Below are 141,302 nucleotides of genomic sequence, written 5' to 3'. Positions count from 1 at the left end.
GCTAGTTTTGCACTAGTGATACTTTTCTATTTCGCACTACTTGACCTCTTGTCTCTAAAGGCCCTTAGATGGAATATTCTCATTTCCGCCAATTCTTGGACTGGCCAACTCTTCTAAAAGACTAAACCAAGGCCAAATTTCTCCTTCTACCTCCAAGCAGGCTGAGGTCTCCCTGCACCATTATTCAACCCTATTCATTTCTCTCTTATTTCATTTACCACATGGAGTTTAATTGCTGTAATAGACGTGTCATCTTTCTGAGAACAATTGCTTATTTTAACAGAGAGATGACTAGTTTCTTATTAACTTTGACAACCATCAAGTATCCCAGTGGCTACTTCACAGCAGCTGCTTAATGTTATGTTGAATACCTGAATAAAATCAGGACTACGGAAAAATGCCTGCATCAGAGTGCTCTCTGAATGTCCAATTGTCTCCCAGATTCCTTCCCAGAAATAAAAAAGAAACTAAGCACTCATGACAAACCCTCGATCCTTAGTTTGACGGGTCTTAGTTCTTCCAAGTAAGCCCAAGTAAGGTAGGAAAATTCTTTCTTTTTCTTTTCTGCTTATGTTTCCTCAATCCTTTTTGAATTCCTGAGTAGCTTGGAGAAAATAATTTGAAGTGGGTTACAAAGTCTTCCATCTATTTTAAAATTTTTTATTACATTTCAACCAAATGTATTTTTTGTATCTTTATGGAATTGAATTAATGATGCAATTACAAAGCAGAGAAAGAAGTAAAGAAATATCTATTTTGACCACTTACTGTGCTCCCAACTGTGAGATAGGGACTCTGGGTCTATTATCTCATTCAATTCTCCTGATAGCCCTGAGAGGGTGGTATACTTATTACCATCTTAAGAGTTCAAAGAAAACAGAAACAAAATTCTGAAGCACAGCTACATTCTTAGTGTGAGGGCTAACTAACTTTTTAAAGGACTGTGAACAATTGAAGTCATACGTTTTGCAGTTATGGAATTCTTTTAGACCAGTGCTAGGATTCTTTGCTATTGCCTGGTTGAAATTACCATGAAATGAGATTTTTCACAAGGCCATTTTTGTTTTGAGTTTTAGTGATTTATGGGAATAGAATTTAATAAAATTTAAACAATGCAGAAACTAAGAGATTGAAAGAAAAATAGAAATGTATAGAAATGGAGAAAAAGAAAGAAAATATAATTATTTTAGAGGGAATAACTGGTAGGTCATGTAGCTCAATGCCTGATATTTATGTAGTTTCAGATTTATACTTTTGGAGGGTCAGTGGTATATACACACATATACAAATGAAATATTTTGGGGGAGAATTAGTGGCCTATTTATACATCGATCACTGAAAATTTTCAGCAGTGTGATAAAGAATCTCAGTAAACAGGGTAAATCTTTTACCTCACCTGCCAGTCTCCTTATCTGTAAATACATGGGCTCAGTAGATCCCCTGTGAGGACTTTTTCTACTCAAATATGTTGTGATTTTTTAAGGTTTTTAGTTTTGACTACATTTTGATACAGTTATTAATTAACAGGAACATGACTAGTTTGTAGGAAAAGTCAGGAGAAGAATGTAAAAAACGTAACACCCAACAAACTGGAAAAAATTAGTCCCTTAATAAACAATAAATTATCTGACTTTTTATGAAGTAATTTCCATTCTTTTGATATTTACATATATTTTCAGGGTCCTTTTGTTTTTATATTTCTGAGCTCATTTCAATTATGTTAAACTTTAGAGATTTTCCCACAGAAGTGCTGCAAATTCTTTTAATGAGTTTGATTAGTAAAAAGCTGCATTCAAAACTGGAATTATTAAAATTAATTTTAAACCTCTAAAGATATATTTCTAAGCAGATGGGAGAATATTTAGGCTATTAAACCTAATCCATAAATCACCATATAGGGTAATGAGACTTTAATGTTCTCTTCAATTTTTCCATTAATTTGAAGTGTCCAGAGTGTTCAGATAAGTTATTTTGGTATAATCACTATGGAGCAAATAGGCCTCTGTTGCTATGGAAAACTAATTTCTTAAGTGTGTGTTTTTCCTTCTGTATTGAAATCTCTAGTTCCTTTACCATACTCCCATAATCTTGCATAACAAAATGGATAAGTATTCCAATTTTGCATTTTATTAAAATTATTGATATACAAAAACAAGTATCAGAGATTATGTAAGAACAAAATGAAAAAGAAATAAAAGTTTAACTTTAAGATATCATAATACTGTAGCTACTAAGAATCAGAGCCTATCATTAATTCATATGCTTCTGAATCATTTATATGTCATGATCCAGAGATAACAGCCTGATTATATAACTTGATGGAAAAGTTAGAAATTTCATCTTTAAATATGAATGTCAAGGTTTCCAGAAGTTGTGTGCCTTTGAATATTAGTACCACATGATGCTCCAAGAAGATAAATTTGAGAAATGCTTTCTTAGAGATACAGTATTTACATATGCATTACATATATTACATGTAAATCCTGCAGTGAAGAAATGTTTAATCAAGCTTAACAAAATATTTTACTAACTTGATCTTGGAACAACTATTTTCGTATTTAAGATGTTAGTCTATTTTGGAAACTGTTTTATGAAACTCACTCAGAGAAATATTGCAATATGTCAATAATCCAAGCTTTGATCATGATTTAATTTCCAACCTACTTATATAAGGATCTGTAAATATTATTGTAACCGGGTTTCTGGATGCAGAAGAGGGCGGAGAGGCGTCTGAAGATTCTCCCAATTCCCTGATAGGAAGGGGGATGCACTCAGCTCCCTCCCCATCTGATTCTGTTCCTGGTGAGTCCGAGTTTCTGGGGCTTCCTTGCCCCAAGAATGGGGAAGGGGCCCTGGCGGAGCGGTGAGCGTACAGTTCAAGTAAATATGGGACCCAAAGAGTTTAGCAGAAGACTATTTATTAGGGAGGGAGGGGGAGAGAGAGAGAGAGAGAGAGAGAGAGAGAGAGAGAGAGAGAGAGAGAGAGAGAGAGAGAGAGAGAGAGAGAGAGAGGAGAGCTCCCACGCTGCGGTGGGAGGGGAATCTGAAGGGGATATCCACATAGGTAGAGAGGGAAAGACAGCTCCCACGTTGTTGTGGGAGGGGATCCCAGAGAGGGAAATCTGCACAGGTAAGGTGCAGTGAAGTTTTAACTTGGAAGTTATTCCCACCCCATTCATGCTCTTGTTCAATGAGAGGAGTTCTTTCAAGCTTCCTTGGAGTGATTGATCTTCGACTCTGATGCTGGTTAGGCTGTCCAGCCCTGAACAGAGGCCCTTCTCAGAGTTTTCCGAGGGCTTTTTTTTTTTTTTTTTTTTTAAACAAAGGAGTACACCTGTAATTTAACCTAGCCCACGTGCAGGAAAGTTAGACAAAGAACTCTAGGTTCCCTGATGGAGAGGTGGATGGAGGCATGGTACTGGGAAGTTCTTGCCTTTGAAACCACGCCCCTTGTGGACCAGGGAAGACAGGATGTTTCCTTTAACACAGTCCCTCATTATTATTAACGAATTGAGCACATCTTTAAAAGATGAATAGAGTCATAACTATATTTCTATTTGCCAATCACATGTTATGATTGGTTTTGGAAAATTAAGCCTGAAGATTGAACATAATTTTCGGGGGGAATAACTTGACAATAGATGAATTAGGTAACCTGAAAATATTCCCACACAAAATAAAACACACACACCGAAAGGAAAATAAAATGAACATATTTTCAGAGTGTAACTGAAATTGCAACAAAGTAACGGAAATTTCCATGGGTCACAGATGAAGGGGGCATGTGGAACAGGTTTGTGGTGTGGAGACTAAGCAAGTGGAACTCTAGCAGGAAATCTGTCACCCAATCTTGTTGGAGGCCTGGAAAAAGGGAGCTAAGAGAGAAGTAGATTGAATCCTAACACTTCATTTGGGACTCTTGGAAGTCTACACTTCAGTGAAATGGTTCTGAGAAAAATCTGCCCACTGAAGCAATGAGCTGATGGGGAAAAGCTTGTTGGGATATGCATAGGCACTGCATGGAAAAAGTTATATGCTCAGAGAATTACTTGCATTAGTCAGCCCTCACACAAGTCTGGATCTTGAGTATGAACTACCTGGAGGTCCAGGTAAACCCAAGACAAGAAATTAACATAGGAAGTGGTCCCCATTTCACACCTACTGAGGTGACTGTAATCAATAAAACAGAAAATAACAATTGTTGGTGAGAATGTGGAGAAATTGGAACCCTCATGCATTCTGGTGGGAATGTGAAATGGTGCCGTTCCTGTGGAAAACAGCTTGGCAGGTCCTCAAAATCTTGCATATAATTCAGCAATTCCACTCCTAAGAGTACATCCAAAAGAATAGAAAGCAAGGACACAAAAAGATATTTGTATACTACAATTTGTGTTTATAAAAGCCAAAAGGTGAAAACAACCCATGTCCATCAAAAGACGAATAGATAGACAAACTATAATATGTATCTACAATAAAATAAAGCCATTGTCCTCAGCAAACTAACACAGGAACAGGAAACCAAACATTGCATGTTTTCACTTATAAATGGGAGCTGAACAATGAAAAAACATGGACACATGGAGGGGAACAACATACACTGGAGCCTGTCAGAGATGTGGAGGAGGAAGTTTATCAGGAAAAATAGCTAATGCATGTGGGGCTTAATACCTAGGTGATGGCTTGATAGGTGCAGCAAACCACTATGGCATATTTACCTGTGCAACAAATCTACACGCCCTGCACATGTATCCTGGAACTTAAAATCAAATTTAATTAAAAGAAATTCAGCCACAGACAGAATGAAAGTTTGATAAATGCTACAACATGGATGAGTCTTGAAAATATTGAGTAAAATAAAGTAGGTACAGAAGGCCAAATATTATATAAATCCACTCATGTGAGATATCTAGAATAGGCATATTTATAGGAATGGAAAGCAGAATAGAGGTTAGCAAGTGTTGAGAGGAGAAGGGAATTAGAATTATTGTTTAATGAGTACAGTGCTTATGTTGGAGATGATAACAAATTTTGGGCACAGATAATGCTGATGGTTCTATAACACTGAAAATGTCTCTAATGCCACTGAACTGTATACTTACAAGTGGTTAAAATGATAAATATTTTGTTACGTATATTTTACAATAAAAAAAGAAGTGGTCTCAGATCAGTGGTAACTCCAAAGCACTCACTTGAAGGGAGCTTCCACAAAATGTCTTTGGAGTGACTGTCTCTCTCATTCCAGGCTGTTCAGCTATTAGGTCCCAAAGAAGACAAATAAATCACTGCACATAAGAAAACACTTACTCCGTGAGATAAAGTCAACAGATAATAAAATATCAAGATTATATTACCAAGAATTTCAGCCAACCCAACTAATTTACTACAATAAAGAAATTAGACAACAATGGAATGAATATACCTTCAAAGTAGTGACAGATTGTATTACCTGCCATTCTACGTCTGTTAAATCACCACGCAAGTGCCAAGATAAAATGGAGTCATTGAAATCAATGCATTAGGCCTTTACTAATTAAAAGGAAGGATAAATACACTGAGTCAACAGTGTAAAATTAATCTGTTTTAAAGCTTAAAAATTTTAAAGTTTTAAAGGCTTTAAAATTTTAAGGCTGTGGTTCTCAAATTTTTGATTCTGGACACTTAAAAAATGTTAAAGTTAGTAACGACTTCAAGTAGATTTTATTTATGGGTTTCACATCTATCAAAATTTACTGTATTAAAAACTAAAAGAAAAAAATTTAAATACTTACTAATTTATTTAAAACAACAGTAATAAACTTATCATATGTTGACATAAATGGTAATTTCCGTGAAAATAACTATTTCCCAAAACAAAAATGTATTGAGAAAGGAAAATATATTGGGTTACCAGAATCACTAAGCAGGGAAAATTCAAGCTGGGAATCAAGCTGTGCTCTGACCACCTTGGACACATGACGTCAGTACTTCCTGAGGCTGTGTCACAGATGTTCATCCTCAATCTTGGCAAAATAAACTTTCTAAACTAATCTGAGACCTGTCGCAGATTTTTTGGGTCTATGGTATTAAGTAAGAAAAGTAGCACTGTTTTGTATTTTTACAAATCTCTTTAATGTGTGGCTTTACAGTTTGGCTGGATTTGCATACCTGCTTCTGCATTCAATTTCTTGTCATACATTACCCAGCCTCTGGGAAATTCCACTGTGCACATGAAAGAATGACAGTGACAAAGACAAATAATGTCTTACTATTACTTGGAAAGTGTTTTGACTTCACAATACCCCATCACCATCAAAAATTCTTGGGGATCTTTAGGGGCTCTAGACCACAATTTGAAAATCACACTTTGTGACTTAGATTATAGGACTGGATTTTAAAAAATGCAATTGTATTCTCTTACCACTGTGTTCAACACAGTACTAGTCGTTCTGGCCAGAGCAATCATGCAAGAGAAAGAAATAAAAGGTATCTGAACAGAAAGAGAGGAAGTCAAACTATCCTTGTTTGTAGATGACATAATTCTTCACCTAGAAAACTCCATAGTCTCTAGGCAAAAGCTTCTTGATCCAATAAACAACTTCAGCAAAGTTACAGGTACAAAATCAATGTACAACAATCAGTAGCATCCCCTTACACCAACAACATCCAAGGTGACAGTCAGATCCAGAATGCAATCCCATTCACTATTGCCACAAAAATAATAAAATATCTATGAATACAGTTAACCATGTAGAGGTAAAATACCTCTACAATGAGAATTGCAAAACACTGCTCAATGAAATCAGATGACACAAACAAAAAACATTCCATACTCATGGATAGGAAGCATCAAAACCATTAAAATGGCTATACTGCCTAAAGCAATTTATAGATTCAATGTTATTTCTATCAAACTACAGATGACATGCTTCATAGATCTAGAAAAAACTCTTTTAAAATCATATGGAACCAAAAAAAGAGCCCAAATAGCTAAGACAATCCTAAGCAAAAAGAACAAAACTGGAGGCATCAGGTTACCTGACTATACTATACTATACTACAGGGCTACAGTAACCAAAACAATGTGGTACTTTATATGGTTTGGCTGTATTCCCACTCAAATCTCATCTTGAATTCCAAGGTGTTATGGGAGGGACCCAGTGGGAGGTAAATGATTCAAGGGGGGCAGGTCTTTCCCATGCTGTTCTCATGATAGTGAATAAGTCTCATGAGATTTGATGGCTTTATAAGATCTCCATCTTTCCCTGCATAACTCTCTTTGCCTGCTACCATCCATCTAAGATGTGACTTGCTTCTCCTTGCCTTCCACCATGATTGTGAGTCTTCCCCAGCCATGTGGAACTATGAGTTCTCTATTAAATTTCTTTGTAAATTGTCCAGTCTTGGTATGTCTTATCAGCAGTGTAAAAACAGACTAATACAGTACTGGTACAAGAACAGACATGCAGACCAGTGGAACAAAATAGAGAACCCAGAAATAAGACCTCACACCTACAACTGCCTGATCACTGACAAACTGGACAAAAATAAACAATGAAGAAAGGAGTTCCCAACAAATCATGCTGGGACAACTGGCTAGTTATATGCAGAAATTGGAAACTGGACCACTTCCTTACACCATATATAAAAATCAACTCAAGATATATTAAAGACTTAAATGTAAACCCTCAAACTACAAAAACCCTAAAAGAAAACCTAGGCAATACCATTCTGGACATAGGAACTGGCAAAGGTTTCATGTTAGAGACTCCAAAAGTCTAACTGTCACCTTGCATCTGACAAAGGTCTAATATCCAGCATCAATATGGGACTTAAACAAATAAGAAAAAAAAACCAACCCCATTAAAAAGTGGGCAAAGGACATGAACAGATACTTTTCTAAAGATGTACATGCAGCCAATAAGCCTAGGAAAAATGCTCAGTATCCACTAATCATTGAGAAATGCAAGTCAAAATCACAATGAGATACTATCTCACACCAGAGTGGTAATTATTAAAAAGTCAAAAAATAACAAACACTGGCAAAGTTCTAAGAAAAGAGAATGCTTATGCACTGCTGGTGGGAGTGTAAATTAGTTCAGCCATTGTGGAAAGCTGTGTGGTGATTTCTCAAAGAACTTAAAACAGTTGAACTTAATTACAGTTCAACCTAGCAATCCCATTATTGAGTATATACACATAGGAATATAATTTATTTTTACCATAAAGATACATGTACATGTATGTTTATTACAGCACTGTTCACAATAGCAATGACATAGAATCAACCCAAATACCTGTTAATGTAGACTGATTAAAGAAAATGTGGTACATATACACCATGAAATATTATACAAACATTAAAAAGAATAAGATCGTGTCATTTGCAGTAATATAGACAAAGCTGGAGACCATTATCTTAAGCAAACTAATGCAGGAATAGAAAACCAAATATCACATATTATCACTTACTATGTGGGAGCTAAACAAGAATACACGGACAGAAAGAAGGGAAAAACAGATACCAGGGCCAGCTTGATGGCGAAGGGTAGGAAGAGGGAGAGGAGCAAAAATACCTATTAGGTATTGTAGTTATTACCTGGATGACTAACTCATCTGTACACCAAACCCCCATGACACACAGTTTACCAATAGAACAATCCTGCACATGTATCCCTAAACATGGAATAAAAGTTAAAAAGTAATTTTGTGCCATCTATAAGAAACATATTGAAAACATAAGGACAAGTTGGAAGTACAAGAACAATAAAAGATAGACCAAAAAATGTGTGTGAATTTTAGCAGCAGCCTTTAAGGCAAAATGTGTTATTGGGGTCAACGGGATAACAGGGTTTTGATACTATTGTCTCGGAATATCTAACAATCCTACACTTATAGTATTCCTAATAAAATAAACCCAAAATATATAAAGACAAAATTTACAAATTCATAACCATGGAATATGTTAACACATATCTGTAGGTAATTGCTAGTTTCTTATAGAATTGAACGATATTAAACAAGCTTGTTCTAATCGATCTTGGAGTGTGCTGACACTCTTACCAGACAGATATTTCATAAATTGTACAAATTTAACTTCCATAAAATTGAAACTTACAACTGTGGGCTCTGACAAACTTATGTTCCTACTGAGAGGCTTCCTAATAAAGATTGAGTTTATTTGGTGGCAGTTGGAGGGAGGTAATTTAGGCACAGTAGGATTCTTAATTAAATCTTTTAAACTATTAGAACAATCCATTGCACTATTTGGGAAATATTGCCTGTTTGACTGCTATGCTTATTCACAATGCCATGCTTGCTCCTAATAAGGAATAAGGAGGGAACTTCTCTGTGCTCAAGAACATGAAAGTGAAGAAATAAGATTGCCTCTCAAAGCTAAATTATTAAATTAATTTATATTGGACCAGAGACTAGGTATTCAATACATTACCTTAAATAAATCAGATAATTATTCATTGGGCATTGTTTTAAATGATTTTTTAAATATATACCCCTTAGTTCAAGGCTTAGCCATAATCTAACGGAAACTTTTAACACACTGAAGAAAATAATATAACACATGGCCAGGTTCACGCCTTCATTCCAGCACTTTGAGAAGGTGGGGGGAATAGATTGCTTGATCTCAGAAGTTCGAGACCAGCCTGGGCAACATGGTGAAACCCTGTCTCTACCAAAAACTGCAAAAATTAGTCGGGCATGGTGGCACGTGCCTGTAGTCTCAGCTATTCAGGAGGCTGAGGTGGGAGGATCACTTGAGCCCAGGAGGTGTAGGTTGGAGTGAGCCAAGATTGTGCCACTGCACTCCAGCCTGGGTGACAGAGCCAGACCCCGTATCAAAAATCTATCAATAAATAAATAGAGTTAGTTTCTCTTTCCAGGAGAAAAAAAAGTTTGTAAGGAAAATTTCTCAGGGTGTCCCCAGCAGTAACCAGAAAAAGCTTGCCTTGGCCAACAAATATGATTATGTGGTCCTTGGCATAATCCTAATGACATAGCTTAATAACTCTGGCCACTGAGAGGAAGCAATTAACTTCCTTCATTCTGTTTCTTGTAATATTCTGCATATAATTTGGATTCCTGGGTATAATCACTTATTACATGAAAATTTGCTAATAACTAAACACAAGTATCTAGTTCCCTTCATAATTGTGTTGTTCTCTGTAAATAAGAATAGCATCCTTTTTTCTTAAGTTGTTTCACACAAGGACACAGGGAGGGGAACACCACACACCAGGGTATGCGGTGAGAGTATTGGGGAGGGATAATATTAGGAGAAATACCTAATGTAGATGACAGGGCGATGGTTGCAGCAAACCACCACCATGGCACATGTATACCTATGTAACGAACCTGCGCAATCTGCACATGTACCCCAGCACTTAAAGTATAATAAATACATTTTCAAAAAATAAAGTTGTTTTAAAGTTGTTTCTGTGTTTAGTTGCTGGGAGTCATCAATTCCTGTTCTGATTTCCTCTCAGTGTACCTGTATTAAAAATCTCAGACCACCAAAGTTGAACTGAAATGAGACAATGGTGCAATGATCTTCCTGTCTGTGGGGGTCTGTCAGGCAGCCAACAGATCTCTCTTGAGAGACAATTGACTTCACTGTCATATGTTTTATCTTCACTGCAACACTGATCACCCTAAGTATGGAATGCCCTGGCTCATCCTGTGTTTGGTCATTGGGTAAGCGTAAATCATACCTTTCCCCTTACTTTTTCTCATAGATTCAGCAACAAATGCATTGAGACCTCACTACCCTGTTGAGTACAGCAGAACATTTTTAAATGATATAAGAATTCCCCACCTTCAAAATGTTTATAGTGTAAAAGTGATAAAACAAGTATGCAATGGTACAAGACAAAACTATTCTAAAGATTTCATAAGAGATACAGAAAATGGCTATGGTGTTCATAGCAGACGGAAATCACCTCCACTTGAGGGGAAAGGTTTAATGGTATAAAAGAACTCTGAAGAACTGACTGCTAAAGTGACGATTTCAAAACCCAAATGTTTTCAAAAACTGTTTCTTCTTTCTAACACATGCTTAAAACCCTTTGGAGGCTTCCCACTGTTTGAGAACAAAGACTAAAATATAGCATGCTCTCTCTCTAACTTGAGCTTGTCCTGGGCTGCTCTTTGCTCTGTGCTCTCTAACTGCCCTGGCCTTCCTGTAGCTCCTTTGTGGAGCTCCCCACCTGGCGTAAGATACAACTCCCACCGTCTGAAACTTATTCCATCCAGCATCTCATCTGTATTTCCTACTTTGTGTTTACAAATCCTCTTGATTACAGTTCAAAATTTATCTCATCAGACAAAATCTCCTTCTTATATTGAACATGAAATCTGTTTGTTAAATGCTCTCATGTGCCAGTTAACTTTTCTTTCCAATGTTTGTGTTGTGTTGTGCTGTTTCACAGCTCTAATTATACTCAAACCTGTTAGGTTATTTAGTTATAGTCTGAACCTAAATACACCAGAGTATAATTTCAAAGAGGAAGAAGGCCTCTGTATGGCGGCTTTCTTTCTCTTTCCTCTCCTCTCCTCTCCTCTCCTCTCCTCTCCTCTCCTTCCTCCCTCTCTCTTTCTTCTTTCTTTCTTTTCTTCTTTCTTTCTTTTTTCCCCTGCTTAACATCTTACATAGTGCCACTCAGCACCTGACACATAATAGGCAGACAGTAACTATTTGTTGAACTGATGGGAAAGGCATGAAAAGAAAAAGCAATCCCACACTGAGAGCACAGAAAAAAAAGCAAGCACAGAGGTGAAAAAAGCTACCCAAGCTCAAAAACACAGAAAGTGATATTTCAATGGCAGGTAGTCTATTACCAAACTGCAGAATATGTGGACAAGGTTTAATAACTCAGAAAAGGGATTAATGCCCTCACTAAAAACAATCTCATTGTAGTCACTGATCAGAGTCTCCACAGTAAGATCATTTAGTGTTTACCGAGTGAAAGAAAAGTATAACAAAAGCCTAATTATTTAGAGAAAAAACAGTGTTTTTAAAATGTGTGTTCATTGATTGCATGAAATGCATTAAGATCAGCAAAACCAAAAGCCTTGATAGAACTGAACATTATCCTGAGTGTGTGATGACATTATAAAGTTGCTATGAACATTCTTGTCTGAATCTCTGTGGATATATATTTTCCTTAGTATTGGATAAATACATAGAAAAATTAATGTGACATAGGTAGGTATTCATTTAACTTTATAAGACACTACACAACTGTTTTCCAATGTTTGTAACATTTCACCCTTCCACTAGCAATGTGAGTTCTAGTTGTTCCACATTCTCACCAACCCTTGATATTGTCATTGTTTTAATTTTAGCCATTCTAGTAAATGGTGTAGTGGTATTGTATTTTGGGTTCAGTTTTAATTTTCCTGATGACTAACTATGTTAAGCCCACTTTTCATGTCTTATTATGTATTTTCCATTATAAAGCTTCTTTTCAATCTTTTGCAAATTTTTTCAGTCTTTTGCAAATTAAACTCCTTTTATAATGAGTGATTTGTGGGACTTCTTTATTCTAGACATAACTTTTTTTTTGTCTGATACATGTTTTGCAAACATTATCTCCTAGTCTGCGACTTGCTTATTAATTTTTTTAGTAGTACCTCTTGATGAGCTGAAGTTTTTGATTTTAATAAAGTTCAGTTTTGTTTTTTTAAAGATTAGTGCTTTTTGTCTCCTAAGAAGTGTTTGCCAACTCAAGTTAGTAAAGAATGTCTCCCTTTTTTTTCCCTAGATCTATTAAACATTTTATTTTTTCTTTTAGGTTTATAATACAAATTTAATTAATTTTTGTATGAAATAGAGGTTTAAGTTAATTTTTTTCAATAGATAGCGAGTTGTTCCAGCACTGGTTATTCAAAACAAAGGCTTTCTTTCTTCTATTGAATAGTTTCAGTTCCTGTGTTAAAAAGTCAGTATGAGTCTATTTCTGAAATTTCTATGCTTTTCCTTTGACAGATTTGTCTATCATTATGCTAGCACTACTGACTATTGTAGCTTTACAGAGTATCTTTAAATTAAATAGTGTCCACTATTTAATCTTACCCTCCTTTTCAAGACTGGGTTTTCTAGATATTTTCCATTTTCATATGTATTTTAAAATCAGATTGCCATTTTCTAAAAACAAACCTTTAAAAAACCTGCTGGGATTTTGATTGGGGCTATCTTAAGTCTACAGATCAATTTGGGGAAAAAAATAACATTTTAACAATACTGAGTTTTCTGATTCATGGACATAGTATATCTCTCTGTTAGATCAAATGTCCTTTAATTTTTTTCTCAGCAATGATTTGTAGTTTTCAGTGAGAAGTTCTTGTACATATTTTATTAAATTTATCCCTATGAATTTTACTTTGTGATTTTTAATGCTATTTATATATAGTAGTTTTTACATTTTCTTTTTAAATATTTTCTTCCTTATTTAGTTATATGTAATATTGAGGTTTTAAATTATATTTTCTAATTGTGCATTGCTAAAATCTAGGAAATCAATTGATTTTTGTATTTGACCTACTGGTAACCTCCAACCTTGCTAAATCCACTTAATGTTTCTAGCAGCTTTGTTCTTAGGGATTTTCTACATAAGCAATAATATTATATGTAAATAGAGTTTCTATTCCTAGTTTGTTAAGTTTTCAAAAATCATGAATAGGTTTTGAATTTCTTCAAATGCTGTTTCTGCATCTATTGAGATGATTATTATTTTCCCTTTTTATTGTGTTTATATAGTTAAAATCAACAATTAATTGATTTTTAAATGTTGAACCAACTTTGCCTTCCTGTACAAAACTTCACTTGGTTATATTTTCTTTTTTATAGATTGTGACATTTAAATTTCTTGTATTTTGTAAGGGTTTTTCTGTGTCTATGTTCGTAAGAGTTATTGGTATGTGAAAAAAATTTTTGTACTGTTCTTATCAGGTTTAAGTGTTAAGATTATCTTAGTCTCATAAAATGAGTTGGAAGGTGTTCTTTCTTTCTCTTCCTCTATTTCCTGAAAGGAAATAAAGAATATAATTAGTCTTATTTCTTCCTTAAGTGCTTGTGGGATTCCTCAGAGATTGGCCTGGAGATGTTTTTGAGGAAAAGCTATTAATAACAAATTCAAACAAATACGGAGCTATTTAGATTTTTTAACTTTTTGTATCTGTTTTGGCAATTTGTGTTTTTCCCTCCAAAGGAGTTTTTGCATTTCATCTGAATTGTCTAGGTTTTGGCATAATTTTATTTTATTTTTTTTGAGACGGAGTTTTGCTTCTTGTTACCCAGGCTGGAGTGCAATTGCTCGATCTCGGCTCACTGCAACCTCCGCTTCCTGGGTTCGAGCAATTCTCCTGCCTCAGCCTCCCGAGTAGCTGGGACTACAGGCGTGTGCCACCATGTACAGCTAATTTTTGTATTTTTAGTAGAGAGAGGGTTTCACCATGTTGACCACGATGGTCTCCATCTCTTGACCTCATGATCCACCCACCTCGACCTCCCAAAGTGCTGGGATTATAGGTGTGAGCCACTGTGCCCAGCCAGCATAAAGTTTTTAATAGTATTATCTTATTATAATGTCTTCAGTTTCCTTACCCTTATCCTCACTATTCCTAATACTAATATTTGTTTTTTTCTCTTATATTCTTGATCAGTCTAGTTATGAGTTTTTAAATTTTATTAATCTTTTCAAAGAATCAGCATTGGCTTTGCTGATTAGTGTTTGCTTATATTCTATTTCCCCAATTCCACTTAAATGTTTATTATTTTATTCTTTTTTTATGTATTAGCATTTAATTTAGTCTTTATTTTCTAGCTAATGTTGAAGCTTAGAACTTCTTTTCTTCAAAAAAGAGAACTGTAAGTTTTTCCGTAAGCATTATTTTAGCAGTATCACACAAATTTTGACCTGTTATGTTTTCATCATCACATACTTCAAATATATTTTATAATTATCTTTGCATTTTCTTTTTGGATGTATAGATTATTTAGAAATGTATTTCTCAATTTCCAAATATTTTGAAATTTTCCCAATAGCTTTGTGTTAATTTTAAATTTTATTTTATTATGGTCTGAAAGCATACCCTGCATGAATCTAATGAAGTTACATTTATTGAGACTTTTTCTGTTGTCCAGTGTATGATCTCTTAATAAATACTACATGTGCACTTTGAAATATGTAGTATTCCATAAACGTCAATTAGGTTAAATTGTCTTTTATACTCTTCCAGATATTTCAGTTAACTTATTCTATTGATTACCAGTAGAGGAATGTTTAAAATATCAATAATAATTGTGAATTTGTCAATATTTTTCTTTATTTAATATGCTTTTTTCTTCATGTAGTTTAAAACTTTATTATTTGATGCATATGAAAGAGGAGTATTATGAATTCTTGATGACTTGGCTCTTTAGCATCTTGAAATATACATTTTTTATCCCTTCATCTATTTATGCCAACTTTAAATAATGTTATCTACCAATTCCAGAATCTGTGTCATCACTGTGATTGTTACTTCTGTCTGTTATTTTTCATAATCACGTTATATTTCCTTATGTCTTCTCATATACAGTAATGTTTTATTATCTGCAGGGAGTTTGTGGATGCTGTTATCAAGAGTCTGGATTTTCTTATCTTCCCATGAAGATCATTGAGCTTTGCACTAGGGGCAGTTAAATTAATGGCGGATCAGCTTGATCCCATTGAGGCTTGCTTTAAGGCTGTAAGACTTTATTTGGTTGTGACTAGCATAACCTTCAGTGTAATCTCGCTTCTCAAACATATTCTCTCCATACTTTCAACTGAATGTCCAAGATATTTAGAAAGTTCTCTCCATTGTGGATGGTTGGGATTCTAATTTTTCCCCATACCGTATCATCTCTGGAATCAGTATTCTCACACAGTCAGCCAGTAGCTGTTTTGCTCTAGTCCTTGTAAAATCTTGCCCTGTATATACTAAAAAATGGTATTTGGCCAAAACTTCATAGGGACCCTATGAAGATTTTTGGTATTCCATCTCTGAACATCTTCCTATTCTCTAGTATTTTCCTCATGAATTCCAGCTACTCCATAAACCCTGAACACCACTTTCTAATATTATATACAAATTTACTTTGTGTATTTCTCAAATCATTATAATTATCATCATTACTTTTTCTTTTCTTCTTTTATAATTTTAAATTTGTTTATCAGTCTTCCACTTCTCCAATTTTTTTCTCAAGGTTTAGGTCTAGTTGTTTCTGTCCACAATTATTCAGGGACAAATGATCCAGAATACTTGCAAAATATTGAGATGACATGGTATTTTCAGACTGACATCTTAGGTTATAAATGCACAAAACCCCTTGCTTTGGAAAACTACCGGTTTCTTTAATCTCTTACATTTTGAGAATAGAATCTGCCTATTCATGGGCTTTTTTTTCATGTACATCGATTTTTTCATTAGCATTTATTTTGCTCATGTTCTGTGTTAGGCATTGGGTTGGGAAACAATAACTTCTTTTAAATGTGATAGTTAAAGAAGGGGGAAAAAAAGAAGAAAAGAAAAGAGTCCTAGTAGGTTGCAAAAGGTGATTTCCTTTGAGCATATGACTAATTAGTTAGTTAATTATTTTAGTTAAGGTGAGTTTGAGTGGAACAGGAAGGACATGATAGGAGAGGGAACAAATCTCTTCTAGCTGCTGAACTGAAGCCAAATGGGGAAAATGACATACAGAAATTTGTGCCCAGTGCTGTGATCTTGAGTGTACTTTGTCCCTGTTATTTTGATCTTCATTTGCTCTCTGCAATAGTAAATTTGTACATTATGTCAAAAGCAAATGTATATGTATATGGAAAATTAAATTATTCTTTCATTGACTCTAAAAAAAGTTAATCTCAAATGTACCATCATTTTATGTGTCACTATGAAAAAAAAATGTGGTAAATTAAATTATAACACAACATCATTTCTAAAATGGATCCCAGTTTTAGATATACAATCCTTTTTTACTAAAGTAAATCTTAGAGTTGGTGAGGGCTATTAAATAGTATTATAATAGATTTATCCTAGAAAGCTATGGAAGTTTTCAATTATATAAGAGGACTCAGAATGAGTATTAAAGGTAAAAATAAACAACACAAATTTATACCAACAATACAAACTACCCACAGCAAAACCACAAAATCTGAATGGAGAAACTAGGATTTGCAGCTTTCAAAGAACTTTCATAAAGGCAAAAGCTATAAAATGTAAAAGTGGATATAAGAAACAAATTGATTAATCAAATAGAAAATTTAATGTGAAATGTTTGTAGAAAGTAATTGATATCTGATGAATACTTTTGAGTATAAATGGAGGCAGACAAAAGATATTATGCCTGTGGAAAATATATCTAAAACAAATTACATTATTTACAGAATTATATAGCATTCAATATTTTATTATCAGTACATTCTCAATCTTCTCAGTGATAGTCAAAACCACAGATGCTGTTAACTTGAAAAAGTTAACATCAATTTACAAACATTCGGATAGTTATATCAAAGGGTATTGCATTTCTTGCTTTGACAGTTTATTGATCTCTAGTATAAAGAGATAAGATCAATTTTCCATATACATATACATAAGATCAAAAACATTTTATGGAATCTTCACATTTGCAAATATTCACTTGCACACTACATGTGAATTCAAGTCATTCTTACCTGATAGGTCCTTAGCAGAGAACATCTATGTTCTTTGTAACCCTGATGCAGGTGGGACCTGGTCAGTGTCAATATACCAGTTTAGCTTTGATCTAGTTTTTGAAAAGATGTTTCCTATCTCTCCTACCTCTTTCCCACTCCGGTAGAGAGAATATAAAATAATCTAATTCCCTACAAAATTAAAATAATATGGTTACAAAGTACTGACAATTTCAAAATCAGGGTAAAAAGTAAACTTATGTAATCTGTTTAGTGAGAGAAAAATGACATGAGTGGGAAGGTGATGGGGAAAATCTGTAAGTATGTGTGTCACTTAGATTTCATCTCTTTAAGAAGAGAAATCATACTTTACACATTTTAAATTACTGAGACATGAAACTGGAAAGACTCTAAAGAATATAATATACAACTACTTCTTAAATGCATATGTTGAAAATGGAATCCAATTCTCTGCCTTCAGTTCAGCACTTCCCTCACAACGCTAAGCACTAACTAGATTTTTGTTTAAAAAGATATTTGTCACTATATCATCTAGAATATCACACCATCTGAGTGTTTAAATGACTCATACTCCAACATGCCTAAAGAGAAGTAAAACCATGTCAATACATTGAGAAAAGTATACCTAATAAACTTTCTGTATCAATTTCCTCATAAATAAACTAAATTTAAATCTTTAAATAATTAAAGAACTTATTTAAAGTTTTTTTTTTCAAAAATAGCACACCTGTTTTTCTCTCTTTTTAAAAAAATTATTTTTAATTTTTGTGGGTACATAGTAGGTGTATATATTTATGGGTACATGAAATATCTCGATACAGGCATTCAATGAATAATAATCACATCAGGATAAATGGGGTATCCATCACCTCACACATTTATCCTTTCTTTGTGTCACAAACAATCTAATTATAGTCTTTTAGTTATTTTTAAATGCGCAATAAATTATCGTTGACTGTAGTCACCCTGTTGTGCTGACAGGTACTATGTCTTTTTTATTCTTGGTATATTTGTGTAACCATTAACCATCTCCACTTCTCTCCCCGCATCCCGAGTTCTCTTCTCAGCCTCTGGTAACCATCACTCTTACGTGCTATCTTCATGAGTTCTATGAACTTTTAACTTTTAGCTCCCACAAAGTCAGGATGAAAAGATTACCTAAGGTTTTAAGTAATCTTAAGTGAGATCATGCAAAGTTTGTCTTTCTGTGCCTGACTTATTTCACTTAACATAACGACCTCCAGTTTCATCCATGTTGGTGCAAATGACAGGATCTCATTCTTTGTGGTTGAAGAGTACTCCATTATGTATCTGCACCATCTTTTCTTTATTCCTTAAAACTTAGGTTGTTTTGCATACTTTTTTGTTAAAGAGAAAATAAATTTATTGTCACACTGACCTGCAGAAACTATTGACAGAGATATAAGTAAAATGTGTGTAGGAAAATTCCTATCAGAAAAAAAAGGGCACAGAAAAGTATGCAAAGGTCTTCTTTACAAATTAGATTATCAAAATACCAAATACTTTTATGCAATATTAACTTTGATGGGTGTAGAGAAGTAAAAATGGAACATATTTTCTTCAGTTTATTATTTCACATATGAGCTAACCCATTTGTTTATATGTGCTATGAATATTTTTAATTTATATACTTCATTACTGTTTGTATTTTTTATGTATCTGTTTTTTTCCATAACCAATAGGTCATTATTTCTCCAACTGCAAATCATTTTATGTTTATTTTGTTTGTATCACTCTTGTACCACCAAAGACGCTGACTTTGTCTGTTTGCTGTATACTCCAAGTAAGAGGAGAATTACACCCACATTCTAAGAGCTCTATAGATTTAGAAAAAGTGGTGCTTCCAGGCAACTCTTGAGAAATAGCAACTGAGAGGTCCTGAAAATAAATTGAGTGAAGTTAAAGCACCTGTAGGTCATTTGGCACAGGTAGGCAGCTGTCACTCTAGCTTTTCCTTTCTTAGGTAATGGACTTGGTTACATAACGCATTATAATTCCAAGTGGTACTGTTTGGTCTTTGGAGAACTAAACTTCCAAGATTTAAGACAGTAATGAAAGGCAAATGGCAACTTGGCTGACTTCTCAACTTTTTAGTGTGGAGTATGGTGCCTTGTGATGAGAACACAAACAAGAAACTTTAATCAAGATTGGCTTTAACTGTAGTGCAATGTGACGATGAAAGCCCCAGCCTCACACTCAGTGACACTCTTGTTTCTTTGGTATATGTGGCGTTAGCAAGTTCTGGGAAGAGCAAAATATTGTTTATTTTGCTTTCATAACTTATACAAGTCAGGCTACTTGTCTTTGCATGGAGTTTAATGAGCAGCATAAAAAAATCAACAATTGCTAACAAATAAAATAAAATGAAGCACAGAATCTGTTTTCTGAGTCAGGAAATTCTTATTGTTATGAACATTACTACAAAATCTGAAACCTTGTAGAGACTGAATGTCCTTTTACACTGCCCATTGTTACAGATCAGGAGTAGAGATGAATTTTAAAAATTAGTCTCATTGACTTCTAAAGGCTTACTTCCAAAAACAAACATTCACTTCAGGCTGTACCCAGCCTAGCCCATTTCCCAGAGTCCTGAGCAGAATTGTGTCCCACTGGTCTAAAGGAAATAAGCAAACATTCATTTTATCAACACAGAAGCAGAGCATGGCCAGGAACATGTGTTATCCTATAAAAGTTCATGTAAAGACAATTTCAACAAAATCTTTTGAAAACATTTAGATGAGAAGCTGCAACTTTTTATGCCTAATTCACGGCATCATTTAGTCTTGGAGAACAAACATTTACAGGTGTGTCATTCCCATCTTCTGCTAACACAGAATATATTTCTATCAGTTATTTTCTATAGAGTTCTTCATGCACTCAACTCCAATACACCAGAGCATTATGCAAATTAAACTCTACTGACCATCTCTGGTCAAGTCCAACATATTTGATGTTGAAATTGTATGTCCTTGGGACCAAATTAACACAAATTTACTGAATATTTAATTACCAAATTATTTTGTAGGGTTACATGGGATCACACTGGGGCATACCACATGGTGTGTACCCTGGAGGAACTTTAAATCAAGGAGGAGAAACACATATGCTATCATCGTAAGGTGTTAAATGATAATTGGGCAAGGTGGCCAAGAGAGCCAGAAAGGGATAATGGATGAGAGAAAAGGGGTAGAAGACGTAAAAAGTTTAAGGAGACAAAGAGCAGCAGTCAGAGAGTTTGACTAAGGAGGGGAGGAGTAGAGGAGCAAGACGTGATCCAGAGTGGAAGAGATAAGAGAATTGCTAGAAGGGGCTCCAGGCTAAGTGATCACTGATCCTGCGGAGCAGATATTTACTCTCTGCTCCATTTAATGTTGCCTACTGGCTATAGGTGACTTCTTGCCACAGTCAGAAAGTTGGGTTCTGATGTTGGAACCATAGATGCTTTTGGTGATTTTATAGGGCTTAATAATATCAGGAATAGATTTGGACTGTTTGCAGCTAGATGTGTTTTTATGGAGAACAAACAGTAAAATCAACCCCATCCTTGTACGTTCAGTTTTGTAAGACTGAAGAACACGAAAGTGTTTTTCTAAGACTGAATTAGGTACCAGAAAAAGAATGTACCTTTGTAAAATGTACCATTTGCAAAAACTGGAAATACTTTTGCACCAACCTAATAATTAAAAATTTATTGCATAGCTTTTGTGTGAGTGTGTTTTTTTGAACTCACACAAATTAAGCATTCTTATTATGTATTTATGAGAGGAAACTAAAGGTTCTTTCTATAATTTATAGAATGACTTTCTCCATGGGACTTTTCTTGCAGCTATCGTCTAATATGTTTACTATAGTACATTCACTATGTATTATAAAAGATTCACTTATTAATGCAGCATAGAGAGTCTTGTTTCTGTTATAGGGAGTTAATTTACTGAAAGTAAGTAAACCATGTTAATTTATAATAATTCCAAATAACTAAGATTCTCTAATATTGTAACAAAAAGATATTAATTCTATGATGTGCTAAAATCAATTTCTATATTATTTGAACATAACTTTTCATAATCCCTGTTTTCTGACTGAAATCTTCAACCAGTCTCACATTTTCCCAAAAAGGCACAATGTCAAATTGCATGCAACTGGATATAATCTGCAGAAGTGCTTACTTGGATCATTCTCTGCTTGAAAGGAAATTTCTCCCAACATAGCCAAAGTTGCCCATTTATTTAGTTTTAAAATCCTTAAAATATAAAGTACCAGATGACCTGACAAAGCATTTGGACAGATTTCCTACAGGGAGCTCAGAGCTTAAATACAGTTACCAAGATTGCAGATGGTCAGTCTATATGAAAAAGTCTATCAAATTACTGATTTCTTCCACAGGCAGATGGCAAAGGGGCCTGGCAGAAGCTCAATTTTCAAGCTGTGGATGTGTGTGCCTCTGTGTGTGTGTGTTTATGTGTGTGTGTGTGTGTGTGTGTTGAAGAACAAAGGTCTTATACTCTGCAGGACAAAAATAATTGCATATGTTCCCTAGACCATATTTGTCAGTACAACACCGAAGACTAATCCTTGAGCTTTGAAGATATGCAGGAAAAGAACACTTCACCTAACAACAAAAAAATTGTAGGGCTGCTGTTTTACCTAAACTCTGGTTTAATTTTCTTATTAAAACTCAAAATAAGACAATGGTGAGCAACTGAAATAGCTGCAAGTTGATTTGATTGGTAAGAAAATTTGGAATTTAATATTAATTTTTATTCTTGAAAACTGGATATTTGGTTTTTTCATTAGTGAGGGATAGTTTTGAATTTTAAAATAATGTTAATTTACAACTTTCCACTTATAAGAATCAATATTTTTTTTGTAACTGCTTGTTCCTTGCCTTTAAAAAAATACAGTTCTTTATTCAACTTGAGCTCACCTCTTCTGAAAAATAAATGAAAGACTTTTAAGGAATTGTTCATAGCAGAGAAGCACTAGAATTAATTGCACTCCTTAGCTTTATCTGTGCAGGATATAATCGTTTAATTAACTCATTGAGCTAGTAAAGCTTCTTGAAAGTCTCCATGTCAAAAAAAAAAAAAGGGTTTTTCTCTTAAAATTATTCTGTCAGCTGAGAAATCTCAATTTTAAAGATGAGGATTTTCCCCCTGTTTCTAATGATATAGGACATGGCAAGTCAGCAAGCAAATTTCCAGTCTAATTCCTGGTGGAATCTGTCCCAGGGAACAAGCTATTTTGAGAAGAAAACGAGTTAGAGTTTGCTTGGGGCTAGATGTGAGTAAACCATCTAACTCCTCGGAAAATGGAAGACAGCCACTTATTTGACAGCAAAGGCTCAGTTCAACTGACAGGGCAGACAATTGACAGAGCTGGAAAAGTTCATCTGGTGCATTATTAAGTATCAGGATGATGAACAGAGTTCATAATTAAGCTTGTACTTAACAGCTTGTTGTCTTGAGTAATAATAACAATGACTTTTTAAAAAAGCGCCCTCCTTTCTTTCTCTCACTGTTCTCACAAATAAATGTAACGATGTCAGAGTTGTCATCACCAGTAAAATTTGTCAGCCCTCTTTTTAACTAAAACCTTCTTTATAAACTTCACATTAGAATTTTTATCTTTAGCATCTTCAAAAATTTTTAAATGCATTCTTTGGAATAAAACACTATATAAATCCCCAAATAAGAACATAAGTCAGCCTGATTACATGTTCTCAAGCAACTACTTAATTTTTATATGTCTGTAAACAAAGAAAAATAAATTTCTTAGAGGAACCTCATGTAAATACTGTATTTTAATGGATAGAAACACTAAAATAAATTACACAACAGAAATGACATAATATGGTGTTCTGTAAAATCTTTATTACATTATCAGAATATCTTTGCATAAAGATCGAGTTCCTTCTATTGGAGACAGAAGGGAAAGAAGGATATTAGCAAATACAAATAATTAGAAATAATGTTTTCACAAAACTAGTATGTCCTAGTTTTATTTTTAAAAGGTAAGATTTGAATTAAGTTTAAATAAAACAATTAGAATTCATAGTCAAGTGAAATAAAATGTGTTTTATTAAACAAGAAACCCACACATTAAAAACTAGTAGCTGACAGAGAGGGATTCTTTTTTGTTGTGATAAGAATACTTAACAAGAGATCTACCTCTTAACAAATTTTTAGATGTGCAATACATTACTGTTAACTATAGACCCAGTGTTGTACAGCAGATCTCTAGACCTTAATCATCTTGCAGAACTGAACAATTATACCCACTGAATAGCAACTTCCCATTTCCTCCTGCCTGCAGCCCCTGACAACACCCTTCTACTATTTGCTTTCCTTCTGATTTTTGATACTTCATATAAGTGACATTTCAGAGTATTTCTCCTTCTGTGACTTGCTTATTCACTTAGCCTAATTTCCTCAAGGTTCATCCATGTTATATGTACCAGAAATTTCTTCATTTTTAGGGCTGAATAATATTCAATTTTATGTATATACCACATTTGGGCTGAATAGTATTCAATTTTATGTATATACCACATTTACTTTATCCACACATCTGTTAATGGACATTTAGGTTGTATTCACATCTTGGCTATTGTGAATAGTGGTGGAATTAATGTGAAATAAATAAAGTATTTGTTTAAGATCTCGATTTGAATTCTTGATAGAGGGTTATTTTAATATGACAATTAGCCCCAGATCAAATAGACTATTTAAAAATTGTGGGTTCTGTATATTCAGCTGTCTATACATTTTACATGTGTTTTCAGGGAAGAGTTTTTGATTGTTATATGGCATAGGAGACAAGGCATTGGACAATATATATGGATCAGAATTTTGGATCTCAAATTTCAGGTCAGGATTGCGGACCTCAAATTTCTGACATCCAGTAAGTAAGCAAATGCACAGTGCTAATGTTGTTATTTTTGCTATTATAATCATCATTTTTGTTGTTGTTGTAGTTGAAATTTAACTATAACTGCTCCTTCTATAGTCAAGTAATTTATTTGCTCTGGAACAATGGCAATTGAGTAAACTCTATGGTGAGGAAGACAGTAGTATCTCCTCCCCTGATTAGCTCCAATTTCATTCTGAATCAAAACACCATACAGGCTGAAAGAAAAGACGTTGGAAAAGTTTCAGTCTTCAGTACTGGCTCCTATCATTATAAGTTATCTGACTTTGGGCAGGTTGGCTATACTTTTTGGGCTTCAATTACTTTATATGTAAAAAAGAGGGTCATGATAATACCTACCGTGTAGGGAGATAGAAATAAATAAATGAGGCAAGTATGAAAGGAGCTTAGGTAGACTGGCTTCTGGTAAAAAATTAATAAATGATACACATTCTACTTGAACTACATGAAAATAGTTTCCTATTACAAGAAAAGATTATTGTCTTTTACATATCATTCACCCTGCTGATTAACAAGGTATATGAAAAAGATAAAATATAGTAATGAATTATCGTGAAAAAATGATAGGGAAAAAACCTCTTTTGTTGATACTTGGATTTTGTGTCAGAAAAGAACAGTAACGTCAGCAACCCAGTCAAATATCAAGGTATCGGAGACCTTGTCCTAGCTTTGGGGACACAATAAACACTAACTGTGTGAGCCAGTGTGAGAGAACTGGGTTAAAGCATCTTTGTCATTGGGGTTAGACTCTTGATTATTTAGATTTTTTTTTTACAAGTATGATAGCTTGAAATACTGCACAGGGATGTGCTGGCACACCTCATAATAGAGAGTATTTGGTAGCTGTCTCTGTAAGGGCAACACATCCCATGGTGAGTTATTCTATTCCAGCTATCCTCAATCCAACCTAGCTAATTGCTGGCCACAGATGCTTCAAGGCTAGCATAGTCTGCCTGCTCTTTTCTTTCACCCCTGATTTCCTTTTATTCTGCCTATTCTATATTCCTACTTTTTGCCTACAAGGCCAGTCTAGCTCTCATGGCCTGAGCATTTGATCCACCCTGCCAAAGTTTTTGCCCAAACTTGTAAAATTTCTAACATAAAATTCAAGTACCACAAAAGATAGTTCATTTCCTACTCACCTTCCTCACGATGATCCTTTATTACATTTCATCTCTTATACATTCTTGGCAACCTTGTCCCTCTGCCCCTCTGTCCTACTTGCTGGCAGAATGTCAACCTTAGTTGAATCTACCACTTTATGTATCCCACACCTAGAACAAAGTAGCTCTATGCAGCTGGAGAACAATGCACAGTTATGACTTCATTCACAATGCAATTTACATTTGCAATTATGCTTTCACCACCAAATATATCAACCTACCTGCATTTAAACATGCATATTCACTATTCCCTCTGGTCTTCACTGAGTTCAACCTTTTCATTTGTGCAGCTTGCCACTTCACATCTCACCATTTCAAGCATTTTGCTTTTACAATTATTTACTCTTCTGCATCATCAAATTTTCCCATCTGTTCCATCATTCTGATCAGCATATGTTTGCTGTACTATTGCCCACATTTAAATAGAAGGCTTCCTTTATCTATAACCTCTTCTGGCTACCATTGGAATCGTTTGCCTGCCTTACAGTGATTTCTTTTTATAAATAATGATGTTCCTTATAAAAATTTGCTTATTATTTCTGCTTTTTCAACTCCATTCTCTTTTGATCCAGCTGCAATAAGATTTGATCCTCCTCTCCACTGAATCTAATCTTATCAAAGATCTCTATATTGCCAAATTCAATGGTCAATTCTCAGTCTGCATCTAATTTGATTTTCAGAGGTTCTTGACAACATTTCACAACACTACCTTCTTCAGTGACTGTATTTACTTGCAATTCAGGAAACCAAGCTTTTCCCAGTTTAATCCTTTTCCCATAGATATCCAGTTTCAGTCTCTATTGGTGTATCTTCTTTATTTTGGTTATTTCCAATTTTAGGGGATGCTTGAAGATGCTGTCTTCAGTCACTCTCTCTCTAGGTGGCTTAAATTTTTTTTGTCTCCCAAATGTGTGTTTTCAGTTTTGGCCTCTGAGCTTCAAACTCAAATTTTTCAACATCTCCATCTAGAAATCTAATTATTTCAAAATTAATAAGCCCAAAATAAAGCTCTTTTGTCTCCTCGCCATACAAACATTTGTCCCAAGTTTTTACAGACTCATAAATGGCATCTCTATTGTTTCAGTTGCTCAAGAAAGACATCTTGAAGTCACCCTTGAACAAATATATAAATGCTCACACTTTGTGTTGAATTAATTAGCCAATCCTTGTGGCTCTATATTGAAAATATAAATAAATAAATAAACAAATAAATACATACGTACATGTCTTGGATCTGACCTCATCATCTTCTAGGCTACTACTCTGGTTCAATTCATAATCATTTCTCATCTGGACTTCTAAGTTGCCTCCCTAAACTCGGCTTTCTGCAGTCTCTTCTCCACACAGCAGCCAGGGTAATTTTATTAAAGAATAAATTGCACCATGTCACTCCTCTGCTTAAATCATGCTAATAAAATTAGAATACAGTTCTAACTTCTTACTGTGGTAAACAGGGCCCCTCATGATCTGGTCTTTAACTACTTTAATAAACTTACTTGCTATTCCTCCTTCTTGTTACTCTGCCTCAGCTATACCAGATTTCCTGCTATTCTGCCAACATAACCAGCCTGTTCCTGTTTCAGGGATTCACATATGCTATTCCTTCTGCTTAGGGTATACTTTGCCCAGGTCTTCACACAGAATGTCACCTCCTCATTCGTCGAGTTTCTATTCAAATGTTGCCTCCTCAGAGGGTATTTATTGATAGCATTAATGATATAAGTATGTGCACACTAAAAATTACTTTAATAAAGTAATTTTTAAACAAAGACACATGTGACCTATTTGGGGAAGTATGTTTTATCTCCCTCAAATATACATTTTTAAATACATTGCCATTTTCAAAGACATTCTTCATATAAGGATGAGATCCATCACTGCTACATGAAGAATATTTCTACCCTGAAAGCTGACCTTAAGTTGTCATTTTTTAATTTCAAAAATTCACAATTAATATTTCCAGTGTCTCAGAATATATACAAATCATTGATATAACATTGCAGGTAGGAAATATAATAGTTTGAATTTATAAAAGTGTCTTGGTTACAAGACTGTCAAATAATAAATAATAAGATACATAACTTCAGATGCTGACACTAAAATTGTATTTAAGAGACCCAGAGTAGGCAAAAGAGTCCTGAAAAAGAACAAAGTTGAAGGACTTGCACTTCCCTGTTTCAAAGTTTACTACAAAGCTACATAATCAAGACAATGTACAACTTACAGAAAAATAGACACATAGACCAATGGAATAGAACTGAGAGCCCACCACTAAACTGTTACATTTATAATCAATTTATTTTGGGCAAGGGTGTCATGATAATTCAATGGAAAAAGAGTAGTTTTTTCAACAAATGATTTTGGCACAAATAGATACTCACATTCTGTTCCATTGGTCTATGTGTATTTTATGTCAGTATTACACTGTTTTGTTTACTACAGATTTTTAATATAATTTTAAATCAGGGAGTATGATAACTCTGATATTCTTTCTCAGAATTCAAATATTTTTTAATAGTTTCATATGATTTTTTTTTAAATTTTTTATTGGATTATAGGTTTTGGGGTACATGAGCAGAGCATGCAAGACAGTTGCGTAGGTACACACATGGCAGTGTGCTTTGCTTTTCTTCTCCCCTTCACCCATATTTGGCATTTCTCCCCAGGCTATCCCTCCCCACCTCCCCCTCCCACTGGCCCTCCCCTTTTCCCCCCAATAGACTCCAGTGTTTAGTACTCCCCTTTCTGTGTCCATGTGTTCTCATTTCCATCACCCACCTATGAGTGAGAATATGCGGTGTTTCATTTTCTGTTCTTGTGTCAGTTTGCTGAGGATGATGTTCTCCAGATTCATCCATGTCCCTACAAACGACACAAACTCATCATTTCTGATTGCTGCATAATATTCCATGGTGTATATGTGCCACATTTTTCCAATCCAGTCTATTATCAATGGGCATTTGGGTTGATTCCAGGTCTTTGCTATTGTAAACAGTGCTGCAATGAACATTCGTGTACATGTGTCCTTATAGTAGAACGATTTATAGTCTTTTGGATATATACCCAGTAATGGGATTGCTGGGTCAAATGGAATTTCTATTTCTAAGGCCTTGAGGAATCGCCACACTGTCTTCCACAATGGTTGAACTAATTTACACTCCCACCAACAGTGTAAAAGTGTTCCTTTTTCTCCACATCCTCTCCAGCATCTGTTGTCTCCAGATTTTTTAATGATCGCCATTCTAACTGGCGTGAGATGGTATCTCAATGTGGTTTTGATTTGCATCTCTCTGATGACCAGTGACGATGAGCATTTTTTCATATGATTGTTGGCCTCATCTATGTCTTCTTTCGTAAAGTATCTGTTCATATCCTTTGCCCACTTTTGAATGGGCTTGTTTGTTTTTTTCCTGTAAATCTGCTTGAGTTCTTTGTAAATTCTGGATAACAGCCCTTTGTCAGATGGGTAGAATGAGAAAATTTTTTCCCATTCTGTTGGTTGCCAATCTGCTCTAGTGACTGTTTCTTTTGCCGTGCAGAAGCTGTGGAGTTTCATTAGGTCCCATTTGTCTATTTTGGCTTTTGTTGCCAATGCTTTTGGTGTTTTGTTCATGAAGTCCTTGCCTACTCCTATGTCCTGGATAGTTTTGCCTAGATTTCCTTCTAGGGTTTTTATGGTGCCAGGTCTTATGTTTAAGTCTTTAATCCATCTGGAGTTAATTTTAGTGTAAGGTGTCAGGAAGGGGTCCAGTTTCTGCTTTCTGCACATGGCTAGCCAGTTTTCCCAACACCATTTGTTAAACATGGAATCCTTGCCCCATTGCTTGTTTTTGTCAGGTTTATCAAAGATTGTATAGTTGTATGTATGTTGTGTTGCCTCCGGTGCCTCTGTTTTGTTCCATTGGTCTATATCTCTGTTTTGGTACCAGTACCATGCTGTTTTGATTACTGTAGCCTTGTAGTATAGTTTGAAATCCGGTAGTGTGATGCCCCCCGCTGTGTTCTTTTTGCTTAGAATTGACTTGGCTATGCGGGCTCTCTTTTGGTTCCATATGAAGTTCATGGTGGTTTTTTCCAGTTCTGTGAAGAAAGTCAATGGTAGCTTGATGGGGATAGCGTTGATTCTGTAAATTACTTTGGGCAGTATAGCCATTTTCACGATATTAATTCTTCCTAACCATGAACATGGAATGTTTCTCCATCTGTTTGTGTCCTCTCTGATTTTGTTGAGCAGTGGTTTGTAGTTCTCCTTGAAGAGGTCCCTTACGTTCCTTGTGAGTTGTATTCCAAGGTATTTTATTCTTTTTGTAGCAATTGCGAATGGCAGTTCGCTCTTGATTTGGCTTTCTTTAAGTCTGTTATTGGTGTAGACGAATGCTTGTGATTTTTGCACATTGATTTTATATCCTGAGACTTTGCTGAAGTTGTTTATCAGTTTCAGGAGTTTTTGGGCTGAGGCAATGGGGTCTTCTAGGTATACTATCATGTCGTCTGCAAATAGAGACAATTTGGCTTTTACCTTTCCTATTTGAATACCCTTTATTTCTTTTTCTTGCCTGATTGCTCTGGCTAGAACTTCCAGTACTATATTGAATAGGAGTGGTGAGAGAGGGCATCCTTGTCTAGTGCCAGATTTCAAAGGGAATGCTTCCAGTTTTTGCCCATTCAGTATGATATTGGCTGTTGGTTTGTCATAAATAGCTTTTATTACTTTGAGATACGTTCCATCTATACCGAGTTTATTGAGGGTTTTTAGCATAAAGGGCTGTTGAATTTTGTCAAATGCCTTCTCTGCGTCAATTGAAATAATCATGTGGTTTTTGTTTTTGGTTCTGTTTATGTGGTGAATTACGTTGATAGACTTGAGTATGTTGAACCAGCCTTGCATCCCCGGGGTGAATCCTACTTGATCATGATGAATAAGTTTTTTGATTTGCTGTTGCAATCGGCTTGCCAATATTTTATTGAAGATTTTTGCATCTATGTTCATCATGGATATTGGCCTGAAGTTTTCTTTTCTCATTGGGTCTCTGCCGGGTTTTGGTATCAGGATGATGTTGGTCTCATAAAATGATTTGGGAAGGATTCCCTCTTTTTGGATTGTTTGAAATAGTTTTAGAAGGAATGGTACCAGCTCCTCCTTGTGTGTCTGGTAGAATTCGGCTGTGAACCCGTCTGGACCTGGGCTTTTTTTGTGAGGTAGGCTCTTAATTGCTGCCTCAACTTCAGACCTTGTTATTGGTCTATTCATAGTTTCAGCTTCCTCCTGGTTTAGGCTTGGGAGGACACAGGAGTCCAGGAATTTATCCATTTCTTCCAGGTTTACTAGTTTATGCGCATAGAGTTGTTTGTAATATTCTCTGATGATGGTTTGAATTTCTGTGGAATCTGTGGTGATTTCCCCTTTATCATTTTTTATTGCATCTATTTGGTTGTTCTCTCTTTTATTTTTAATCAATCTGGCTAGCGGTCTGTCTATTTTGTTGATCTTTTCAAAAAACCAGCTCTTGGATTTATTGATTTTTTGAAGGGTTTTTCGCGTCTCAATCTCCTTCAGCTCAGCTCTGATCTTAGTTATTTCTTGTCTTCTGCTGGGTTTTGAGTTTTTTTGATCTTGCTCCTCTAGCTCTTTCAATTTTGACGATAGGGTGTCAATTTTGGATCTCTCCATTCTCCTCATATGGGCACTTATTGCTATATACTTTCCTCTAGAGACTGCTTTAAATGTGTCCCAGAGGTTCTGGCACGTTGTGTCTTCGTTCTCATTGGTTTCGAAGAACTTCTTTATTTCTGCCTTCATTTCGTTGTTTACCCAGTCAACATTCAAGAGCCAGTTGTTCAGTTTCCATGAAGCTGTGCGGTTCTGGGTGGGTTTCTGAATTCTGAGTTCTAACTTGATTGCACTATGGTCTGAGAGGCTGTTTGTTATGATTTCAGTTGTTTTGCATTTGTTGAGCAGTGCTTTACTTCCAATTATGTGGTCAATTTTAGAGTAGGTGTGATGTGGTGCTGAGAAGAATGTGTATTCTGTGGATTTGGGGTGGAGAGTTATGTAAATGTCCACCAGGTTTGCTTGCTCCAGGTCTGAGTTCAAGCCCTGGATATCCTTGTTGATATTCTGTCATATGATTTTATGTAAAGAATGTAACTGGAATTTTACATTCTGATTTTTTTTACAGGCTGATTTTACATGCTGATTTTTTTCTCAGAATTCAAATATTTTTTAATAGTTTCATATGAATTTTATGTAAAGTCTGTAACTGAAATTTTAATAGGGATTGAGTTGAATCTGTATATCGCTTTAGGTAGCATGGGCATTTTAACAATGTTAGTTGCTTGGCACCGTGGCTCGTGCCTGTAATCCCAGCACTTTGGGAAGCCAAGGTGGGCAGATCAAAAGGTCAGGAGTTCAAGACCAGTCTTGCCAATATGTTGAAACTCTGTCTCTACTAAAAATACAAAAATTAGGCAGGTGTGATGGCGGGCACCTGTAGTCCCAGCTACTTGGGGGACTAAGGCAGGAGAATCGCTTGAACCTGGGAGGCAGAGGTTGCAGTGAGAGAAGATCACACCAACCTAGGTGTCAGAGCAAGACTCCATCCCAAAAATAAAAAATAATAACAATAATAAAAAGTTAGTTCTTCTGGTCCATGAACATAAAACACCTTCCCATTTATTTATGTCTACTTCAATTTCTTTCATCAATATTTTACAGTTTTCAGTGTATACATCTTTTACCTTCTTGGTTACATTTATTCCTAGATTTTTTTTCATGCTATTGCATTTGTTTTTGATGTTATTGGGATTGTTTTCTTGATTTCATTTTTAGTTAGGTGGTTATTTGTGTGCAAAAATGCTACTAATTTTTGTAATTTGGTTTTGTATCCTGTAACTTTACTAGTTCTAACTTTTCTAGATGTTTATTACTTCTAACAGTTTTTTTGTGGAATGTTATATATATATATATGCCATCTGCAAACAGAGATAATTTTACTTCTTTCTTTTGGATTTAGATGACTTTTATTTATTTTTATTTTCTGATTACTCTTGCTAGTATTTCCACTACTATATTGAATAGAAGGTGTAATAGTTGGCATCCCTGTCTTGTACCAGATCTGAGTGGAAAAGTTTTTAGTGGCTCCTTGTTGATTGTGATATTAGCTGCATTTTTTTTTCATAAATAACCTTTATTATTTTGAGGAGCTCTATTTCTACACCCAAGCTGTTGAGAGTTTTTATAAAGAAATGATGTTAGCTTTTGTTAAATGCTTTTTTTGTGTGTCAGTTGAGATAATCATGTGATTTCTATTTCTCATTCTATATGTGATGTATCACATTGATTTGTATTTGTTAAACCATTCTTGCATGCAAGCCGTAAATCTCACTTGGTCGTGGTGATGATTGATATCTTTTTAATATCTTGTTACATTCAGTTTTCTAATATTTTATTGAGTTTTTTAAAATCAATGTTCATCAGAGAAATTGGCCTGTGGTTTATTTTTTTGTGATGGCTTAGGTATCATGGTGATGTTGGCTTCATACAATGTGTTTGGAAGGATTTCTTCTAGCTCTATTTTTTGGAAGGGTTTAAGAAGTACTGCTATATTGCTATTAAATCTTCTTCAAATATTGAGTAGAATTCAGCCTTGAGCCCATCTGGTCTTGGGTCAGTGTTTTGTAGGGAGTTTTTTGTTTTTGTTTTTGTTTTTCAAATTACTTATTCAATCTCTTGTTACTGTTCAGGCTTTCTATTTTATTCTAACTCAATCTGAGTAGATTGTGGTATTTTTTACAAATTTATTTTTTTCTTCTTCATTATCCAGTTTGTTGTCAGGTAGTTGTTCACAACAGTCCCTTATTATCCTTTTTATTTTTGAGGTGTCTGTTATAATTTTTTCACTTTCACTTGTTGTATTTTTTTTGAGTCATCCTTCTTTTTCTCTTAGACTATCAAAGGGTTAGAAATAAAAACAAAGAACAACTCATAGTTGCATTGATCCTGTGGTTTTTCTGTTCTCTATTTCTGCTCTGATTTGTTATTTTGTTCCTTCTGCCAATTTTGGGTTTAGTTTGTTCCTTGAGAATGAGGTGCTGAGTCAGTTGTGGTACAGGGAGGTGTGATTGCTTCATTGTACGAGAAGCATGAGGTCCATGGGGGAAGTGTTTTCACTTCAGTTCCAGTGCCAGGGGCACACTGCTCTTGTATACAGAAGGCCTGAGGTCTGTGAGGGCTGAAGACCATAAATCATACCCTAGGACTGTCCCAGACAATATGGCATTTATTGACACCCTGAATATATCTGTGCATTTGATCTTTCTGAATATATCTTTCCATATATCCAATAGGCATTTCAAACTTAATACTTCTTATAGTGAAGTCATCTTCCCTTCCATAGTCATCAAGAAATTCACCCCATCCACACACCTTTATATAGAGTGTGATTCTAGCTTGGAAAAGCTTATTATTTACAGCATGTGTAGCTGTGCAAATCCCCCAAAATTGTGGATGTGGGAGGTTATTTTACACAAGAAGATCATTTTAACCCCTATTCACTGAAATCACTGAGGTATGTGGGAATGAACTATCCCCTAGTGATTAAAACAGATCCTATTGAGACCCTGGGAACTGCTGGCCTAAGAACAAAAACCATGCTTTTAGATTATTTGAGTGTGCTGACTCACCTTTCAGACAGCTCTGGTGTCACTACTTCTTGGGCACCTTCCCTGATGCCCCAGCCTATAGCTGCTGCCCATCTTCTATGCTCCCATAGCATTATGTGCATATAAACATGTAGCACTAGTGAATGCTGTGAGTTTGTCTACTTAACAGGTAGATTATGAGATCCTTATAAAAGGGTCTGAGTTCTCTGGGAGCCATTTTTTCTGGCTCTGAATAAATACCCCTTTAATTCATTTATTTCTCTCTTTTTTTTTGCTTTTAAGTTCAGGGTTATATGTGCAGAATGTGCAGCTTGGTTACATAGGTAAACTTGTGTCATGGGGTTTGTTGTACTGATTATTTTATTACCCAAGTATTAATCCTAATATTCATTAGTTATTTTTCCTGATCTTCTCCCTCCTACCACCCTCTGAAAATCTTCAATGTGTCTTGTTTCCCTCTGTTTGTCCATATGTTCTTATCATTCAGCCCCCACTTGTAAGTGAAAACATGCAGTATTTGGTTTTTCTTCCTGTGTTAGTTTGCTAAGGATAATGGCATCCAGTTCCATACATGTCCCTGCAAAGAACATGATCTCATTCTTTTTTATGGCTGCATAGTATTCCATGGTGTATATGTACCACATTTTCTTTATCTAGTCAATCATTTATGGGTATTTGGTTGATTCCATGTCTTTGCTATTGTCAGTAGTGTTGCAATGAACATAGATGTACATGTGTCTTTATAATAGAATGATTTATATTCCTTTGGATATATACTCAGTAATAGGATTGCTGGATTGAATGGTATTTCTGACTTTAGGTCTTTGAAGAATTGCCATACTTTTTCATCCACAATGAAAATTTTTGCAAATTATGCATATGACAGAGGTCTAATATCCTGCATCTATAATAAACAAAGTTGCACAAAACAACTTAAAGTAGACAAAGGATATGAAGAGACTCTTTTCAAAAAAAGACATGAATGTGGCCAAGAAGCATGCAAAGAAAAGCTCAACTGATCATTAGAGAAATGCAAATTGAGGGCCGGGTGCAATGGCTCATGCCTGTATTCCCAGCACCTTGGGAGGCCGAGGCGGGTGGATCACAAGGTGATGAGATTGAGACCATCCTGGTCAACATGGTGAAACCCCGTCTCTACTAAAAACACAAAAAAATTAGCTGGGCATGGTGGCACGTGCCTGTAATCCCAGCTACTCAGGAGGCTGAGGCAGGAGAATTGCCTGAACCCAGGAGGCGGAGTTCGCGGTGAGCTGAGATCACGCCATTGCACTCCAGCCTGGGTAACAAGAGCGAAACTCTGTCTCAAAAAAAAAAAAAAAAAAAGAGAAATGCAAATTGAAACCACAATGAGATACCATCTCACACCATTCAGAATGACTGTTATTAAAAAGTAAAAAAATAACATGTTGGAGAGATTGTGGATAATTCATTTCTTAGTGGAAAGTAAACCCAAAATGACTATTTATGAAAAGTAGAGTTGTTCTTACCATACAGCTATAAAAGGACATAGAAATAGTAGCAAGAGAGAAAAGTGGATTAAAAAACTAAGTGAAATGCATCTACAGGTGAGTCTACAAAATAAAGAATTTGAATATTCTGAACATTGTTTCTTTTGTCTATTTGATTTTAATATAGCGTTCACTGTACTTTTTGAAGACTGTAAATATATCATTGAAGCAAACTGAAAAAATGCCAATAAATATAGAGGAAAATTTTTAAATTGTTTATACTTCCATTATTTGTATACTACCACTTTTAATAACTTGAGGGATTTCTTTCTAGCATATGTTTATTTATTTATAAACACACACACATATGCAAAAATACATACACACAACATATATATGTATATGTATATATACACACACACATTCTTTCTTTCTCTCTTTATTATATACCATATAAGTTCTTATAGGCCATTATAGTAGTTTGTTCTCACATTGTTATAAGGAACTACCTAAGATTGGACAATTTATGAAACAAGAATGTTTTATTTACTCACAGTTCCACATGCTGTACCAGAAGCATGGCTGGGGAGGCCTCGGGAAACTTAAAATCATGCGGAAGACAAAAGAGAAGCAGGCATATCTTCATATGGTGAATCGGGAGAGAGCAAAAGGCAAAGCACTACACATTTTTAAACAACCAGATCTCATGAGAATCTACTCATTGTCATGAGAATAGGCAAGGGGGAAGTCTGCCACCATGATTCAGTCATTTTCCACCAGGTGCCTTCTCCAACACTGGAGATTACAATTTGACATAAGATTTGGTGGGGACACAGAGCTAAACCATATCATTCTGTCATGGCCCCCTCACAAATATCATGTACTTCTCACATTTAAAACACAATCATGCCTTCCCAACAGTCCCCCAAAGTCTTAACTCATTTTAGCATTAACTCAACGTCCATAGTCCAAGTCCCATCTGAGACAAGGCAAGTCCCTTCCACCTATGAGCCTGTAAAATCAAAAACAAGTTAGTTACTTCTAATATGCAATTGGTGTACAGATATTGGGTAAATACATTCCAAGAGGGAAAAATCAGCCAAAATAAAGGAGATACACGTCCCATGCAAGTCCAGAATCCATCATGGCAGCCATTAAATCTCAAAACTCCAAAATAATCTCCTTTGACTATGTCTCATATCCAGACCATATTTATGCAAGAAGTGGGCTCCCAAGGCCTTGGGCAGCTCTGCTTCTGTCACCCTGCAGGACGGCACCACCTCAGCTATTTTCACAGACTAGCATTGAATGCCTAAGGCTTTTCCAGGTGCATGGTGTAAGCTTTCAGTGGATCTACCATCTGGGGATCTGGAAGATGGTGATCTTCTCGCAGCTCCACTAGGGAATGCCACAGTGGGGACTCTGTGTGGGAGCTCCAACCCCACATTTCTTCTCCACATTGCCCTAGTAGAGGTTCTCTATGAGGGCTCTGCCCTGCAGCAGACTTCTGCCTGGATATACAGGTGTCTCCAACATCCTCTGAAACCTATGTAGAGGCTCCCAAACCTCAACTTTTTCCTGATGCACACCTGCAGTCATAACACCACATGCAAGGCTGGGGCTTGCACCCCCTTGAGCAGCAGCCTGAGACATATCTGGGGCCCTTTTAGCCACAGCTGGAGCTAGGACAGCTGGAATACAGGGTATTATGTCCCAAGGTTGTGCAGGGAAGTGGAGTCCTTGGGCCTGGTCCACAAAGCAATTCTTCCTTTCTAGACCTTCAGGCCTGTGATGAGAGGGGATGCCACGAAGATCTCTGAAATGTCTTCAAGGCATTTTCCCCATTGTCTTGGCTATTACAATAACATTTGGTCCCTTTTCATTTGTGCAAATTTCTCCAACCAGCTTGAATTTCTCCTCAGAAAATGGGTTTTTCTTTTCTTTCACATGCCAAGGCTGCAAAGTTTTCAAACTTTTACATTCTGCTTCCCTTTTGAATATAAACTCCAGTTTCAGATTATCTCTTTGCTCACAAATATAAGCATATGCTATTAGAATCAACCAGGCTATATCTTGAACACTTTGCTGCTTAGAAATTTCTTCCACCAGATACCCTAAGTCATCTCTCTCAATTTCAAAGTTTCACAGATCTCTAGGGCAAGGGCACAATGCTGCCAGTCTCTAGCTAAAGCATAGCAGGAGTCACCTTTACTTTGCTTCCCAATAAGTTCCTCATCTCCATCTGAGACCACCTTAGTCTGGACTTCATTGTCCATATCACTACAATGTAACAAGTCTCTAGGAAGTTTCAAATTTTCCTTCATCTTCCTGTCTTCTTCTGAGCCCTCTAAACTGTTTCAACTTCTGCCCATTACCCAGATATAGAGTTGCTTCCACATTTTTGGATATCTTTGTAGCAATTCCCCACTCTCCTGGTACAAATTTTCTGTATTTGTTCCATATTGCTATAAAGAACTACTTGAGACTGGGTAACTTATGGAACAAAGAGGTTTAGTTGACTCACATTTCCATAGGCTGTACATGAAGCATGGCTTGGGAGGCTTCAGGAGACTTACAATCATGGCAGAAGTTGAAGGGGAGGCAAGCAGATCAGGAGAGAGAAAGTGAAGGGGGAAGTGCTACACACTTCTGAACAACAAGATTTCCTGAGAACTCACTATCATGAGAACTTCAAGGAGGAAGTTCACCATCATGATTCAATCACCTCCACCTGCCCTTTCCTCCAACACTGGAGATTACGATTTATCATTAGATATGAGTGGGGACACAGAACCAAACAATATCAGACATTCTAAGCAAATTGGCTTTTACTATTAATTAGATGGGAAGCTACTGAAAGGTTTTGAGAAAATAATTCTATGATCAAAGAAATCACTGTAGCTGTTGTGCTGAGAATAATAATGAGAGTGGAAGCAGAGAGAACAGTTAAAATGATATTGCGGTACACTAGGCAAGAGGTGGTGTGTTACAGACTAAAGGTGTTTTGAGATTATGAGAAGTGGTCAATTCTAAATGTATTTGAAAGGTAGAAACAACAGGATATCTCAGTGGATTAGGTGTGGAATATGAAAAAAGGAGCAGAGAGGAATATAGCCAACCTTTTTTGTCTGATTGGAATTGGCAAGAAATGTTTGCTTCTAGGAGAAATAGGCTCAAGAGATTTTTTAAAAATGAGATAAATAGATACAAGTTTATATGCTAATAGTATCAGCCAGTTTAGAATAAGTTACATTACGAGAATAAGTGACCCTGAAATTTTAGTGGCTTGCTACAAAATGGTTTATTTCTTGTTCACTTTATGTGTTCATTACTGATTTAACTACATCTCTGTCATATTTGCTTTACTCTGGGATCCAGATTGAAAGAGAAGTCTCCATCTGGGCTATTACTTTCATCATGGAAGAGGGAAAAGAGAACGTGGCAAAACCACTCAATGAGACTTAACACTTCTACTTAGAAGTGGTACATAACAACTCTCCTCACATTTAATTGCCCAAACAAGTCACATAGTGATACCTGAAGTCAATGGTGAAAAATTCATAATAGTTAATAAATGAGCTGGAAATAGCTAATAAAAAGCAGTAATCAGAGAGAAGGAGGAATGAACTTGAGAAGGGGAAAAGTATTTCCAACAATATAATCTACCACTAGGATGATTCAGTAGAGAATGGAAAGTTAATAATGTAGAAGAGAGATAATTACTAGAGTGAGGTCCTTGAAAGTGTGTAAGTGGATTGAATATAGTGTCCAAGTGAGGGGATTAGCTTTAGATGGAACAAAACTAGTTCTTTATTAATGGTTCTCAAGTGTAGTACTTCTATTAGTAATATCAGCATCATCAGGGAAGCTTTTAGAAACACACATTCTTAGGCCCTGGCCCCAAATCTACTGAATCAGAGACTCTGGCAATGGTGCCCAATAATCTGTTTTCTATTGAGACCTCCAGTTGATTTAGATGCATACCAAATTTAAAAACCAATGTTCTTTAGCAACAGACGGGAAAACAGAGAAAATGTACAGATTATTATAGATAGATAGATAGATAGATAGATAGATAGATAGATAGATGAAGTGAAGAAATTCTAGTAAAAGTACTTTTCTGTTTGGATAAATTTTTTACACAAAGCAGAAATTAAGGCTAAATATAATAGTCAAGGAGGAGACTTTAGAGTTTAAGAAGAAAGTGTAATAATCATTATGTAGACTGGAAGAGTGAATAGACTGTGATTCTTGGAAGCATCTATGGCCCACTTAAGGTCCACAGTCATGTACTTAGCAGGGAAAATGGTCAGGACAGTGGTATATTTTCCTCAGCTATACTCAGTACTGTGGGTGCATGCACAGAGTAGAAGAGTTATATTTATTCGGGTGTGATTTTGCACGTTAGTATAATGGGACAAGAAAGGGGCAAGAAAGTTGAGGTGGTATACCAGATTAATATAATAATTGATCATGAAATTTAAACTTGATAAAGAGAAAATAGAAGATATGTGGAAATTAAGTACAGTTAGAAGGTTGTGGGATGAATTGATTGGAGGTCCCAGATGTTTGGAAATAGAAGAAATGAGCTGGAAATAGCTAATAAAAAGCAGTGGTCAGAATGAAAGAGAAAAGAACTTGAAACTATTGTGGATGTAGCTGCTTTTAGCAATGACAAGGCACAGACAATGACTATGGGGATGAGTCCCTAGCAAAAGAGGACATAATATCATTAGAAAAGAGAAGGCCGGTGGAGGACTTAAGATGGCGCTGTAAGAACAACCCAGGATAGGAGCTCGCGTCGAATCCGCAAACGCCAGCCGTGGCCGAGGCAACCTGCCCCAACTGAGATACACGCCCACTGCTGACGCAGCCAGCTATTGCCGAGGCAACCCGTCCCTACTGAGAGACACGCCCACTGCTGACGCAGCCTGCCGTTGCTGAGGCAACACGCTACAACGAAGAGACTCCGCTGCAGGGCATGGCGGAGACCACAGCAGAGCCTGCAGGAACAGGGTGAATCACACAACAGCAGGGCGGAGCCTCGGCAGCCAAACAGTGGCTAGTCTGCCTTCTAGCTGGGCAGGACACCTCATTGGACATCCAAAAATAAAGCCCAAACCCCTCAACACAGAGCATTTGAGAAAAAAAAGGGTTTTTTAATGAGCTCTGTTGCAGCAGAATCAAACATAGCAGCCTAACAGCCCTGAATGAACAACAGAGCGCACAGCTCAGCAATTAAGCCCCTATAAAGTACAAACTGTCTCCTCAAGCAGCTCCCTGACCTCTCTATATCCAAAGACTGACATTAGGCAGGCATCATCCTGGGACAAAGATAGCAGAAAAAGAAACTGGTAGCATCCCACGCTGTGCCACAGATGCTAGAGGTGCACCCCAGACAAGCAGGGTCTGGAGCGGATCTCAGCAGTCATACAGTGAAGGGGCTAGACTGGTAGAAGGAAAACAAAGCAAAAGAAATACTTCATCATCAACACTCTGGGTGTCCACTCAGAGACCCAATCGAAAAGTCAGCAACTACGCAGACGACCAGTGGACAAATCCACAAAGATGGGAAGAAACCAGCGCAAAAAGGAGGAAAACACCCAAAACCAGAACACCTCGCCTCCTAGAAAGGACCAAAACTCCTCACCAGCAAGGGAACAAAGCTGGACGGAGAATGACTGTGACGAAATGACGGAATTAGACTTCAGAAGATGGATAATGAGGAACTTTTGTGAGCTAAAAGATCATGTATTAAATCAATGCAAAGAAACTAAGAACCTTGAAAAAAGATTCGAGAAAATGATAACAAGAATGGATAACTTAGAGAGGAATATGAATGAATAAAAGGAGCTGAAAAACACAATACAAGAACTTCGCGAAGCAAACACAAGTTTCAATAGCCGAATTGACCAAGCAGAAGAAAGAATATCTGAAGTCGAAGACCAACTCAATGAAATAAAACGAGAAACCAAGATCAGAAAAAAAAGCGCAAAAAGGAATGAACAAAGTCTCCAAGAAATGTGGGACTATGTGAAAAGACCTAACCTACGTTTGATAGGTGTACCAGAAGGGGACGAAGAGAATGAATCCAAGCTGGAAAATACTCTTCAGGACATCATCCAGGAAAATTTCCCCCACCTAGCAAGACAGGCCAACACTCAATTGCAGGAAATACAGAGAACACCACAAAGATATTCCGCAAGAAGAGCAACCCCAAGGCACATAATCGTCAGATTCAACAGGGTTGAAACAAAGGAGAGAATACTAAGGGCAGCCAGAGAGAAAGGTCAGGTCACCCACAAAGGGAAGCCCATCAGACTCACAGCAGATCTCTCGGCAGAAACGCTACAAGCCAGAAGAGAGTGGGGGCCAATATTCAACATTCTTAAAGAAAAGAACTTTCAACCCAGAATTTCATATCCAGCCAAACTGAGCTTCAGAAGTGAAGGAAAAATAAAATCCTTTGCGAACAAGCAAGTACTCAGAGATTTTGTCACCACCAGGCCTGCTTTACAAGAGCTCCTAAAAGAGGCACTACACATAGAAAGGATCAACCAGTACCAGCCATTCCAAAATCACACTGAATGCTAAAGAGCTTCAACATAATGAAGAATCTACAACAACTAACAGGCAAAACAGCCACTTAGCATCAAAATGGCAGTATCAAATTCACACATAACAATATTAACCCTAAATGTAAATGGACTAAATGCACCAATCAAAAGACACAGACTGGCAAATTGGATAAAAATCCAAAACCCATCAGTGTGCTGTATCCAGGAAACCCATCTCACATGCAAGGATACACAAAGGCTCAAAATAAAGGGATGGAGGAAGATTTACCAAGCTAATGGAAAGCAAAAAAAAGCAGGAGTTGCAATTCTCATCTCTGGTAAAATAGACTTTAAAGCAACAAAGATCAAAAGAGACAAAGAAGGCCATTACATAATGGTAAAAGGATCAATACAACAAGAAGAGCTAACGATCCTAAACATATATGGACCCAATGCAGGAGCATCCAGATACATAAGGCAAGTTCTTAATGACTTACAAAAGGACTTGGGCTCCCACACAATAATAGTGGGAGACTTGAACACTCCACTGTCAATACTAGACAGATCAACCAGACAGAAAATCAACAAGGATATCCAGGGCTTGAACTCAGACCTGGAGCAAGCAAACCTGATAAACATTTACAGAACTCTCCACCCCAAATCCACAGAAAACACATTCTTCTCAGCACCACATCACACCTACTCTAAAATTGACCACATAATTGGAAGTAAAGCACTGCTCAACAAATGCAAAACAACTGAAATCATAACAAACAGCCTCTCAGACCATAGTGCAATCAAGTTAGAACTCAGAATTCAGAAACCCACCCAGAACCGCACAGCTTCATGGAAACTGAACAACTGGCTCTTGAATGTTGACTGGGTAAACAACGAAATGAAGGCAGAAATAAAGAAGTTCTTCGAAACCAATGAGAATGAAGACACAACGTGCCAGAACCTCTGGGACACATTTAAAGCAGTCTCTAGAGGAAAGTATATAGCAATAAGTGCCCATATGAGGAGAATGGCGAGATCCAAAATTGACACCCTATCGTCAAAATTGAAAGAGCTAGAGGAGCAAGATCAAAAAAACTCAAAACCCAGCAGAAGACAAGAAATAACTAAGATCAGAGCTGAGCTGAAGGAGATTGAGACACAAAAAACCCTCCAAAAAATCAATAAATCCAAGAGCTGGTTTTTTGAAAAGATCAACAAAATAGACAGACCACTAGCCAGATTGATTAAAAAGAAAAGAGAGAACAACCAAATAGATGCAATAAAAAATGATAAAGGGGAAATCACCACAGATTCCACAGAAATTCAAACCATCATCAGAGAATATTACAAACAACTCTATGCGCATAAACTAGTAAACCTGGAAGAAATGGATAAATTCCTGGACTCCTGTGTCCTCCCAAGCCTAAACCAGGAGGAAGCTGAAACTATGAATAGACCAATAACAAGGTCTGAAGTTGAGGCAGCAATTAAGAGCCTGCCTCACAAAAAAAGCCCAGGTCCAGACGGGTTCACAGCCGAATTCTACCAGACACGCAAGGAGGAGCTGGTACCATTCCTTCTAAAACTATTTCAAACAATCCAAAAAGAGGGAATCCTTCCCAAATCATTTTATGAGACCAACATCATCCTGATACCAAAACCTGGCAGAGACCCAACGAGAAAAGAAAACTTCAGGCCAATATCCATGATGAACATAGATGCAAAAATCTTCAATAAAATATTGGCAAGCCGATTGCAACAGCAAATCAAAAAACTTATTCATCATGATCAAGTAGGATTCATCCCATAGATGCAAGGCTGGTTCAACATACTCAAGTCTATCAATGTAATTCACCACATAAACAGAACCAAAAACAAAAACCACGTGATTATCTCAATTGACGCAGAGAAGGCATTTGACAAAATTCAACAGCCCTTTATGCTAAAAACCCTCAATAAACTCGGTATTGATGGAATGTATCTCAAAGTAATAAAAGCTATTTATGACAAACCAACAGCCAATATCATACTGAATGGGCAAAAACTGGAAGCATTCCCTTTAAAATCTGGCACTAGACAAGGATGCCCTCTCTCACCACTCCTATTCAATATAGTACTGGATGTTCTAGCCAGAGCAATCAGGCAAGAAAAAGAAATAAAGGGTATTCAAATAGGAAAGGTGGAAGTCAAATTGTCTCTATTTGCAGACGACATGATAGTATACCTAGAAGACCCCATTGCCTCAGCCCAAAAACTCCTGAAACTGATAAACAACTTCAGCAAAGTCTCAGGATATAAAATCAATGTGCAAAAATCACAAGCATTCGTCTACACCAATAACAGACTTAAAGAAAGCCAAATCAAGAGCGAACTGCCATTCACAATTGCTACAAAAAAAATAAAATACCTTGGAATACAACTCACAAGGAACGTAAGAGACCTCTTCAAGGAGAACTACAAACCACTGCTCAATGAAATCAGAGAGGACACAAACAGATGGAGAAACATTCCATGTTCATGGTTAGGAAGAATTAATATCGTGAAAATGGCTATACTGCCCAAAGTAATTTACAGAATCAACGCTATCCCCATCAAGCTACCATTGACTTTCTTCACAGAACTGGAAAAAACCACCATGAACTTCATATGGAACCAAAAGAGAGCCCGCATAGCCAAGTCAATTCTAAGCAAAAAGAACACAGCGGGGGGCATCACACTACCGGATTTCAAACTATACTACAAGGCTACAGTAATCAAAACAGCACGGTACTGGTACCAAAACAGAGATATAGACCAATGGAACAAAACAGAGGCACCGGAGGCAACACAACATACATACAACTATACAATCTTTGATAAACCTGACAAAAACAAGCAATGGGGCAAGGATTCCATGTTTAACAAATGGTGTTGGGAAAACTGGCTAGCCATGTGCAGAAAGCAGAAACTGGACCCCTTCCTGACACCTTACACTAAAATTAACTCCAGATGGATTAAAGACTTAAACATAAGACCTGGCACCATAAAAACCCTAGAAGGAAATCTAGGCAAAACTATCCAGGACATAGGAGTAGGCAAGGACTTCATGAACAAAACACCAAAAGCATTGGCAACAAAAGCCAAAATAGACAAATGGGACCTAATGAAACTCCACAGCTTCTGCACGGCAAAAGAAACAGTCACTAGGGCAGATTGGCAACCAACAGAATGGGAAAAAATTTTTGCAGTCTACCCATCTGACAAAGGGCTGATATCCAGAATTTACAAAGAACTCAAGCAGATTTACAGGAAAAAAACAAACAAGCCCATTCAAAAGTGGGCAAAGGATATGAACAGATACTTTACAAAAGAAGACATATATGAGGCCAACAATCAGAAGAAAAAATGCTCATCGTCACTGGTCGTCAGAGAGATGCAAATCAAAACCACATTGAGGTACCATCTCACGCCAGTTAGAATGGCGATCATTAAAAAATCTGGAGACAACAAATGCTGGAGAGGATGTGGAGAAAAAGGAACACTTTTACACTGTTGGTGGGAGTGTAAATTAGTTCAACCATTGTGGAAGACAGTGTGGCGATTCCTCAAGGCCTTAGAAATAGAAATTCCATTTGACCCAGCAATCCCATTACTGGGTATATATCCAAAAGACTATAAATCGTTCTACTATAAGGACACATGTACACGAATGTTCATTGCAGCACTGTTTACAATAGCAAAGACCTGGAATCAACCCAAATGCCCATTGATAATAGACTGGATTGGAAAAATGTGGCACATATACACCATGGAATATTATGCAGCAATCAGAAATGATGAGTTTGTGTCGTTTGTAGGGACATGGATGAATCTGGAGAACATCATCCTCAGCAAACTGACACAAGAACAGAAAACGAAACACCGCATATTCTCACTCATAGGTGGGTGATGAAAAATGAGAACACATGGACACAGAAAGGGGAATACTAAACAGTGGGGTCTATTGGGGGGAAAAGGGGAGGGCCAGTGGGAGGGGGAGGTGGGGAGGGATAGCCTGGGGAGAAATGCCAAATGTGGGTGAAGGGGAGAAGAAAAGCAAAGCACACTGCCATGTGTGTACCTACGCAACTGTCTTGCATGCTCTGCTCATGTACCCCAAAACCTATAATCCAATAAAAAATAAAAAAGAAAAAGAAAAAGAAAAAAAAGAAAAGAGAAGGCCAACAAACTGAGAAGCCAAATTATTGGAAGGAAAATCTACACGTATATCAAAATTACCAAAACTTAAGAGAAATGTTGGAAATAATAAAAGTTAAAATCAGAGGGAAATGAGGTGGGACCTAATGTTTGGTTTGATGGCAGTAACAGTGAAAGGTAAATGATGTAATCTAATAACATGAGATTTGAATTTTTAGGGAGGAAGGTGATTAAAAGGCTGTTCTTTAAAAACATGCTACCATTAGTGGAACTTTTCATAAGGATGTCAACTAAGATCTATGATTTGCATTATTAAAGTCTAGCTATATAAATTATTCCAGTCTATTTCTTCTTTTAGTATATCCAGCATTCAAAAAAGCAGGTATTTTTAAAACCTAAGTAATCAAAAGAGAAAAACAGAAAAAAAATTATCAAAAAATTTGATATTATTATTTTTAGAAATAAAAAACATGCAATAGCCTAAAATTATCCTTTTTTAAGTATAATTATTTGCCTGCTGAAAGTCCTTTTAATAAGATCCAATACCCAGTTTTCTTCTTACTACTTTACTACCTTATTCTTACTACATTATGGAATCTTAATTCACTGTTTGATTGGTAACAGGGTCTACATCACCTACTTTAGGAGGCATTTTGAGGTAAACAGCTTTGAGGAAAAACAGACTATCTTCTATTCATTCACATGGATTTGGAAAAGTTGTTTAACCCCCATAAGTGTCAGTTCCCCAAATGTACAAAGGGCATTATGATACCTTATAAAAGCTATCTACAGGTAGGGCCAAGATGGCCAAGTAGAAGCAATGGTGATCAGAGACTGCCATCAAAAAGATCCAAAACAATGTGCAAATTCTGCACTGGCAACCGAGGTATCCAGGTTCTGTCGATTAGGACTGATTAGGTAGCTGGCATGACCCAAGGTGAGGAAGCAAGAGCAGTGTGGTACGGTGGCCCACCTGAGAGCCACACAGGCAGGGGAGCCCTCACTCCCAGTCAAGGGAGGCGGTGAGTGAGTGTGCTGCCTAGCCTGGGAAACCATGCTTTTTCCATCACCACTTCTGAGACTGCCTGCAGTCTAAGCCCTCTGAGTTCCTTGGGGGAGGTGGGACAGCCAACACTGTATATGCAGAACTTCCTTGCAGGAACACCAACTCCAGCCAGGGGCTCAGGGACAGGACTTTGATCTCCCTAATCCTGAACCCCTAAGGGGAGGTGTGGCTCAAGTCTCAGCAAACTAGCACGCTTACCCATTTCTCCTACTAGCTCTGAGGAATCTGGGCAGCGCAGATGAGTGGGTTTCCCCCAAGCAAAGCACATCTCCTCCACCCAGAGACACCCAAAGTGCCTCAATAAATGGGTCCTGCTTACTGTGCCACCCGACTTAGTGAGAACCCCCTACAAAGGCTGTCAGACATCCTATCCAGGAGCATTCCTGGGAGGTCAGAGATCCCAGAGGAAGGAGCAGGCACCACCTTTGCTGTTTTCCGGCCTCCTCAAGTGACATCTGGAGGTGTAGGGGTGAACCAGATGAATAGGGCCTGAAGTGAAACCCCAGAAAACTGCAGCAGCCCGGCAGAAGAGGGACCTGACTATTTAAAGACAAAAGAGCAGAAAGTAACAACAACGGCATCAACAACAAAAAAAAAAGTCCCACAAAAACCTCATCCAAGGATCAGCAGCCTCAAATATCAAAACTAGACAAACTCAAAGATGAGAAAGAATCAACAAAAAGAATGCTGAAAACCTAAAAAGCGAGAGTGCCTCTTCTCCAGATGATCACAACACCTCTCCAGCAAGGGTGCAGAACTGTACAAAGGATGAGATAGACTAATTGATAGAAGTAGGCTTCAGAAAGTGGGTAATAACAAACTTTGCTGGGGTAAAAGAGCATATTCTAACCCAAGAGGGTTAGAATTCTAACCCATATTCTATGCAAAGAGGCCAAGAAACTGATCAAAGATTAAAGGAGCTGCTAATTAAAATAACCAGTTTAGAGAGGAACATAAATGACCTGATGGAGCTGAAAAATACAGCAAGAGAACTTCGTGAAGCATACACAAGTATCAATAGCTGAACTGATCAAGTGGAAGAAACAATAGTAGAGATGGAAGACTATCTTGCTGAAATAAGGCAGGCACACAAAATTAGAGAAAAAAGAATGAAAGGGAATGAACAAAACTTCTGAGAAATATGGGAATATGTAAAAAGACTGAAGCTACAACTGATTGAAGTATGTGAAAGAGATGGGGAGAATGAAACCAAGTTGGAAAACACATTTCAGGATGTTATCCAGGAGAACTTCCCCAACCCAGCAAGACTGGCCAACATTCAAATTCAGGAAATACAGAAAACCCCATTAAGATACTGTATGAGATGACCTACCCAAAGACACATAATTATCAGATACTCCAAGGTTGAAATGAAGAAAAAAATGTTAAGAGAGGAGGAAGGTCGGGTTGCCCTACAAAGGGAAGCCCATCAGACTATCAGTGGATCTCTTGGCAGAAACTACAAGCCAGAAGACAGTGGCCAATAGCCAACATTCTTAAGAAAAGAATTTTCAACCCAGAATTTCCTATCTGGCCAAACTAAGCATCACAAGTGAAGGAGAAATAAAATCCTTTCCAGACAAGCAAATGCTGTGGGAAGTCATCACCACCAGGCCTGCCTTGCAAGGGCTCCTGAAGGTTATGAAATATGGAAAGGAAAACCCAGTACCAGCCACTGCAAAACACATGAAAATATAAAGACCAATGACACTATGAAGAAACAGCATCAACTACTGTGCAAAATAACCAGCTACCATCATGATGGCAGGATCGAATTCACAATATTAACCTTAAATATAAATAGACTAAATACCCCAATTAAAAGACACATACTGGCAGATTGGATCAACAGTCAAGACCCATTGATGTGCAGTATTCAAGAGACATATCTCATGTGCAAAGATTTGCATAGGCTCAAAATAAAGGAATGGAGGAAAATTTACCGAGCAGATGGAAAGCAGAAAAAAGCAGAGGTTGCAATCCTAGTCTCTGACAAACTGACTTTAAACCAACGGATATCAAAGAAGACAAAGAAGGACATTGCATAATGGTAAAGGGATCAATTCAATGAGAAGTGCTAACTATCCTAAATATATATGCACCCAACACGGGAGCACCCAGATTCTTAAAACAAGTTTGTGGAGGCCTACAAAGAGAACTGGACTCCTACACAATAACAGTGAGAGAGTTTAATATCCCACTGTCAATAATAGATAGATCAATGAGATGGAAAGTTAACAAGAATATTTAGGACTTAAACTCAGCTCTGGATCAAGTGGACCTAATAGATATCTACAGAACTCTCTACCCCAAAACAATAAAATATACATTCTTCTTAGTGACACATGGCACTTACTCTAAAATCGGCCACATAATTGGAAGTAAAACACTTCTCAGGAAATACAAAAGAAGTGAAATCATAGCAAACAGTCTCTCAGACCATAGTACAATCAAATTAGAACTCAGGACTAAGAAACTCACTCAAAACCACACAACTATATGAAAATGGAACAACCTGCTGCTGAATGACTCCTGGGTAAATAATGAAATTAAAGCAGAAATCAAGAAGTTCTTGGAAACCAATGAGAACAAAGAGACAGCATATCACAATCTCCGGGACACAGGTAAAGCCACATTAAGAGGGAAACTTATAGCACTAAATGACCACATCAGAAAGCTAGAAAGATCTGAAGCAGACACTCTAACATCACAATTAAAAGAACTAGAGAAGCAAGAGCAGACAAATACAAAAGCTAGCAGAAGACAAGAAATAACTGAGATCAGAGCAGAACTGAAGGAGATAGAGACATGAAAAACCCTTCAAAAAATGAATGAATCCAGGAGCTGTTTTTTTTAAAAAAAATTAATAAAATAGACCACTAGCTAGACTAGTAAAGGAAAGACACAAATAGACAAAATTTAAAATGATAAGGGGATATCACACTGACCCCACAGAAATATAAAGTACCATCAGAGAATACTATAAACACCTCTATGCAAATAAACTAGGAAATATAAAAGAAATGGATAAATTGCTGGACACATACACCACCGCCCCAAGATTGAACCACGAAGAAATCAAATCCCTGAATAGATCAATAACAAGTTCTGAAATTGAGGCAGCAATTAATAGCCTACCATCCAAAAAAAAAGCGTAAGACCAGATGGATTCACAGCTGAATTCTACCAGAGAGGAGCTGATACCATTCCTTCTGAAACTATTTCAAAGAATTGAAAAGGAAAGACTCCTCCCTAATTCATTGTATGAGGCCAGCATCAACCTGATATCACAACTTCGCAGAGATACAAGACAAAAAAGAAAGAAAACTTCAGGCCAATATCCCTAAAGAACACTGATGCAAAAATACTCAATAAAATCCAGCAGCACATCAGAAACTTTATCCACCATGATCAAGTAGACTTTATCCCTGGGATGCAAGGCTGTTTCAAAGCACACAAATCAATCAACAGAATCCATCACATAAACAGAACCAATGACAAAAATCACATGATTATCTCAATAGATGCAGAAAAAAATTCAACATCCTTCATGTTAAAAATTCTCAATAAACTAGGTGTTGATGAAACATATTTCAAAATAACAAGATATATTTATGACAAATGCACAACCAAAAGCATTCTGAATGAGCAAAAACTGGAAGCATTTCCTTTGTAAACTGGCACAAGACAAGAATGCCTTCTCTCACCACTCCCATTCAACATAATACTAGAAGTTCTTGCCAGGGCAATTAGTCAAGAGAAAAGATCTAAGGGTATTCAAATAGGAAGAGAGAAGTCAAATTGTCTCTGTGTGCAGATGACAGGATCCTAGAAAACCCTGTCCTCTCAGCCCAAAACCTCCTTAAACTGATAAGCAATTTTAGCAAAGTCTCAGGATACAAAATCAATGTGCAAAAATAACAAGCATTCCTGTACACCAAAAATAGACAACCAGCCAAATCATGAAGGAACTCCCATTCACAATTGCTAAAAAGAGAATAAAATACCTAGAAATACAGCTAACAAGGGATGTGAAGGACCTCTCCAGGGAGAACTACAAACCACTGTTCAGGGAAATAGAAGACCTGACAAATTGAAAAACATTCCATCCTCATAGATAGGAATACCCAATATTGTAAAAATGGCCATACTGCCCAAAGTAATTTATATCTTCAATGCTATTTCCATCAAACTGCCATTGACATTCTTCACAGAATTAGAAAACACTACTTTAAAATTCACAGGGAACCAAAAAGGAACCCACATAGCCAAGACAATTCTAAGCAAAAAGCACAAAACTGGAGGCATCATGCTACTTGACTTTATGCTACAAGGCTATAGTAACCAAAACAGCAGGTACTGGTACCAAAACAGACATAGAGACCAACGGAACAGAATAGACATGAGAAATAAGACCTCACATCTACAGCCATCTGATATTCAACAAATCTGACAAAAACAAGCAATGGGGAAAGGATTTCCTACTTAATAAATGCTGCTGAGGAAAACTGGCTAGCCACATACAGATAACAGAAACTGGACCCCTTCCTTACTTACACCTTTTACAAAAATTAACTCAAGATGGTTAAAGACTTAAACATACAACCTAAAACCATAAAAAAAAACCCTAGAAGAAAACCTAGGCAATACCATTCAGAACATAGGCATGGGCAAAAACTTCATGACTAAAATGTCAAAGCAATTGCAACAAAAGCCAAAATTGATAAATGGGATCTAATTAAACTGAAGAGCTTCTTCACAGCAAAAGAAAGTATCATCAGAATGAACAGGCCACCTACAGAATGGGAGAAAATGTTTGCAATCTACCCATCTGACAAAGGACTAATATCCAGAATCTTTAGGGAACTTAAACAAATTTACAAGGAAAAAAACAAACAACCCCCTCAAAAAGTGGGCCAAGGATATGAACAGACACTTCTCAAAAGAAGACAGTCATATGGCCAACAGACATGTGAAAAAAAGCTTATCATAAATGATCATCAGAGAAATGCAAATTAAAAGCACAATGTGATACCCTCTCACTCCATTCAGAATGACGATTATTAAAAAGTTAAGAAATAACAGATGCTGGCAAGGCTGTGGAGAAATAAGAGTGCTTTTACATTGTTGGTGGGAATATAAATTAGTTCAACCATTGTGGAAGAGAGTGTGGTGATTCCTCAAGGATCTAGACCCAGAAATACCATTTGACCCAGCAATCCTATTACTGGATATATTCTCAAAGGAATATGAATCATTCCATTATAACAATACATGCCTGCATATGTTTACTGCAGCACTATTCATAACACAAAGACACAGAGCCAACCCAAATGCTCATCAATGATAGATTGGATAAATAAAATGTGATACATATACACCATGGAATACTATGCAGCCACAAAAAGGAATGAGATCATGTCCTTTGCAGAGACATGGATGAAGCTAGATGCCATCAGCCTCAGCAAACTAACACAGGAGCAGAAAACCAAACACTGCATGTTCTCACTCATAAGTGGGAGTTGAACAATGAGAACACATGGACACAGGGAGAAGAACGATACACACTGTGGCCTGTCAGGAGGGGAGTGAGAGGAGGGAGAACATCAGGACAAATAGCTAATGCATGAGAAGCTTAAAACCTAGATGACAGGTTAATAGGTGCAGCAAGCAACCATGGCGCATGTGTACCTACATAACAAACCTGCACACCCTGCACATGTATCCTGGAACTTAAAGTAAAAAAAGAAAAAAATACAATATTTTGTTTTGAACTGGATCACAGTTAAATTTCTCATAACTTTCTTAATTTCCTATGTTGGTTTTATGAGTTAAATAAATTATCATTGCTTTTGTAAGATGTTTAAATTTACATCTATGAATGTATATATGTGGGTATACATGTGTAAACAAAACGTTTGTAATCGTACTCATGAAAAACAAAAGCCATCTACTCCTTTTTTTCCTAGAGCAGGATGGTCTTACGCCTCTAATTCTGCTTCCAAGAAAACATGAATTTGAGCTCTTCTACCATAATATTATGTGCCCAGCAATCTCCTAGAAGGCATGAATGTCTGTAGTTTAGCCATGTCATCATGTAGTATTTAGATGACTAGAGACATAGGCCCTGCAAGCATTTCACTCTGCAAGGGTCATACTAGAAACAGGCTCTCTAATGATGAAGAGGGAGCTTCCCTGCTAAGTTGGTCAGGAGTAGGCTATGATGGGTCCTATGCATTCCCATCATCCCCATCCAGCAGTATGTTTTCAGTCCACTAGATGAAATGACTTTCTACTATGCAATTCTCTCAGACTCAGATCCCCTTTACTTCTCCACTAGGCTTTCTTTTCCCTGAATCATGTTATTCTTTCTTCAGACCTCTCAACAACAAAAAAAGATTTCTTCTAATCTTTCACATTAGCTAATGATGATCCATCAGAAAGGGCCTAGGTTTTTGAAATAAGGTTTATCTTTTTTTCCTGGGTGTAGGAGCTAACTTCTAATCTTTCTGATGACTCACACTCACCCCCTTCCCCTAAGGGCGTTGGGGCTTACTTCCATTTATAGCAAGGAAAATGAAAATATAAGATAAAGTCCCAACAATTCAACTTACTTGTTATGTTTTACTGATGTGCTATGGTACTAACCTAAATACATTGTTAGGAAACTTGATTAAATAAGATAATGTATATAAACCATGAGATGCTCAATACATATTCTTTCCACCTTAATCTTACCACTTACCTCATTCTCATTTAACCTTAAAATTTCTTTTTCCTACCTTCAAGTTTTTTCTTTCTTCAGAGCTCAATTCTCAGAGTTCCTAACACCCAACATTTCTTTTTTAGTTATTTTTATACACTTCATAAAAATGCCAATTCTCAAAGAATTGTTAAAGTTTAACATTAATATCCAATATTTCTCTTTTTCTTCAAATTTTATGTGCTCTACTTTGGGAGTCAAGATCTCTGTTGTCATCCACTGCAGCCATGTTAAACTCCTTGCTGATTCTTGAGCCCTCCAGGCGTGCGTTCACCCCAGAGCCTTGCACTAACATTTCCTCTTGCTCAGTTGCTCTTCCTCTACATATCTGCAGGGGACACCGTCTCATCTTTCCAGCCATTGCTTAAGTGTCAGCCTCTCAATGAGGCCTACTGTGACCACCCTACTTAAAATCACAGTCCCTAGCATTTCTGATTCCGTTTCGCAGTTCTAGAAGGTGGTAGAATGTGTCATCATATCACATACTACATAACTTCTCCATTATGTTTATCATTATCATTTGTTTATCAAGAATGTAAGTTCTATGAGGGAAGAGATGTGTATCTATTTTGTTCATTTCTATATCCCTAGGAGACAGAATGATGTTGTTATATAGTAAGCATTTAATAAACTAGTTGAAAAATACCTATAGTTTATGAATGTATATACAAAACATTTTCTACTTGTAATATATGTATATATGTATGAATGTATGTGTATCCCATCATGTTTAGCAAGGATTCAAGACAGCAACACAAACATACATATGTGCACAGACGCAAACACACACACATTCTCTCTCTCTCTCTCTCTCTGTATAGTATTTGTCTTAAGAAGACTTTACCAAATTTAGTACTGTATAAGAACACAACACAATGAAGTCAAACCAATCTTTCTAATTGTAACAGTATTGTCATTGTGTTTTTTTAATGCCATTAAAATTAACTCAATCATATTAAAAAACATATAGTTTTCTAGCACAAAGCAACTAATGTGGAACTACCAGGAAGAAGAAATCCAGGCAAGAAGAAATCTTAGAAAAAGGAAACTTTTAAACTCTAGCCCCCAAAATGGCATATGTGTATTACATCAGCACATGTTTTAGACCTTTTTAAGACATCACATAAATAATAGGGGTTGAATTAAATATTAACACTTTTAGGGAGTAATTGTGAACATACTTTATTAAAAGCTTGTCTCCAGATTTTTTTCAAAATTCATCTATCTTTTGAACTTTTGATAATTTCTGTAGGAGAAACAGGCAAATCACTGTTATGATTCAGTTTATATTGATCATATATAATTCTGTGTATTTGGGTGTGTATAGCCAGCAATAAAGTTTATTTTAGAGATGGAAAAAAATGTAAATAGCCTGGGCTCCTATGCTCAAAATCAGCATTTCAAAAATATAAGAACCCTTTTATCCACTCTCCAAAATATATTTATGGCTTTTGAGATACAGCTTTGTACCCTAAATGCTAAGGAGAGAATGAAAAGACTCAGAGACTCAGACATTTGTTATTTTTTTAAAATTGTGTATCTAGTTTTAATTTTACTATTATTAAAAATAATTTTCTACAGAAATAAAATTTTCTTCAATTAGAATAATTTGTGATAAGTCACCTACAATAAAAGAGGTAAAGAAAAATCCCAATAGTCCCTAAGTTAAGGAGGAACTATGTAAGAAATTATAATATCAGAAGCTCTTATAAAAGTGTTTAAGATAACAGAAATATACATCACTTTTTACTCTGTTTTCAGAGCTTAAACTCTTTTTCAAATTGATATATTTGATTTAGTACATGTAATAGTTTTATATATTTATTGGGGTACATGTGATATTTTGATACATGCATACAATGTGTAATGATCAGATCAGGGCTTTTGGGGATATCCATCACCTCAAATGTTTATATCATGTATTTATTTTGTGAACATTCCAATGTCCCTCCTCTATTTTGAAATATACAATAAATTGTTGTTAACTGTAGTCACAGTACTGTGCTATCAAACACTAGAACTTAATCCTTCTACCTAACCATATGCTATACCCATTAACCAACCACTTTTCAGCCCCCACTCTTCTCTACCCTTACCAGACTGTAATAACCATCATTCTACTCACTACCACTATGAGATCAATTTATTTAGCTTCCACATATTAGTGAGACCATGTGATTTTTGTCATTCTGTGCCTGGCTTATTTCACTTAACATAATGTCCTCCAGTTCCATCCATGTTGCTGTGAAAGGAAGGATTTTATTCATTTTTATGGCTGAATAGTATTTCATTGTATATATGTAACAGATTTTCTTCATTCATTAATGGACGGACATTTTGTTGATTTCATATCTTGGTTATGGTTAATAGTGCTGCAATAAATATGAGAGTGCAGATATCTCTTTGATATACTGACTTACTTTCTTTTCAATATATATCCAGCAGTGGGATTACCGGATCATATGGTAGATCTATTTTTAGTTTTTTGAGATAGTGCCATACTGGTTTCCATAGTGCTGTATTAATTTGCATTTCCACCAATAGTTCATGAGTGTTTGTACCCCTTTCTCTGCATCTTCACCAGCATCTGTTATTTTCTGTCTTTTTGATAATAGCCATTTTACCTGGGTTAAGATGATATTTCATGGTGGTTTTGTTTGCATTTCCCTAATGATTAGTGATGTTGAGCAGTTTTTTTATGGACTTCTTGGCCGTTTGTATATCTTCTTTTGAGAAATGTCTGTTCAGATCTTCTGCACACTTTTAATTAAAATATTTGTTATTTTGCTATTGAGTTGTTTGAATTCTTTACATATTCTGGCAGCTTGATAGTTTACAAATATTTCCCCCCATTCTGTACATTGTCTCTTCACTTTGTTGATTGTTTCTCTGCTGTGCAGAAGGTCTTTAGCTTGATGTTATTCCATTTGTCAAATTTTGCTTTTGTTGCCTGTGCTTTTAAGGTAATACTCAAAGCAGAGCCTAAGTTCCTAAAGATGACCCTGTCATTGCATTTACTATTGAGTTACGAATTGACCTTGGCTTGTATCAAATACCTGAATACCATTGCAGTAGATATCATCTTCCCCCTCACCTACTCTCAACCCATACTCATCCAACATGGGCGAAGGATATGACCTAGGCCAGTGGCAATAATAGGTTACATTTAACTTTTGGTGACAGATTCAGAGACAAGTGCATGACTTGAACAGAGGCATAAAATATAATAACTTTACAGGAATTTTGAAGAAGGGGCAGCTGCTCTTTTTTAATAGAGCATGTGGAGCTTGAAACTGTTTTTACTGTCAGGCCAAAACATGAAGAAAAATGTTAACAGAGATTTATGAAGGACTACAGAAATCATTCATTCATTCAACCTTTCATTAAACAAATATTTAAGTGCCTGACTGAGAGAGAATAAGATATGAAATAGTCTTAAAATGTGGGAAGGAAAATAAACTAGAGGATGTAGTAGCATGATCAGGCAGGGCTAAATACTTATCAAAATTTAATGGTTATAAACCTAGTCAGAAAGAGGGTGTAATTATTTCTTACTATATTCAGCTGATTATATTCAGGCAGGGAGTAGGTATATAGCTGACTTTATCAGAGCTGGGGTTTTGTTAGACTAGTACAATAGAGGGAGAGACACAAAAGCATTGAATGTTTAAGTGTGCATATGTGTGGGGAAAGACTAGTGGCCCTTTACATCCCTTCGAAGTCACTTCAGCCTGAGGGGAAGGGGCTTGCAACAACGAGGCGAGGCACAACAATAATGGCTCCCCACCTTTTTGTCGCCATTTTTGTGATCAGAGCAGCAATTAGGGATTAAACACAGGTAGCTGATGTTTGAAAACAGGGTTCTTTTTGCCCACCCTGGCTCCTTCCAACTGTGTGAAGGCTGCTTCAGGACCATGTGCATAGCTGCCTGCCACATTGCCGGGCACATTGCTTGCCACATTGCTACTGAGGTAAGAGCAGAAATGGACTGAAATTCACTGCAATTTACTGTCTAGGCCTTCTTTGTGGGAACTGCAAGACTTCAATAGATTCCAGAGTTCCAAAATAGTTACGTAAGATAGACTCTGCCTGTGCAATTTTTGTCTAGGTGGAAGACACATTTCTGGTGCTTCCTAGTCTTCCCAGAACCCTCTCAACAATGGTGTTTTGGAAGAAATTAAGCTTTAGCTATTACATGTAAAGGTAACTATTATATGACTAAGGAAAGCTCCCTGGATTTTCCTAAGCAAATGTTTTCTCTCCTTGGCTTCACTACAAGTTGAAGATGGTATCAGAGCATAACGTATTTCTCAATACATGCCTAAAAAGCAGTCATTCATCATTCTGGTTAAATATAAGAATCACCTGTAAAGTTCTTTCTAATAGGGCTTTTACATCTGATAAATCAGAACTTTTAGGGAATGGGAAGGTTTAAAAACTCCCTCAAGTAATTCTAATACATATATGAATTGATTATGAGTCACTAGATTCTAGAAGGAAAGGTCTCTTCCTCTGAAAGGGAGAGGCAGAAAGAGGAAGTCACCTTGTGATAATCTGGTCATTGGGAAAGGTACAAAGATAAGTCAAGCTATACTTCTTATGTTAAATACATTGTCACAGATGTTTGATGTGTGGGTGCCAGAAAGTGTTACCCAATGACTGTCCGTCGTACCAAATACAGTCAAGCTTGTCCCAGGTTAGTATTTTCCCTTTACAAGCCATTAGAAGTATCTGGAAGCCACTATCTATATACCATTTTTATCAGTTTGATTTAAGGATAAAAAAACCTTAAAGGTTGAAAAGGACAAATGAGATTTGCATTTTTGGCCCCTCCCTATGTCTTCAGGATTATTTTACTTTCCTGTTTCTCCAATCCAGCAAACTCTTTTATGTCTCCGAAACTTGATACACTCAAATTAACGTCCTTTCTGCTTTAAATGATGAAACTTCTCTTCTTGATACACACTCTGCTTTCTCTCACACTCTCTCTTCCTCTTTCTCCACCCCTCCTTCTAGTTAATTCCAAATTATTTTTAAAAGCATATTTCAAATGAGCTCTTCAAGGAGGGCTTCCTTTCCTGCCTTTCCACAAAGTCAAGTATCACTCCCTCTTTAGATCTAGCATCTCACTCTAATTTTTCTTTGCAGTATTTATCAGAGTCTTGTGTTACACACTTATTGGTGTGAGTATTTGGTAAACTTCTGTCTCTCCCATTCAAATATAGGTTGTGTAAGAGTTGGGCCTGGCTCCCTTTTGTTTGCTGCTGCCCCAATTTAACCAAGTGCCTTTGCCCTACTACAGATTCAAACACTATTTGGTAACTGAATGGAGTAAACCAAAAAGACTGTTGTCCCCATCCATGGCAGAAAACGGTTTTATGTATTCACTGAAATATGTCCTTAATGTGCCAATGTCGTTGAGAATTAAATGACAAATTAAATATAGATTCTTTCCTTGAAGTCTCTATAGCCTACTGGGAAATAAAATATACATATTCAAGTAATGATTAAAGATACTGTAAAGGAAATAATAATCTTTATCAGTAAGATCAAATTTCAGGCCTACAAGGATGCCAAAGGAAGGAGACTCTTCACATGAAAAGGCTGAAGTGGCCTCACTGCCCTGGGCTTGTGTGGCCTCCTATGTCAGCTCGATTTGAGTCCCTGCGTTACCTCATGGCTGCTTGGATTTGAGGTATCTCTCACCTATTTGTACAGCCACCTCCTCATCTGTGAAAACATCAGTCCTCTACTGAAAAGGAACGCTGTTTTTACATAAAATGTTTTTAGCAGAATACTGTAGGTTCTGAAATACTGAAGAAGATACACAGATGGTGAATCAACACATGAAAAGAAGTTCAGCATCATTAACCATCAGGGAAATTTAGGTTAAGTCCACACAATGAGATATCACTACACACCTGTCAGCACAGATAACATGGACAATGACACCAAATTCTGGTGAGGATGTGGGGAAAGTAGATCACTCATACAGTGCTGGTGAGAATGTGAAATGATACAGACAATTGGGTTTGGAAAATGGTTTGACAATTTCTTTAAAAATGAAATATGAAACCACAACCCAGAAATCTCATTCCTGGGTATTTATTCCAGAGAAATAAAGACTTGCAATGATTCAAAAACCCATACCCAAATGTTTATAGAGGATTTATTTGTTATAGCCCCAACCTGGCAACAACCTAGAAGTCCTTCAAAAGGTGAATGGTTAAACAATCTGAAGTACAACCATACCATAGAATACTACTAAGTGAGGCAAATAGACAAGCTGTAAATGTCTGCAACTATCTGCATGAATCTCCAATTATGCTGAATGAATAAAATCTACAAATGTTATACTCTATATGATTGTTTATGTGACATTCTTGAAGACAAAATTATAGAAATGGAGAACAGATTCGTGGTTGCCAGGATTAAGGTGGTGGAAAAGGAAGTTGGTGTGGCTGTAAAAGGGAAATATAGAAGATCCTTGGGGTAATAGAAATGTTCAGCATCTTGATTGCATCAGTTAATATCCTGGTTATGTTATTGTACTATAGGTTTGGGAGATATTATCACTAAGGGAAACTGGATGAAAGGTTGATGGAATCTTTCTGTATTATTTCTTACAAGCACCTATGAATCTACAATGATCTAAGAATATGAAGGTGAGATTTTAAAAATTAAAAGATGGGAGCAATCTGGGAAAGGAGTATGTCAGTTTGTCAGTTATGGGATGAGCCTTAGAACCTTGACATCATAATGGCGAGTGATCCTGACTACTGAAGAATCCTCAGCCTTGAAGGATTTGCCTGTAGTGCTCTGAGAGGTGCTGCAGACATGACAGGTTTTCAGTAACAGGAATGTAAGAATGAAGCATGCTCACATCAATCAAAAAGGTGGCCATTTGAGGCTTCCCTGCACAAGGTATTCTTTTAATATACACTTTTTGATCATCAAAAAAGCCTGGTGGTCTCAGGAAGTGTTCTGTCTCATTTCCTCTAAAACATATGAACTAATTATTACTTTAGAACTGTAGAGTTAGTCATGTTCATAAGCTTTAGTGCTGCTGAGCTTGACAGAAGGCTTTGTGCTTTTAGGGAATATGCTGTCTTGGCTTCATAGGAGACAATTTTCTGTATGTCTATGAAAATGTCTGTCCTACTTTTGAATATTTATGTTCTATTCAATCTAGCTAGTCTTATCTGTTATGATCACAGAGTCCTATTGGAACTTGGTTATAGCCCAACCAAATAGCATTTAAGCACTTTAAGTTTAGAAATTTTCTGATGTTTCCAGTATTGTTTGGTATTCTTTAGCAATTTTCCCCAAAATTTGAATATTAATTTAGACAAGATAGAAGTCAGTTTTTCAGAATCCTTAATTATCTAAATTTTTGTGCTAATGTGTAACCAAATTGTAATTACTTCTTTGCAAGTCTCCATGTTATTTTGTTTTACGTATGTTGGGCCACAAATTGTCTTTCCCTTTTTTATTTTTTGAGATGGAGTCTCACTCTGTTGCCCAGGCTGGAGTGCAGTGTCACCATCTTGGCTCACTGCAGCCTTTGCCTCCCAGGTTCAAGCAATTCTCCTGCATCAGCCTTACAAGTAGCTGCGGCTACAGGCACACGCCTCCACACCTGGCTTTTTGTATTTTTAGTAGAGATGGAGTTTCCTCATCAATAAAATGGGACCAATAGAGACTACTTGATATGTTAGGTTGGTGCAAAAGTAATTGCTGTTTTTGCAATTTCAGGATTAAATGAAACAATGTGTATAAAACATTTAAAAGAGTGATTGGCACATGGTAGATGCTTAGTAAATATTGTAGGAGAATAGAAACTTTGTTCTGGGGTCTCACTCTGTCACCCAGTCTGGAGTGCAGTGGCACAATCACAGCTCACTACAGCCTCAGCCTCTGGGGCTCAAGGGAGCCTCCCAATTCAGTCTCTGGAGTAGCTGAGACAATAGGCATATACCACCACACCAAGCTAATTAAAAAGAAAATTTTTTTAATGGAAATGAAAATCTTACTATGTTACTTAGACTGCTTTTGAACCCCCAGGCTTAAATAATCTTCCCACTTCTGCCTCCGGAAGTGCTGGGATTATAGGAATGAGCCACTGCACCCAGTCTCTTGTACCGGGCTTTTAGATAGCTCCTTGATTTGGTTTCAAAAAAGTGGACAGTATTAGCACTTTATTGAACTAAGGGAAGAATTACTGAAATAAATTTTTCCAAGTCCACACATGTGGAAGTTTCCACACAGACTCTTTAGATTTGTACACATAGACACTTATATTAGAAAATTTAAAAATCTGTAAAAACAAGCAGGCATTCGTCTGTATTTCCAATGGGCCATAGATTGTTAGCTTGATAATGCTTTTAGAGGTGTAATGAAGAAAAATGATTTTATCTGATAACTGATTGCTTCATAAAATCTTCAGACACACAGACATAGGATAAAAACATTTAAAAATTCAGGAAAAATGTCACCTTATATCATAAGGCACTTTTTCAATCTATATTCTTATGTTCAACGTGCCCTAAGTTTTGCATCTATATTATTCTTCATATATGCTTCCTGCAAAATTATTTTCATTTCATAAGTTCCATTGAAGAGTTTTAGCATTGTCTCATGAATCAGTGAAGTCACAGGGAGATTTCCACATGCAGTGTCTTTGATCTCATTGTAGCTTTAGTGTCTCCCCAGGTAGTTCTGACTAATGGGGAGTGCTGTGCTCACGGTACCTGGGAATCTTTTATCAGACTTATAACTATTTAAAATGCAGGTCCACTTGAGCATTAAATTTGTAAAATAATACAGGATATATGGTGGTTTCTATACTAGAGATCTAAGGTGGATTAGGCAGAAACTGTCAAAAAGCAATTTCACTGCTGACAAAGTCGATCATCATCTTACTCTCTAGAGATAAATTGGAAGTGTGTCCATCACTTACATAGAAGACCTGCTAGCCTCTAGTTGGGGTTTGTTTAAATTCTAAGTTGAATTCAGTTTGTAGGCTATAGTTTTTAGTTATAATCAGAATCTATTTTTAAAAATGTGAATAACATCTTAAGAAAAGAAATTTCAAATAACCTATGCTTTAAAGGCTAAATAAATCTTATAAAAAGAAAGGTTGAAATGTATTTTACATCCGTCTACCTTCAAGGACATACATTTTTTAGTCTCTCTTAAGTAAAACTTCTATCAATATTAATATTTTTATAAATTATGCATTTTTTAGTCTTGCAGTTCCTCAAAATGTTTTTGAAGTAAGACACAGACGATAAATACATTAATTGTTCTCTGTAAAAGCAGTATCTTTAAAAGGTAAAATATGGCTCATACTCAATAGTCAATCCATAGCTATTTGCTGCCCTCCATAAAGCGTGTGCAGCACCTTATTGGGCCAGTCTTCTCTTAGCACACATTGTGTAAATGCTCATGTAACTATCTCCTGTGTCATGCATACAGGTAATAGAGATGAATGAGGCCTGCTTTGCCCTGGAACAGGGAGAACTGGTATCTTTCCCTGAGCATAGCTGTTCCCACAGCATCTAAGAAACAAACTGGCAGACATCTTCCTTGATTATCTTTCTAAGTATAGCAAATGCTTTCAGATTAAAAAACAAAATGCCACTGAACAACCTGTGGACAGCCAATGGTGTGGACAAAGTTGGGAAAGACCACACTTATGCTGGGTGAGCCCTTCTCTTGGGCTGGCCCATGATGAATTTAATAACCACCTTCTGGTGAGACCCCAGCTTGGTACTGTGTTTATGTGGGTTAGCTATGAAAGGGCGTAGTCAGCTTCATTTATTTAGGACAGGTGGGGAAGAGTAATTAAATATTTCCCCAAATTTTCTTAAAATGCAAAACATTTTAATATGATGTCTATTAAGCCAGTAACTCACTTTTTGACCTCCTCTATGACATTTATATGCTTTGTACTTTCCCCAATGAGGTTTTTCTGTGCAAATGGTAGTTAATTGTGGTAACTATTGGAACAATTTATTTTAGTTTTGATCAATAGTTTTTCAGCAGGGCTCTTTGAGTACTTGGGGAGTGGGTGTTCAGGGGCTGTGGAAGGACAGTTGAGGCTGGAAGTCTCCAAAACTCCCTCTCCAGTATCCTTTCCCCATGCTCAGTCTTATCTGTGTTTTCAAACCTCTAGAATAGATAATTCTTTACTGAGTATTTTTCAATAGTCCATTTAAGTTAGAAAAGTTGCTTTTATACTCCCAAATTAACTTCTTTTTTTTTCTTTTCTTTCTTTCTTTCTTTTTTTTTTTTTTTTTTTGATACGGAGTTTCACTCTTGTTACCCAGGCTGGAGTGCAATGGCGCGATCTTGGCTCACGGCAACCTCCGCCTTCTGGGTTAGGCAATTCTCCTGCCTCAGCCTCCTGAGTAGCTGGAATTACAGGCACGCGCCACCATGCCCAGCTAATTTTTTGTGTGTTTTTAGTAGAGACGGGGTTTCACCATGTTGACCAGGATGGTCTCAATCTCTTGACCTTGTGATCCACCCGCCTCGGCCTCCCAAAGTGCTGGGATTACAGGTGTGAACCACTGCACCCGGCCCAAATTAACTGCTTAAATAAATGATATTTAGCAATACAAATAGGCTGGGCAGGGAGGTCTCACACCTGTAATCTTAGTACTTTGGGAGGCCAAGTTGGGAGGATCACTTGAAGCCAGGAGTTTGAGGTCAGCTTGGACAATATAGCAAGATACCATCTATACAAAAAAACATGATACGAATGAAATTAATCAAATCATCAAATATTTGATTGCCTGATTTTTTGCATAGCAGATTATCTGTTGGTATCTATAGAGAGTCTAAAACAAAGGTTTAATTCATGGAATGCAGGTTAGTTTTCTAATACACATTCTTAGGTTGGCATAAGGATGGGTAGTGTGGCTTCCTAACAGGGACATCCAAGGTCAACACTCTTGGGTTCACCGGGATCACGCAACACATATCTCCTGCTCTGAACCATGACACACACCGAGTCTCATACTTGTTTTACACAATGAGGGCTCATTGCATGCACTCAGCACGCTTCTTTCCTCCTCACTCTGCTCTACCAAATCTCATGCATCACCATAAAAGGTAGAGACAAATAAAATGATTCCAAGTTATTAATTTAACAGAATCTTCAATGCAGCTATTTACTTGAGGAAACCATTTCCAAAGCTTATTGGAAAGAAATATATGTTTGTATCATTTCCTGCATATCTTCTTCTTCATAAAATATTTCTGTAAAGTTTTTCAGTTTCTATTGCTTAAGTCTTCTCTATGTTGCAGGTAAAAGAGAGCAGCTCAGATTGGAAACATATGATGTCCCTGATGAGAGAGTTTTCAAAAACCTCTTTTTTTTTTTAATGAGAGGGGGAAAAGTAGAAACCAGGTTTACACTGTTATATTGGTTATCAAGCTATATGAATATGTATAAAGCATTTACAATGACTGGCAGCTACTCCTTATTACTCTTCCTCAAACTGGCATGAGTAATTAGACATGGAACTTATGTAATTATGCATATTTTGGGCTCAGTATGTGGTCCACTCTTCTGATCCTGAGGGAGTGTGGAGACGGGGAGTGGGGAAGCTCTTGCTGGTAGGTAGATAAAATATGGCCACCCTGCAGAAAAGTTTGATGGCTCTATAATAAGTTTTACCCAGAATGACATTTGACTAAGCAACTTCATTCCGATACATAGAACCAAGAAAAATTAAAAACCTACATTCATACAAAGTGTTTATAGTAGCATTGTTCATAATAGCCCAAAAGTGGAAACAAATAATATGTTCATCAACTGATGGCTGGATAAAAATGTGGTATTGGTGCTAGAAACAGGGGAATGGGGAGTGACTGTTTAATGGGTATAGGTTTTGCTTTAGGGGTAATGAAAATGTTCTGAAAAGAGATAGTGTTGATGCATAATATTGTAAATGAACTAATGTTGCTAACAGTCAATTGTATGCTACATGTAACTTTACTACAATTTTTTAAATAGCTAGAGGGTGATAAGTCCCTATAAGAATGCACCTTAAAACATTTTCAATTTGGATATTGAATGCTGCAGTGAAGTAGTGGAGAAAATATTAATCTTCAGTAAGCAATGGGTGAATCAGAGAATTGTAGTAATGAAGAGTAGGTTTTCTAGGAACCAATTTTAGCAAATTGCACATATAAAGAAATAAAACATTGTGGTTTTTTTCTCTAAAAAATGTGTTGCTTCTTGGCCAAGAGTGTTCCATCCAAATGCCAAATTTCAAAAGTATGATTTAACCTGAAAACTAATGTTTTTTTTATATTTGAAGAGCACTTCAAACTACAAGATAACTCAGAGGTTTATTTAACCTGCTTTTCATTGTGGAAATTAGAGCTGAGAACAGCTGAGTGACTTGCCTATGATCACATAGCTTGCATCACATAGTTATAGTTAAGTGTCTTCCACTTAATTGTGGAAGTGGAATTTAATTTGACACTTAAACAAGTGTCAAACCAACCTGTCTTCCACTCTGAGGTCTACTTTCCATCATGGGAATACTGCCTACCAAATAGCAGGGCCCATCAGAGGCTTAATTATGAGGATGGCACAATTTACACGTGCACCCACATCAGTAACAAATCAGGCTGCTGATTTTTATCTAGAATGGCAGTTTTAATAGGTTGTTATAAATATTTTATGTAGTTTAACTTTTTCTCCCATTTTAAAAACTGTAGTTCTTTGGAACCAAAGGAATGCTAGTGCTTTTTTTCAAAGGTATTTTGTCAATATATATTTAAAATCTTAAATTTGCAACAAAAGAATACAAATCTCCACAAAGCAATGTTCCCAAATTATTCCCCTTTCCTTAATAGAAATTGTTAGACTATCCTTGAACACCTTTTTATTTAGATTTAACTTGGCTGCCTCTGTGTAAATATTGTTCTCGCATTTACCGGCACGTTTTGTTTTTGAGGCAATTGTGATTACCACTCTCATCTTTCCCTTCTCTCCATCCTATAGATTGGGTAGCTAGCATTATTCTTAAAACATTTCCAAGCCAGGCTGGTCCAAATGCAGTGGTGTGTACAACTAATTGATCATAATGAGCTACAGATTTTTTTATTCCTTCTCCACTTCTACTGCTTCCCTTGATTTGCCTTTAAAAACAAATAAATAAGTAAATAAAATAAATTTCCAAGCCAGGCATTGTAGCTTGACCTGTAATCCCAGCTACTCGGGAGGCTGAGGCAGGGGGATCACTTGTGGCCAGGGCATCAAGATTGCAGAGGCTGCAGCGGCTTCAATGAGCTATAATTGAACCACTACACTCCAGCCTGGGTGACAGATTTAAACCCTGTCTCCAAGAAAAAAAGGAAAAATGTTCTATACATGCAGCTTATTCTACTTTCTATCCTTGAACCCAAGAATATGCTGGGCCTTCCAATCCAGGCAAGAGTGTTTGAGGACTGGATCTCCTGCCCAAATCTGGTATCGTAGGGCAACCTGTTATTTTGGGGGCCATGCTTTATTTTCCTGAAATATTTTGCATATTTTTCCAACCCATAATTTGATCTTGCTGAAGCTAGCCACATGTTTTTTAATAACATAAAGTATATTAAAAATATTAGCAACAGATTGATTTGAAAATAAGCAATTAGCTAAATTATCTTACTCTATTTCGGTGTATTACTAAATTTGATTAGGTACATCAGTCTAGCCAAAGAGAAGGAACACCTGAAAGCATTCCTCTTCAAACCTTCACCAAGGGCATCAAGAAATGTGACTCTATAACTATTTTTAAGACCAAAAATTAAATTCCAAGTTCCTGCCTTGGGCAGAATGAAAAGGGTTTAGAGACAAGGATGATATAGAGATGGGTGGAAGGAAAGGAGAGATAAAGAGAGGAGAGAAAGACAGCATTTAGAAAATACTGTGTGGAAAATTGTATTTTTATAAATTCAAGTATGTTTTCATATGTTTAAAAATTAAGAACTAAGCAACATGAAGCAAGAGGAATCCATATTAACTACAATGCTTAAGCTTGAAAAGAATACTGCATGTTAAATGTTCACAAACTTGGGTCAGGCATGCAGGTGCAGGCTTGTAATCTCAGCATTTTGGGAGGCCAAAGCAGGTGGATCACTTCAACTCAGGAATTCGAGACCAGCCTGACCAACATGGTGAAACTGTGTTTCTACAAAAAATACAAAAAAATTAGCCTGGCGCTGTGGTGCTGGCCTGTAGTCCCAGTTTCTCAGGAGACTGAGGCAGGAGAATTGCTTGAGCCTGAAAGGCATGATTGCACTGTTGCACTCCAGCCTAGGTGACAGAGTGAGACTCTGCCTCAAAAACAAAACAAAACAAAACAAAAAAAGTCCATAACCTCTAGTGGTTTGTTGTAATAAAGTGATTTTCACAAGCAGACATTTCTTACTGAAATTAAACTTTTTTCCCAATCATCGCTAGTTACATACAGAGTGATTTTGGTTGTTTCTACTTTTTAAAAAGTTTACTAATTTAATTTTAATAGCTTTTAATTATTTGGAAATAATTGTTTAAGCATAGAGAAAAGTACAAAATAACACTAAGAATACCCATATGCCATTTACCCAGATTGACCTATTTGGTAACAGTTTACCACACTGCTTTTTCATTTATTTTTTACTCTGTCTCTCTTTTTATTTCTCAATATATGTGTACATGTACATTTATTTTTGAAGGACCGTTACATATACCATGGCCTTTTATTATTAAATACGCATTTCCTAAGAATAAGGTTATTCTGTTTATAACCACCATTCAGTTGTCAACTTCCGTAAATTTAACATTGGTAGGGTGTTTTAATATCCCATTCATGTTCCAATCTTGTCAGTTGACCCCAATGATGTTTCTTTTCCAGCACAGAGCCACTCCAGGGTCAGGCAATACAGTTAGCTGTTATGTCAAATACACAGAAGTTTTGAGTCTTTCATTCTGAAGAATGTCAGGATTGAATTGAGCTGAGAGGGACACCACTTTTAAGTGATCAGCATGTGCCTACCTCATTTTTTTTAATGCTGCTGGGGAAAATAAAACTTTAGCTTCAATTGTTGTGTAAGTTTTGATTTCTGAAGTTGTAGTGCAGTAGCCAGGTTGTTCAAAAAGATGACAAGATAGATAGATGGATGATAGATAGATAGATAGATAGATAGATAGATAGATAGATAGATAGGTGTTAAATCTTCATAAACATATATATTTGCACCTTGCTCTTTACAGCAAGTCTAGATCATACAAAATAGTATTTGTAGGTTGGAAAAAAGGATAGTTCAAAAAACCTATTTCCTGGCCAATAGCAAAAGCCACGGAAATGTTCTGACCTATTTCGGAATACCAGATGCATTGCTTGAGGGAGCTGAGACTAGAGAGTCTCCCGTGGGGAAGCACACTCTTTATTTTTTTTTTATTGCATTTTAGGTTTGGGGGTACATGTGAAGAACATGCAAGATTGTTGCATAGGTACACACATGGCAGTGTGATTTTCTGCCTTCCTCCCCATCACCTATATCTGGCATTTCTCCCCATGCTCTCTCTCCCCAACTCCCCACCCACTGCTGTCCCTCCCCTATTTTCCCCCTCAACAGACCCCAGTGTGTGATGCTCCCCTCCCTGTGTCCATGTGTTCTCATTGTTCAACACCTGCCTATGAGTGAGAACGTGTCTGCTTTCTTTTCATTTTAGCAAACGGTAACATTAAACATTTTTCATGGAAAATCTCCCTGAAATTTTAAAAAGTAAACTTTAATTAGTAATAATTTACATGAAATAAACATTTTTAAATTCTCATCATTTCTGAAGCTCCAAGGTTCCCTTTAACACTATTTCCTTTCATCCTATGGAAACTTTTCTTACCATTTCTTATAGTATAGGTCTAGTGCCAACAAATTTTCTTAGTTTCTTTTATCTAAAAATGTCTTTCACTCTCACTCTTGAAAGATATTTTCATCAAATATAGAATTTTGCTTGCCAATTTTTTCCTTTCAACACTTTAAAGTTATTTCAGTATTTTTTTGGTCTCTGTGCATTGTGATGAGTCATATATGATCATTCAACACTGATCATTTGTGATTTCTCATTTCATTTTTATTACTTTCAAGATTTTTTTTGATATTTGGCTTTGAGTACTTTGACTATCATGTGTCAAAGCATAGTTTTCTTTGAATCTTACTGTGTTTGACATTTTTGAAGTTTCTGAATTTGTAAATTTTTATCTTTTGCCAACTTTGGAAAACTTTTAGCCATTATTACTTCAAGCATTTTTTTTTCTGGACCGTTTTCTCTCTTCTCTCAATCTGGGATTACAGAGACATGTATATTAAAACTTTTTAAAATTTAATTTTAATTTTTCTTGAGAGTTCTGTTCTTTTGCCCAGGCTGGACGACATGGCATGATCTCGGCTCACTGCAACTTCTGCTTCCCAGGTTCAAACAATTCTTCTGCCTCAGCCTCCTGAGTAGCTGAGATTGCAGGTGTGCACCACCATGCCTGGTCTAATTTTCATTTTTCAATTGACCCATAATTGTACACACTTATAGGGTAAATAGTGATTTTTGACACATAAATGTATAATGATCAAATCAAAGTAATTAGCATATTCATCATCTCAAACATTTATAATTTCTTTGTGTTGAGAACATTCAGTATCCTCTCTCTATTTGAACATATATAATACTGTTAACTATAGTCATTCTACAGTGTTAGAAGTATTGCTCCTAGCTTTCTATAATTTTGTGTCCATTACCCAATATTTCTCTATCCCTTCATTCCACCTACTCTTTCTTCTCGGCCTCTACTATGCTCTGTTCTATTTCTTATGTCTGTGAGATCAACTGTTATTTAGCTTCTACATGTGAGTGAGTACATGCAGTTATTAAGCCTATTGCTATTGTCCAGAGGTCCCTAAGGATCTGTTAATTTTTTTCAATCCTTTACTCCTCCTTTGGACTGGATACTTTCTGTTGGTCTGTATTCAAATTCACTGACTCTTTGATTTGTCATTTCAATTATGCTATCTAGCTCATCCAGGAAATTTTTTTCTTGCAGATATTTTCAGATCTAAAGCTTCCATTTAAAAATATTTATATTTCTATGCTAAGACTTTCATATACTTTTTATCCTTATGAGCTAATTTTCTTGTACATAATTGAGCATAACTGTAATAGCTGTTTTTGGTCTCATAATTGAATGTCTAGATCATTGTAAAGTCGGCCTGAACTCTTGAGAATGTGTCACATTTTCCTGGTTCTTAATATATCAAGAAACATTTTAGCTTGTAAAAAAAAGTCACAATTTATTTTTTTAAAAATGGTTTGATAAAAAGTGTATTTAAAAAAGTTGTTTGCTTACAAAGAGCTCTATCTACAAGGAGAACAGCATCAAGAAGTACACATATCCTTGAAAATATTATTTTGAACTTAATATGTTCCTTACGCTATGAAAACCTGCTATCCTACAAACAGTACAAAGTAAGGGATGCATATTATCATTTCAAAACAGATTTTTACTTTACAAAATATTTCATGGTAGAATTTTGAAATTACATGGAAGGACTTTCAGACATTTAAAAAATAACAGAACCATTCCTTCTAATTAAATCCCACACTAGAGTCCAGTTCTTGTACCCTCCTAGACACTTTAGCATAAGCAGCCCCTGATATCCCTGAGTTTGGGTGCTCTGAACCCTGCTATTGGGTTCTGAGACACTTTTCACAATCCTAGTGCTACAAGCAGCATAGTTTGAAATCAATGAATTTAAGATGCCTTTATTTGTAAAAATCCAATTAGCAACTTTCAGAGCCATCTGCTATGTCAAGCAGTTAGTCCATAAGAAAGAAAAATAAACTGAAAGGGAAAGCAATGAATTTATAAAAAGGGTTTCCTCTAACTTTATTTTTTAAAAAAATATATTTTTGTATTGCATTTTAGGTTTTGGGGTACAGGTGAAGAACATGCAGGATTGTTGCATAGGTACATCCATGGCAATGTGGTTTGCTGCCTTCCTCTTCATCACCTATATCTGGCATTTCTCCCCATATTATCCCTCCCCAACTCCCTATTCCCTGCTGACCCTCCTCTAGATTCCCACAGACCTCAGCGTGTGTTGCTCCCTTCTCTGTGTCCATATGTTCTCACTGTTCAATACCCACCTATGAGCGAGAACATGCGGTGTTTGACTTTCTGTTCTTGTGTAAGTGTGCTGAGAATGATGGTTTCCAGGTTCATCCATGTCCCTACAAAGGGCATGAACTCATCATTTTTTATGGCTGCATAGTATTCCATGGTGTATATGTGCCACATTTTCCCTGTCCAGTCTATCATCAGTCTATCATCGATGGGCATTTGGGTTGGTTCCAAGTCTTTGCTATTGTTAACACTGCTGCAACGAACATTTGTGTGCATGTGTCCTTATAATAAAATGATTTATAATCATTACTGGATATATAACCAGTAATAGGATTGCTGGGTCAAATGGAATTTCCATTTCTAGGTCCTTGAGGAATCGCCACACTGTATTCCACAATGGTTGAACTAATTTACACTCCCACCAACAATGTAAAAGTGTTCCTATTTCTGCACATCCTCTCCAGCATCTGTGGTCTGCAGATATTTCAATGATCACCATTCTAACTGGCGTGAGATGGTATCTCAATGTAGTTTTGATTTACATTTGTCGGATGACCAGTGATGATGAGCATGTTTTTGTATGTTTGTTGGCTTCATTTATGTCTTCTTTTGAAAAGTGTTTGTTCATATCTTTTGCCCTCTTTTGAATGGGTTTGTTTGCTTTTTACTTGTGAATTTGCTTTAGATTTTTGTAGATTCTGGATGTTAGCCCTTTGTCAGAGAGGTAGATTGCAAAAATTTTTTCCCATTCTGTTGGTTGCCGGTTCACTCTAAGGATTGTTTCTTTTGCTGTGCAGAAGCTCTGGAGCTTAATTAGGTCCCATTTGCCTATTTTGGCTATTGTTGACAATGCTTTTGGTGTTTTAGTCATGAGGTCCTTGCCTATGCCTATGTCCTGAATGGTTTTGCCTAGGTTTTCTCCTAGGGCTTTTATGGTGTTAGGTCTTATATTTAAGTCTTTAATCCATCTGGACTTAATTTTAGTGTAAGGTGTCAGGAAGGGGTCCAGTTTCTGCTTTCTGCACATGGCTAGCCAGTTTTCCCAACACCATTTATTAAAGAGGGAATTCTTTCCCCATTGCTTGTTTTCGTCAGGTTTGTCAAAGATCAGATGGTTGTAAATGTGTGGCATTGCCTCTGAGGACTCTTTTCTGTTCCATTGGTCTATATCTCTGTTTTGGTACCAGTACCATGCTGCTTTCATTACTGTAGCCTTGTAGTATAGTTTGAAGTCAGGTAGTGTGATGCTTCCAGCTTTGTTTTTTTTTTTTTTTTCTTAGAATTGACTTGGCTATGCGGGCTCTCTTGTGGTTCCATATGAAGTTTAAGGTGTTTTTTTTCCAGTTCTGTGAAGAAGGTCATTGGTAGCTTTATGGGGATAGCATTGAATCTGTAAATTACTTTGGGCAGTATGGCCATTTTCATGATATTGATTCTTCGTAACCATGAGCATGGAATGTTTCTCCATCTGTTTGTGTCCTCTCTTATTTTGCTGAGCAGTGGTTTGTAGTTCTCCTTGAAGAGGTCCTTAGCATCCTTTGTTAGTTGTATTCCTAAGTATTTTATTCTTTTAGTAGCAATTGTGAATGGCAGTTCATTCTTGATGTGGCTCTCTTTAAGTCTGTTATTGTTGTATAGGAATGCTTGTGATTTTTGCACATCGATTTCATTTTTAACATCATCCTTAAGGCCCATGGGAGCCCATTTATGTTTTTTATTTGTCTTCTTTAAGCACTGTTTATCAGAGAATGGGGCCCTCATTATGAATGTATATGCATAGCAAATGCTCTCAGATACATATTGCCTTATTTTAAAGTAATATCTTTTAAAATTTGGAGGGCAATAGATGTCATCTCAGAATTCTATTAATCCCTTTGGATTAATTTCTGCAAATTGTCTTCCTATTTTTATAAAGTAGTTTTTCAATGTGAAGTGCAATAGAGAGTTATTATAGATACCCTATTCTCTGGCAGAGTTGGAAATGGAACTTAAATTTCTGAAATTTTATTTAATTGTCTCAGTAGATTTCAACAACAAATAACTTAGTAACTGTGATGACTGACAGAAAAAATGCTTGCTTCATAGGGATTTGAAAAATGTCTTTTATAGCTAGTTCTTATTCTGATTTTACTAGAAACGAATGTGTGATGTGCAAAGAAATAAGCCATATGATAAAAGCCCAAGCCAGGAAGAAAGAAAGGGCCCAGCTCCTCCTTTTTAAACTGTTACCTCCATTGTGGAAGTGGCTTTCTGAGCCATTCTGAGCCCTTTCCTGCCTAGGGGCAGCCCTTGTGCCCTCTCTAAATTCTAAGTCTTTCACTTCCTTGCCTGAGCTGTTATATTACAAGTGCCACAAGTCATTTATTTTAAGATAAACATGTTTTACTGAAATTCTTTCTTCTGGTTTTATATTATATAAAGGAATGAAAACAAATTAATATTAAGGATTCATGCTCTACATGTACTTGATTTTGTCATTACCTGGAACAAACTTTGCCTTTATAAACAGATAATAATTTGAAAATTTATGTAATGGTATGCACTAGAATTATTAATTTATAGCCATGTTTTCTTATTTATTTTTATAGCTTATAGCCATAACAGTAACAAATTCAGATACAATGAATGACATAATCAATATGTCAGTACTAAAGCTAGGAATAACTGTAAGTTACCAACAAGCTATATTTCAGTTAAAAATCAACTTTTATTTTTGAATTCATATATATTCAAATATATATATGTTTGATATCTACATCAAAGTCATATTTTGTCCCTCCACATTAAAGAATTGAAAACAACAAAGACATAACATTAGTTTATATATGAGTACTCTTCTGGTATTTCTAGTTTAAATTTTATGTTAAATGAAAGTGATAACATAATAAAATCAGGCTACAATTTTAGATCAATAATAACATGTATTTACTTACACAATTTTTGTAAACTTATTAATAAGAAAGTTCTAATCTTCTCTACCATAGTGTTCTTTCAGTATCTTTTTTCCCGATTCCTCCCACGCTTACTTACCCTGATTATCATCCAAGGACTCAATCTTACTATGAGGACTCCTGAAGGACATGTTTTGTTATAAATATTGACATAAGAAATACGTGGCTAGGAACCACATCCCCTGAATGCTGGTCCTGAGAATTATGTAACGGATGCCTGTCCTGAATTGGTAAAAAAGGAGACAAGTCTTTCATGTCACCAGGGATTTGGGGGCATTTGTATGTACACTGCTTCAATCCTGTTTTGCTTTTAAGTGTCTATTCCTTTAAATTGATAGAACTGGTGTAATCTGTTGAGGTTTTCTGGTGGAGGAGTGGGCATATGTGAGGATGAGGATGAGGGTTGCAGAAGAGGAAAGATGGAAATCTATGTAACTGAGAACTTTTATTAAAGTGACAATCAGATAGTCAAAAACAAGAAAATACTTATGTAGCATTGATTCTTATATAAAATTCCAAAAAAATGTGAAAATTTCTTGCTGTTGTGACATGATGTCCAATATTTTTATTTAAATTTTGTTTGACTGTGTGATGTAATAACACCTCTGAAAAACTCAGGGCAACCAGAATTTGGCATAAGAAATAAATTATTTCTGTACTAGTGGATTTCTGTAATATATTTAAATAAAATTGAATTTATATTCATTGATTAAAGCAGATACATCTGCATTGCTTCTTAATCTATATGATATGTGTGCTCTAAATAAAAATTTAATCTGGAAGAGAGTGAGTGGTTTTAGGGATGGAGCTTAGGAGATTGATTTAAAATAAAATATAGTTCATTCAGATTCATGATTTTTCCTTTTGCTAAAGTGATTCATGTCACTAGACAAGACAGAATTCTTATTGCAATCAAAAAGTTATTTGGCTAGATATTTATGTGTACCTGACTTAAGAGATTCCAACATAATGTTTCCAAGTCTTACATTAAAAGATTTTTAGATCATACTCTCTATTTACATTAATATTTTGAGAAGATGAGCTGTGTGTGTGTGCGTGTGTGTGTGCGTGTGTGTGTGTGTGTGTGAGAGAGAGAGAGAGAGAGAGAGCCCATACCTAGGACACTCGATAAGGACAAGGCCATGATTTTTATTAAGGAATGAAGGGCAATCATAGTGCTTATCAAGAATAATTCCATCTGAAACATGTTTTTGCTTTAGCCTTTTTGGAAGGACTATTTAAAATAATTCAGCAGAGTCTACATAATTTAGATATCTTTGTGGCAAGATTGCCAGTGTTGCTGCGCAAAACTTCTGCTGGGGGTAATTGTTCTTTGCATCTGGCCTGGTCTCCAGGTCAGTCTTTGTCCCTTCTCTCCCCTCAGTAGGGCTTATCTGAATGAAAGGCAGAGGGTTGACTTCAGTCTCTCATCTTCACAAGACCTCTTGGGCACTTAGGTCTCATTGTGCTCAGGGTTGCCCAGCTTATGATGCCTTCCAAGATTTTCTTCATTCAGGCATGGTCATGAGGGTGTGTGGCTCTCTGAGAAACAGGCTTTTCTGGGCAGGAACATGTGAAGGCAAAGTTGAACATTCTCCAAAAAGTCAGGAGATAGCCAAAGGCATGACTCTCCAGTTAGCCTTTTCTTTCTCAGCGAAGGTACATAAATGTGATTTTGTATTTCATGGATCACTCAGAAAGTGAGGGGTTGATTGCACTGTTGTTTCATCAATCTCCGGCCTTTCAGAAGGGACAAGGCAAGAATCTGGACTAGGTTTTTGGAGATTGGGTAGAAGACAGGGATTACTGAAATCAGCATTGTTAACTCAAAACCCGTGGCCAGCCCTATGAATTAAATTGCATTTTGACTAGTCCTGATTCCTTTCCTTTCTGGAAACAGAAACACTAAGGAAATGTGATCCTCTTCAAATATTTATGGTGAAAGATTTGTCGTATTGCTTAGTTCTTTCTGTCTCCAAGCTCTCTGAGAGAGCCAGCTGTGGGTCAGTTCTGGAAAGAAGCCCCATATCCCCTCACTGGTAAGTGTCAAAAATTTTTTTTTAAATGAGATTGATTGGGTTCAGAATTGTAACTCTAAAGTCTCCGAGTATTGATTGTCTGGTCTTGAGGTTCAATATCCTTATAAGTGGCAATCTTATGCAATGTTCATTCATACAGATAACAAATAATGGACAAACACTTACTTTATCCCAAGTACCTGAAAACATCTAGGGGAAGAAAAACAAGTACACCAGAGACCTTCAGTTGGGCTTTTATTTATTTAGAATAAAAAGTAGTTTGATAACCTACCAGAGTTAGGGCTTCCTTAAAAACACTCCCTGAAAAGATGGGGATTCTCCCTTGGGAAAGCCATAAAAGTGATTTCCGATACATTGCTATTGTTTTGATTTTTAGTCCTTTGGAACAAATGTCTGATGTCTGATGTTGTGTTTTTAGAGCTGTGAAAAAAAGTGTGAAAAATTTTAACAGGTATTACTTAAATGATGATGATCTGGCTGAATTTTGTGTGGGCGAGAATCTAGGGTAGCTGTCCACTTCTCTTCTGTTGTCCTGACAGTAAAGGAAATAGTAAGCCATGTCTTGAAAGTGATTTGCTTATTTCATACTGACATCTAAAGACATCAGCCTTCTCTCTGGCAACGCTGGGGATACCCCTCTGCACCATAACTTATTAATGTTTGTTTTAGACAAGGCTAAACCTGAATGACTCTATGTATCTCTAGTTTCATTGCTCATATACCAGCTGCTACAAGAAAAACCATGACTTGTAAGTTTATCTTTAAATTACTCCTAATTGTTAAATTAACTGAAACCCTTCTTGTCTAGGGAGGATTGCTGCTAGTAACGTCAGTTTGCAATGTTCAGCTTTAGATATGTGTCGTACGGGAGTCTGAAAAATGTAATAAACTGTATTCATATTCTGAAAAAAAAAACCTTATGGTCTAGCTGGCAGGAAATCGAGAATCTTTATTGTCTACTTTTTTACTTGACAAACAGCTTTCTTGAAAAAACCCTATTTTGTCATGTAATTAAAATATATTCAATGTTTTTTTCTCATATAAGGCTCTTTTTCATGTGCTGGTCTCGAAGTCTTCTGTTTCATTTCCTAACTACTAAGTAACTTCTATTTTGTAAGGATCTTATTTGTACTTAGATTCAGATTCAGCCATGCCTCTGAATCTAAACACAAATATTTACGTAACACCTATCCAAATGCCATAAACTTTTCTCAGCATCATGAAGAAAATGAGATAATCACATCTGGACTCCTCAAGGTCTTCCTGATTGGCAGCCTGTACTTTGCCATTTCTTCCATTGAATTGAGGTTATTTGGCTCAACTGAGATTATTTGGTCATTCTAGTATTTGTTCTTGAGGTTATAGCTCCCCTAAATTAGTTATGAAATAATTTGGCTGCAAAATATTATTTTTGGTTCTGCAACTTTGCTAACTGTGGTTCATAGTAACAGAAAGATTAAAACAAGGGAAACGATAGGATCTGTGGCCCACCTTGCAATAAAGTGATGGCGATGATTTCTGCTAAAAGTCATAGAGCATTTCCTCTTCCCTGCATTCTTTCTTTTTCTCCTCCTCTTTCTCTTTTCTTTTATCATTTTAACAATCCTATGAGGTCATTACTATGCAATGCAGGATGTTTTCAAGTTATCTGAAAAATCTAAAGTACCAAGTTCTTTTCTATGTAGTACACATTCTCATTTAGAAAACAGCATCACCAAGTACATAGCTGAGAACAAAATATACCTATACATTTCATTTTTTTGACTAATGTTGACATCTGTAAAAGTATCAGCAATTAAGTAAGTTAAAAAAAGTAAAGGAATACTGGAAATATTTGAATAAAATGTATCAATTTAATTAAAACGGTGCCTAGATGACAGATAATACTCAGGCTTAGAGCAGCACCAATCATCATGGCTAGCACTAAGGAGTCCTAAGAGTCATCATGGCCCCTGAACAGCCATGCCGAACGCATATTTTAACATGCTCTCAATTTAATTGTGGGTTAACTGCTGGTTACCATGAGGATTTGGTTTTATTGTATAGCTATTATGAAATTCTCCTTTGCCCTACAAAATACAAATTTTAATTCATGTTCTAAATGGAATGCTAACATACTATTTATGCCAGATAAAAAGGAAAAGCAAGAGCCCACCGAGATGCACTTAGTGATCAATCAGAAATGAAAGAAAGGGAAGTTTATTCTTTAAAAAATGATCTACTTCATAGCAAGAGCTCTATGGAGAGGAAGCTATAATACATGAAAGAGGAAATCACATCCCTTAGCAGACAACTCCTGATGATTGTGGTGTGGTCTTCCATTCTGTCAACACTGCTTTGCAGGTTGTTTCTGGGCTTTCAATACCCTGAAGCCTTCCCTCTGGCTGGTACCTAGGGGAGGACACCCTCATCCCAGGTAGGGCAGCAGTGGGAGGAAAGCCCAAAGGCAAACACCATGCCCTTCTGCTCTTGAGAAGCCCTGGCTACAAAATTGACAAAGGGAAGAGAAATCTCCATTCAACTGACAACATCTATGAAAAATTAGTGATTGGGTTAGTTTGTTGTCATACTACTATAAAGAACTACCTGAGACTGGGTAATTTATGAAGAGAAGAGGTTTTAATTAACTAACAGCTCATAGCCTGCACCAAAAGCATAGCTGGGGGGGGGGTCTGAGGAAACTTACAACCATGGCAGAAGGGTGAAGAGAAGCAAGCATGTCTTACCATGGTGGGGTTGGGATGGAGTGGGGGAGAGAGAGAGAGAGAGTGAGAGAGAGAGAGAGAGATAGATAGAGAGAGAGAGAGAGAGAGAGAGAGAGAGAGAGAGAGAGAAGGGAGAAGTGCTACAGACTTTAAAACAAGCAGATCTTTTGAGTACTCTGTCACAAGACTGCACTAGGGGAATGGTACTAAACCATTAGAAACCACCTTCATGATCCAATCACTTCCTACCAGGTGCCTCCCCAACACTGGGGATTACAATTTCACATGAGATTTGGGTGAGGACACTCAGCCAAACTGTATAATTCTATCCTGGGCCCCTCCCAAATCTCACGTTCTTTCACATTTCATGCCTTCCCAACTTTCCCCCTAAGTCTTAACTGATTCCAGCATTTACTCAAAATTCCAAGTCCAAAGTCTCATATGAGAAAAGGTAAGTCCCTTCTGCCAATGAGCCTGTAAAATAAAAAACAAGTTAGTTACTTCCAAGAAACAACTGGGGTACAGGTATTTGATAAATGGTCTCATTTCAAAGGGGAGAAATTGGCCAAAAAAGGGGGACAACAGGCTGCTTACATGTCCAAGTCCTAGCAGAGCAGTCACTAAATGTTAAAGCTCCAAAATAATCTCCTTTGACTCCAAGTCTCACATCCAGGGCACAGTAACGCAAGGCCAATGTTGTTCTTTTGTGACATCTTTTTGGAGTGTTACATAACATTGAGCAGCATTCCTCAGCTAATCAGATGACACTTATAGTTTATCCATGTGTATACCCCCAAGTATTCTTTGGCTGCTCACAAGTAGAAAATGGGTTCATGAAAAAGGTAATGAGATCTCTCATTTTTACATCCTGGAAATCAGAGCTCCCACTTTGAACCTGAAATTCAGGATATTAACTCTGATGAACCATTTTTTTAAGGTGCAACTTTACTTACCCTTCTCTAGGGTAGCAGAGTCATTTATACTATCTTAGGAGTGGTAGAAGGTATATGAGAAGGTAGGTTGTTAAATAGGAAATTGAGATCAGTGAGTCACTTCTTTCCTATGTAGGATACAAAACACTAGATTGACTATACCACAGAGAGATAAGAAAGTGGTGTGACATGACAGGAAAAAAAAACACCTGTTCTCTGGAGTTTGATGAGCCAAGATTCAACTCTGTCTCACCACTGAAGAATGTGTAACCTGGGGCAAAGTTTTCAAACCATGGTTTCCTCATCTCAGCATTGGCAGTGGTAATAAGGCCCAGCTTCTCTAGTCATTACTGACACTTTATTGGTGGTTTATAATATGAACACTCATGGCTCCACATATATTGCCTTTCTCTGTCAATTGGGGCTCACAACTGGCATTCAGGGAACACTTGGCTACTATTTGTCTCTGCTGCTGGAATGAAAAACCTAGTAAAACATTCTAGAATATTATAATGGAGCTATAATGTACTTAATAATAAGATCCCAGATCTCTCCCAAGATTACCCAGAGAGCAATCCTGAGGCCAGGCAATGCAGGGAGTGGCACTGCAGTTAGACAAGCAAACATTTTCTCTCCAGCTGCCTCCTTCCTTCTCAGAAGACCCTCAGAGAATCTCTGCTTCCCAAGTTTAAGTTACTTAACAAGTGAATTTCACAAATTTTTATCTATTGGATGCTTTAAAGTTGTGCATATTTTTATAAAAAGTGAAGAATATATATCTTCACTCCAAATATCCTACAGGAGTTACTTAAAAATTGACCTATTTTTAAATATATTTAAATTACCACTGATATAAATGTTAGCTATTAAGCTAGGCTATAAATTATAACTTGAGCCCACTCATTATACATATTTTAACATATGTGCTCTAAATGCTCTTCAAAAGGTCATTTTTTTTTAGGGAAAACTGGTTCATGTCTTTATGTATCAACTCTGAATTTTTCTTAGAATTCTTAGTATCATGGGTTTTTTTTTTACTCCAAGATTCATAGGTGACGTGTGATTTATAACTATGCCAAATGAAAAGAGCACCCTATTTTTCCCCTTTGTATTACAGGTTTCTATTGTACAATTTCTCATTAAAAACTTCCTCAGCATTTTTGGAGAAGACATCACTTCTCCCTTGGGGAAGAAAGAACTCAATGACTTGTAGAAATGTTACTAGGGGAGTACTCAGATGGTAGGTTCTTGGCCTCTCTAATCTTGAAGAATGGGAAAGGGGCCCCAGAGATGCCCTGAGTTTACCATCTGAATGAAATCGTGGACCAAAAGAGTTTTGCGGAAGAGCAATTTATTAAGGGGTGGGGAGAGGATAGCTCCCACGTGGTTGTCGGAGGGGAACCCAGAGAGGGAAATCTGTTCAGGTAGGAGGAGCTGAAGTTTTAACCCTTGAGTTATTCCCTCCCCACTCATGTTCTCATCCAATGAGAGGAGTTCTTTCAAACTTCCGCTGGAGTGATTGATCTTTGACTTTGATACCAGTTTGGCTACTTTTTCTATGACCCTGAGTTACAAAGTCCTCTCCTCCCAGAACTTTCTGGGGGAATTAGGGACAAAGGAGCGCCACTTGGCTTTCCTGCTTGCAGGAAAATTAGATAAAGAATTTTACCTGGCCCACATAGAGGAGGTGCTTAAGGAGTCTCAGCATCCTGAGGCAGGGAGCCGGGAAATTCCTCCCCATCTGAGCCGGGGAGCCAGGAAACCCCTCCCTTAGCATGGCCTCAGGAATAGAATTTTCTTTAATACAGTCCCTCAGTAACAGTGATGCTTCAAGTACCTTGGAAAATTTAGCTGGTTTTGATGAGAAACAGTCAGTGGGGTTGCCAGGGGTCCTGGCAGATGCTTAGGCAGTGGCGGTCCTGGAGTCCAAGGCATGCCCCAAACCCATTGATGCAGGACCCAGGACTCCATCTCCTCATTGTTCATAAGGTTGGCTCACAGGTTATCTGTTGAGAAAGTCATCTGCTCCTTCTTCATTGTGCTCACTGAATAAGGACATTCCAAGATCCCCGCTCATCCCATTTGAGCTATCCTTTTCCTAATCTCATCCATCTGTGTTCAAGAAAATCTTCCCTCTCATTTCTTCCATGTTGTATTACTTTTTTATTCATAATAAATGCACATATTTTTGGTGTGTACATGCACATTAGTCTGTTTTGTGTTGCTATAAAACAATACCTGAGGTAGAATAATTTATAATGGAAAGAGATTTATTTGGCTAAGATTATACAGATTTACAAGAAGCATGGCATCAGCATCTGCCTTTGGTGAGGGACTCAGGAAACTCTTACACATAAGGGAAGGCAAAGGGGGAGCAGGCTGGCCACATGGCGAGAGAGCAAGCAAGAGAGATGGGAGGAGATGCTAGCCTCTTAATCTGCCAGTTCTCCTGTGAACTAATAGAGCAAGCCCTCCCTCATTATGTTGTGAAGGACACCAATCCACTCATGAGGAATCCACTAAACCCTCCCACTTGGCCACACCTACAACATCTGTGATCATGTATCAAGAAGAGATTTGGAGTAGATAAATATCCAAACTATATCACCAGGTGATAATTTGATGTATTCATAAATCTAATCAAGGTGATTGGAATATTCATCATATTAAATATGTATATCTTTATATTATGTTGGTGTGAAAGTAATAACAGTTTTTGCCATTATAAGTAATGCCAAAACAGCAATTAATTTTGCACCGACATAATAGGAATATTTGAATGTTTCTCTTCTACTATTTTGAAATGTACAATAGATTAATATTACCTATAGTCACCTTGCTGATCGATCAAACACCAGATTATATTTCTTCTATTCAAGTGTGTATTTTTACCCATTAATTATCTCCTCTTCATCCCCCTGTACCCTTATTCATTTATTGGCCTCTTGTAACCACCGTTCTACCCTCTATCTTCATGAGATCCACTTGGCTCCCACATGTGAATGATACAAGGGATATTTGTCCTTCTCTGCTTAGCTTATTTCACTTAACATAATATCCCCAGCTTCATTCAACTTGCTGAAAATGACAAGATTTCATTTTTTTTGTGGCTGAATAATATTTCATTCTCTATATACGCCATAGTTTCTTCATCAGTTCATCTATTAATGAGCACTTAGGTTGATTCCTTATTTTGGCTGTTTGTGAACACTGCTGAAATAAACGTAGGAGTGCAGATATCTCTTATATGCTGACTTCCTTTTTATTGTATCTATAACCAGTGATGGAATTATTGGGTCATATGGTAATTCTATTTTTAGTTTTTTATAAGAACCACCATGTTGTTTCCATAGTGGTAGTTCTAATTATATTCCCATCAACAGCATATGAGAATCTTCTTTTATTCATATCCTTGCCAGTATTTATAATTTTCTTTTTCATAAAAGACATTTTAACTGGGGTGTTGTATCTCATGCTAGTCTGATATGAATTTCTGTGATGATTAGCGATGAGCATTACTTCATACTTCCATTGGCTATTCATATGTCTTTTTCTGACAGGTATCTATTCAGTTCCTTTGCTCATTTAAAAATCTGATTATTCTTACCATTTTTTTTTATTTGCTGTTGTGCTGCGTGAGCTCCTTATATATTCTTGTTATTAGTCCCTTGTCAGGTGGATCGTTTGCATGTATTGTCTCCCATTCTGGCATTGTCTCTACACTTTATAAGTTTCTTTTGCTGCATAAAGTCTTTTTAGCTTGATGTAATCCCATTTGCCAATTTTTGCATTGGTTGCCTCTGTTTTTGGTTTTTGCACAAAAAAAATCTTTACCTAGACCAATGTGTTGAAGTATTTCCCTAATGTTTTTTGCTGGTACTTTTATAGTATTAGGTCTTAGATTTAAATTTTTACTTTATTTTGATTTGACTTTTGTGTATGGTGAGACATTCAAGTCTAGTTTTGTTCTCTGCACACAGTCATTTAGTTTTCCTACTACCATTTATTAAACAGACTACCCCTGCCCCAGTGTAAGTTCTTGGTGCATTTTTTGAGAATAAGTTGGCTGTAGATGTGTGGCTTTATATTTGGGTTCTCTATTTTCTTCCATTAGTTTATGTGTCTGTTTTCATGCCAGTCCTGTGCTGATCTTGTTACTATAGGTTTGTAGCAAATTTTGAAGTCAGGTAATGTTCAGCTTTGTTCTGTTTACTCAGGTTTACTTTGGCTGTTCAGGGTTTTTCGTAGCTCTATGTAAGCTGTAGGATTGAGTTTTTTTTCTATTTCCGTGAAGGATGTCACCAGTATTTTGATAAAAATTGCATTAACTCTGTGATTCTCTTTGGGTACTATTGTCACTTTTATTAATATGAATTCTTTCCATCCATAAGCAAGATTTTGCCAATGTTTGTGTCTTCTTCAATTTCTTTCATCAATATTTTACAATTTACCTTGTGTAGATCTTTCTCAACCTCAGCTACATTGAAGTCTTGGTATTTTATATTCTTAGTAGGTATTAAAAATGGGATTACATTTTTGATTTCTTTTTTCAGATTGTTGGCTGTTGGCATATGTAAATATTACAGTTTTGTTGTTGATTTTGTATCCTGCAATTTTCCTAAATTCATTTATCAGTTCTAAGAGTCTTTCGGTGGATTCTTTAGGTTTCTCTAAATATACGGTAAGGTCAGCTGTGTACAAGACTACTGTGACTTTTTTATTTCCAAATTGGATGCCCTTTATTTTTTTCTCTTGCCTAAATGTGGCCAAGACTCCATTACTATGTTAAATACAAGTGGTGAAAGCAGGCACCCTAGTCTTGGTCCAGATCCTAAAGGAAAGACTTTCCATTTTCCCCATTCAGGGTGATGATGGCTATGAATTTGTCATATATTGCCTTTATACTTTTGAGGTATGCTCCTTCTATACACAATGTGAAAAGGTTTTCTTTGTTTTTTCATGTGTGTTTTGTTTTATTTTGTTTTGTATAATAAAGCACTGTTGAGTTTTATTAAAAGCTTTTTCGGCGCCTATTGAAATAATCAGATGGTTTGTTCTTGGTTCTGTTAATGTGAAGTACCACATTTATTGATTTGGGTATGTCGAACATGCCTTCCATACGTGGGATGAATCCCATTTGATTATGGTGAATGACTTTTTTATCATGCTGGTGAATGAGTTTTGCTAATGTTTCATTGAGGATTTTGGCAGCTATGTTCATCAGTGATATTGGCCTATAGTTTTATCAGGGTGGCTTCATAGAATGATTCTGAAAATATATCCTCCTCTTCAATTTTTTTTGGACAATTTGAGTAAAATTGGTATTAATTTTCAAATATTTGGTAGAATTCAGCAGTGAAGCTATCAGGTCCTGGACTTTTCTTTGGTGGTAGACTTCATGATGGCTTCTAACTCATTGCTTTTATTGGTTTGTTGAGGTTTCCTATTTCTTCCTGGTTCAATCTTGGTTAAGTTATATGTGTACAGAAACTTATCTATTTCCTCTAGGTTTTCCAGTTTGTTGTTCCATAGTTCATAGACATAGTTCATAACAGTCTGTAAGGATTCTTTGTATTTCTTTGGTCTCAGTTGTCTGATTTTATTTGGGTCTTTCACTTTTTACTTAGTTATTCTAATGAAAGGTTAGTCAATTTTATTTATCTTTTCAAAAAACCACCTTACGTTTTTTAGATCTGTAATTTTTAAAATTTATTTCTGCTCTTATCCTCATTTTATTTTTACTGATATTGATTGAGGTTGCTTGTTTTTCCTTTTCTAATTTCTTGAAATGCATTATTAGGTTGTTCATTTGAAGTCTTCCTACTTTTTCAATGTAGGCATTTATTGTTATAAAATTTCCTCTTACAACAGTTTTTGTTGTATCTCATAGATTTCAGTATTTTATGTTTCTATTTTCACTTCATTTTAGAAAATTGGTGGTTATTTCTTTATGACTCATTGGTTGTTCAGGAGCATGTTGTTTAATTGCCATGTTTGTGTAATTTCTGAGATGCCTCTTGTTATTGATTTCCACTTTTCTTCTACTACGGTCAGGAAAAAATACTTGATATGATTCCTGCCTTTTAAATTTATTTAGACTTCTTTTGTGGCCTTAAATATGGTCTACTTTGGAGACTGGTCCATGTGCTGATGAAAAGAATATATAGTCTGCAGTAGTTGAGTAGAATGATCTTTAAATATCTATTAGTCCTCTTTAGTCTAGTCTATTGTATAACTTTGATTTTTTGTTGTTGTTGAATTTATGTCTGAACTATCTGCTTATTACTGACAGTATAGTGTCAACACCCCCTACCATTTCAACATCTCTGTCTATTTCCCTCCCTGGATTAATTAACTTTTTATTTATATACTTGGATGCTCTGGTGTTGGTTGTATAGCTACTTACAATTTTTATATCCTTTTGCTGAATTAACCCCTTATCATTATAAAATAACCTTGTGTCCTTTTACATTCTTTGAGTTGTAACCCATTTTGTGGCATATAACTATACCTGCTCCTAGTATGGTTTGGTTTCCACTTGTATGAAATATCATTTTTTAATCCCTTCACATTCAATCTCTGTGTGTCTTTAGGTAAAGTGGATTTCTTGGAGTAATTTCTTTCTATATCAAGTTTATTTAAAGGGTTTTTAGGAAGATATTGAATGTTAGCAAAGACTTTTTCTGTGTCTTTTGATGTGATTATTTGATTTTTTTCTTCATTCTATTGATGTGATGTATAACATGTATTGATTCGTGTATGTTGAACCATCTTTTAAAAAATTCACTTGGTTGTGTTGTATTATCTTTTTGATGTGTTGCTGGATTCAGTTTGCTATTATTTTGTTAAGGATTTTTGCATCTGTTAATCAGTGGTATTAGCTTGCAGTTTTATTTTGTGCTGTTTTGTGTCCTTGTCTGATTTTTGTATTAGAGTAATACTGGCCTTGCAGAATCAGTTAGGAAGAATTGCATCTACTCCTATCATTTTGAGTAATTGGAGAAGAATTTGTATTAATTGTTCCTTCAAAGTCCAGTAGAATTCAGCAGTGATGGTATCTCATCCTGAAAGCTTCTTTGTTGGAAAACTTTTAATTACTCATTCAATCTCATTACTTCTTATTGGTCTGTTCAGGTTTTCTATTTCTTCTTGGTTCAATCTTGGTAGATTGTATGTGTCTAGGTAATTATCCATTTCCCACAGGCTTTTCAATTTTTAGTGTATACCCGTGCATAGCAGTTTTTAATAATCCTTTGTATTTCTGTGGCATCTGTTGTGACATCTTCTTTTTCATTGCTTATTTTAATTTGGCTTTCTCTCTTTTGACTTAGTCTAGCTAAATGTTTGTCAATTATATTTGTCTTTTCAAAAAAACTGATACTTCTTTTGTTAATCCTTTGTATTTTTTAGTACTGATTCTTTTTATTTCTGCTCTCATATTTAGTATTTCCTTCAGTAATTTGGGGTTTTGTTTTTTCCTGCTTTTCTAGTTCCTTGAAGTTTATTGTTAGTTGTTTATTTGAAGTTTTTCTAATTGTTTGTGATGCAGGCATTTATGGCTATATAATTGCTTCTCATTATTGCTTTGACTCTGATCAGTAGGGTTGGTATGTGCTATTTCTCTTTTTATTTGTTCAAGAAATTTTAAAATTTTATCCTTAATTATTCTTTACCCATTGGTCATTCAGAAGCACATTCTTTAATTTCTATGTATTTGTATGATTTTAAATTTTATTCTTTGTTACTGTTGTCTGGTTTTATTTCATGTGGTCAGATAACTACTTGATATAATTTTGAGGGTTTTTTTTAGACAGAGTCTTGCTCTGTTAGCCAGGCTGGAGCAATGTCTACTGAACCATTTGTCTATTGGAGCAATTTGTCTACTGGACAATGGCATGATCTCGGCTCACTGCAACCTCCGCCTTCTGGGTTCAAGTCATTCTCCTGCCTCAGCCTCCTGAGTAGCTGGGACTACAGGTGTGTGCCAACACGACCAGCTGATTTTTTGGATTTTTAGTAGAGATGGGATTTCACTGTGTTAGCCAGCATGGTTTCAATCTCCCGACCTCGTGATGTTCCTGCCTCTACCTCCCAAAGGGCTGAGATTACAGGTGAGAAACACTGCACCTGGCCATGATTTAGACTTTTAAAATTTTTTTGAAAATTACCTATGTTCTAACATATGACTGGTTTGGGAGACTGTTCCAAGTGCTGATGAGAAGAATGTGTATTCTGTAGCTAGCTGTTCAATGAAATGTTCCTTAAATGTCAGTTACAGTCATCTGACCTATGGTGCAGTTTAGGTGCTATGTTTCTTTGTTGATTTTCTGTCCAGGTAATCTCGCTAATGCTGAGAGTGAGATACCAAAGTCCCCTACTCTCCCTTTAGATCTCATAATATTTTGTCTATATATTTGTGTGCATACATAATAACAATTGCTGTATTTTCCTACTTAACTGATCCTCTAATCATTATATGATATACTTCCTTGTTATTTTTTACAGCTCTTAATGTCAAGTCTGTTTTGCCTGAGTATATGTATAGATACTCCTGCTCACTTTTGGATTCTATTTGCATTGAATATCTTTTTTCTATTACTTCACTTTCAATTTTTGTGTCTCTGAAGGTTAGAAAAATCTCTCATAGGCAGCACAGAGTTGGGTCTTATTTTTATATCCATTCAGTCAGCCTATATCTTTCAAATGGGAAATTGAATCTGTTTATTTTCAGCATTATTATTGATAGATGAATGCTTACTCTTGTCATTTTACTCATTGCTTTTGGTTGTTTTGTATATAATTCATTCCTTTCTTCCTCTCATCTTTTTATTTTACTGTTTGGGTAGATTTCTGTAGTAATAAAGTTTGAATCCTTTCTCTTTTTGTTTATCAGCTCTGCCAGTGAGTTATAGTTCAACATGTTTTCATAAGGGTGGTTATAATCTTATCACTACCAGATGTAAGAGTCGCATGAACATTTCTTGTGAGGCTACTCTAGTGGTGGTGAATTTCCTGTGTTGCTTCTCTGAAAGGTTTTATTTCTCCTTTATTTGTGTAGGATAGTTTTGCTATGTATCTAAGATGGTGAGAAATCTGGTTGCCCATTTTGATTTCACTTTCTTCATTGTAGAAACAATGATTCAGGGGAAATTTTCCACATGCTTAGTGCTATGCAGGTTATGGGGAAGGTCATATGGACCATATTCATATGGAGGGTCATCATGAATATAAAAATTCAATATTCTAACCATATGCTCAGATGTTTTTCACTTCTTCTTAGCCCCAAGAACTGTTTCTTTCTTATGTTTGTGTTCTGGGAGTAAAGCCAGCCTGAATGTATGCTGCTATTTTGAAACCAACAGTTTCTTGTATTCCTTTTTATTAGATTGTTTTGTATATATTTTTATTGATACAATTAAAATCACTCTTTAACTCAGTGGCCTAGAAAACCATTTTATTTGCTTATGACTCACATGAACACTTTGGTGGTGGCTAAGTGGGGCAGTCCTTCTGGTTTTACCTGGATTATTCATGTACCTTCAGTCAACTGGCAGATTGATTGTGGCTAAATTATGCATCTATTAGTTGGTGCTGGTTCTCCTCATTTTGTCCTTAACAAATCATTCAAGATTTATTTGTATGGTGAAGGAAGAGTTTACAGCAGGAAGAAAAGGGAAATGCTTTTCAAGCCTCTGCTTGCCTCACATTTGCTAATGTCTTGTTAGTCAATGTCCAAAATCACATGGTCAAGCTTAGAGTCAGGGTAGGAGAAGACTGAACAAGGAATGATAAAGACAAAATACAAAGTTATAAGATAAGGGATCACTCCTTATTACCGAGTCTTAACATAGAATGAGTCTGAAAATTTATTCCCATCAGCCCAAGTATAGTATGGAAAGATAGAGAGCCAGTGGATTTGAATGAGATATCTCTCAGCAAGAGTAGTACCAACCAGTTATCCAGGACCAGATAGCAATGGGAACATCTTGGCAGATGCCAGCCTACATGGATAATGCAGAGGAACAGATAAGTGTCACCCCATCCTTCTACAACCCCCATAAGTCCTTGGGGGGTTAGACTGTTAGACTCCAAAATATAGACACATTCATAAGAAAAGAAAAGAAATCTTGAGGGTCTACAATCTGAGAATAGAGAATGAAATTAGAAACTAAAATGAGCTACTTAAAATATACAACAGTACAATGTTTATATACCTCAATTTATAGGCTCAAATTGGTAGCACTACATATTAAATCCTTAATCCATGCAGGTTTTTCTAGAAAGAGTTTCATGGTCACACTTCCTAAATCCTGTGATTTTCTTTAGGAGGATCAAAATATCTATTAACATATTAGCATCTTCGATAAAACTTGCAGTAAAGAAACCCAGTATTTTCCACATGTATTTGACCTTGGAGACACTTTTAGAGTAACCCCATTGATTAACAATCCTGAGAACATATATGAATAAACATTGCTCTAAGTTTATTGTCTTAAATCACAGATTTTACCTTTGTGCTTACCTACTCAAAAACCTTCAATGGATCTCTACTTTTTTTTTTCTAGAAAAATGTCCTTTTGAAGATCCTCCACAATGCAACCTGCTCTTTTAGTCTAATTTTATCTTTGCTGTTTCCCAGTGTAGATCCTTGGCTTTCATAAAGGTCAAACACTTTACTCTTTCCTAAACAAGACTTCCTCAAATTTCTAACTATAATCCTCTACTCCCTTTGGTCTCTATATATCCACACACTGGGTAAGCCATTTAAGCTCTCTTCTTTACAATGTTTCGTCTGAGCATTCAGCTCAAATTCATTGTTCCCATATAACACAGGAGGACCTGACCCCAGTAGACATAGTACCACTGGGAATATGTGGTATATTTATGTATTGTTCAGAAACATACAATTGTTGTGTTAAATCAGTATATCTTGGGTTTTATATAACATTTTTTTTGGTCTAAGAATGTTTAAAATATATTGCTTTTAAAGTGTGGCTTAATGTCTGCTAAAAATGCATGTATTAATAAATATGTGCAGTTTTCTACGAATGTAGGGATTTTACATGAATTACAAATATTGGTACACTTCAAAACTGAAGAGATGGAAGAGCACATGAATTTGCAGTGCATAGTAAAAAGATGTTAATTTGACTAACTTAGTACATTTTTTGAGATAGATTTTTTGCTCTGTCACCCAAGCTGGAGTGCAGTTGCAATTATAGCTCACTGCAACCTCTAGTTCCTGGGCTCAAGGGAGCCTTAGTCACCCAGGTAGGTGGAGCTGCAGGTATGTGCCACTGTGCCCAGCTACTTTTAAAATTTTTTGCAGATACTGAGTCTCGCTATTTTGTCCAGGCTAATACTTGGTACATTTTTAAGATACGACTTCACAGCTTGGACTTATTCATGAGTGTATACTGGAATATACTATTTTTATTCAGCATGCCAAAAGTGGAATATTGATGTGATATATTTGGGGATAACTGCATTAATGTGAAAATTATTTTAAACATTTTATCCAACCTGCAGAATAAAAGGGGCAAAAAATATGTACGTTGAAATGCGTCTATGAGTTTTTGAGCCAGAAAGTAACACATGCAAAATCTCTCAAATTTGAAGAGAAGATTTTTTTTTTAAAAAAAAGGAAGTAAAGCTGAGATTTGACTAATTTGTCAATTGTGACTCATAGAAGAGATTTTTGCCATATGGAAATAAGTTAGTAAATGATAATGTTCCCCTCAGGATATTTAAGCAAAATAGCTCCTTGAGAAAGGCAATTTATTTCTTAATTTTGAAGAAAGATCCTAGGGACTGATAAACTGTGAAAGGACCCAACAGTATAATCTAGAGTTAGTAAAAGGCAATTAGACTTTCTGATACTGGCCTTTACCACAGCTGGGAGTAAGACTGTGTAATCATTAATCAGTCTGAACATACTGGTATACTTAATATTAAAGGTTTCCAAAAACAGAGGAAAGGTACGTAAGATGAGTATCATATTTTGTTCCAGAGAAAAAAACTCATAGGCTCATGTATCAGGAAACTAGTTTTCATTGATGGTGTGGATTAATTACTATGATATACTGAGTTAAATACACACACACACACACACACACACTTTTTATTCCACAAAGGCAACATGTAAGACTTTGAGGGATTAGTGTAAAAAGCCTTTTATTCAGAAAGCACTGGGCATTGCCTTTCACATTTTTCTGTACTTCTTTCCACACTGGCCAAATGAACCAGTGCTCTAAAGATCTGTAGTGAATGCCAATTCTATTTTCCATGTTTGTTCTATGTTGTATTTGTCCATAGAATCTAGGAAAACACTGATTTTTCCTTTTTGCCTTGGTCCTCAATGTCAATCTTAATTTTTCTGGTTTAGTCCTTCCAGAGAAGGTTTAGTCCTTCCAAAGAAATTGTTCCTTGGATATGTAAAAGAAAATGCTAGAAAATAAAATTGTCAAAGAAGAATTACAAGTTTCTAAAATAGAAAAAGAGAAACTACATTGTGTTTACACAGATGTTATAATAAATTTTGTTACAAGGAAATGTATGATTATTAGCATCTTAACAAATATCACCCTATTAGTTCTCCAGTATAGAGCAGAGCTTCATGGGAGGAAATAATTTGGATTATCTACAGGAAAGCTGGGGGACCTAGGAAGAAGGACCAAGGAAGAAAGAACTGAGAAGAGGCCACCACACCCAGCCTCTCCCAAGATTTTTATTTAAAAAATGCTGTTAGGTTGGGTGCAATGGCTCATGGCTCTAATCTCAGCACTTTGGGAGGCCAAACCAGGTGGAACACTTGAGGTTAAGAGTTCAAGACCAGCCCAGGCAACATAGCAAAACCTCATCTCCATCTCTACTAAAAATACAAAAATTAGCTGGGCATGGTGGCACACCCCTGTGTGCCAGCTATTTGGGAGGCCAAGGCAGGAGAATCACTTGACCCTGGGAGGTGGAGGCTGCAGTGAACCATGATCATGCCACTTCACTCCAGCTTGGGTAACAAAGTAAGACTGTCTCAAAAAAATATATATAGCAGTTAAATCTTGACCTCTTATTCCTAGTGTCCACTATCACACAACATCAAAGGACCAACACTGGAACTTTTGATTACTGCCCAGTGTTCAATTAAACAGTATCTAATATAAAGGTACACACGCTTCTCCCAATGTTCAATTATGCAATATCTAATATAAATGTACATACTCTTTTACCTGTTTAATGGGTCATTTCTAGATATTATGGTATTTTCTCTTTGTAAGACTAGTACTTGCTCTTTCAATTAGCAAGTTTTTGTCCAGTTGCCTAACTCTCCCAAAAAGAGTTTGTAAAGGTGAATGCCTAAAAATGATTAACATGCTACATTTTCTGCTTTGTGCTATCAAGATTAGTTCAAGATATAAATATATTTTCTACTGTTTCTGATTTGAAAACTAATTACATATCAAATTAAATAATCTAGATCATTGCCTGATTTAAACATTTTATATTACACTGTGTGCTATGAAGAATAAATTAAAAACTTTCTAAAGAAGGCAAATTTCCAATTTCCTATGCTATTATTCATGATTATGTTTCAGATAAAACTGGGAAATAAAAAGTTTTGTTTCTTCAAAATAAAAAAGAACTAGCAGAAAAAGAATTTTTTTAAGGCAATAAAAACACTGACATAATAATGGTTACTCCTTGGAGGGGAAAGGTAATGCGGTAGAGAAAAGGTGAAAAAGAAACATCAAACATATGTGTACTATTTCCTTAGTTAAAAAAATACTTAAAAATTCTAGCATTATGTCATATGCTTCAGTTATCTATCAAAACATAATTTTATGACATAAATATGTATAGCATATGCATGAATGCATGTGTGCCTATGTACATATATATATACACATATAAACATATAAAACATTGCTCAATTAATAACTAAACAAGTAAACTACAAAAATTCATATGTATATGTATTTTAAACCCGAGATAATTCAGTCTCTGTAGAGACTGTCAAAAATTGCCAATGCTGATTATATTTCAAGTCGTCGTGGCGGGGTATTGGGAAAAGTTTCCAATTAGCAATAATCGCACCTCAGGTAAACCTCATAGGCTATGATGCTGCCACTATGCAAAGCTAAAGTACAGAAATTTTTATCATAACTTTATTTTCTTATATTTTTGTGATTTCTCTATATTGATGGATGTGAATCTGATTTACTCAGTCTAGTTGCTATACAATACTACTCCATTAAATGAATAATGCATTAATCTCTAGATTAGATAGATAGATGATAGATCAATACAGATATATATACTTCCTGGAGCTTTGCCTAGATTGTTAGTTTTCAAAGGAAGTTTTAAAAAATTATCTCTATCAACGTTTTTTCTAGATTACTAAATTGTGCTTCGTTTTTGTTATTATCTTCAACTTTCTTATTGTTCTTTTATATTCTCTAGCTAGCTTCTTAGATTAAATGCTTAATTTATTTTTTGTAATAAATATATTGGAGCTATTAATAATTTCTAGATATTGTTTTAGCTGTACCTCACAAATTTTGATTTTGTTTTTAATATTTTAATATTTTTACTATCATTCACCTATTTTATTTTATAGTTTTCTTTGTGACTTTTCTTTAAAGCCACTAATTTTGGGGGTTTTGTTTTCTTACATCTTACAAACTGTGACCTTTTAATTAATATTTGTAAGTTAACTTCTAATTTAGTGATCCGAGAATACAGTTTAAATGATTATGATTGTGACTAAGAGCAGTTACTTTTTTAACGTACATGTGATAATTTGATACATTCATATAATATGTAAAGATCAAATCGGTGTATCCAGCATATCCATCACCTTAAATATTTTCCTTTTCCTTATGCTAGAAATATTCAAATTATTATTTTCTACCTATTTTGAAATGTACAATAGATTATTGTAAACTATAGCCATCCTACTCATCTAACACTAGCTCTTATTTCTTCTATCAAACAGTGCATTTGTACCTATCAATCAATTCCTTCTCTCACCTCCTACTACGCTTCGCAGCTTCTAGTAATCACCAATCTACTCTCTATAGTCATGAGATGCACTTTTCACCTCCCATGTATGAGAACATGCAATGTTTGTCTTTCTGTGCTTCACTTATTACTTTAAACATAATGATCTCCTGTTCTATTAACATTGGAGCAAATGACAGGATTTCATTTTTTATGGCTAAATAAGAGTTTATTTTGTATGTATACCACATTTTCTTTGTCCATTCATTCCTTGATGGGTATTTAGACTGTTTCTCTACTTTGGCTATTGTGAATAGGACTGCAATAAACATGGGACTATAGATATCTCTTTGATATGTTGATTTCCTCTTTGGGGAGTTATATATTCAGTAGTGGAACTGATGGATCTTATGGTAACTCTATTTTTAGTTTTCTGAGGAAACTCCATACTGCTCTCCATAGTGGTTGTAATAATACTGTACAAGAGTCCCCTTTCTCCACATCTTTGCCAGCATCTTTTATTTTTAGTCCTTCTGATAAAGGCCATTCTAACAAGGATGAGAAGATATCTTTTACTTTTTGAGACGGAGTTTCGCTCTTGTTACCCAGGTTGGAGTGCAATGGTGTGATCTCAGCTCTCCGCAATCTCCGCCTCCTGGGTTCAGGCAATTCTCCTGCTTCAGCCTCCTGAGTAGCTGGGATTACAGGCACGTGCCACCATGCCCAGCTAATTTTTTGTATTTTTAGTAGAGATGGTGTTTAACCATGTTGACCAGGATGGTCTTGATCTCTTGATCTCTTGACCTCGCGATCCACCCACCTTGGCCTTCCAAAGTGGTGGGATTACAGGCGTGAGCCACCGCGCCTGGCCTGAGAAGATATCTTATTAAGTTTTTTATTTGTATTACTCTGATGATTAGTGATGAGCATTATGCCGTATGCCTACTGACCGCCTGTATGTCTTCTTTGGGAAATTGTCTATTCAGATCTTTTGCTAGTTTTTAAAGCAGATTTTTTTTTTTTGCTATTGAGTTGTTTGAGTACCTTATGTATTCTGGTTATTAATTGCTTGTCAGATTGGTAATTTGCAAACATTTTCTCCTATTCTTTGAGTTATCTCTTACTTTTTATTGTTTCCTTTGCTTTACCAAAGCTTTTTAGCTTTATGGAATCCCAATTGTCTATTTTTGCTTTAGTTTTCTATGTTTTTGAGGTGTTTGAAAAAAATATTTGCCTAAATCAATATCTTGGAGTGTTTTTCCTAACTTCTCTTCAAGAAGTTTCATGGTTTCCATCTTAGATTTAAGTCTTTAACCATTTTTATTTTATTTTTAAGTATGGTAAAAGAAAGAGGTCTAGTTTTATTCTTCTGCATATAGTTATTGTTTGCTAAGCACCACTTATATCTTTTCCCTATTGTATGTTCTTGGTGCCTCTGTCAAAGATGAGTAGGCTGTAAATGTGTGGATTTACATCTGTGTTCCCTATTCTCTTCCATTGATCCATGTGTCTGTTTTCATGCCAGAGCCATGCTGATTTTGTTCCTAGAGCTTTGTAGTAAATTCTGCAGTCAGGTAATGTGATACCTTCAGCTTTGTTCTTTTTGTTTAAGGTTGCCTTGACTATTCAGGATCTTTTGTGATTCCATTTATTTTATGATCATTTTTATTGTTGTGAAGAATATAATTGGTATTTTCATAGGGATTGCATTGATTCTGTGAATTGTTTGAGATACTATTGTGATTTTTAACAATATTAATTCTTCCAGTTCATGAGCATAAAATATATTTACATTTTTGTTTATGTCTTCTTCAGTTTCTTCCATCAGTGTTGTATAGTTTTCCTTGTGAGATCTTTCACATCTTTGGTTAAATTGAATCCTAGGTCTTTTACATTCTTTGTCGATATTGTAAATGGAATTGCTTCTTTGCTTTCTTTTTCAGATTACTCACTTTTGATATATATAAATGCTACTAATTTTTGCATTTTGATTTTGTAGCCTGCAACTTTATCAATATATCTCTTTAGGGTAGTAACATATTATGAGCATGTGAGAGTTTTCCTATAAAGTATATAATCTCTGAAATATATTTAGATTAATAATATACTTACCTGAATGCAATTCAATCAGCAAAGGTGAATCTTCTCTGTTTCACAACTTCTTCTCCAGCTTTTACAATACCATACTCCAAATTATAACATATAGAGCCTACAAAAATCTCAAAGTACATTTTTATCAGTGCTCCCTTTATAAAGTTAAAAAAAGAAAACAAAACATGTTATGTAATTAAAACAGAACATGTTATACAGTTCTAAAAGATATCTTGAATTTATTCATTTATTTATTTATATCTTATTCTTTTCAAATTCTACATATGACCTTAAGGAGACCATATCCAAAGCATTAACAGAAGAGATTGTTTAGTTGATTAAGATGGGAGCATAAGTGCTTGAGAACAATGAACGGTGGCAGCTGGATCTACTGATCAAAATGACAGCATACTATTTTTAAACAAACGTAAATGGAAAGTAGGACATCTGTATGAAAACTTAGGTCTTTTAGAAGCAAGAAATTTTTGTTTTTTAAGTAATCAAGGACATAAAGTAGCATAAATATACAATATTAATCTGCTAAGAAAGAGAATCTCAGCTATTTGAGTAGATTACATGAAAAGTAACAAATAATTTTATCATCACTTAAAAGCAGACTGAATACTCCCACATCAATTTGTCATTTTAACAGAGAGGAAGCCATGTTAACATAATATTTTAGCAGTAAGGAATTCATGGGGTTCTTTTCTTTTTATCTTATAATTAAACTCATAAAAGCTGAGTTAACATTGCCAAAATTTTAATGGCTTTCATTGCTTTTCTTCAGACTCACTTGCAATTGCTATAAATTAAGACAAAGTTTCTACAAGCAATGCCCAATCTTGGCTTTCTGGGCCACATTGAAAGAAGAATAATTTTCTTGGGCAACACATAAAATACACTAACACTAACAATAGCTCATGAACTAAAAAACATAATCTCTCTCTCTCTCTCTCTCTCTCTCTCTCACACACACACACACAACTCTCTCTCTTTCACACACACACACACACACACACACACACACACACAAATTTCGTAATTTTTAAGAAAGTTTACAGATTTGTTTTGGGCTGCATTCAAAGCCATCCTGGGCCGCATGTGGCCCACAGTCCGATGGTTGAACGAGCATGCTTTATACAAACCTTTTAAACTTTCTCTGTCCATACACGTTTTTTTCTTTCACTACTCTACTTAACTTTCTCGACAACCAGACTCTTTGTTTTAAGACAAAACTACTCTCTTTTCCCACTGATGAATAAAAACACATTCAAATACTTTGCATACATACTTGGTCTTTTTCTGAAACCATAGATCCCAGGATAGCTTCAATGTTCATCTTTAACCAGAATATCTAATTTATCTTTTACAAAAATTTGGAAGTAATTGAGCACACAAAACAATTCCCTACAGCTGCATGCACAATTTTTACACCTTCTTAAAATGGAAAAAATATAATCAAAAGGTATAAAATTTTATAACATGCAAATAATAAGCAAAAATATGGTCTAATATTTCAGCATTTTATCTTGCATAGAAATTATCCAAACATTCAAATATTATCCTTTAATTTATCATTAGCCTAGGTTCCTAAAGTTAACTAAAAAACTTGGAAATTATGTTTAAGCAGACTTACCACTTAACATACTTTCTGTTTAATAAAAAGTTTTTCAGAATTACATTCTAATTTAGTTAAATAAAAATTGTTTAGAAAATTTTTATAGATTCATGAGGTTCATGTCCTGAGGTCTATGCCAAGGAAAGGAAAAAGGAAAGAAGAAAGGGAAGGGGAGGGGAGGGAAGGAGAGGGGAGGGGAGGGAAGGAGAGGGAAGGGAGGGGAGGGGAGGGGAGGGGAGGGGAGGGGAGGGAAGGGAAGGGGAGGGGAGGGGAGGGGAGGGGAGGGGAGGGGAGGGGAGGGGAGGGGAGAGGAGGGGAGGGAAGGGAAGGGAAGGGGAGGGGAGAGGAGGGGAGGGAAGGGAAGGGAAGGGAAGGGAAGGGAAGGGAAAAAGATCAACAATTGCTGAAACAATTGTACAGCAAACAATCAATAGAGAAGAAACAACCTATGAAATGGGAGAACATATTTGCAAACCATGCATATACCAAATACATATAATAAATTAAATAAATCAATTGTAAGAAACATATAACCAGATTAAAAATGGGCAAAGGGCCAGGCATAGTGGTTCACTCCTGTAATCCTAGCACTTTGGGAGGCCAAGGCAGGTGTATCATTTGAGGTCAGGAGTTGACCAGCCTGGCCAACATGATGAAATCCTGTCTCTACTAAAAATGCAAAAATTAGCTGGGTATGGAGCAAGTGCCTGAAGTTCCAGCTACTGGGGAGGATGAGGTAGCAGTGAGCTGAGATCGTGGTATCGCATTCCAGACTGGTTGACAAAAGCGTAACTCCATCTCAAAAAAAAAAAAAAGAGCAAAGAATATGAATAGATAATTTCCAAAAGAACACATACAAATGGGCACAGGTATATGAAGAAAATTATCAGCATCACTAGTCATCAAGGATATGGAAATCAAAACCACAATGACATATCATCTCACATATGTCAGAGTTACTATTATCAAAGAGACAAAATATAAGTGTTGATGAGGATGTGAAGAATAGGGAACCCTTGTACACTACATAAATTGGTATAGCCATTATAGAAAACAGTATGAATGTTCCTCAGAAAAATAAAAGTGTACATATGATCTAACAATCCCACTACTGGTTATATATCTAAAGGAAATGAAATCAGTATGCTGAAGAGATTTGCATTCCTATGTACATTACAGCATTATTCACAATATGCGAGACATGAATCAACTCAACTGTCCATAATGGGTAATGAATAAAGAAAATGTGGGATATATAGATAATAAAATACTATTCAGCTATAAAAAATGAAATTCTGCCATGCCATTTGCAATAACATAGATGGACCTGGGACCCTCTATGTTAAGTGAAATAAACCAGGGACAGCAAGGCAAATGGAATCTAAATAAGTCTAAACAAAGAGTAAACTGGTGGTTACCAGAGGCTGACAGATGGGGGTATTGGGAAAATGTTAGTTGAAGTATATCAACTTTCAGTTGGATGGGAGGAAAAAGTTCAAGAGATCCATTATACGGCATGAAGGCTGTAGTCAATAACAATAAATTGTATACTTAAAAATTGCTAAGACAGTAGATTTTAAGTGTTCTCACCACAGACAAAAAAAGTATGTCTGAGGTAATATATAACGTAAAATAGCTCTATTTAGCCATTTCACAATATATGCAAATAACAAAACATCATGTTGTACATCATAAATACATAACATTTTTACTTGTCAATTAAAAATAAAAAAAGTTTAATATCTAACAATATTTTAATATATGTGAAAGAGTATTAAATTTGTATAAAACCAAAACATAGCTATGAAGCTTATAAAGAAAACTGGTATAAAATAATAACTGTCAAATCCACAATTATAGATAAAGCAGACAAAGAAATTAAGGTTAGATCAAGCAGTCAAAACTCAGCAAGCCTGGTATAACAGGCATGTGGGGAACCCAACAGACAGGGAGCACGTTCACTTCTGGGATACCTAAGTCAGTGTTGAAGCATTTCTCAACAATTAAAGGTGATATATTGGCAAAATGCAATAAAATTATCTCCCCCAAGCATATATATTGAGGAAACTGAAAACTACACTTCTAAATCAGTCTTAAGTGAAAGAATATATAATAAAGGTCCAAATATATATAGAAAAAATGATGAAAATTTTATATTTCAATACTTGTGCAATGGTGCTGAAGTAGTACTAGGAAAGATTTACAGAATGCTTTGCATATAGTATCCACATATTAGAAACAAGGAAAGAATGAAAATGTGTGACTTAGGTATGCAATATATAAAAATAGAAAAAAGCAGTATGTACATGACAGAAGTAGAATGAATAAAATGATCAAATTAAGAACAAAAATTAATATAGGCGAATTTTACTTATAAACATTAGAAACAAAATGCTGTGTGAAATGTCAAGACAAATCAAGGAATATATACATTTAAAATGTGAGAAACTAAGTGTCAGCATGGATTTGGAACAACTAACTTTCCTACACTGCTGCTTGATGAGAAATGTTAAAAATCACTCTGAAATTTTAATAAATTCATAAATTAGGAAACATATCCAAATGAAAGAAGATCTTGGCATTACATTTAAGACTGTTCTAATAATTTGCAAACGCTTCAATTTCTCCTTTCATTTTTCTGGGAAATTTTTAACCATTTACTGAATGTCAGTAATTAGGAATTCTCCAAAATGCTGGAAAACACAATTATGCACAGGACAGAGTTTGTGCTATAAAGGGATTCAGGGACAACTTCAATGACAGACCTGAAACTACTAATAGATGAGAACATAGAAGTATCATAGGTATTTACAAAGGAATATGATGAAAAGTAAATTGGACATAAAGATTAATTCTGCTAATTCTGCTCAAAGAGAGGTCTGTGGACAGAATGTGCACAGAAAATACTTCCCAAATATGGCGATATTTAAGTATGACCTTGTAGGATGAATGAGTTTTCCTTGCAAATAGCTTCTGGGGAAGGGTGAAGATAGAATTTTAAATAGCATCAACAACATGAAGAAAGTTTCGAAGATAAGAAAGTGCATGGTATGTTTGAGGGGTATGTGTAGTGATGAAAGAAGAAGCTGAGAAGTTAGCTAGACACAGTGGTGTGCTAGCTAACCTCAGCTGTTGTGGAGACTGAGATGGCATTATCACTTGTGCTGGGAGTTTGAGACCAGCCTGGGCAGCAGGGCAAGACCCCTGTCCCATATATACATATGGCTAAACTGAATGGTATGTATGATATTAGAAGGAGTAAAATAGCTACTATGAAATCACCAGCACATCAAATTGTTTTAAATCCACTACTGAAAGAAATAACTCATTTGCAAAAGAATGTCACGTGACTACTTGAAATTCTAGAGTTAACATATATTACTGACTGCTTAAACATTCCAAGAAATTTCTACTATTTTAATTCAAAACATTTAGGTCATTTAAAAAAGATAATTTTGGTGAGGATAAAATAGAAAATTTTGAAATACTACATTTGTGTGTATGTTTCTTTTTAAAATATGTGTTATCTCTTTGGACATTCACTGAATGAGAATGTTTTTCTCTCCTGATACTTTTTAAAGAGGTAGCTAACCTACCTCTTTGAAAAAAGTAGCATGCATTTTATAATGAAAGGAATTGTGCTATCATCTCAGTTCTGTGTTTAATATGCTTAAACACATATAAAACCCTAATTTAATAGAGCTAATATGCTTAATATTTTTAATTTTTAAAAAATTTAAATCATATATTAGGGCTATGTAGGTTACATACAACAGATATCCACTTGGATTTTCTTAAACCAAAAGGAATTTGTAATAAGGATATTCAGGTGGAATTCCAAAAGGGACTTGAGCAATTAAGCTCCAGGAATAGTAAAAATGATGATAGCTCCAGAAACCTCAGAAATAAGAGTCTTGTGTCTTCTCAGTTCCATTCTCAAGAATGTAATTCACTGTTGGATCCATCAGCCAAGGTCAGTCTGGCAGGACCATAGAGAAGAGCAGCAAGTTAGACCAGTAGGGGGCGGGCTACTTCGCACTGAATCAATACACACGTGAAAATATGAATTTCACGCATGTTTCTTCCTCCAAATAGGAGTTCCAAATAATTAAAACATTTTGTCTTATGAATGAGTGGAGTCTAAATGTCTTGTATTCTTTTTGTATCACTGAACTTATACATCCTCTTTATCCTAATACTTGTCTATAAAGAAAAGGTATGTAAAAAGAGCACAGGCCAAGTTCAAACATTTTCTTTATGTTTTGTTTGGGAAAATATCTGACATAATATTTGTCAGAGGCGAAATGTAACAGTTGCCAGGGAACTACAGTCAGTGGCTATAAAAAGATTAAGACAGGTCTTGTATTAAATATTACCCTTAGCAAGAAAGTCCAGCTAAAGAATGGCAAATGAGAGGGCTGACACACACTTACTGTACAAGAGATACGATAAAGAAGCATTCAGTTTGCGGAAATCAAACAGTCCCTGTTTAAGTTTGAATGCAGACTTTCTCTTTGGTTGTACTGTGAAAAGGAGATGGATTTGAGTCATGGAGCATGGGCTTTGCACTTCCCTCGGCTAAGGAAAAAAAAAAACTTGAAGAAGCTCAGGAAAGAGCCCAAATGCACACATGTGGAGCTGGCCTGAAGCACTGGAGTGGGTCTTAACCCTAAAGAGTGCTGTAAGGTTAAAAGGATCATGTTACCTGAGGTCTCTGGAAAAGCCCGGAAAAGAAAACATAACGCAGGCCAATAGTAGGTCACTAACTGAACCCTTATTGCATCCCAGACACTTCACTGACATTCTCTTGCTTTATTTTAAATGATCTTCAAAATAATCTGAGGTAAGCATTATTCTTCCCTACAGTTTACAACTGAAAAAACCTGAGGCTCAGGGAAATCAAGCAGCTTGCTCAAGTAAATGAGAGAGTCAGAATCTGAACCTTGGGCTCGTGCTTTTGGGGCCGCGTTCTCATGACCACACAGACATCCTCTCCTTCTTAAGAAAGCACCAGATGTCCTTGGAAGTTTATGCTTTTAAACCTTGGCTCTGGAAAGTAGTGAGGGACTGACAAGTGGCCCCACATAAAGTCCAAGCCTTTGAACCACATGAATTTACTCTAATACTTCCTATAAACAGATGTCAGCATAAAGAATTTAAGAGGAAAACCAGTCCCTTCGTTGTTAAAAGATTACCCTAAAGTATACCAAGTGATGATAGTTTCTCAGGCAGCACCATACCTTAGTAAAGCACTAACTTTGTGTCATATTTTTTACTGGGGTTATGAATTTGATTCTTTTTAAATGGTTGGCAATTTAGCAGGTCCTATTTGCCAACCCCTTAACACTTTTCTTGCAACTATAACAAAGTGTACTCCATACTTGTGTAAGTGTGACTATTTCTCTATTTGTATATCCATCCAAAACAGGGTTGTAGCTCTTTGTTCTCATTTCTGTGTTTATATATTAGAATTAACAAGGATATTTACTAGTGTTCTGAGCATGCATGACAAATTTTTTTACTATAATTACGTATAGTTAACTTAAAACATTTACATACGTATATAATTTATATGTTGTAATTAATAATTATAGAAATCATATAATCAATTATAATTAATAAATTTAATAACAGAAAGTAACTAATATTTTATAGAATCACAAATTTCCATATCATATGTGTTTTTTTCTTCTTTTACAAATTTTTTTCTTTTCTAACTTGCATATTGATTTTTTATGTATCTCCTCAACTATATTATAGACACTATTTGGTAAGGGCTCTAACTTAATTGTAGTCTTAGTTTTTGTACTACAGTGGTATTTATCTTGGCTATGCTAGAAATTAGTACTCTTTAAATTTTATACCTAAAGAGAGTACAGTTAAAACAGTTTTAAGATACGTAACTGAGTTTATCATAGCAATACCTTCTATTACTTGTTTTCCTTCCAGGGTCTTGTAAATTGCTTCAGAGAAGGATTTTCAAAACTAGACATTGTGCACCTCTTCCAGAATTTTTGCCAAATATGTCACTTGTACTATTATCTAATTGAGTAATATTTTCTTTAAATAAATTTAGAGCCTTTATCTAGAATGCTGTCTATGATGGGGCTATATAACTCCGGCAAATGAATATCTTGCCTTAAAAAAGTCTTGGTAAAAATTAATACACTGAAAACAAAATTATAGCTTTATATTCTTACCTGCCCTTAACTGAACTAAGGGGAGAGAGAGAGAGAGAGTAGAAATTATTAGAGAAACATGAAATACACACTGGTACTAATATGAGACTTTATACTTCACATAATTAGATTAATTAAAAGAAAGTTTTAAAAGGAGTAACTTTTTAAAATGATCTAATGTATGCTACTTAATACATTTTGCTTACTATCTATAATCATTGCTTATAGCCATGGCCCACTTTGGGAAGCATGCCTTATTCGATGACCCCCAAACAGAACATACACCAGACCTGAGTTTATATCACCTTTGCTTAACTGCTTAATCTTTGGCAAGATACTTAATTCCTTTCAATCTTGATTCCTTATCATAAAAGAGGGATAGTAATATTTACATTTCAAGATAACTTTGAGAATTTATGAGGTTATAATCACACCATGTCTAGTCCTGTGCCTGAAATTTATTTAAAAACATGAATACCTTCTATATGCCAGTCACTCTCCTTGGCACTCAAGGTATGGAGGAGCATATGACTGAGAAGAGATCTGCTTTTATGCAGCTTACCTTCTTTTTAGGGAAAATCGACCATGAACGTCTCAATAAACAAGCAAAGTCATTTCAAGCAGTGATAAAAGGCTCTGAAATAAGTAAAATCAGGCGATGTGAAAGAAAGTGCTGGTATTCAAGAAATACTCATTTCCATCCTGACTCCCATCCCTACATGATTAGTATTTAGTACATGGTGGAAGAAAATGAAAGCTGCATTAAGAATATGCTTGCTTATTGGAGTAAGGCAGGTGCAAAGAGTAAGTGTGAGTAATAATGGCAGTTAAAAACATATCTGTATGTCCCTACTTTTAAGCTTCTGGGCTAAGAAAGTTAAGTCTTCCTTCTGAAGTTACTTTTTTGTAGAATGTCTGATCTTCTCTTAGAAAACATTTAATTGTTAAATACAGTACTTTTGTCATGGCTGTGTGTGTGTGTGTGTGTGTGTGTGTGTGTGTTTAATCTCTAGAAGTTATTTTATGTTTGATGGGTTTCATTGATTTAGGAAAGCTGAGAAAATTTGTTTCACGTAATTCAAGCCACTAACATTCTTTTGGAAAAAATAATAATAATTTTTAAATTACCTATATTTTTATTCCTATGCAGATTAATTTCACTAGGTAATTTCTCAGGACAACTATTTTTTTGACAAAATTTCTAAGTACCTGCAATATAAGAAATAGTAAGCCACTCACTTTAAACAAAACAAAACTGAACCTTCTACAGGCTGTATAGAAGTAGGAACCTATTGCTGAATTCAGCTATCAGCAAAGAGTCCCTTAATGGGCAGGGCTCAGAGGTCAGGCTGTACATGATGACAGAATAGTTAACTGAGATGGAATAATTTGCTTTTGTACCTAAGACAAAGGATGGATTTATTTAGATAAAGAGAAATAAGTTCTGAGATGCCAAAGACCTCTTATTTGACCTGTGCAAGATAAATTAATCTATTTGAGGCATTGCACACTAATTTTGGAGGGCCAGAAAAATGGTTTTTCTCTTTCAGTTTCTCCATTACTTAGCCACTCCAGTCATTTGCAATGATTTTGAGTTTTGTTGCTTTGTTAGCATTGTCTAAATGGCATAATTATTGGAATTAAGATTTTGAAGAATCAATTAGAAGAGTCTCTAGTTGGATACTCAATTAACCACTATTGCCAAGGCAGCTACCCAGCTCTCACTGTCTTTCATCTCAGTCATAATTGAATCCTGCTTTTCTCAAATAACAATGAATCTTTTGATCTCTGTAAAGAAGGAAAGATCAAGCTGATCCTCAGAATCCACAAATGAATGTCTTTCCCACCGCCCCCCCTGCCAAAACCTTCTTCAAAGATGCTGTTAAATTTGAGTTGCAGTTATGTTTTCAGTATAATTACCAGGCACAAAAGAAAATTACTTCCTTTATTATCATAACTGAAAAATACATTTCTTTCTTCTTCCAGTTTTTTATGTTACATTTTAAATCAACAGTTTCATGCATATTTTACTTTTTCTCTGGCAACTTACAATAAGAGGCTTTCAAAGTGATTTCACATGTTTTTTCTTTGTGTCAGAACGCTTACCTCTAAAGCAAGTAGTTCAGTGCCACTGGCCAATAATTTACTTTAGAAACATAATGTTTTCTGTTCTCCAGAACAGCAATTATGAATGCTTAACAGACCAGATGATGTAGCTCTTGTTCTGACCCCAATACTTACTATTTGTTCTTTAGCAAGTGAAATTTGAGTTCTGAACTCCCAGTTTCAAATCTGTAAAGCAACAATATTTTGCCCATAATGTTATTTGAAAGGATCAAATGTAAATATATATGTGCTGCTTTTTAAACATTGCAATGAACTTTACAATGCAATTTTATTATAATAAAACTACATGGCTTTAAAAGAACTCAAGCAGCATGCAAGGGTTCATGAAGAGTTGCAATGTTTAACTTCATTTTTTTTAGTGCCCACTTTGTACAGCCACTTGCATTTGTATGGGCAATTGGGATTTTGAGAGCTTGAATTTAGTGCTGAAAACCTCAGTTCTGCTCTAAACAAATCTGTGGAGAGGACCACTGAGATTCCAGAGGTAGAAATTTGAACTGATCCAGATCTACACTTACTTATACTCTATCAGGCTTGATGTATATATCTGATCAATGGACTGCCTCAAGTTACTTATAACAATAGTGACACAAGGGACTCCATCCATAATAACATCAATTTAGTGACAAGTCTCTGTTAACATTATCCTCTTCTGTTGCTCATTACATCATTCACCAAACCTTTGACAAACAAAGCTATTCTAGAATTTATGATTTGGTTCAAATGGCTGTCTCATCCAGAGAGTTCTCCAAAATGCAAATCAGGGATTTCAGTTCAGAAGAAAATTGGAGACCCTTAAACAAATGTCTGAGATCATGTTGCATTTTATTTTGTGGAGTTGAAACTGAGACGAGCCGACTGAGATGATGTCAAAAAAAGAAGCCTAGCAAGTAATGTGACCCTGTGATGGTAAATTTAATGTGTCAGCTTGACTAGGCTACAGAGTCCAGTGGTTTTAGCAAACTCCAGTCTAGATGTTGCCATGAAGATATGAAGATAATTTTTAGGTGAAATCACCATTTAAATTAGTAGATATTAAGTAAAGCATATTAATCTCCATAATATGGATAAGCCTTATCCAGTCAGGTGAAGGCCTGAAGAGCAAAGACATGTTTTCCAAAGAAGAAATATGACCTGAAGACCAGACATAAAAACTTTGCCTGAGTTTCTTACCTGTCTATGAAATTTGGACTCCATACTGCATGATCAACTCTTACTTGAATTTCTAACCTGCTAGCTTGTCCTACAAATTTTATACTTCTCAGCCCCTACAGTTAAGTGAGCCTATTCCTTACAATTTAGTGAGCTTATTTGTTACAATAAACTTCTCTCTCTCTCTCTCTTCATATATATATATTTATCTCCATATATGTGTATATATACATATATTTACACATATACACACACATGCACAAGCACGTTCTCCCACTATATATATGTATAGTGTGTATGCATATGTGTGTGAGTGTGTGTATGTGTGTGTATATATTCTATTGATTCTGTTTCTCTGGAGAACCCTAATGCAGGTATGCCATGGTTGTTAGAAGAAAAGACGTTTTCTTTACTTATTTTCATAATCCAACAAAATGAAGTGGAGTATCAGATAACAGTTTAAATTGTTAATTCACTCACTGAACAGTCCTGTCAAACTTCATCTACTTTCAGTTTTCCAACACTTATTTTTTGCATTTCAACTAAGTGTCTAACTTGAAATCTTATAGCAGCAGAATTCTGTGTTCAAGAAGCCAAGTTTCTAAATAAAAGTTTTTTTTCCTGTGAAATTCTAATGTTATCTCAAGGATAATACCTTGTGATCTTAAATTATAGCCATTTACAAATATCATTAAAATCCATTTGTGTGCTTTGGAAAGAAAGCTAAAACTTGCTATCTATTAAGACATAATAGAGCTGTAATTCACATTCATTCTGGGAGATCCAATACACCATTTTTTAAGAAAATAGAACACAGAAAGGAACTAACATTTAGAGAGTAGCAAAGAGTGGTTTGAAAAATTAAGAGAAATGACCACTGTAGATGTAGTCTGCATGTTTGCACACAAACCAATCAGGAACAAACTGACTCAATTATCTAGTCATAACTATGCCAGGCCCTTTGGGTGCGGAAGCTGTAATCTAATGAGAGAAACAAAGCTAAAGAAGGAAGCATTTACGTCAATATTTTCAGGTTCCTAAACCTTTTGTTTAGATCTGGAAATAACATAATAAAACAAAAATTACCCAAAAAAGTTAAGCTGATTATTCAAGGTTATAGAAATGACCACAGCAGGCCTCCGCTAGTTTATCTCAATTTTCCAATGCTGAAGCCCTGCTCCTGTAGCTCCAGGAAAACCACCCAAAAACCATTGAAAAGTCAAGGTTTCCTATTTCCTCAGTTATTAGAGTGCAAGGATTGTAGGTGTGTCATCTATTTAAAAATATTTGGAGCACAGAGAATCACTAAAAAAAACTCTTTGTGTGTGTGTACATACATATGTGTGTATGTGCATATGAATGTGTGTGCGTGATATATACATACACACACATATGGAGAGAGAGAAGTACTTCAATTTCAGAAATTTTTTAAAAATTCATGCTTTAAAAACCAAATTTCATAGATATTATATGTAAAAGTTTATAAAACCATAGAGATGCAAAAGAGAATGGCAACATTGCATTTGAACAAATCGAGACGGTTTACGAAGGGAAGGTGACAGGAAAAGAGGACGAGATGGAAAATCGATTGGGACCCGCAACAGTATGAGCAGAAGTGCTGGAACAGGAATGACAGAAATTGATTTTGGGAAACTGACCAGTGTAGAATGAAGAGCCTGGGTTGTGAGTAGCTGAGATAAATTTAGATAGATTGAGAAGCATTATTGAGGCCAGGACACCTGAAGGGTTTGATTATCTCTGTACATCCGGCGTTTAGAACTGTCCTTGATACACTGGGTGTTTAAATATAAAGTGAAATTTTGCTCGATATAGGAGGTAGTAGGAGGGCAGTTTCTTTAAAAAAAAAATCTAAAAAGTACTTTGTGTTATTTTCTCCCATAGGCCTCATATTTAAGCCATCAATGCAATTACATATTTAAACAATACAATATTAATTCAAACTATTGCATTCATAATATTATAAAATCACATGTTCCCCAAAACTCAAAACTTTGTGACAATTATGATGTTAAATTGACTAGAAGTAAGCAAGCACAGAGACATGTTGTACAGTGCGACCAATCACTTCATTTTGCTATCATTCAAGTAGTACACTACGGTTTTAGAGATACCTGGGATTTGCCTTATTTAGGTATAGTAAGACACAGACTCAGCAACGACTGTCATGAAGGCAGAAGTTTGTTATATTCATAGATCCCTAGGAACAGGAGGCTGGCAGCCATGAAAGGGGATTGGTCAGCAGACAGAGGGAGGGGGAGAACATGGGAGTGAGAAATCTTTCCTGTGGTTTCCTTGGGAAAGTATGGGCCAGGTAGTGTAAATGGTTTAGAATTGGCTAATTTGAATACTTTTAGCAGCCTCTGGGGTATAGGCACTCTCTCTGCTATCTGATATCTGGCCCTGGGGTTATTAGGACAGGACGATAGTGACTGAAGTACAAAAGCCTGATAAAGAAGATGGCTAAGTTATGGGCTCTGGATTGGTTGGTTTGTATTTGAAAGCTGTGCTCAAGGGAGAGTTGCATATTATCTGTAGGAATTGGCTAATCCTGGGAGGAGCAGTCCCTCCAAACTCAGCAAGACCTGCATGTCAAATCGTCACAAAACAGAACATTAAAAGACATGGTTCAATCACATAGATGCAAAACTGCAATTCAGAAGCTGTGGCTACCCAGCACATAGGTCTGGTCCGCTAAATATAGCCCAGAAAATCCTAAGATGTTATAAACAAACATGAAAGGAGGCCAAAAAGACCAAAATACTACTCAGGAAACTGATTATGAGGCAAGAAGCAGACTAAACCTTGAAGCACTGGTACTGATTCCATGACATCCCAGCATTTGTGCTGAATGAAACTCTAAGCTACTCATATAAAAACCTTTCTTGAGACTAGTAGTTTCAGAGGAGCAGATGGGAACAGCTGAAAAACATTAGATGAGAAGGGTAAGAGCACAGAGAGGGGGAGCTTTAAAAAGTTTCCCACTTGAGAAGAGCCAACAAATGAAAATAACAAAATGGGAAATGTGAAGATAGCTGGCTAAAAAAATAACTACTCAGGAGATGAATTAATTCCAGATAAAATTTTAATACAGAACAACCTTAAAATGAGTTTAAAATAAGTGTTTACAATTCTCAGAGAGGCAAAGGAAGGAATGTTCTCTATTGAAAAAGAAATTATATGAGTTAGAAAATAGTTACTAATCCTAGAAAACATGTAAGTATCTAAAAACACGCAAAACTGAAAGTTTAACTGTAGAATCAACAAAATTAAAGAAAGAAGAAAGTGGAAGAATGAACTGAGATCTGGAGAGTTCTTGAGAACCCCATTTAATAGTTTCATGGGATACTAGCAAACGATAACAGAGGAATGTTGGAAGTGCATATTGAAAAAGATAATGACAAAGAAAGTATAACATATGTAAAAACATTGGTAAGGAAAACATTAACCCGTAGTTTACCAATCTATCAAAAATTAGAGGAGAAAAGAGAAGCCAGGAAAAATCTCTGATGAAACAAAACTATGAGCAAAGATGATTCATAGAACTCCAAATATATTGTACTAACAATAAATGAAAATGGATTAAATGACCTTATTAAAAATCAGAAATCATTGGCTTGGATATAAAAAAATCAGTTATTACCTGCTTATCATAGACAATTTTACACACACACACACACACACACACATGCACACACACGCACACACACACGCACCAGAAAATTTCAGTTATAAAGATAAAGATATACTGGCATATATGAACCAAAAAACTTAACATAGCAGTATCAGTCAAAATAAGAAATGAAGAAAAACCATTACTATGAATAAAGCATGTAAACCAAAATTCTTTAAGAGACTATAAAAATTCTAAATTTGTATATATTTAAACAACATGAACTTCAAAACATCAAAAAACTGTACAACATAGATTACAAAATAAATTGACAAAATCACAATTATAATGAAAGAGTTTAAGACCTCTCTCAGACACTTATATTTGGAGACTATATAGAAGATTTCAGTGAGACATATAACATGCTTGGGCTATATATATAGTATGCATGTACATATATGTAGTGTGTACATGTATATAATGCTGCATATATGTACATATGTGTGGTATTACATATATGTACATTTATAATATATAGTATATATGTACTGTATAGTACATAGGTACTATATGTATTTCATTAATATTATATATAGCACATATACATATAATACATATTAGTATTGCTTTAGTAAATACATAAATATGCTGTAGATATTTATGTAATAAAATTACCTATAACTTTTTATAAGAAACTGAACCATAAGGTATAATGTTAGCATTTTAATATTTTTTTAAGAAAATAATACATATATGCTTGAATTTCTTTTTTCATGTCTTTTCTATCCTATTGCCTTTTCCCCCCAATAGAAGTAGCCATTATACTGAGGTCAATATTGTCATTGATTTTTCTTTTCCAGCTAGTTCTTTCTGTATTATATATATGTATGTGTATATATATATATATATATATATATATATATATACACATACATATAATTGCATTTTAGGTTCTGGGGTACATGTAAAGAACATGCAGTATTGTTGCATAGGTATATACATTGCAATGTGTTCTTTCTGTATTTTGAGGAAACAAAATATTTTATTTAGAATTTTATCTGAAACAAAACAATGAGTAATAGCAGAGAAAACTGAGGATTTACCTTCTTTAGAAAGTGTTTATTTTGTCCTTTGTAGGTCACAGTATAATATAAAATGTTTAAATTGGGCAATGGTCTAGATAATTTAATATGTAATTATTTTTCAAATTAGAAGTACCAAAAAGCACATTTTAATCTTGGCTTAAGCAGAAAATATAGCATGCTAATTGTTTTTAGGCATCCAATTACACAAGCTTTTTGGGAAAGGTAGGGAACTGGACAAAACTTGCTAATGGTTGAATGAGTAAGTACTAAATAGTCTTACAAAGATGTAATAGTATCGAGAAATGACATATAAAATAAAGACTATTATACATTTATATTAGGTATTATTTAATTAAATACTGGGCAATAATCAAAAGTTTCAGTGCTGGTGCTTTCATGTTGTGTGATATTGGACACTAAGATCAAGAAGGCCAACATTTAACCTCATTCTTTTCAATCAAGATCTTCTGGAGATCCTTCCCTTACATTCTTAGGTATCTTTAGTCTTCTGAGAAAAGATTGAAAATAGAGTAACCTTGTAATTTAGACCATACACCTTTATTTTCCATATTTTTCCTCACTTTTTGGTCCTTCTTCCTAGGTCCCCCAATTCTACTTTGGACAATCCAAATTATTTCAGAACTCCCATGGGGTTCTGCTCTTTGCTATAGACACTAATAGGGTGATGTTTGTTAAGATACTGATAATCGGGGCCGGGCGCGGTGGCTCACGCCTATAATCCCAGCACTTTGGGAGGCCGAGGCGGTGGATCACGAGGTCAACAGATCGAGACCATCCTGGTCAACATGGTGAAACCCCGTCTCTACTAAAAATACAAAAAATTAGCTGGGCATGGTGGCGCGTGCCTGTAGTCCCAGCTACTCGGGAGGCTGAGGCACGAGAATTGCCTGAACCCAGGAGGCGGAGGTTGCAGTGAGCCGAAATCGCGCCATTGTACTCCAGCCTGGGTGACATGAGCGAAACTCCATCTCAAAAACAAAAACAAAAACAAAAACAAAAACAAAAGATACGGATAATCATGCATTACCTCCCAACCGGATTTATAACTTAACATTTGTGAAAAGAAAACTCACAATATAGTTTCTCTTTTTCTGTTTTAGGAAATTATACTCTCTTTTGACAATTTTATATCCCAGCATTTTCTCTTACTTGTCTAAGAAGCTGTTTTATTCTTTGGAGGGATTAAAAGCCAAAGAATTAATGCTGGCATTGAGGCATAAGGCCAAAATGAAATCAGTATTTTCATAGTACCAATAATATTATGGGCAAGTAAAGTATGAAACAGAAATGGAAAATAGAATCACCATCCACTACGGATCCTGAGAGTACTGGCACATTTGGTTAACGTGAAAAGAAGTGTAGAAAGGCCCAATGAAAGACAGTGCCCAGTGCTTTCTGAACAAAAGGTGGCTTTTTGCATTATTATATATTCCATCCTCCAAAGTTGCTTTTATGTAAATGTGTGTTGCTTTTATGTAAATGTGTGTATATATATTCCACTAAATAAATATATCTTAGTAATTAATCCCCACCATCGATGAAAATTTGTTTTCTAATATAGGTAGCCTATGAGTGTTTTCTCTCTGAAATAAAATTAGATATGCGTTTTATGTACCTGTCCTTTTTTTTTGGAAACCTCTAATCTTAATTACAACAGTACATACAAACTGATTGATTACACAATCTTACTTCCTGCTGTGGCAAAGGCCAATATCAGCTAGTCAAAACACCCTATCATCAAAATTGAAAGAGCTAGAGGAGCAAGATCAAAACAACTCAAAACCTAGCAGAAGACAAGAAATAACTAAGAACAGAGCAGAACTGAAGGAGACAGAGACACGAAAAACCTTTCAAAAAAAAGTCAAATTGCCTTTTACTCCCTTTAGATTACACTGTTGGGTCCTTTTACAGTTTATCAGTTCCTAGGATCTTTCTTCTAAATTAAGAAATAAATTGCCTTTCTCAAGGAGATATCGTATACCCTGAGGAGAAAACTATGTTTACTAACTACAGTATTTCCATATGGCAAGAACCTCCTCTATGAGTTGCAACTGACAAATCAATGGAATCTCAGCTTTTCTTTACTTCCTTTCTCCTTTTCACATTTGAGAGAATTTTATATATCTTCCTGGCTCAAAATCTCACAGATGCATTGCAAAGCATATTTTTTGCCTGTTTTATTCTGAAATTGTGGATAAGATATTCTAAAATTCTTTTCACACAAATGCAGAAATATTTAAAAGAATTTTCATAAAAATGCAATTATCCCCAAATATACCACATCAATATGTTCATTTTTTGCATGCTGAATGTAAATATTATAATCCAGTATGTCCCTGGGAATAAGTATGTCCCTGGGAATATGTTATTTTCAAAACATATTAGTCAAATTAATGTACTACCACTCATTGAAATATTGCCGGGCGCGGTGGCTCAAGCCTGTAATCCCGGCACTTTGGGAGGCCAAGACGGGTGGATCACCAGGTCAAGAGATCGAGACCATCCTGGTCAACGAGGTGAAACCCTGTCTCTACTAAAAAAAAATACTAAAAATTAGCTGGGCATGGTGGCACGTCCCTGTAATCCCAGCTACTCAGGAGGCTGAGGCAGGAGAATTGCCTAAACCCAGGAGGTGGAGGTTGCAGTGGGAGGAGATAGCGCCATTGCACTCCAGCCTGGGTAATAAGAGCGAAACTCCGTCTTAAAAAAAAAAATAAAAAATTTTATATGTGCAATTCTACCTCTTCAAAGTATACAGACATTACTAATCATGTAAAATCTCTACATTCTTAGAAATGTGCACATATTTACTAATATATTTTTAGCAGACATTGAGCAAATCTTTAAAAGTAATATATCTTAAGTAACATTCTTAGACCAAAAAATAAAAATAACATAAAACTAACACAAGATATAGTCATTTACCACAACAATTTTATTTTGTTGGACAATGTATAAACATACTAATATATTCCTACTGATATTGCCTACTGGGGCAGGGTGCTCATGTGTTCTATGGGAACATTTAATTTGAGCTGGAATGCTCAGGGAAAACAGTAAAGAGCAAAAATGGCTTTCCTAGTGTGTGGAGATACAGAAACCAAGGGGAGTAGAGGATTGTAGTTAGAAAATCAAGTAAATCTTGTTTAGGAAAGAGTAAAGTGTGTGACCTTTACTAAAGCAAAAGATCTACATTGGAAAAAGCAAAGTTAAAATTAGATTAAAAGAGCAGGTCACATTGTGGAGGATCTTAAAAAGGACATTTTACTGAAAAAAAAAAAAGCAGAGATCCATTGAGGTTTTGAGTCGGTAAATGAAATGCCAAATCTGTGATTTAAGACATAAATTTAGAGCAATATTTATTTACATATGTTCTCAGGAATAGTAATTAATAGGGTTACTACAAAAGTGTCTCTAAGGTCAAATACATGTGGAAAATAGAAAACACTGAGAGTTTTCTCTATGACTTTAAGATGTTGATAGACATTTTGACTCTCCTAAACAAAAATATAGGAATTTGCAAATGTGACCAAGGAATCCTTTCTAGGAAAACAAGGCGTGGATCAAGGATCCCATATGTAGTTCTACCAACTGAGATAGGTAAGAAATGTACTGTTCCACATTTAAAGTAGCTCATTTAATTTCTACTTTGAGTCAAAGAAACTTTCTGGCTACTGCGTGGAGGATGGGCTATAAGAAGGCAAATCACACACTGGGGTCTGTTGAGGGGGACTAGGTAGGGGAGGGACAGCAGGGGATGGGGAAGTTGGGGAGGGATAACATGGGGAGGAATACCAGATATAGGTGATGGGGGGGATGGAGGCAGCAAACCACATTGCCATTTATGTGCCTATGCTACAGTCCTGCATGATTTGCACATGTACCCCAAAACCTAAAATACAATTTACAAAAAACTGAGGATTTGAAATTATGCAATCAGAGGAGGAGAAAAAAACCAAATACAAAGGAATGAAAACCACTTACAGGATAAAATTACCTCAAAAAACTAAATCTAAGAAATATTGCTGCCCAAAAAGGGGTGAAGCAAGAGTAAGGTGTAGAAAGCCTTATTCAAAGAAATAACAAAAACATTCCCAAACTTGAGAAAGATATGAATATTCAGATACAGAAAAGTGAAAGAACACCAAACAGATTTGACCCAAACAAGACAACCCCAAGACACACAATAGTCAAACTCAAAAGTTAAGGACAAAGAGAGGATGTTAGAAGCAGCAAGTGAACATAAGCAAAGAACATAGAAAAGAGCTCCAAATAGTCTGGCAGCAGAGTGATAATGGAACCCATACAGGTCAGGAGGGAATGAGAAGATATTCACAAGTGCTGAAAGAAAAAAACAACTGAGCTTGAGAACAAGATGACTAATAGAGATAATGGGAAAAAGTAAGAAATTCAACAGTCAAATTACAAAAAAATCTTTTTGCCAATATGAAAGAGAGAAATATCCTGGAAGAGAGAAATAGAGAGTGTGGCACCCTGAATATCAGTTTCGAGCCCCAATGATGATGAATATTCCAATTACCTTGATTAGATTTTTCTGAATTTATCAAACCATCACATAATAATATAGTTTGAATATTTGTTCACTCCAAGTCTCCTTTTGATACATGATCTGAAATGCTGTTTGTGTGGCCAAGTGGGAGGTATTTGGGCCATGGGGGTGGATTCCTCATGAATGGCTTGGTGCCCTCCCAAAGTTATGAGCAAGGTCTTGCTCAATTAGTTTACAGGAAAAGTGATGGTTTAAAGTGGCTGGTATTTCCATCCATCTCTCTTGCTTGCTCTCTCGCCATGTGATCTGCCTGCTCCCCCTTCTGTTTCTGCCATGTGTAAGAGCTTCCTGAGTCCCTCACCAGAAGCAGATGCTGGTCCCATGCTTCTTGTAAAATCTGCACAACCTTAAGCCAAATAAACTTCTTTTATTTAAAATTACCCCACCTCAGTTATGCTTTATAGCAACACAAAAGCCTATGAAGGCTTCTTGCTTCCTTTTGAAATCTATCCAGGAAATGGACACATGTCTCACAAATCTAATAGTTTTTGACCTTTCCCATGAGGCTTTTACTTCTATTGTGTACCTATGCAGAAATGGGAAGATAGAAAATCTATCATCTGCAAAGATGTTCTCAAACACAGATGCCTGGGATTAGGAAAAGGACAGCTCAAATGAGAAAAGCTGGGATCTTGTAATGTCTTCATTCAGTGAGCACAGTGAAAAAGGAGCAGATGACCTTCTCAGCAGATGACCACAGCTTTATGAACAGTGAGCAGATGGAGTCCTGTGTCCTGCATCATTGCGCTTAGGGCTTGCCCTGGACTCCAGGACAACCACTGCCTACACATCTGTCATGATTCCTGACAGCCCCACTGACTGTTTCTAATCAAAACCAGCTGAATTTTTAAAAATACCTAAAGCCATCATTGTTTTCACAAGCCATTCAGCTCTTCCCCAAGAGGGAAGTGATGTCTTCTCCAAAAATGCTGAGGCAGTTTTCAATGAGAAGTTGTACAACAGAAACCTGTAACACAAAAGGGCCAAAGAGGGTGTTTTTTTCATGTGGCACAGTTATAAATCACATTTCCTCTATGAATGTTGGAGTGAAAAAAACATGAAATTCAGAATTCTGTAAAATATTCAGAGTAGATACAGAAAGATATAAACCAGTTTTCTCTAAGAAATAACTATGACTTTCAAGAGCATTTAGGGCACGCATGTTAAAATAATTATAATCAGTGGGCTAAATTTATAATTTATAGCCAAGTTTAAATTATATTTTATATCACTGGTCATATCTTTAAAAATAGGATAATTTTCAAGCAACTCATATAGGATGTTTGGGGTAAAGATATATATACTCTAATTAAATTTATAAAGCACCAGATAGATAAAAACTTGTGAAGTAGACTTACTTGTTAAGTATCTTAAACTTGGGAAGCAGAGATTCTCTGAGGGTCTTTTGTGAAAGGAGGCAGCAGGAAAGAAAATGTCCCCTCATCTAACCACAGTCCATCTCCATGCATTGTCTGGTCTCAGGATTCCTCTCTGGGTGATCTTAGGATATCCTATAAAGTTTTACTAGCTTTTCATTCCAGTAGCAGAGACAAAATAGTAACCAGGTAGTTCCCTGAATGCCAATTGTGAGGCCCAATTGATAGAGAAAGGCAATATGTGTGGAGCCATGAGTGTTCATATAATTCAAACCACCAATGAAGTATCAGTAATGACCAGAGGAGCTGGGACTTATCACCACTGCCATTGTTGAGATGAGGAAACCGTGGCTTGGAATCTTTGCCTAAGGTTACACATCCCTCAGTGATGAGACTGAGAGTTGAATCTTGGCTTGTCAAACTCCAAAGAACAGCTTTTTTTCCCCCCCATCATGTCACACCACCACTATCTTATCTCTTTGTGGTATAGTCAATCTAGTGTTTTGTCTCCTAGATAGGAAAGAAATGACTCACTATTTTCAATTTCCTATTTAACAACCTACCTTCTCATATATCTTCTACATTCTGCCACTCCTAGAATAGGATTAGTGACACTGCTGCTTAAGAGGTGTGAGTAAAGTGTGCAGCTTAAAAAAGTGGTTCATCAGAATTAATATCCTGAATTTGAGGTTCAAAGTGGGAACACTGCTCCTCAGGGAATAAAAATGAGACATCTCATTATCTTTTTGGTGAACTCATTTACTACTTCTGAGTTGCAGGAAGTAGACAGGTAAAGAATGTTTGGGCTATACACATGGCTAAATTATAAGCTGTCATCTGATTGGATGAGGAATGTTGCTCAATGTTATGTAACACTCCAAAAAGATGTCACAAGAGAGAAACATTGACTTTTGGCAGCTGGTCTAAAAGCCTAAGCATGAAAATACAGACTCTTAAAGCAAGGAATTGCACTCAGGAAATTGTAAATACAGAGAAATAACACAAAGTACTTTTTTCATATAGCATTTACACGACTCAGTGAAAATACAAAAGAAAACAGAAATATGTTCAAATATGTCTTCATAAATGGTAAGACAGAATTTAAAAATATGTCCTAGGAAATATGTAGAAATATTTCCCTGAAACTACTGCAATGTAATTTAACCTGAAAAAACATTACTAAAATCCAGTAGTATATTTAAAACCCCTGTAACATTTCATAATATGCTCAACAAAAATTTACTGATAATATGAAACAACAATTCATTTTAAAGGGCTTTCTTCACTTTTAACGTAGCAATACAGGAATGCTGTCTAGAGCCCCTAAACACGATAAGTACCCAAAGCTTATCTGTTATCTAAGACTCATTCCAGACAGGAATGCATATAAAAATATTTTATTAAATTCAATTCCTGAAGCAGATATTGATTTCTCTGGTTATTTAACTATTTGACAAAGTTAACATCATACCACTGGTAGACTGCTCCCCAGTTATTTTTCTTGGACCAAAGAATTTCATGTCTTATCAATGTCATATATTCAGAATGCGCAATGGTCAAAGATTCTATATTAATAATATTAGAAGAAAAACAATTCAATGACAGTACTAAGGCATTCATTTATTTTTAAACTGGACTCCATGTGTATGACCACATGAAACCTTTTGGCACCGGTCATTTTTTCAGTGAGTAAAACTGAAAACTATAAGCCAAGATTTTTTAAAGAATATGTTGGCTGTTTTTTTGAGGTGTGCCTAGAATATTGTAATTACTGCTTCCTTAGCTCTGGATTGCAGTTATCTCTTCCTCATCCTGTTGATCAATAACATCAAGCTACTTATTGTAGAGTTGGGATGAAAACATATCTCCTGGGATGTTTCAAAAAAGTTCTTGCATAGACTAAAAAATTATTCTTATGGCAAATATATGTCAGATAAATTACTAATAAAACATTTAATTGAAAAACTCAGTCCAGTCCTCACTTCCTTCCTAGGTACCCAACTCCATAGTTCTGATTCTCCACTGACTTGCACACCCAGAAGCAAGTGCTTGGATTTTCTCCAATGAAAACTAGAAACATACAAACAAGAAGAGTGTGGGCAGTGGTGGGAAGGAAGCTAAAGTCTCCTCCTATGGTCTGAAACTTCTTTATGTATGTTTTAGCAAACTTGTACAAACTGACAGGGTCTGGTGATAAAGCACCTTAAATCCTATGATTTTCTTGAGAAGAAATAAACATAAAAAATGTTGTTTGTTTATTTAGACAGTGTTTTTCATCTCTAGTGAGAAAATTTCAGAAACAAACTAAAGTCACACACTCATGTGCTCATGCACACATGTTGAGGACTGGGCCTTCTGTCCTGGGCTATGTGTGTTCCTGGGGAGAAAGTTCCCACAATGGTTTCATTCTCTCTTTATTTTAACTGTATAATATGTCACTTCTTTACTTATGAGTATAAAGTTATTGGATATATACAGAAGTCTCCCATGAGTAACTACATGTTACTCCTTAAACCTCTGGAATGGAACAGAAACACCTTCCATAGAAAGGAAGCTTAATTAAAATTCACATATATCGTAACTTCAGTCCTCTGAGTATCAGTGCTAGAGGCATGCCAATGTAAGCTTCCTAAGTGGTGCATGAAAATTACTCACATTATTGGGCTGATGAACAAGTCTTAATACTATACAATTGAGCCAATTAAAATTTGTGAATCTTTCATTCACGTGTGTGTGTGTGTGTGTGTGTGTGTAGTTGTCTTATTACCTTGCTAGCTTCAAAGTCACACCTTGTTTCCACTGGTCTCACTAAATAGCCCAACACTCCTCTTCATAGTAACTAGTTCAGAATATACCTTTAGGTAACTATCATGATTGAAATCCAGTAATTGCTCCTTTATAGTATTATTTATTGAGTTGTGGTTTGTGCTATACATGTTTTGGAGGACTGAGGACAGAAGAATGAAAAATGCGGATGAAGTCTCAGTCTTTCTACACCATCACTAGGTACTGTGGTTATGTTATACACCCATATCTGGTAGTTATAGCTGTTCACTTCACTCTCCATGGATGGGTTCCAATATGTTAGGAGGAGGGGAACACTCCAACTCTGGCTGACTCTAGGAGGCAGAGTTTAAGAATACCTTTGTCTGATGTGTACCACAGTTACATGCATTCAGAGCATGTTTCTCTTCTTGGATTCCTGGACTCTGTGCTGCAGATAGGGATGAGTGGTGAAGCTAGAACAGAAGACAAGCAGACTATGCCAAGGGTATTTGCTGTTTGACCTCTGACTATAGACAGCACAATGGCCGGCCTGATGTGGTTTGAGCCAACTCTCCAGTTATTTAACATAGTACTTTCAAGACTAAGATTATAAAATCTGCATATAACTCTAAGTCTTTGTGAAAAATTAAATCAGTTTCATATGTGTACCTCAGAGAGGACAACACCCAACTAGTTATTTGCATACTAGTGTATATCACTATGGTTCCAGCATAGTAGTGCATTTGCTTTTGGGTTCTTAGTCATGAAATCCTTGCCTAAGCCAATGTCTAGAAGGGTTTTTTCAACGTTATCTTCTAAAATTTTTATAGTTTCAGGTCTTAGGTTTAAGTCCTTAATCCAACTTAAGTTATTTTTTGTATATGATGAGAGATGAGGATCCAGTTTCATTCTCCTACATGTGGCTAACCAATTATCCGAGCACCATTTTTTAAGAAGGGTGTCCTTTCCCCACTTTATGTTTTTGTTTGATTTGTCAAGATCAGTTGGCTGTAAGTATTTGGGTTTATTTCTGGGTTTTCTATTCTGTTCCATTGGTTTATGTGTCTATTTTTATACCAGTACCATGCTGTTTTGGTGACTATGGCCTTATAGTATAGTTTGAAATCAGGTAGTCCAGTGCCTCCAGATTTGTTCTTTTTACTTAGTCTTGCCTTGGTTATGTAGGCATTTTTTTTGGTTCCATATGAATTTAGAATTTTTTTTTCTAATTCTGTAAAAAATGATGGCTGTATTTTAATGGGGAGTGTGTTGAATTTGTATATTGCTTTTGGCAATATGGCCATTTTCACAAAATTGATTCTACCCATCCATGAGCACAAGATGTGTTTCCATTTGTGTCATCTATGATTTATTTCAGCAGTGTTTTGTAGCTTTTCTTGTAGAGGTCTCTTGAATCCTTGGTTAAGTATATTCCTATGTATTTTATTTTATTTCACAGCTATTGTAAAAAGGGTTGAGTTCTTGATTTGATTCTCCACTTGGTTGCTGTTGGTGTATAGAAGAGCTACTGATTTCTGTACATTAATCTTGTATCCAGAAACTTTGTTGAATTCTTTTATCCGATCTAGGAGCTTTCTGGAAGAGTCCTTATGGTTTTGAAAGTAAACAATCATATCATCAGCAAACAGGGACAGTTTTACTTCTTCTTTATCTATTTGGATGCCCTTCATTTCTTTCTCTTGTCTGATTGCTCTGGCTAGGAGTTCCAGTATTATGTTGAAGAGGAGTTGGGAGAGTGAGCATCCTTGTCTTGTTCCCATTCTCAGAGGAAATGTGTTCACCTTTTCCCCATTCAGTATTATGTTGGCTGTGAGTTTGTCATAGACAGCTATTATTACATTAAGGTATGTCCCTTGTATGCCAATTTTGTGGGATTTAATTATAAAATGATACTGAATTTGGTTAAATGCTTTTTCTGAATCTATGGAGATGATCATGTGATTTTTGTTTTTAATTCTGTTTATGTGGTATATCACATTTACTGACTTCCATATGTTAAGCCATCCCTGCATCCCTGGCATGAAACCCACTTCATCATGGTGGGTTATCTTTTTGATATGTTGTTGAATTCAGTTAGCTAGTATTTTGTTAATGATTTTAGCATCTATATTCATCAAGGATATTGGTCTGTAGTTTTCTTTTTTGGTTGTGTCCTTTCCTGGTTTTGGTATTAGGGTGATGCTGGCTTCACAGAATGAATTAGGAAGGCCTCCTTCTTTCTCTATCTTGTGAAAAAGCATCAAAAGGATTGGTAATAATTCTTCTTTCAATATCTGGTAGATATGATTTTTCTTCTTTGAATGTCTGATAGATATGCTTTTTCGTGTTGATAATTTTTAAATTACCATTTCAATCTCACTGCTTCTTATTGGTCTGTTCAGGATAGTTAATTCTTCCTGAGGAGGGTGGCATTTTTCCAGGAATTTATCCATTTATTCTAGGTTTTCTAGTTTATGTGCATAAAGGTGTTCATAGTAGCCTTGAATGATCTTGTGTATTTCAGTGGTGCCACTTGTAATATCTCCTGTTTCATTTCTTAATGACATTATTTGGATTTTCTCTCTTCTTTTCTTTCTTAATCTTGCTAATGTTCTATCAATTTAAGTTTTCTTTTCAAAGAACCAGCTTTTTGTTTCATTTACCTTTTGTATTGTTTTTTGTTTGTTTCCATTTCATTTAGTTCTGCTCTGATCTTGGTAATTTCCTTTCTTCTTCTGGGTTTTGGGTTTGGTTTGCTCTTGTTTCTCTAGTTCCTTGAGATGTGACCTTAGAATATCAGTTCTTGCTCTTTCGGTTTTTTTGATGTAGGTGCTTAGGGCTATGAACTTTCCTTTTAACATCACCTTAGCTGTATCCCAGAAGTTTTGATAGATTGTATCATTATCATTTTGTTGGAAGAATTTTTAAATTTCCATCTTGATTTTGTTTTTGACACAATGTTCATTCAGGAGCAAGTTGTTTAATTTCCATGTATTTGCATGATTCTGAAGGTTCCTTTTGGAGTTGATTTCTAGTTCTATTCTGCTGTGATCTGAGAGAGAGATTGGTATAATTTCAATTTCCTTAAATTTATTGAGGCTTGCTTTATAGTCTATCATATAGTCTATCTTGGAGAAAGTTCCATGCACTGTTGAATAGAATGTATATTATGTGGTTGTTGGATGAAATGTTCTGTATGTATCTGTCAGTGGAATATAGAAGTCCCCCACTATTATTGTATTGCTGCATATCTCATTTCATAGGTCTATTAGTAATTGTTTTGTAACTTTTGGAGCTCTAGTTTTAGGTGCATATATGTTTAGGATTATGTTATTTTCCTGTTGCACAAGACCTTCTACAATTAAATAATGTCCTTCTTTGTTTCTTTTAACTGCTGTTGCTTTAAATTTTGTTTTGTCTGATGTAAGAATAGCTACTCCTGCTTGCTTTTGGTTTCTATTTGCATGAGATCCCTTTTCCCACCCCTTTAAGTTTATGTGATTCTTTATGTATTAGGTGAGTCTCCTGAAGGCAACAGATAGTTGGTTGGTGAGTTCTTATCCATTCTGTGGTTCTGTATCTTTTAAGTGGAGCATTCAAGCCATTTATATTCAATTTAGTATTTAAATATGAGATACTATTGCATTCATTGTTTTTGTCACCTGTGTACTTGGGTTTTTTTGTTTTTTGTTTTGCTTTTTAATATGTGTTTTTGTTTTATAGGTCCCTTTAATCACTCTCTTTCTATTAATCACACTTAATAATGTTGCTAATCTAAGAACAAAAGCAAGTGTGATTTATGCTTTAAAGAGGTTCTGTTTTGATGTGTTTCCAGGATTTGTTTCAAGATTTAGATCTCCTTTTAACAGTTCTTGTAGTGGTGGCTTGGTAATAGTGAATTCTCTCAGTGTTTGTTTGTCTGAAAATGACTATGTCTTTTCTTCATATATGATGTTTCGTTTCACTGGATACAAAATTCTTGGCTGCTAAGTGTTTTGTTTGAGGAGGCTGGAGATAGAGCCCCAATCCCTTCTAGCTTGTAGAGTTTTTGCTGAGAAATCCACTGTTAATCTGACACATTTTCCTTTATACTTAGGTTACCTGGTACTTCTGTCTCACAGTGCTTAAGGTTTTCTTTTTTGTTTTTTTTTAAAAATGAAGTTCCTTTTCTTTCCTTTCTTGTCTTTCACTGAATATATCCTGGTGAGCTCCTGTTTTTATTTTTAATCTGTCATAGATAGTATGTCAATACTTCCTTTAGAACATGAATTATAATTTGCATTTTGTTCGGCAAAATAAGCTTCTATGATAGCTATACAATAAAACCAAATCCTCAGGATAACCAGCAGTTAATCCACAATCAAGAATTGAGAAACTGTTAGAATATGCATTTAGCATGGCTGCTCAGGGGCCATTATGAGTGATAGACTCTTCGGATTCTTTAGTGCTAGCCATGATGTGTGGTGCTGCTTTAGCCTAAGAGTTAACCTGTCATGTAGACACTGTTTTAACTAAAGCATTTTACTTAAATAAATACATTTCCAGTATACATTTACTTTTTTTAAACTTACCTTATTGCTGATACTTTTACAAAGATGTCAACATTAATTTAAAAATATTAAATGGACGAGTGGATTTTGTTCTCAGCTATGTACTTGGTGACACTGTTTTTTAGATGAGAATGTACATTACATAGAAAACAGCTTCATAGTTTAGATTTTTGAAATCTGAACTTGAAACAACCCTGCATTACACAGTAATGGCCTCACTGGATTCTTGAAAAGATAAAAGAGAGAGAGAGACACACACAATGCAGGTAAGAGGGAATAATGCTCTATGACTTTTAGCAGAAATCATCACCAGTACTCTATTGCAAGGTCTGCCACAGGTCCTAACCCCTACCTTGTTTTAATCACTCTCTTTCTATTAATCACACTTAATAATGTTGCTAATCTAAGAATTACCTTTTATTAAATAAGTTATCCTAATAACTATTTTAGGATAGGCATAATCTACTTATTAATAACCTCAAGGACAAATGCTAGAAAATTCAACCAAAGTAAAGGCAAAGCACAAGGTGGTCAGTCAGGAAAGCGCTTCAGAAACTGAATCATGTCTTCATGATCCTAAGATAAGTTCTGGGCATAAAGCAGGTGTTAAATATTTGTACTCGGATTCAGAGGCATGACTGGATTTTAGAAGTTTCTTACAAAATAGAAGTTACCTAGTAGTTAGGAAATGAAACAGAGGGCTTTAACATTGGGGAAAAAGAAATTCAAATATATGTTAATTTCATGACAAAAAATAGTCTTTTCAAGAAAGCTGTTTGTCAAGTAAAAGAGCAGACAGTAAAAAAAAAAAAAGAAAAGAAAAATCACATTTTTCTTTCCAATTAGACCATGAGTTGCTGAATGAAGAGATGTTATCAAGTACCTGGGATAAATTAAGTGTTCGGCCATTATTTGCTGAATGTATAAATGAATATTGCATAAGATTGTTGTTTTTAAGGACGTTCAACCTTAAGACCAAACAACCGATACTTGGAGACTTTAGAGTTACAATTTCAAACCCAATCAATCTCATTTTAGATTATCCTTGACACTACCAATGAGTGGGTATAAGGACTCTTTTTCTTGCTAGAACTGACCAGTAACTGGTAATCTTTCTCACCGTCCTTGGAGGCAAAATGAACTAAGCATTACAGCAAATCTTTCACATTAAATACTTGAAGAGTATCACGTTTTCTTAGCATTTCTACATTTTCAAAAAGGAAAGGAACTAGGACTAGTCAAAATGCATGGGGCTGGCCACAGTTTTTGAGTTACAGTTTTGATTTCAGTAAGCCCTGTCTTCTCCCCAAGTTCTAATAAACTATTCCAGATTCTTGCCTTATTCCTTGTGAAAGGCCATGGATCTATGAAATTACAGTACAATCAACCTCTCACATTGTGAGTGACCCATGGAATACAAAATCACATATGCTATGCTCCCTCACTAAGAAAGAAAAGGCTAGCTGGATAGTCATGCTTTCTGCTATCTAGACATTTTGGAGAATATTGGGCTTTGCCTTCATATGTCCCCTCCAGACAAGCCTGTTTCTCACACATCCACATGGAAGGCATCATAAGCTGAGCAACCCTGAGCACAAAGAGATAAATGCCCAAGAGGTCTTGAGGAGATGTGAGAGTAAAGTCAGCCCTCTGGCTTTCATTCAGATAAGCCCTACTGTGGGGAGACAAGGAACAAAGACTGACTTGGAGACCAGGCAAGATGCCAATACCAATTACCCCCAGCAGAAGTATTGCCCAGCAATACTGGCAATCCCACTTGACATAAAGCTAAATTATGTAGACTGTGCTGAATTTTGTAAAAAGTTCTTCAAGAGAAGATAAAGTAAAAATATGTTTCAAATGGTGATAAGCATTATTATTGCCCTTCATTACTTAATAAAAATCATGGTCTTGTATTTATGGAGTGTCCTAGATATGGAGGCTCTCTGTCTTTGTCTCTGTTTCTGTCTCTGTCTCTCTCTCTCTCTCTCTCACACACACACACACACACACACACGACACACACACACACACACAGACAAAGAGAGAGAGAACATATTTGCTCAAAATTATATTGCAAAATAGGGAGTAAGAGCTAATAAAAATCTTTTCTTTTTATGTAAAGTTTGGAAACATCCTATTGAAATCCCTTAAGTCAGGTATACATATCTAGATAATAACCTCAATTCTTGATTGCAATAGGATTCCCTGGTTCTCTCATTAGACTAGTCATTTTTTTTAAAAAAAGGCAAATCACAAACCTGAAATAAATTGAGAGTTATTTTATTTTAAATCAATCTCCCCAATCCCACCCCTAAAACCACTCACTCTCTTCAAGATTACATTCTTTTTATTTATTTTTTGAGACAGAGTCTTGCTGTCTCACCCAGGTTGGAGTGCAATGGTACAGTCTCAGCTTACTGCAAACTCTGCCTCCCAGGTTCAGGCAATACTTGGAGACTTTAGTCTTCTGAGTAGCTGGTATTACAGTTGCCTGCTACCACACCTGGCTAATTTTTTTGTATTTTTAGTAGAGACAGGATTTCACCATGTTGGCCAGGCTGGTGTTGAACTCCTGACTTCAGGTAATCCACCCACCCTGGCCTCCCAAACTGCTGGAATTACAGGCGTAAGCCACAATGCTCACCCCAAGATTGCATTCTTATAGGGCACACATATCTTACAGGTTAGGAGGCAAAGCAGAAGTGTTTGTTTTATTCAGTACATATAAATTCAATTTTGTTTTAAATGTGTTACAGAAATCCATAGGTACAGAAATAACTGATTTGTTATGCTAAATTCTGGTTGTCGTGAGTTTTTAAGGGGCTTTATTATAATACTCAAACAAAACTTAAAATATTCACCTCACATCACAACAGCAAAACATTTTCACGTTTATGGGAAGTTTTGTATAAGGAGCCATGCTATACAAGTATTTTCTTGTTTCTGTCCATCTGAATGTTACTCTTCAATAAAAGTTCTCAATTATGTGGACTTGCCTCTTTCCTTTTATACAACCCTCATCTTCATCCTCAAATAGGTCAACCTCTTCCACCAAAAAAAAACTCAACAATTTACACTAGCTCCAACAAAACATAAGGACACAAACACTTGAAAACAAAAGTCATGCAAACCTGGAGGCCATGGATTTGTGGGCATTTGTGCACACACCACTCTTCCTTTATAAATTCAAGAAAGGTAACAGATACCTAATTCTCAGGATCAGCATCCAGGGGATGTGGTTTCTAGCCAGGTGTTCTTTGTGCCAAACTTACAACAAAGTATGTCCCTTAGGACTAATCATACTGAAACTGAGCCCTTGGGTGATAATCAAAGTGAGTAATAAGTTTGAGAGAAGAGGAACCAGGAAAGAAGATATTGAAAGAACAGTGCAGTTGAGGAGTTTGGAACTTTTTGTCAGGAATTTTACAAAATTTTATTTTGTATGTGTACCCCTCATAAGACAGCTGATTTTTATAGATATCAAAGTCATATTTTATACTCCCATTTTTAAGAACTGAAGGCAACAAAGGTATAATATTAGTCTAGATATGGGTACACTACTTGTATTTCCATTTTAAATTTGATGTGAACTGAAAGTACTAGCATAATATATGAGTGCTCTAAAATTATAGATATATATATCAAATTTCAATATATATCCAAATATATATTGAAATCAGGCAACAACTATGGAGCGCCAATAACATATATATTTATACATATATATTAGTGCTCAAAAATTGAAGCCTGATTTCATTATGTTTTCACGTTCAGTTCACGCCAAATTTAAAATATATTATACCTTGGTTGCCTTCAATTCCTAAATGTGGGAATATAAAATATGACTTTGATATCTATAACAATCAGCTATCTTATGATGGGAGTTGCATTATACAAACACTTGTGTGCATGTGTGTTCATATGCAAATACAGATACATATACATATACACATATATAGTTGAATATATATGAACTCAAAATCAAAGTTGGTTTTTAACAAAAATAATTTGTAGATAACTTACAGTTATTCCTAGCTTTAGTAGTGACAGGTTGATTATGTCATTTGTTGTGTCTGAATTTGTTATTGTTATGTTTATAGACTAAAAGAAATGAGAAAAACTGCTATAAATTTGGAATTTTAATGCATAAGATCACATAATTATTGTCAAATTATTAGATGTATTCCAAAGTCAAAACTTGTTTCCAGGTCGTGACAAAGTCAAGCACATGTAGAGCCTGAATCCCTAATTATAATTTATTTTCATTCCTTTATATAACATGAAGCCAATAGAAAGAATTTCAGTACAACATATTTCTCTCTCTTAAAATAAAGGACTTGTGGCTCTTGTAATATAACATCTCAGGCAAGAAAGAGGAAGACTGAGAATTTACAGAGGGAACAGGGTCTGCACCTCAGCCTCAGGGGGCCACTTCCACAATGGAGGGAACAGTTTAAAAAAGCGGAGCTGGGCCCTTTCTTTCCTCCCAGGTTGTATTTTTATCATATGGCTTATATCTTTGCACATCCCAAATGCAATTCTAGTAAAATCAGAATAAGAACTAGCTATAAAAGACATTTTTTAAACTCCTATGTGGGAAGCATTTTCTCTGTGCCGGTTATCATGGTTTCTAAGAACTTCATTGTTGAAATCTATTGAGACAATTAAATAAAATTTTAGAAATTTAAGTTTCATTTCCAACTCTGCCAGCAAATAGGGTATCTATAATAGCTCTCTACTGCACTTCGCATTGAGAAAATGCTCCATAAAAATAGGAAGACAATTTGTAGAAAATAACCCAAAAGGATTAATAGGATTCTGTGATGACATCTATTGCACTCTGAATTTCAAAGGACATTATTTTAAAATAAGGCAATATGTAACCGAGAGCATTTACTATGCAGATGCATCCATAATGAAGGCTCCTTTCTCTGATAAACAGTGCTTAAAGAAGACAAAAATATAAATGAACTCCCATGCATCTTAAAGATTATGTTAAAAACAAAATTATAGGAAACCCTCTTATAATTCATTAATATCGTTTTCATTGTATGTGTCTTCCTTATGGACTGTTTAACATGACAGATGGTCCTGAAAATTGTTAATTGAATTTTTATGAACAAAGCCATCTTATATTCATCGATTTCAAACTGTACTGCGTGTAGATCTAAGGATTGTGAAAGTGTCTCAGAATCCAACAGCAGGGATATCAGGGGCTGCTTATGCTAAAGTGTCTAGGAGGGTGCAAGCACTGGACTCTAGTGTGGGATTTAATTAGAAGGAAAGGTTCTGCTATTTTTTTCAAATGTCCTTTCATATAATTTAAAAATTCTTCTATGAAATATTTTGTAAAGTAAAAATCTGTTTTGAAATGATAATACACATCTCTTACTTTATGTGGCTTGTAGAATAATGGGTTTTCATGGCATAAGAACATTAAGCCCAAAATATTAATTACAAAGATATGTGGATTTCTTCCTAATGCTGTTCTCCTTGTAGACAAAACAGATAAATTCCAGTAGATAGTGCTGTTTATAAACAAGTATTTTTTAAAAAATAAGCTATCAAATAATTTCCTAAGAAATTGAAATGTGACTATTTTCTTTTTATGAGTTAAGTATTTCTTAATATGTGAAAATCTAGGAAAATGTGACCAATTCCAATTGAGGCCAACTTTAAGATGATCTAGATGTTCAAATTATGAAACAAAAAGCAGTTGTTATAATTATGCTCAATTATGTAAAGAAAGATAAGTTCACAAGTAACAATATAAAGACAGTCTTATCATAGATATAGTAAATATTTCAAAAGACACCTTCAATCTGAAAAATACATGAAAAAAATTTTCTCGATGTGCTAAATGAATAGCATAACTGAGATAACAAATGAAAGAATCAGTGAAATTGAAAAGAAATCTATAGAAAGTGTCCAATCTAAAGGAGGGGAGAAAAAGGATTAAAAATAAAGAAACAGAGCCGAAAGGACCTGTGGACAATATCAATAGGTTTAATAAATGCATCTTGTCACTCATATGAGAAAGCTAAAAAATAAAACCTTGATCTTAGGAAATTAAAAAGGAGACTAGAGGTTACTAGATGCTGGGAAGGGCAGAAGAAATGGAAAGAAAAGGAGAGATTTGTTAAAGGACATAAAATTACAGCTAGATAGGAGAGATAAATTCTAGTGTTTTATCAACTGTAGAATGATTATAGTTAACAATAATATCCATTTTAAAATATCTGAAATCGAGGAAATGGAATGTTCACAACACAAAGAAATGGTAAATGTTTGAGATGATTAATGTGCTAATTACCCTGATGTGATCATTATATATAGCATATATTGAAACTTCACTATTTACTACCTAAATGTGTGTAATTGTGTGTCTAAAAATAAAATTGAAATTTAAAAAAGTTTTACACGGGACAGGCATGGTGGCTAAAGCCTGTAATCTCAGAACTTTGGGAGGCCAAGGAGGGTGGATCATTTGAGGTCAGGAGTTCAAGACCAGCCTGGCTAACAGGGTGAAACTCTGTTTCTACTAAAAATACAAAAATTGCTTGGCATGGTAGTGAGTGCCAGTAATCCCAGCTACTTGGGAGGCCGAGGCAGGAGAATTGCTCAAACTCAGGTGACAGAGGTTGCAGTGAGCCAAGATCATGCCATCGCACTCCAGCCTGGGCAACAGAGCAAGGCTCTGTCTCAAAAGAAGGAGAAAAGTAGTTTTACACGTAACTGGAATCACAGAATGACAGAAGAGAAAATGAGACAGAAAAAAAATGTTTGAAGTGATAATGGCTAAAATTTTCCTAAATTTGGCAAAACATAAAAATGTACAGGTCAGGTGCAGTGGCTCACACCTGTAATTCCAGCTTTTTGGGAGGCCAAGGCGGGCAGATCATGAGGTCAGGAGACCAAGACTAAACTGGCCAACATGGTGAAACTTTGTCTCACTAAAAATACAAAATAATTAGCTGGGCGCACAGGCGTGTGCCTGTAATCCCAACTACCCGGGAGGCTGAGGCAGGAGAATTGCTTGAACCAGGGAGTCTGAGGTTGCAGTGAGCCAAGATTGTGCCACTGCACTCCAGCCCGGCAACAGAGAGAGACTTCGTCTCCAAAAAAATTACAACTACAGTAACTTCAGAAAATGCAAAATAGAGTAAGTTCAAAGAAAACTGGGCCTTGACACATCATAGTTAAACTACCCAAAGCCAAAAATTAACAGAAAATCTTGGAAGCAGTAAAAATAAGATGATGAAAAATCAAAGCAAGAGGATCAATGTTAAATAATGATAGACTACTCATCAGAAAGCAAAGAGACCAAAAAACAGTAAAATAGCTTTAAAGTGTTGAAAGGAAAATATTGGCAAGAAAATTCTACATCTAATGAGGATATCTTTTAAGAGTGAAGGTGAGATAAAGATATTTTTAAATTAAAAAAAACTAAGAAAATTTGTTGGCACTGGAACTACACTATAAGAAATGGTTAAGAAAATTTCTATAAAGTGAAATGAAACAGTATAAAAGTGTAACTTGGAGCTTCAGGAATGAATGATGAGCATTAGAAATGTTTATTTCATGTAAGTTATAACTAAATAAAGTTTACATTTTTAAATTTCAGGGCAATTTTCCATGAAAAATGCTGAATGTTACCATTTGTCACCATGAAATCAAAGCAGGCGGACAAGAGTGTGCTTCCCCACAGGAGGCCTCTCTAGCCTCAGCTCCCTCAAGCACTGCATCTGGTATTTGAAAATAGGTCAGAACATTTACATGGATTTTGCTATTGGCCAGGAAATAGCTTTTTTGAACTATCGTTTTTCCTCCTACAAATACTATTTTGGATGATCAGAGCTGCTGTAAAGAGTAAGTTGCCATGAAAATATATGAAGTATATCTGCACTACAACTTCAGATATCAAAACTTACACAATAATTGAAGCTAAAAGTTTAATTTTTTTTAACCAACAGCATAAAAGAAATGATGTAGACACATGTTGATGACTTAAAAATGATGTCCCTCTCACCTCAGTTCAATCCTGACATTCTTCAGAATGGGAGACTCCAAATTCCTGTGTATTTGACATAACAGTTAATTGCATTACCTGTGCTAGAAAGAGAACATTATTTGGGTCGACAGACAAAATTGGAACATGAATGGGTGATTAAAACATGCTACCAATGTTAAATTTACTGAAGTTGACAGCTGAATGATGGTCATGAAGAGAATAATCTTATTCTTAGCAAATGCATAAGTATTTAAGAATCAAGGGCCATGGTGTATATAACTGTCCTTCAAAAACAGGTGTACACGTACACATATGTGGAGAAAAAAAGAGAGAGGCAGAGACAGACAGTGAACGAAAATAAATGAAAAAGCAATGTGGTAAACTGCTACCACATAGGTGAATCTGGGTAAATAGCATATGGGTGTTCCTTGTATTATTTTGTATTTCTCTGTATGTTTACAATTGTTTCCAAGTGAATAACTTCTAAAAATAAACATTTTTGAAAATGTGGAAACAACCAAAACTACTCTGAGGTAAGTAGTGACAATTGGAAAAAAAAGTTTAATTCCAATAAGAAATGCCTGCTTGTGAAAACCACTTTATTACAACAAACCACTAGAGTTTACAGACATTTAACATGCAATATTCCTTTCAAGCTTAAGCAATGTAGTTAACATGGATTCCTCTTGCTTCATATTGCCTAACACTTCCTTTTTATACATAGAAAAGCATACATGAATATATAAAAATACAGTTTTCCATATGGTACTTTTAAAACACTCTTTCTCTCCTCCCTTTATCTCTCCTTCCTGTCCTCCCTGTTCTAGCTCTATCAACTGTCTCTGTCTCCCTTTCATTCTGCCCAAGTCAGGAATTTGGAATTTAATTTTTGGTCTTAAAATCACTTATAGAGGCACATTTATTGATGTCCTCAGTGACAATTTGAAGGGGAATGTTCTACTGGTGGTCCTTTTCTTTGGCTAGATTGATGCACCTGATCAAATTGAATAATACCATCAAAAGAATAGGATAAATTAGCTAATAGTTTATTATTGAATAAATCTATGTTGCTAATATTTTTAGTATAGCTTATGTTATTTTTTAAAACATATGGCTACACTAAGCAAGATCAAACTGTGGGTTGAGAAAATATATAAAATATTTCAGGAAAATAAGATATGTCCCAGAAAATAACAGGTTGCTCTGTAGTAAAAGATTTGGACAGCGGAACCAATCTCATTCTCGTGTACTCCTGCCTAGATTCGAAGGCCTACCATCTTTCTGGGTTCAAGAGTAGAAAGTAGCAGCTGCTTTTAAAATCACTCAGCAGAGTAACCTGCATTTATAAAAATTTTTTCTTTCATAAATTTTTTAATTTTTATTTTAATGTAGAGATGGGGGTCTCGATATTGGCCAGGCTAGTCTTGAACTTCTGGCCTAAAGCAATCATCCTGTCTCAGTCTCTGGAGTAGCTGGGATTACAGACATAAACCACCATTCCTGGCTTGAAAATTTAATGCATGTGTTAAGAATAGGCCAGGTATGGGGGCTCACGCCTGTAATCTCAGAACTTTGGGAGGCCCAGGAGGGTGGGTTTCTTGAGCCCAGTAGTTTGAGACCAATTTTGGCAACATGATGAAACCTTCCCTCTACAAAAAGATACAAAAAATTAGCTAAGCATAATGGTGTACACCTGTAATCCAGAGGCTAAGGTGAGGGGATTACCTGAACCTAGGGAGATTGAGGCTGCAGTGAGCCATGATTGCGCCACTGCCTTCAAGCTTGGGCAACAGAGTGAGACTCTGTCTTAAAAGTAAATAAGAGAATAATGTTATCTCCAATACATAGTGTAGGGGGAGAAGGGAAAGATGAGAGTGGTAATCAGAACTTCCTCTAAAATAAAATTTTTTTTAAAAATGCAGGTAAATGAGAGAACATTATTTACAAAGCAACCAGGGTAAATTGTTTGAGAATAGTCTAACAATTTCTATTAAGAAAAAGTGGAATGCAAATAGAGATTTGCATTTTTATCACAAATTAAATATTTAAAATACATATAATGACAGAATAAATTACCATTCTAGGAAAGAACACCAGTATTCCTTTAGTTCTGAAGAACTACAATTTTTTTAAATGGGAGAAAAAGTTAAACTACATAAAATATTTATAACAACATATTAAGACTGTCATTCTAGATAAAAATGTCAGCAGCTTGTTGTTACTGATGTGGGTACACATGTACATTGTACCGTCCTCATAACTGGGCTGCTGATGGGCCCTATTCTTTCACAGGCAGTATTATAGTGATGGGAAGTGGAGGACAGGTTGGTTTGGAAGTTAAATACTTAATTTTAACTATGTGACGCAAGCTATGTTATCACAGGCAAGTCACTTAACTGCTCTGAGCTCCAGTTTCCATGACTGAAAAGCGGGTTAATTAAACATCCAAATGTTCTTATAGCTTCAAGTGCTATTCAAATATAAAGAATATTATTTTTCATGTTAAATCAGACTTAAGAAATTTGGCATGGGGATGGAACTTAGCCAAGAAACAATACATTTTTTAAGAGAAAAAAACCACAGTATTTTATTTCTTTACCAGATAAATAATCTGCAATATGTTAATTTGTTCCCAGAAAACTTAATCTTCATTGCTGCTATTCTCTGATTGAGATCAATTCACCTATTGCTTACTAATGGTTAATATTTTCTCCACGATTTCACTGCAGTGTTCAATATCCAAACTGAAAATGTTTTAAGGCTCATTCATGTAGGGATTCGTAATCCTCTAGTTTTTTTTTATTAGCAAATTGCATATAGCATACAATTGTCCATTAGCCACATTTAGTACATTCACAATATTTTGCCACCATCTACACATTCTAGTTTCAGGACATTTTCACTACCACTGATGCAAAAACCTTATGCCCGTTAAGCAGTCACTCACCCCCCATTCCCTGCTGCCCTCAGCACTTGTACCACATTTTGTTTATCTATTCATCAGTTGATGAACATTTGTTTGTTTCCACTTTGGGCAATTACATATTAATACAATACTGCTATAAACATTAGTGCACAAAGTTTTGTGTAGAAGTATGTTTTTTATTTTCTTAGATATATACTTAGGAATAAGGTGCCAAGTCAAATGGTAATTCTATGTTTAACTTATTTTATGGAACCATCACACTTTTCTGCAAGGTCTGCCACATTTTATATATCTACCAGCAATGGCTCTTTCACTCCCGACTGCCACTGCCCCCTGCCGCCAATCTATATACCTACATGAATAAAGTGTCTTATTACTCATGCCAAATTGTAGAAGAGTAATAACAGCAAACAGCAAAAGAACTAGTTGCCAGGCATTGTAGTAAATGCCTTTGCACATACATATGGCTTTATAGGCAATATAACACTTGTAAACCTGGTTTCCACATTTTCTCCCTCATTAAAAAGTTTCTTGGGCTGGGTGCGGTTGCTCACGCCTATAATCCCAGCACTTTAGGAGTCCGAGGCGGGCAGATCACCTGAGATCAGAAGTTGGAAACCAGCCTGACCAACATGGAGAAACCCTATCTCTGCTAAAAATACAAAAAAAAAAAAAAAAAAGCTAAGCATGGTGGTGCATGCCTGTAATCCCAGCTACTCAGGAGGCTGAGGCAGGAGAATTGCTTGAACCCGGGAGGTGGAGATTGCAATGAGCCAAGATCATGCCATTGCACTCCAGCCTGGCAACAGAGCAACACTCCATCTCAAAAAAAAAAAAGTTCCTTGGAAATCTTCCAACCAAAGATTTCTCTCTTATGAAAAAGCATTTAAACTGCTTGCTTTTACCTGTAACATAGAGAAGACATTAAGCAATAAAAACTGATCATCTTAAATCTGTCATGCAGGGAATGATACAAACATATATTTGTTTCCAATAAGCTTTGGAAATGTTTTCCTTAAGTAAATGAATTATATAATTTAGTAAATTAAGAACTTGGAAACATTTTAGTTGTTTCAACTTTATGATGATGCCTGAGATTTTGGTGGAGTGGAGTGAGGTGGAAAGAAGAGCGTTGAGTGCATGCATTGAACCCTTGCTGTGTAGAACAAGTATGACACTTGGTGTGTGGTTGTTCAGAGCAGAAGATGCACGTGGCATGATCCCTGTGAACCCGATGTCAATGCAGGATAACCAAAGTAGGAAGCCACGTTACCTATCCTCATACCAGATGAAGAATGTGTATTGGAAAACTATCCTACACTCCATTAATCAAAATATTCTTTTAGATTGTTACCTCTCTATGGATACCAAATATGATAAACTGCTACACAACAATTCAGGCAACCCAGTATTTGGTGATATGATTAATTGTATTTGTATTTTTTTAAAGATAAGATTTTTTTTTTTTATGTAGCCCTGACTGGTCTCAAACTCCTAACCTCAAGTGATCCTCCCACCTCGCCTCCCAAAATGCTAGGATTACAGGCATAAGACACTGAACCAGGTCTATCTGTATCATTATATACTATTTATTAAGAAAATCAACTTAGGAGTATAAAATCAATTTTTCAAACTTATATGGACTATTGAATAGTACTTGGTGAAGAAGGATCTATTCCAAAGGTTTAAAAACACAGATAAGACTGGGCATAATGGAAGGAGGATGTTGGACAGGGAGGCCTAGAGCCTTGTTCCCTCAACTCTCCTTTCATAGTCCCTGAACACTCAATCCCCAAGAACTCAGAGAGCCCTGTCGAAAAACGACTGATCAAAACCAAAGAAAATTGCTCCAATAGCTCTAATAATTTAACGACCATTTACACATATCTGCACATAAAAACCTCTTTGGGGAAAGTACAAAGCATACTAGTGTCATAGAGGAGGTCAAAATTGAGTTACTGGCTTAATAGGCATCATATTACAATGTTCTTCATTTTAAGAAAGTTCAGGAAAAATTTTAATTACATTTTTCTACCTGCCTAGACAATATGAAGGTGACTGTGTTCTTTCATAGCAAACTCACATAAACACAGGGCCAAGCTGGGGTCTTACTGGAAGCTGGGGTCTTAATGGAAGGTGGCCACAAAATTCACCATGGGCTGGCCCAAAAGAAGGCACTTCTCAGCACAGGCGTGGTTTTTCCCAACTTTGTCCACACAGTCAGCTGTCCACAGCTTGTTCAAAGGTATTTTATTTTTTATCAGAAAGCATTTTCTATACCTACAAAGACAAGCAAGATCTCTGTTTGTTTCTTAAATGTTGTAGGAGCAGCTCTGCTCATGGGAAGACACCAGTCCTGGGAAAAGCAGGCCTCTCATTTATCTCTATTGATGGACACATGACACAGAATAGCTAGATGGACATTTACAAAGCATGTGCTGAGAGAAGCCTGGCCACACACTTTACGGAGGGTAGAAAACAACTATGAACCATACTTTATCTTAGAAAGATACTGCTTTTTTACAGAGCCATTAATTCATTTATTATTTATGTTTTGCTTACTTCAAAACATTTAGGGTCTGAACAAAAATTTAAAAGTACATGATTTACAAAAGTATTTATAAAAGTTTTGCTTAAGAGAGAGATTAAAAATTATAACCTTGGATTAGAGGGATGTAAAATATATTTTAACTTTGATTTCCATAGTACTTTCTAGCCTTTAAAGCATAGATTATTATAAATTCCCTTTTTTAAGATTTTGTTCATATCATTTTGTTATAGATTCTGGTTAAAACTGAAAATCTATAGCCTACAGATTGAATCTAACTGAAAAAACAAACCAAATGAACCCCAACCAGGGGCCAGCAGGTCTTCTATGTAAGTGATGGACACACTTCCCATTTATCTCTGGAGAGTAA

The 141,302-nt window shown here is 35.8% G+C and overlaps 1 long non-coding RNA gene and 1 other non-coding gene across 2 annotated transcripts; both read right to left on the bottom strand.

Annotated features, from left to right (window-relative positions):
• Positions 1 to 92,791: 92,791 nt before the first annotated feature.
• On the bottom strand, positions 92,792 to 133,167 carry LOC118152212 (uncharacterized). Its single transcript, XR_004740695.3, has 5 exons — positions 119,610 to 133,167; positions 108,408 to 108,458; positions 106,729 to 106,802; positions 98,391 to 98,487; positions 92,792 to 93,728 (listed from the first exon to the last, which is right to left on the bottom strand). It is a non-coding gene; the product is annotated as an uncharacterized LOC118152212 (long non-coding RNA).
• Positions 95,277 to 95,417, bottom strand: LOC118152447 (U4 spliceosomal RNA). The gene has a single exon (XR_004741212.1). It is a non-coding gene; the product is annotated as a U4 spliceosomal RNA (small nuclear RNA).
• Positions 133,168 to 141,302: the final 8,135 nt, after the last annotated feature.

The sequence above is a fragment of the Callithrix jacchus genome, chromosome 3, assembly GCF_049354715.1.
Source record: "Callithrix jacchus isolate 240 chromosome 3, calJac240_pri, whole genome shotgun sequence".
In the NCBI taxonomy this organism is placed as follows: domain Eukaryota; kingdom Metazoa; phylum Chordata; class Mammalia; order Primates; family Cebidae; genus Callithrix; species Callithrix jacchus.
The sequence above is the reverse complement of the archived record's forward strand: the minus strand, read 5'-3'. Positions and strand labels throughout refer to the sequence as shown.